This window comes from Neolamprologus brichardi, chromosome 4, assembly GCF_056152115.1.
Source record: "Neolamprologus brichardi isolate AB-2024 chromosome 4, ASM5615211v1, whole genome shotgun sequence".
NCBI lineage: Eukaryota > Metazoa > Chordata > Actinopteri > Cichliformes > Cichlidae > Neolamprologus > Neolamprologus brichardi.
Window position 1 is genome coordinate 5,284,898 of NC_142107.1, and position 144,179 is coordinate 5,429,076.

The 144,179-nt window shown below is 40.9% G+C and overlaps 2 protein-coding genes across 2 annotated transcripts; one reads left to right on the forward strand and one right to left on the reverse strand.

The window, feature by feature from the left end:
- Positions 1-10,701: 10,701 nt before the first annotated feature.
- On the reverse strand, positions 10,702-101,014 carry prkcbb (protein kinase C, beta b). Its single transcript, XM_006798042.2, has 17 exons — positions 100,532-101,014; positions 99,121-99,152; positions 70,645-70,727; positions 60,715-60,826; positions 60,236-60,364; positions 50,711-50,867; positions 50,037-50,171; positions 47,325-47,421; positions 41,068-41,211; positions 34,361-34,534; positions 32,364-32,455; positions 31,335-31,397; positions 30,251-30,389; positions 27,845-27,925; positions 27,243-27,350; positions 20,183-20,323; positions 10,702-15,451 (listed from the first exon to the last, which is right to left on the reverse strand). The coding sequence occupies exons 1-17, from the start codon at positions 100,708-100,710 to the stop codon at positions 15,275-15,277; spliced, it is 2,043 nt and encodes a 680-aa protein (XP_006798105.2). The 5' UTR covers positions 100,711-101,014; the 3' UTR covers positions 10,702-15,274.
- A 36,771-nt stretch (positions 101,015-137,785) lies between these two features.
- Positions 137,786-138,569, forward strand: socs1a (suppressor of cytokine signaling 1a). Its single transcript, XM_006798044.3, has one exon. It carries the CDS (start codon positions 137,843-137,845, stop codon positions 138,488-138,490), a length of 648 nt encoding a protein of 215 aa, XP_006798107.1. The 5' UTR covers positions 137,786-137,842; the 3' UTR covers positions 138,491-138,569.
- Positions 138,570-144,179: the final 5,610 nt, after the last annotated feature.

The window sequence follows — 144,179 nt, forward strand, 5'->3', positions numbered from 1 at the left end:
AACCTGGCTCATTTTTTATGTATAGATTTATGAAAGGCAACACCAAGCTTCACCGCTGGCAAGTATGTTCCCCAAAGAAATAGAAGTAAAGACAGAACCAGAACAGCACAAACTTTAAAATTATCTCCAGTGTGGCCATTTTCATCTTTAATCAAAAGCAAAGACACCTTAGGCTGGTTTCTATAACACAGATATACATTGTGTTTCACCTGCTCTTTATCAGCTTGTAATTTTTTCTAATTATGAGTCCTACTTACTGTCACTCCCTGGGTCGCCAGATCATTTACATAAGTGTGAAAACTTTGCATGCCTTCATCAACATGTTTCACCGTTCTTCGAAGTTATCACATACTTAAAACGCAAACTTTGATTAGCTAATTCACAAATAATATGCTATATAATAATATGGAAAATATATATTCACTGGCTATTTCATTAAATATGTTTGTTCAAGTGCTCTTTAACACATATGTAATCAAACCCGACCGCTTTGAGCTGAAAGGAGGATGACGCTACTTCAAATAGCCACTTGTTACAACCAAAGTATGCAGAACAGCATCTCTGAACACACAGCACATCCAACCTTGAAGCAGATGTGGTACAGCAGCAGAAGACCACACCCAGTGCCACTTTCATCAGCTAAGAACAGGGCATTGAGGCTATAATTGGCACAAGCTCACCAAAATTAGACAATAGAAGACTGAAAATCGTTGCAAGGTCTGATAACTCTTGATTTCTGCTGCTACATTAGGGTCAGAATTTAGTGTGAGCAACATGATAGCATGGATCCATCCTTCCAGTCAACCTGAGTATTGTTACTGACATGTCCATCCCTTTATGGCCACAGTGTACCCATCTTTTGATGGCTGCTTCCAGCTCAAGCTGGTTAACCTCAAGCTGGTTTCTCTATTTCATTTGAGTTCAGTGAACTCAAATGGCCTCTACAGTCATCAGATCTCAATCCAGTAGACTGAAATCTGATGACTCCTTTGTGATGTGGTCACTGAATGTACTTTTAAATGCATCCGGAGTTGGCAAAAAAATGACCAGAATATAGTCCGTGTTTAAGACGTAATATTAAAAAGCCATAGAGTCACAGTGGGATGAAGTGAATAGCAAAGGAGAGAAGAAAAAATAAAATCAAGCAGTTACATAAATATTCACATCACCAGGAAAGCAGCGGTAGCGGGGAAGAGCTTATAAGAGGCAATCCACAGAAATATCCACAATCATAAATATTTTGATTAAAAAGACAGCAAGCGATTTATCAAATACATCCATAAAGTCAACAGTGTGAGGATCTATCAGCACACACAGTGGTAACGTGAAAAGGAAGAGAAAAAGAGACAGGGTTAGGCGGAGAGGACTGCTGGCTTTCTAGGCTATTTAAAAATCAGTCTTCAGTTTTCAGATCCTTCTTCTGTGGAACCAGCTCCCAGTTTGGATTTGGGAGACCAACACCCTCTCTACTTTTAAGACTAGACTTAAAACGTTTCTTTTTGATAAAGCTTATAGTTAGGGCTGTATCAGGTGACCCTGAATCCTCCCTTAGGCCTAGGCTGCTGGACGCTTCCCATGAGTGTTTCTTTTGCACTCATCTGTCTTCACTCTATATGTGTTTATACAAGACTCTGCATTTAATCATTAATTATTATTAATCTCTGACTATTCTATAGCCTTTAGCCTTGTGTCCTCCCCTCCAAACCCCCCCTTCCTGAGCTTGTTCTGCCAGAGGTTACTTCCTGTTAAAAGGGAGTTTTTCTTTCCCACTGTTACCAAGTTCTTGTTCATAAGGCGGTCATCTGATTATTGTAGGGTCTGGAAAGACTGTTGTTGTGATTTGGTGAAATATAAATTGAATTGAATTAAATAAGAGTGGAACCAATATTTATAAAGGGTGAAAGTTGATACAAGATGGTGGAGGAAGAATGAAGAAGGATTACAGAGAGGGACAGGAGGGCCTTTAACACAGGGGAAACTACAAAGTGTTACATACCTTTATCTTCCAGCTTTCTCATGGCCTAAGATAAGCTCCCTCTAGCTACAGGGACATACCTGCCACAGTTGGCTGAGGTCCACCTCACGCTCCTGGCTTTTATACCCACTGGAGTGTCTCCTTCAGGAGAGGCCTGCACTCCTGGTGGGTACAAAACCCATACAGAACATGTGTGTTTTGCTCTCCAAGTAGAATATCGATGGCGAGATTAAATTTTATCTAACCCTCATTCCACACTCAATACATACTGCTGTGAGGTCAAGCACTGTTACAGTCCTAAAAAGGCGTATTCAGAGTTATAGCAAACAGCTTAAAACAATGAATTTAAAGTTTTTGCAAAGGACATCTAGAACAGTGTACCTAGAGCACTTTATGTGCACTCATGTTAATGGGAAAGCTGCTAATCTTGAATTAAATGAGGTCATATCTCTAAAACATACGAGCTAATTTCAACAAATATTTAATCTATGGTAGTACCAAAACTTTCACTGTATGTGATCATCCTGATCATATTTGATCTACAGTTACCACTTGTTTTTAAGTTTTATTATATTCACGTACAAATAAAAATGTATTTTAGTCCACTGGATAAAATGGTCCAGAGTTGAACATATCCAGCTACCTCTTTGTTATTAAACCCCTCTTCCTGCTGCAATTTACATCAGTGATCAAAGACTGGAGCAAATCACTGTGATGAAGCTAACATGATATGCTAGTTTGAGACATACATCTGCAAGAGATTTCAGTTTGCTCATGTGAAAGAGGAGTCTTTCACAGAAAGGTTAGACATGGAGTTCCACAGGGCTCTTAACTCGGCCCAATATATATTAACTTGTTAATGTATCTTTTCTATCATTGAGACTTCTCCCATATTAGTTTCTCTTCACTGGTTGCATTTAAAATCAAACGGAATTTGAAACCCACCCACCCAGCTATTTTTGCATTTATAGAAAACTAAAGTTACTACATTTAGAGTATATGTATATATATATATATATATATATATATATATATATATATATATATATATATATATATATACAGTGGGGCAAAAAAGTATTTAGTCAGCCACCGATTGTGCAAGTTCCCCCACTTAAAATGATGACAGAGGTCAGTAATTTGCACCAGAGGTACACTTCAACTGTGAGAGACAGAATGTGAAAAAAAAAATCCATGAATTCACATGGTAGGATTTGTAAAGAATTTATTCGTAAATCAGGGTGGAAAATAAGTATTTGGTCACCTCAAACAAGGAAAATCCCTGGCTCTCACAGACCTGTAACGTCTTCTGTGAGAAGCTTTTCTGTCCCCCACTCGTTACCTGTATGAATGGCACCTGTTTGACCTCATCATCTGTATAAAAGACACCTGTCCACAGCCTCAACCAGTCAGACTCCAAACTCCGCCATGGCCAAGACCAAAGAGCTTTCGAAGGACACCAGGAAAAGAATTGTAGACCTGCACCAGACTGGGAAGAGTGAATCTACAATAGGCAAGCAGCTTGGTGTGAAAAAATCAACTGTGGGAGCAATCATCAGAAAATGGAAGACATACAAGACCACTGATAATCTCCCTCGATCTGGGGCTCCACGCAAGATCTCATCCCGTGGGGTCAAAATGATCATGAGAACGGTGAGCAAAGATCCCAGAACCACACGGGGGGACCTGGTGAATGACCTGCAGAGAGCTGGGACCAAAGTAACAAAGGTCACCATCAGTAACACACTACAACGGCAGGGAATCAAATCCCGCAGTGCCAGACGTGTTCCGCTGCTGAAGCCAGTGCATGTCCAGGCCTGTCTGAAGTTTGCCAGAGAGCACATGGATGATACAGCAGAGGATTGGGAGAATGTCATGTGGTCAGATGAAACCAAAGTAGAACTTTTTGGTATAAACTCAACTCGTCGTGTTTGGAGGAAGAAGAATACTGAGTTGCATCCCAAGAACACCATACCTACTGTGAAGCATGGGGGTGGAAACATCATGCTATGGGGCTGTTTTTCTGCCAAGGGGACAGGACGACTGATCCGTGTTAAGGACAGAATGAATGGGGCCAAGTATCGTGAGATTTTGAGCCAAAATCTCCTTCCATCAGTGAGAACTTTGAAGATGAAACGAGGCTGGGTCTTCCAACATTACAATGATCCAAAACACACCGCCCGGGCAACAAAGGAGTGGCTCCGTAAGAAGCATTTGAAAGTCCTGGAGTGGCCTAGCCAGTCTCCAGACCTCAACCCCATAGAAAATCTGTGGCGGGAGTTGAAAGTCCGTGTTGCTCGGCGACAGCCCCAAAACATCACTGCTCTTGAGAAGATCTGCATGGAGGAATGGGCCAAAATACTAGCTACTGTGTGTGCAAACCTGGTAAAGACCTATAGTAAACGTTTGACCTCTGTTATTGCCAACAAAGGTTATGTTACAAAGTATTGAGTTGTATTTTTGTTATTGACCAAATACTTATTTTCCACCCTGATTTACGAATAAATTCTTTACAAATCCTACCATGTGAATTCATGGACTTTTTTTTTCACATTCTGTCTCTCACAGTTGAAGTGTACCTCTGGTGCAAATTACTGACCTCTGTCATCATTTTAAGTGGGGGAACTTGCACAATCGGTGGCTGACTAAATACTTTTTTGCCCCACTGTATATATATATATATATATATATATATATATATATCTATATATCTATCTATATATATATATATATATATAGATAGATAGATATACATATATACATATGCACACACACACACACACACACACACACACACACACACACACACACACACACACTTATTTATATATATATATATATATATATATATATATATACATACAGAGAGAGAGACAGAGAGAGAGAGAGAGAGAGAAATTCCCCACGGTCAATCCTTCAAGCTCGGGTCCTCTACCAGAGGTCTGGGAGCTTGAGGGTCCTGTGCAGTATCTTAGCTGTTCCTAGGACTGCGCTCTTCTGGACAGAGATCTCCAATGTTGTTCCTGGGACCTGCCGGAGCCACTCGCCTAGTTTGGGAATCACCGCACTGAGTGCTCCGATTACCACAGGGACCACCGTTACCTTCACCCTCCACATTTTCTTGAGCTCTTCTCTTAGCTCGGTCATTCTCCACCACCCTTGGGGGGCATCTCCCATTTTGACCCTGGGACTTCCTGGTTATACTCGGCACTGATGTTCCTGTATACTATGCCAGCCACTTGGTTATGGTGTTCCATGTATGGCTTGCCTGCTAGCATCTTACACCCTGCTGTTATGTGCTGGATTGTCTCAGGGGCATCTTTACACAGCCTGCACCTAGGGTCTTGCCTGGTGTGACAGACCCCAGCCTCAATGGATCTTGTACTCAGAGCTTGTTCCTTTGCTGCTATGATTAGTGCCTCTGCGCTGTCTTTCAGTCCAGCTTTGTCCAGCCACTGGTAGGATTTCTGGATATCAGCCACCTCCGCTATCTGCCGGTGGTACATACCGTGCAGGGGCCTGTCCTCATATATATATATGAGGACATACACACACACACACATATATATATATATATATATATACATATATTAGTATCTGCTTCCTAATATAGATTAGGAAGCAGAGACTTCTCCCATATTAGTTCCTCTTCACTGGTTGCATTTAAAATCAAATGGAATTTGAAATCCATTGTTGTTGTTGTTGTTGTTTTAAAAATCTACAACACACAGAATCATATGATCAAAACTGGGAATGGGATGCAGAGCCTTCAGCTATCAGGTAACTGTTCTTTTTGATAAAGCTTTTTATTAGGACTGGCTCAGGTGAATTTACTGGGGTAAATAGTACATAAACAATACAGCATGTTATTAACTTTGTGTATTATTTCCTCTGTAGTTTACTCTTTTCCCTCGCTGTCCTCTTATCCTTTGCCTTTCTTGCAGGCATCTCTTGTTTTAGTGATATTTGTTTCTTATGTTTGATTGCTAAACCCACCAGTTTATCATTTTTCCCTGAGTGGTCTAGGAAAATTGCCACCCTGTGTATGGGTTTGCAATGTAAGGCCCTCTGATTCAAATTCATTCTTAGATTTAGTTTACAAACACATTTAACTTTCTTTAATAAAAGGCTCCATAAGTGAGATGCTTCAACTCCTATCGTAAGTTGCTTATCTGGAGTCATGTTAATGTAGGTGGTTGACAGCACTGAGCATCCTTCAATAGAATTATGCAGACGGGAAGCACAAACACACATGAAAAGATGCATGCGTGTGTACGTTCCCAAAACCTTGAAAATGGTCCGCTGTGTGCATTCCAGCTATTTACCAAACACGAACACACACACATACACACACACAGCTGCCAGCCATGTAGGCCAGCTCATAATGTGTTCCATCTCAACACGCTTCATTTGCAGTTAATGCTGCAAGGCAGAGAGACAGAGATATGAAGAGAAAAAAAGAGAGAGAGGGAGAGAAAGAGATGCAGCAAAGGACAGAGAGGGAGATAAATATCAGTGGCTCTTGGTATAGATACATAGCTAGAAAGCTCAGAATATGCAGTGACATTAAGCAAGACACACAATTTTATTACACACGACTGTGTTCTGGTAGCATTGATTTTAATGGAGGAACATGGCTGAATCTTGAATTTTGTATTTGCCTCCTTACACCTTTCCTCCCCTTCCTCTCCTCCTCCTCTTCTCTTTTGCCCGACTCCCCTGCACCTCTCTCTCATCCCATCTCTTTTCAGTAACAAGAGGATTAGTGGGAGACGAGCCGATGTCAGCTGAGGCTGTGGGGAGAGTGGGAGGCACGGGAAAGGGGAGGTGAAGAGGAGAGGAGGGTGAATGAAAGGCGGTATCGAACGCTGACCTGTTTTGGGCTGATAAGCGCCGACTGCTTTGTGCTAAAGCCACTGGCTTTAATTTGGGGGCCGCAACATTTGGAATTAATTATCATACATACTCCAGCACTGCTGTGGCTTACTGTGTACACTGGCTATTACATCCACTCCAATACAAACTTTATACAGCTTATGTGCTGGAACTTGCTGTTACACAGGAATCTGACTTGCTTTATAAAAAACATTTGCATAAAATACAGCTGCAGTACAGCGTTAGTGTAAAGTTAACAGAAGGACATGAGGTAAAGTATATTTTCTGTTCTGGCTGTGGGCTAAGGCAACAGGAAAACACTATTCTTGACCATTAAAATGTACGTAGCCTATTATACTGCATAATCAGGGAAATGTTCTTTACACAGTATCATTTGTTTTCAATGTCAGAGCTTGAAGTTTTTCGCCTAGCTCCATATCAAAACTTGAAATTAGCGAACATGATTCTTGTCCTCCAATAAATGATTACAACACCGACGGCCACTTTATTAGGTACAGGTTGCTAGTCCTGGATTGGAGCCCTTTTTGTTTTACAGCCTTAATTCTCTGTGGCACAGATTCAACAAGGTGCTGGAAAAATTCCTCAGAGATGTTGCTCCATATTGGCACGACAGCATCACACAGTTGCTTTGAGTACAGTGAACTCATCGTCATGTTCAAGAAACCAGATTATTTGGGCTCTGTGAGCTTGGTGCATTATCCTGCTGGAAGCAGCCATCAGATGTTGGTTATAAAGGTTTGGACATGATCATCAATACTTAGATAGATTGTGGTGTTTCAATAATTTTCAGAAAATATTCCCCACATCGTTACACCAGCAGCAGCATCAGACTGAACCGTTGATACAAGGCAGGATGGATCCATGTTTTCAACCTTTTAATCCTAACATCCAAATGTTGTAGTTGAAATTGAAATTCACCACATCAGACAACATTTTTCCAATTTTCTATTGTCCAGTTTTGTTGAAACTCCACTCTCCTCAGTTAGAGGTAATGTGTGCTGAGTGATGCTCTTCTGCATACCTTGGCTGTAACAAGTGGTTATTTGAATTACTGTTGCCTTGCTATGAGCCTGCTGACATCAACAAGACATTTTCACTCAGACAACTGACGCTTCTTTGGACCATTCTCTGTAAACCATCGAGATGTTTTTGTGGGAAAATCCCAGCAGATCAGCCAGTTCTGTCCATGTCTACATACCTAAATACACTGTGTTGCTGCCTTGTGATTGGCTGTTTAAACATTTGTGTTAGCAGGTAGTTGACCAAGTGACCAAAGACCTGAAGAAGTGGTTGGTGACTATAAATTTACACTATAAAGAAAGGGCTGTAAAGATGCATGACATTTTGTAAAGTAAACCTGTGATTCAAGAATATGGATAGAAAGTGTTTAAACTTACTTTATCATGCAGCATTTTCCAATTTTAGTTTATTCAGTTTTGAGTCTAATTCTGCTGCTTGAATCAGCTCATAACACATCCAAGCAAAATTATGGTGCAACAAGTTCCTAGCAAAGGTTTGTCTTTGTGGAACTTTAACATTTGTTTTAACCATACAATTAAACTTATAATCAGTCTTTGCATATGTGTTAATTATAGTCTTTTATTTTTTTAGAGTGTTTATGTGCACTTGTCTAATGTCCTTGTTAAATTTTTTACAAGTCTTATATAAAAAAAAAAACAACGACTCACAATTAATAAAATATCTTTTGCTTTCATTCTTTAAAAAAAATAAATAAAAAAATGTTCAGTGAGTCACGGTCCTCTTATTCATCAGTCCGACACGATTCAGTGAGAGGTTACTGTTGTCCTGTATAGTAAGTTAAAAATTTGTTTTATTAGATTTATTCATGCTTATAGCTCCGCATGGTCTCTATCTTTATACCTAAAATGTATTGCACCTCATAGAGAACACGGCCTCAAAAGACCCCGTGTACGTGTAACCTGTTAATTAAGAAGCATCAGTAGTGCTGGTAGAAGAATTAGACTCGGAGAAAACGTTCTTTTGATTATTTAAGGTACACTCCAGCTTCATAAGGATCGACGCTAGAGTGGAATCACTCTTCTTATCTAACTCAGCAGGAAAACAAGTCTGAGTATTTCCATAAATGTCAAACTATTTATCATTTTGGGGGAAACAACATTACAAATGTGTTTATGTAGAGGAAACACTGATTTAAAAAAATTAACGACATTCTGTGATAAAATGTCAACAAGAGTCACAGAGCCGATGGCTGCTGCCTGAGCCAAAGTACTTTAACATCAGCGTATAAATGTGGAACTGTACGTGTGCAAAATAAATCAGGTTAACTGCTGAAGCAGTAGACGTTTATACCTGTATGTTGTAAATTGCTACATACAGACGCGACGCTGTGTTCCCGGGTAATTTGGAAGGCATTTGCCTTTTTTTGGAGACTGCTTCAAAAGTAGATGTATTACTGACAATGAAAAATACCTTTCTTTTGATACTCTCATATGTATGGGCTCAAAATGTGGTCATAAATATTTTGTACTTGTAAATCAGGATTTGTATGTGTAAAAAGAATTTGTGTGTGCGTAAAAAAGATTTGTGTGTGGACTTAGCCAAAAAAAACCCTGCAAGTTACAAGTACGAATTTTGACCCTATTTTTCTTCCTTTCATCTGATTGGTCAATGTCATGTCAATCACAAATGTAACAATCCAATCAGAGAACAGATGGGTTTGGCTGTCGGAGGGGCGCTTTTTTTTGAACTGGGTTTTGGGTTTTGAACAGGGTTTTCTTTGGCTAAGTCCACACACAAATCTTTTTTACACACACACAAATTCTTTTTACACATACAAATCCTGATTTACAAGTACAAAATATTTATGACCACATTTTGAGCCCATACATATACAGTATTTTATGCATATCTGAGGTCGGGTGAAAGCTTCATCAGGTTTGTTTAACACTAAAAAGCAGCTGTTGTTACCATGGAACACCGGTCACATGTTCCGTGCTCGATCCAGCAAAAACTAGAACTGATGTAGATGATTCATTGATGTTTCTCACAGGACATTTGTTTTCCCATCACACTCTAGCACAGGTCAGACATGGTTCACAAACTCTGCATCTAGCCGGTCTCCACACTTGTTGACACTGAAATGGACTAAGAGAAATAAACGGTGCACGATACAGTTATTAAAAGTAAATGTGCAGGAGCAGCAGCTGCTTGACTACAGTGGATTGCGAGCAGCTTTAGAGGCGGTGAGAAGCGGCTGAGTGGCTCAGCAGGGCTGTGTATATGTAGGCCGTGTTCTGCATGTTATTTCCTTGAAGTCATCAGACCTACGCTCCCCCATCAGGAAAAGGCTCTTATGATAAGTGGCAGCTATGAAATATGCACAGCCTGTCGTAGCCGCCTGCATCGCTTCGTGGAGCCTCGCTTCGCTTCCTTGTCCCCTCCCTCCATCTTATTTTCCCAGCCACTGTCCCTTATTAATGCTTTTTTCTTCTTGCCTCCCTTCATTGTTGTTCAATGCCGCCCTCTCCTTTTCATCTTATATTGTTTCTCTTTTCCAATTGCTCAGCAAAACCCCCGTCTGTCAGCCCTCATCACTCTAATCTCTCTGTCTTCTTACCTCCTTTGCTCTCTCTCACTGTCCTCCGTCCCGTCATTCTCTTTTAAAATCAAATCAGTTCGGTCTCCACGGACAGAAACAGAGCGTGCGTTTGTGTGAGAATGACACGAATAAAGAGCAAGTAAATGAGGGGCTGAAATAAAAAATATGAAAGCATGGAGCCACGGAGCCACAGACAGTTCCTGCAGCAGATTAAAACGTACACAGTGCACTTGAAAACACACTAAACATCTTGTAATGCGTCATTGAAATTCTTTATTTTGGGTATGTCGGCTTTTCTTGAAAAACAAGCAAAAAAAGAAAAAGAAAAAAAGAATGGCACATGGAAAGCATTTTTAAAGCATTTTTTCTTTCCTTTTTTCAGTATATACGTATGCTCATACATAACGTTAATAACAGTAGCTGGAATCACACAGTCTTTGAAGCACTGCTGACACAGAAAACATGGATCATCCTAATATGCTAAATATATATCATATCTAACTAATAAAAAAGGTAAAAAAAAATTGTTTTTTTCATGCACAGTCCTTTTTTGCTTCTCCTTCAGCAGGAAGGAATCATCGAAACAGACACAAATCCTGGAGCAAGACTTCTCTTCCCCTCCACATGTATAATTATATGTATATATCAGTTTTTAACAGTAATATATATGTTTCATTATATATATTTCTATATTTGCTGTTGCTGTTAGATTTCAGTGGCTGAAATAAATACTGACAATGGTGGTTCGACATAGAAAGTAGACACAAGTGACATCGAGTCATAAAACACATTTTCATTCACACTCAAGAAAAACGATAGAAAACTGTGAAATGTTCTTTAAAATCAAAAGACATCCAAACGAGACCGCTTTAATCAAAAGCCAAATTACGGTATATTATAGGCCTCTGTCTCTGCTCGCATCTGATTGGATTAGAGGGACCGTGTGTTAAAGTATTCTGCGACAAAATGATGATAATAAAAAATCTTAGCGATGTCAGTTTCCTGCTAACCCTTCCTCACCTTAGACACAATCTTTACTCTATCTGTAGGTGACAGGGCTCTTTTATTTTTACCATTTTTTTTAAAGTAATGAATTAAGAAAATGACAATCATTGAAGAAGCCCAGAGTATGTGCAACTATAGCTAAATCAGACATTACTGTGAGTATAGTTGTCACATATGATTAATTTACTGTTATCTTTTAAAGCTTCGTAGCATCACAGATAGCTGCCACTCATTCAAGTGAATTTACTGTATGATAGCATTTCTACGCAGCGCACAAACCTCTACAATCTGCTAGCATCGCTTGTTTGGACTGAAGCCGACAGGATAATTGCAATCTATCACCTAATCCCAATATAAATGATGAACCCCTAAACCTAAGCAAACATCCAGGTGTGCCAAATAATTTTCACAAAAGGGAATTATATTTGAATAGGATAATTATACTGGATCTAAACATTCCTGCAGTTGCTTTTTTTTTTAGCTATCAAATAATAAGTGGATCTGCAAGTAAATGGTACCTCCTGCACCAAGACTTTCAATATTTTGGTGGGGACATAGAGGATATATTCTACCCAATCTCAAGTAAGGTCAATTAAAAAAAAAAAGCTTGATATTTTCTCCTAAACTCATTTTAAAGAGTTACGTTTGATGGCAATAACAATAATTAACATTTAAAATATGCATTATAAAGATCACATTCAACTCTGATCAAGTGGATGCCTGAAGACCTCCAACTGCCACCAGAACAAAAACCATCAGCTGCAGATATAGAAGAAGAAAGTTACTGAACCAGAGTGTTAACGCACCAACTTTGCAGACAAACAAACCCCCCCAACGACCTCCTCCACTGTCCCTCTTAATAAGTGGCTAGAGTCAAAGAGACACAAAGCCTGAGCTGAACAGACGTACTGCTAACCTCACCGCCTCAATATGTAAATCACTAACAGGATTATTGCTCGCTAGGGAAAACAAAAAAGAAAACGCAGAGTTTTCTACTTCAGGAGGCCTACTGTAACATTACCTTCTGTCCCAGTAATTCTTATGGCAAACACAGACAGCAAATCACAGTGGGTTAAACCTCAACTCCTACTTCTAGAAAAGTAGACCAAAAACCCAGGAAAGCCTGATATATTGTTCTGATTTTCTGTTTCTCTGTACTTAAAGAAACTTTTCATAGGCTAAGTGACTTTTAAAGATGCTCAAGGACTTAAACATGCATTTTGACAGCAGAGACCTGGGCCCACTTTTGACTTTCAGACAAGAAATCCTAAACTGCAAATCAGCTGTGTGTTTGAGGTGGTGCTTTCCAAGGTCTACAGAGGTGGAATTTGGCATCACTGTTCATCCAAACTAAAGATTTTGGACTTTCTAAAGCCCTAGCCGCACAGACCTAGAGACCAACCTGTGACCCCTAGCATCAACCACTTGATGAGCGGATACCAGTGGATACCAGTAGATATTAGTGGATATGAGTGGATACTCGTCAACTGGTTGATGCTAGAGATTGATTGATGCACTGCTATGTGAACTTGATCTAAAAGAGGTATACGATGATACTGCACCAAAAACCTCCTTGGGATTGCGTTGCTCACCTTTAAAACTTTCCTTCAAACTCTCACCAACTGAAGCAGTGAAACCATGAGAAGTGCAATGCAAAACTAGAAAGGCCAAACTGTCTCCAGTTTGTGTCAAATTTACTTAAAGTTTCACTGCCAGTCAGAAAGTAGTTGGAGACTGATTGCAGAGAAGCCAGTGTCTTCTTTGCAAACTGTGGGTGACTGTGGCAATCAAGGATCAAGTTTTTGGTGTAGCACCCTCTTTGTGACCAATTTCACCTACCAACTGTTAGCAACCACTTGCCAACCAGTTCTAGTGACCAGAGGTTGCGAGAGGTTGCCAACTGGTCTCTAAAGGGTTTGGATCACTCTTGTGACTAGAAAGAGATGTACCTTTGACTGCTAGTAAAACATTTTATTCTAATTTCTTTTATTTCTTTCCTAAAATGCAAATAGATTTTTCTATTCTGACTCTAACACATTAATACTGCTCGATTTAAAGAGGGCTCCCGACATTTACCACGCTAACAAAAGTAAAAGGTTGTATGGACTCACAAAAATGCAAACACATAAGTGTGTTTGCATAGACAGTACTTATTCCCTAACACAAAACACGCTTATACCGACACACGCACACACACACACACACACACACACTGTAAACAAATGGTCAGATATTGGAATCATGCTTTTATAAAACACAAAGAAATAACTGCTAGCCTTTTTCATCGCTTAAATACTACTTAACAGACATCAGATCAGAGTACAAGAAATGGCATTATTTATCTGTCTGACTCAAACCCTCGGTAAAGACTACATTTCCCAACAGCATTTTTTATGGACAGAAATTACATACAATCTGATATTTGTGGTACAAACCTGAAAACTCGCAGTATTAATTATTAAAATAATACTCCATGAGCAAATATGCTAAAATGCAGTTGGGAGATAAGGTCCAGGGCAGCTCTTGATATAGAAACTCATGCATGCATGTCAAGCATTCCAGTTTATAGGTATAAACACACAGACACTATTATTAATATAAGCCCACTAAGAAGCACACTAAAATTATAGGCTTATCAAAATGCACTGGAAAAGCTGAGGAATGGGTAAAAGAAAAGCTAAATCACATTTCCCACCTGAATAAAAGTTAGAAAATGGAGTGCCAAAGCTATGTTACACAGGACGTCTCGCAGTTGTTTAGTTGTGAAATCCTATAGTTGGATTGTAAAAGTTTTAGTAAATGCATTTATTAAAATATAATCACCCTTTTAGTCACACCCTAACTGTGCTATATGAAATCCAATTATTTTGGTCCCTCGGTTTCGAAATCCATGATTTATGAACTTTAAAAGATCCTAATTAATTTCTAATCCTTTATCTGATTGCGCATGCTAAATTAAACCCAAACTCTTTGTTCACACAGCAAGCAACACAATTTGAAAATCACCCAAGATGCAAAAAAAGACAGATTTAGAAAGCACGTCAGATGCTTCTTGGTATGTACTGTGTCATGCACGCTATTGTTCTAAACTGGTTTAGAACGATCATCCGCAACACTTAAACCACCGACAGCAGAAATGAATAACACACCAGCAGCTTTTGACTTTGCAGCATAATGTTGCAAAACGTCTTCAGGAATGCTTTTAAAGAGCTCAAGGTCTTAACTTCCAAATTCCCCAGATCTAACTTACACAATCTGCTGCTGACATCTTGGTGCACGATATCACAGGACATCTCAGGGACTCTTGTGTGTCTGCAATGAGTCAGAGCTGTTCTGGTGATATGAGAGGGATTTAGGCAATATAAGCCAGGTGGTTTTAATGTTGCGGGTGATTGATGTATAGTAATAACCCTCTCAGTGCTAAGAAAAGGCTAACTGCATACTGTATGCTGCACTGTACTAAGTTACAGCTGTGATTTGATTGTGTTTAATCGTGACAAATTTGTATAAATGCATTTATCCAAAGCTCTCAATGAAGTCTGTAATTAAATCGTGCTACAGCACACGAAATCAAGCTTTTAAATCTCAAGAAGGGGCCAACGAATTATCCAAGCTGCAACAGTGTGAACAATGTGTGTTCTCCTCATAAAACCTTACTTTGTCTGTCAGTTTAACGACACTAGCATCAGAAATCATCAGAAATTTAAGATGGCACGTTTGCGCATGCGTGCGTGTATCTCGGTTAGGTAGGGACTGATCCTGAAGAAACAGTTGTGTATGTTTGCGTGTGTGTCCATGTGTCCATGCGTGAGCTGTAATCAAGCCTGCTCGGTGGCAGTGGTGGCAGCAGCATTTCCTGTGAACTCTGGGTTGATAAAGGAGAATCCCTGGAACTCGTCTTGGTCCAGATTCTGAATCACTTCCTCATCGGGAGGGGTCAGCACCGGCGGGTGGCGTGTGAAAAAACGGTCAAAGTTTTCGGCATCTCGTCCACACTGTTAAGGGAGGGAGGGCGGGGAGGGATGGAGTACAAGGCAGGGGGGGATTTGGGAAGGGGAAGAGTGGGAATGGATAGGAGTGGATGGATCAAAGTTGGGTGGGGGGTAGAAGGAGAGGAAAACAAAAGAAGGGGGGGATGGCAGGTTGAACCAGGGTGTGAGATGACATCACTTTGAACAAGGTTTCAAATATCAGAACAAGTGGCAGTACTTGGGGTGCGCTTGATTTAACTCTCCATTAGTCATGCATGAAATGCCATTTTTTAATTAGAAGTGAAAAAAAGAAAAGAGTAAATCACTTCTTGGAGAAGATAAATGAAGCACGCCTCAGGTATGCTTTCCCTTTTTCAAATATTTGAAGCATTTTCAACTCAAACTTCCAAACAAGGTTACTGAAGTCTCAAACAGCCTGTGGAAGTGCACTACACCGAACTGGTGACCATGCAAGCATTAATGCATGGCGTGTGGACTTTTTCCCTTTATTTGGCAAAAACAAACAAACGAACAGATTTTTCTGCTTTCTTTTAAGGACAGTGGTTGCAAAACTTGGATTTAAATGGATTTCTAAACAGCCGCACTAGAAAAGGCTTAAAGCCACAAGATAATTATTGGTGTAATTGTGGGTTAATTATATGCTGCAGCCGTGGAGACCTGCAGAGATTTGATAGACCAAATCAGATCATCAGGACTGAGAAAAAAGGCTCTGGATTTTTGCTTAGGAAATGTGCAGTTTGCCAAAATAATTTACTAACCTTCACAATATCCTACATGTGACACTTAACTGAAACCCTTGACATGTGGCTTTCATGATCCAATCTGAGTCTCGGCAACAGTGAGCACTTACAAAGACGTAACTGGTGCCAGAGTGAAATAATCTCCTTTACGTAGTGTCCAATTTACATCAGATGGAATCTGTTTTCTTGTTCTTTTTCCTTCCTCTGACCATTGGGAAGCCAAATCAAGCTTATATACCCTTGAGATGCGTTCCCATCTAAGTACATAAAACTAGTTATTAACTTGAAAACTATATTTTTCCCGGCAGTATCCCTCACAGGGACGGTGGGCTGAGCTACTTCCTGCCCCCTCCCCCATCTCCATCACTGCACTGAGCTTTAATTAACACAACAAGGATTCAGTGTCCTCTGACAACATCACCCAGAGGAAAACTACAAACTCATTAAATCTCTGCAACTCCAAAAAAACCTAATGAAATTAAGCCAAAGTGTTTATAGTTTGGGGAAATAATGTGAAATGAGAAATACGCCAGGGTCAGTAGTATTTGCAGCTAATTACTCACATTTGTTTAACCTGTTTGGGGAGGCAGATGGGAAAAATCAGTCGAGAAGGGAAATAAAATGAGTGCCACAAAGTTTAGAAGTTTATGGAAAGTCAAAGAGCCACAACCCGAGGGACACCACAGATGTAACAGGGTTCATTTTGGGTGAATTGTCCCTTTAGAAGAAAAAAAAACTGGACAAAAGTATTAGTTACTATATTATTTAGAAGTTGTAATAGTTTAAACTGTATACTACTGTGAGATTTTTGTAGTGCACTCCAGGTTTCATTTGAGACTTCCCACAGAGCATGCAAATAAATATATACGAAACAACCGTGAACATAGAGGACAAATAAAATGTGTAGATGAAAGGACAGATGGCTTGATGGATGGAGTAGTGGGAAGATGGATGGATGGATAATATCTTTGTGAGGATGATGGAGAAAAAGACAGACACTGGGTTGCTGAAAAGACAGATGAGTGGAAACACGGCACAGTGATACAGTAACTACCAAAAAATGGTAGTTGGAACATTTTTTTAGATGTCGGGTGGATGAAGGAGGCAGCCAGTCAGTCTGTCTGTTGGATGATCGGTCAGTCATTCATTAATTCAACAGCTCCTGTTTGTCAGCTAATTCATTAAAGCATCAGTAGCACATAAAGCCACAAACTGACAAAGATCAACAAAATAATAAGAAATTAACTCCTGATCAAACCAATAAGGCCTATTGGAATCAAATATCCTCCAGAAACAACAACCCACACCGAAACAGCATTAAAGAAACAAACTTACTATAAATGTTTGTAGGTCTCCTACAAATTATTTTTCCATGCTATTATTTCCTCATTAAAGCTGCTCCTTTTCACATTTTTTAAATGCAAAATAAGCATAAGAATTTTGTTTATTATTAATAAAGCAAACAATGTGTTGCATAAGGAAAATGTAAAAGATAATCATAATACTAATGATTAGTATTATGAGTTATATGGTAAATAAAACAGTACTGTACGGAAGTTTTGAGTAACCCCTCATTTCTTTACATTTAAACTCAGAGGAATTGTTTTTTCTCTCGTCTTTTTTTTAAGTGGTCTTGAGCAAGAGTTCTTTGGGTTTTCTGAAATTTTAAACCTTTTTCTTTGGCTGCTTTTTCCCTAATTTTCAGTTGAGTTTTTGTTTCTAACCATTTTCTGAGAATTTCTTTTTTTGATAGACCACTGAATACTGGCCTGTGAATCATTCAAGCATAAAAACTACTCAACTCATGAATCAGTCTTTTGTCTACTCAGACAAAGAAACAGTTTTAATTTGTATTTTAGGCACTTTGCTGTTAGTAGCCTGTTAGAAAAACACATCATTCAGCATCAATGACCAAGATAAAGCAGTTTGAAGGGCATCAAACAGTATTTTTGCATCAGCAAGGTCAATTCCAAAAAGCTATCGGTCAAAAACTTGGCATATCTGGGTGGAAATAGTCTTGGTGGAAGAGTGGGTGACAAGAAGCGATTCTTAAGGAAGGGAAACAGGGAGAAAAGGCTGTGGTATGTTAAATTATACAAGAACTGGACTGAAAGTTAGTGGCAACAGATCTAATGGAGTGATGAATCCAAATTTGAGATTTTTGGTTCAAAGAGTTAGTGTCTGCATCTGTAAAACATGGAGGAGGCTCTGGTTTGGTGCCTAATTTCAGCCAGTGATGTTGGGGATCTTGTCAAAATTGAATTATGAACATAAAAAACTACCATCTGGAAAGCGTGTGATTGGAAATGATTTCATTCTTTTGCTTAACAGTGATCCCAAAAACACTTCAAAGGCAGCCGAAGCAACCTGCAGAGCAAAATAAACAGTGGAACACTATCAGTCATGGATTGGCCTCCCCAGAGCCCAGACCTCGACATGATCGAAGCAGTGTGGGATCATCTTGGCAGAGAATAGAAGAAAAGGCAGCCAACATCCAAAGAAGAGCTTTGAATGTCCTTCAAGAAGTCTGGAGAACTATTCCTAAAGACTACTGACAAGAAAGCTGCCTAAGAGAGTTAAAACTGTTTTTGTTTATAGACTGTATTTCCATTTATGTTGCAAACTAACATATATGGGGGGTAGCTCAAGACTTTTACACAGTACTGTACAAAAGATTAAACTCTTATGAGTTAAAGATAAAATAATTCAAGTTTGAGGGAATTTGTTTTGTTTTTCTTTTTGCTGCACGTCTTCGTGGTGATAAGGCTTTTAGTGAGAAATAAAAGGAGAGCCTCCTTAAAATAACACAGAGACAAAACCCAACACAGGTTACTGAAAGAAATCTGGCAACATAGCACCATAAAAGATCAAAGAACTGCCTTCAGATGCTAAACCGAACTAAACTTTGTTGTGGCGTAAACGCAATGGTTCCAAACCTATTTATTATCGCCACTCAAAGGCAGTAAGAGAGAAAATAGCAAGTGACGGGGCAGGGGTGAGAAAGATACAAGATGTTGGAGAGACGAGATCAAACAGAACAAAGAGAGAGATGAAGAGAAAGGGAGAAAAAGTAGCGAGGAGAAGAGATCAGATAACAGACGGTGTGACTCTGCAGAAACACATCTAAGTCTTTAAAAAAAACAGATTCTAATGGAGACCTCTACCACACGAGAACATACAAATGTCCTGAATAAAGAGACACACTGCAGCATTACTGGTCCACACACACACCACAGGCTGCAGGAAAAGCTCAACTCTGAAAAACTCTTTAGCAGCACTGTGGCCTCAGGCTGCGTGGCTGGGGTTTGTGTGAGCATTAGATGACATCATTCTGACTCGGCTCATGATCAAACTTGTTTTGTCGTAATTTAAAAAAAAGAAGAAGTCTAACAACGAACAACACAAACACATTTGCTCTGTACGGACTTATTATCCCCTGGAGGTTTAGTCTAAACTCAGGCTAACCTCAGAGAAACCAAACGCTCTTTTATTTCAACGGCACCAAACTGTAGCTGCCAATTTTGTGCATGTGCATCCAAAAGTGCAGTCAATGTCCAGTATATTTTCATCTAGCCCACGTTCATCACTGAGCCTCTTTTAGTGTTTTCGCCATCAACGTCCCTGGCATTGTTATCATCACCGACGCTGCCCTCATCGCCACACATCCTTCAGCATCACTGTCAACATCATGAGCATCATTTCGAGACTTACCTGTGTGCATTGTCCCAAATTAAAGGAAAGGAAAGAGACAGAAACATCACATTGATAGTGAAAAGATGAGTAAGCCAAGAGAAAGGTAGTTGTTGAAAGAAAATAGGAAGGAAATTAGAATAAAAGAAGAGAAGAGAGAGTTTTTATTATGAGTTTAACCTCTAATGAATTAAACTCCACGTCTCTACTACTCTACTAGTATTTTGCGCACTTATTATTGTGCGACTTGTGACTTGCACATGCTTATCTGCGGTCATGTCGGGTTTGGCGGGGACGGACTTACAGCTCTTGGTTTGAAGGGTGGTTGCACCTCCTTGTTCTCCAGTTTCTCCCAGTCCATGTAGCGGAAGAAGCTGTGCTCTCTGATGTCTCTCTCCCCCTCTGGACCACAGCCCAGGCGTTTCGCTGGATGCTTTGTCATCAGCTGTGCAGACATGGAGACGAGAAACGATTACTGTGTGTCCACCTTTCTTCTTCTTCTTATTTTTTTTAAATTCTTTTAAAGTGAATGTTTATTCATCTTTCTACCTTTCTGGTAGTCTTGACACTGCAAAAAAAGCTAGTAGCCACATTAGCATCTCTGTGAGGCTGCATTTTCATGCATCTGTGCTGTGAAGTAAACCTTACATTTACAATACTAACATATTGATGTTTAGCAAATATGATGACGTTGTAAGTGCTAACTGCCACTGGATTTAAGCTATAACTGAGAAAATAAAGTCAAGGCCAAGAGACGAGTTGGTGTCTCCCTGGCAACTTTTGATAACTAATGAAAAATGTGTGGTTCCTGATTGGTTGGTTTAAGTTGCCGGCTGCAGCGTAGGTGAAATCAGTCTAAAAGAGGGTTTTTCACCAGAAACCTCCTTCCCACATAGCAAAATTGGTATGGCCCGGATCTGGCCCACACAATGTGGTTACACATGGTCCACATACTGCAAAGAATGACGGCCCTTTGGTGGCCCAGATCAAGTTTGCTAGAGGTAATCCGCACATGGGCCAGCACAAGGCCAGTTGCAGACACACCAGTGGTCTTGTGGTGGTCCAGAACAGTTTCATGTCTGGCCGGAACATAATAGTGCAAAAGTAACATGACAAAACTCTTTAGACTGATTCTTATATAGCGCTTTTCTACTCCTCACATTACTCAAAGTGCTCTACATGACATGCAACATTCACACACTACCTCTAAACTGAGTGCTTCCTAACTACATTCACACACATTTACACTCTTAACAGGCAAACTGGAGGTGCCAGGGATCGAACCACTAACCTTCCGATCGGTAGGTGACCTGCTCTACCTCCTGAGCTACAGCCACCTGGTGGTAAACATGAGTAAACCCTCACTAGGTTTTGGATAAAGTGTACACTCACAAACCTGTCAAACCTGTATTTGAAACATTGGCTACCATAGCAGTATAGTATTGCAACATGGCATCTGGGTCTTCTAACTAAAATAGGAAAATAGGAACATAAATAGTGCCATCATTGCCGGACCTGGCCCACATCTGGTTGACATACACCCTGCCATGACATAGGGTCAGTCAGAAGTGCCAGCTTGATGCCGGATCCAGGGAAGACCTGTTTTCTATGGGCCTGGGCCACATACACCAAACCACAATCGGGCCAGATATGGCATGCCATAGCATAAACATTGACATCATTGCCAGACCTGGCCCACATCTGGTTGACATACACCCTGCCATGACATAGGGTCAGTCAGAAGTGCCAACTTGATGCTGGATCCGGGGAAGACCTGTTTTCTATGAGCCTTGGCCACATAAACCAAACTACAACCGGGCCAGATGTGGCATGGCATCACATAAACAGTGCCACCTACGCCAGGCCTGGCCCATATCTGGATGACATACCACTTACCATGCCCGAAGTCAGATCTGGGCCAGACGTGTCTGCTATGTGGGTTGTGATTGCTTTGGTCCATGGCAGATCACTGATGTCAAACTACTCGGCATGTGCTAATGAAACTGCGCCTTACTGCTGCAACCACCGTGTTTTGAAAGGGTTTACTTTGTTCACGGTGTGTGTCACACTTTACACTTTTTCACTACTGCTTGGCGGGTAGCCGGTGAGTGTTTGCAGAAAAGTTACCGTCTTTCATACAAACTACTGGTGACCAAAGTAATCACAAAGATGATGACCAGTCCAGTCATGGGCCTGCTAATATGGCATCAGTGCATGTAGGAAGGATTCTGACTTAGAGGTGTTCAGTCATAACCCTGCAGCTAGGACTCCAGGCTTCAAAAACCAATTGGTGATGCTTTTTGAATTTTTATATAGGTGTTGTGGATCATTAGTCTAAACGCAATTACAATACAAGAACTCATAATGTCTGCAAAAAACTTCACTGCAATCCACTGAAGAGCTGTTGAGATATTTTAGTGTGGATCAAAATGATATAGTGATCCGACAGCTAACATTACAAGCCCTGGAGCAATGCTTCTGGTGTTGCCAAAACGTTAAACGAGCTGTTTAATCATTTCGTCTTTGCCAAAGGAAAAATGTTGTTTTAAGTGTTAACCATTTCCAAGTTACAAATGATCTGCAGAACTACAGGAAACTACACTTCAGGAAACTCATGATTTTACAACTTTTTATTTTCATGTGTACACACAGTTACATAAAGTAAGTAGGAGCCATATTACTAACCTGCAAGAGGAGTCTAAATCTGATCTGTGCTCAACAGTGTGCTGCTCCAGTGCCCCAAATTTCCCCTTAGGAATCATTAAAGTTTCATCTCATTTATTCCTGATTCCTGCCCTGGGTTTAAACCACAATTCTTCCACTTTCATCGCTGTTTATGAAAAAGCTCATTATAGTTATTAGAGTTTCTTAATTCTTAATTTTAACCATCCTTCCATTTTACTGTCATCTTGCATGCCTGTCCCTGGGGAGCAAATACAAGCCACCAAGTAACAGCCTGCAGACAAATGAATAACTGTTGTCTTTCTTTCCTCTTTTGCCACAGTAGTCATCCGCAGGCGTAATTAAAGACCGTTTATAATGTCTGTCCACACAAAACCTCTACAGTGAGTGTGTGTGTGGGTGGGGTGTGCCTCCCTCAGGAGCAGCAGTCATAACTCATTACATTACAGCTAGAATAACATTTTCCAGGGGTCAGTCAATCTTGCACTGCTTGCACATGCGCATGAATCTGCATGAAACACATTGGCAGCGCCAATGCATGGGCGCGCACACAAATCCACTTTCTCTACCACATACACACACGTCTAAAGTAACAGGCATAGCGATATATATATATACAGGTGTACTTGACCACTAATGCTGGGAGTTGTCTGATTTGTATGAAAGTGAGTTGATTCAGATGCTGTGGCCATTGGTTTAGGGTCACCGGGCACTGGAGTCTAACCCTGCTGTCATAGGCTGAATGAACAGATACAGACTGGACAGCTGGACAGTGTCAAAGACCTGAAGAATCACATTTGTCAGTTATTTGTACATCAGTGTGTTATAATCTGACTCTTGTCATGTAGCAACAGTTTTAAGGCACATTTAAAAAACACAGCTGTCCTACAGTAGATTAAAATCCCTTTAGTGACTTCATTTTAAAAGTGAAACCCCAAACTTGTCACCTATTGAACGGTAGGTACAGGCACAGCAGCTAGTTTTCTGTAAAGAAAAACTACAGTGAATATGAACAAACCCTTTTTCACTGATCAGGAGAAAGACAGAGCATCGTATTCAGTCGACCACATAGCAGCCAAACTAAAATTGGGCCACTGACTGCGGATAATAATGGCATATGTGAAAATGACAGGATTTCCCTCATCTCTATACTAATGGACAATTACCATCTGGCAAACACTAGTTTGACATGCTGTCAATGTATAATGTAATTTCCCTTGGATTTGACTAAATACCGGAAACTCTCATAGATCAACAGGAATAAAGTTATCTGCCTATACTAACCATGTACATCTGCAGTCTTCATTTTGAAGGGTATGCTTCCAGTTTTAACCCAATAAGTCACCAATATTTTAAGTTTCCACAAATATCTCGTAGTCCAGCTGGTTGCATTTGTATGTATACATTTGTATGCATCCAATTAGTAAAACGTACATAGAGCGGGCTCTATGTATCTGTGTTGGCAGGCTAACTTCTTTAATGAATACACGCAAGCCACTTTGCAACCCACCTCCACCCCAGCTCCTTTTCATGTTGTATTTGACTTGGTATCATTTCTGTTCTCACTGATGCCTCCATTTTTTCTGCATGGAGGACCTTGCTGCTCCTCTCCCTGCCTCTGGCTTTCCATGTAAGCACAGAAGGGACCCATCCCATGCAGATGGAAATCATTTACATGATTGCAATGTTGGAGATGGGCCATCTGAGACTGAGATCAACTGAAGATCCAAAGCGCTGCGATATCAATGCATCTAGGCAGGATTCTGACTTAGAGGCGTTCGGTAATAACCCTTCAGAGGGTAGCTTCACACCAAACACATACACCAACCCGCGGTTCCTCTCATACAGAGCAGGATTGCTATTGCAGCAACACATCATCAGTAGTGTCACAGTCTGGCTCGAGGGCCATGACAAACACATTATTAACTGATCGGGGTTAAAAACCATAATATTTCATGAGGTGTGTTATCAACGTGTCAGTATTTGGATAGGGGATTGAATGTTAAGGATGCATAATGTTGAATGGTGTAAAACCTAAAATAACCAGGCCAAACAAACAAATAACACAGTGCTGGATGGATGGAGAGAAGAGAGAGCTGAGAACAGCTCCAGGGAGACTGGCCAGGTGCTCCCAGGTTGCAGGTTCTTGGTGCCACCAAGGGTGACGTCACTATGAACTCTTGGCTGCCACAGGCCAGTTATCACTGTGGTAACATTTCTGACGCCTCCTACTTAAAACCCCAAAACTCAGACGGATCATGCGGCCCTGCTTTTCATTTGCCCGTCTGCTCCACGGGAAGTTTCTGTCCTCTCTGATCTCAGGACCGCTGTTTGACAGCAGCAGTCAAACTCCCCCTGCCACTGTCCCAACACTGTGTGGGTTCTCTCCAGGTACTCCTGCTTCCTCCCACAATCCAAAGACATGCAGCTAGTGGGGTTACATTAAATGGTGATTCTAAATTGCCCACAGGTGTGAATCTGAGTGTGAATGGTTGTGTCTCTTTGTGTTATGGCAGCTGGGGTAGGCTCCAGCGCCCCCCCCCCTTGCAACCCTGAATTGGATAAGTGGAAGAAAATGGATGAATGAATAAACTTCAACTTCATACTTGCGACTGTCCTCATGAGGCCCAGAGATTTCATTCACAAAGCTTCCTGTGGTTAGTGCAGAAAAGAGAACAGTGGCAGAAAACACTTTTGTGCTTTTGTGTGCACCTGCGTTCGCTTGTGTGAGGACACATCTGAGCAATTACTCTTTGCTGTAGAATCAAATGAAGTTGAACAAATCATGTACCTAACACTGCAGCGCTACAAAACACACCGGAACAGCAGCCTGTGTGAGTATGTGTGTGTGTGTGTGTTTGTGTGCGGGTCGCCCATTGCTGGCTATAAAATATGGATGCTTGATAGGGTGGAAGCAGGGGAGTGGAAATGATCACTCCCTCTCCACACATGTCCTAACCCTCTCCACCTCCCCTCACACACACCCACACACACACACAATTTTTAAGCATTCGATCTAAACACACCAGCCTATTAAAACACTGCATGCTGGCAAGAATTGAACTATTTACTTCTTGTTTGAACTCAGATTACTGAGACGCTGTGAAATCGCGCCGCGACGTCAGCAGAGTTGGACTTTTAACACCTGAAAGTGCGCTAATCATCTGATAATGGATCGGAGGCGTGCAGTGTTGCTTTTATTTGGCTGGCATGAACTTAGTTATTTTCAATTATTTGAAGCCTAAGACATTCAGCCTTCTGTTTCGAAGGCGGTGAGGCAGAGAGACCTGTATCTTTGTTCACACAAACTGAAAACAGACGAGAGTCAGGCACACTGCAATCAGTATGCTTGCTTTTAATCAGACTACTTCTCAATCTGCAGGGCAGATTGCTCATTCTTGTCAAGAAATGATCACCTTCTGTTAAAAATTATTACTTGAACTGTGGTAATTTTCCCATTACAACAACAGGTTATTTAAGGTAGCGTCCAGCATGTAGACAGAACGCATCAACGTCATAGCAAAGCACTGAAAAAAATCCACTTTATGAACAGAATAATGGAATTATCTTGTAGCATTTAAAATGAAGCCTTCATGTTGTCTTCACATACACACCGAGACTCTCTCTCTCACTCTCTCTCTCTCACACACACACACACACACACACACTGAGTTAACTCAGGCAGTCCTAGCAGGGTGCAGAGGGAGCTCTGGGGGTGGACGGAGGCGAGCTTTCATGCTCCACTGAGGATGCACTGTTGCAGCACTACAACCCGGTAATCATCACTAATACATAACACAGCCAGTGTGGGCGTTTGTAATGCAGCGAACGTACTTGTCAGTAATTTACCTATGAATGCCTTTGCCTTTAAATTTAGTAGGAGGATGTATGACTCAGGTCATGCTGGAACAAATGTGTGCGTGTGTGTCCTCATCCACGCTCGCGCTACACACTGATGTTAATGTGTAGGTGCTTTCTGTGGGTACTGCAGAACTTCAAAAGATAAAATAATATTTTATTGATATTTTTTTCTCTCTCCAGTTTTTTGGTATGTGACGAAGGGTGTGTGACACAAACCGTGTGTCCGCAAAACACAAATAATCCGAGTGCAGCAATCAGGCCTGGCCAGTCTATTCTGAAAAGGAGTTTCTACAGCCAACTGCACAGGCTTAAGCTATTAGAGCCATCTAATGTGTGTGTATGTGTGTGTGATAAAGAGATAGAGGGGATGTACAATGAAGAAAAAAAAAGGCACAACAATAGCTTGACAATGGACACTGCAGAGCGCGAGGGGAAGGATGGACGAGGACAGCGCTACGACAGAGACGGCGGGCGAGATGGAAGCGGGGAAGATAGCGAGAGGGGAACAATGTTGTTTCGCTCCAAATAAATGTTCCACCACAATGGATTTAATTATGCAGATAATTTTGATGTCTCCTTCTTTTCCTCCTTTCACCCTCCTCCATCTTCCCGCATCCTTTCCTCAAGCGGATTTAATCCCTTCCTCGTTCTCTCCTCGGCATGTTTGTGTTCAAGAGGGAAGAGTGTCAGGAGGATACGGGAAGCGAGACAGAAAGCGGGAGAGTGAGTTTGCGAGGAGGGAGCGAGGTTGAGCTTGAGAGACGGGCAAGGACTCGCGGCTTAAAGCGTGCTTTGTGCGTGTGTGTTTTTCGTACACTTACCCCTTTACAGATAGCGACAGCCTCCTTGGACATTGACTTGGGATAGGAGACGTGGTGCTCCATGATTGACTGAAATAACTCATCTTCATCCTCTCCGTCAAATGGAGGCTTGAGAGGAAAGGAGAGAAATGAGTGAGGAGAAGCAGAAGGCAGCACAGGACAAATAGAGGATACTTGAATTCATTCATTAAAAGCTGTTTTTTTTCTCACAAGAATCTAAAAGCTGCAGGCCTCTAAATGAAATATTCAGAATTTCAAAATGTCACATTTTAACAATTATTAATGCCACGAGAGAAAATCTCATTATAGCATATAATTTAATAGCTAACCTTTCATTACACAGTGTTACATTTTAAAGGCTGAGATCAGGAGTGTTTGTTTTTATTCACACTCAGCCGTGAATACAAAACGCTGCTCTGAAAGGAGCGTGAATCACACATTCATGTGGATCCAAAGATGGTGTTATATTTTTTTTTCCTTAACCAAGATTAATACATCCTTTGTGCAATTACCCACTTTCTCTCTCACACACACACAGATACACAGGAACACACACAAATACACACACACACACACACACACACACACACACACAGACCAACCTGTCCAGCCAGCATCTCGTAGAGCAAGACGCCAAAGGCCCACCAGTCCACAGATTTCCCGTAAGGCTGGTAGGCTATAATCTGAGCATAGGAGACACATTGTTCAGAAATGCTGCAGTCATCGCTTCAGTCTATGATACAAAGGTAGTCAGCATTAAAGAAAATGATCCTATCTGTTAAACAATAGCTCCAGTCAAAAAAAAAACATCCCAAAAGTCAGCTTCAGCTGGAAACTTCAAGAAACAAACTGTAGGAGCCAAATATAGTTCTTGAAGATACATCTTTATTATTATTATCAGTAGAAATAGCACCTTTACTGGTTACATTTCTACCTCATTCACATTATAACACTGGTGCTGCATTAGAGCCGGCATGGACTCAGTATCTTGCCCAAAGATACTTCAGCGTACAGGTTTGAGGTGTCAGCGGTTGAACAACCAATCTTCCAATTAGCACACAACCCCCTCGACCTCCTGAGCCACAGGAAGCCAAGTCAACAGTTATAAGTCGTTCTTTCCATCAAGCGTTATTGGAGACAACATATCACCCATACTGGCTCCCCCTACACCGGCTGCCAGTGAGTCAGGTTTAGAAATCATTTTAAGATTTTATTCTTTGTTTTGAATTCATCGCACTGGGTTGGGTTGACCTCTCTGATCTTTTGACTTTGCACACTCCCACTAGGTTACTGAGGTCTGCTGGTCAAATACTCAAAACTAAACTACAAAAACCCAGAGGAGATCAGGTTTAGCTTTTAGATGCTTTGAAATCTAGGCAGCACGGTGGCACGGTGGTTAGCACTGTTGCCGCACAGCAAGAAGGTCCTGAGTTCAATTCCAACATCAGGCCGGGGTCTTTCTGTGTGGAGTTTGCATGTTCTCCCCGTGGTTGCGTGGGTTCCCTCCGGGTACTCCGGCTTCCTCCCACTGTCCAAAGACAAGCAGCTTGTGGGGATAGGTTAATTGGATAATCAAATTGTCACTAGGTGTGAATGTGTGAATGAAAGTGAGTGTGAATGGTTGTCTGTCCCTGTGTGTTGGCCCTGCGACAGACTGGCGACCTGTCCAGGGTGTACCCTGCCTCTCGCCCTATGACAGCTGGGATAGGCTCCAGCGCCCCCCGCGACCCTAAAAAGGATAAGCGGAAGCGAATGGATGGATGGATGCTTTGAAATCTATTTTTAAGTTCTGATCTCCTTGTATTTGTGCTGCTTTATTTATTTATGCTCTCTTTTTTCATTGTTTTTATGTATTTTACTCATTTTGTACAACAGCTGCTGTATTTTTAAAAGTGCTTAAAATTAGACTTCACTTTTTCTTGTTATTTGTAATACAAGTACAGTACGCGTCCCCACAGGGCTACTGCCGATATTTAACAAGGCTTAACGAGCACTTAAGGGGCAGAGCGGCATTTTTTTTTTAAAACCAGTACAGGCATTTTGTGGACTGTAGACAACACTGCAGATACTATTTTGTGAAAGACTTTTGTGCACCACATTTATTTTGTATGAGAAAAAATCAATTAGAAAAACACCTGCTTCACGTGCAAGATGAGCTTTATGAGTTTTATGGATCAAACGTAAGACGTGTGCACCACACCTGCAACTGACTTACCAAGTTCACAGTGGTAGACTATTTACTTCATGGTCTGGTGCTTGTTTGTGCTTTTAGCCTTTAGCAGAGTGCTGTTAGAGGATTTTGAAACGATAAAATACAAAACTGAAAAATAAAAAAGCTTAATGTGCATTTTTGGTGTAAATTTACTGAAAGGCTTTTTTATTGTGTGACTCCAGGAGGTAATAATGTTCCCAAATATAATACCTACACAGTCAGTTAATTCTGAGGGACGTTTAGACTACATGGGCTGACTGACATGAGAGCAAACTGATAGTGAGGCTGAAATGCAATTAAAGTATCTTTATGTATTCCAGCTAATAGAACTACCAAACTACCACCGACACTTTAAGGGAGAGTTTATTTTCATGGAGAGATGCTCGTTGGCGTTTCTGCTGAGCGTTACATAAAAAGACGGCAAGACTTGAGGAAATCCCTGCTTCTGGCCAAGAAATAGTCTGGCACAAAAACCAGTGCAAAGCTGAAATGTGTCATTTTCAGCTTTGGGTATTTTAACAAATTAGACAAATTTAATGTAGTATTTTAGTGAGCTTTAGAGAGTGCTCCTGTTACATCTGGACAGAAACAAAGTACTATTAATAAGTAAAGCATGGCTCCAGCTACATACATGCAAACACGAGAGTATTCTCTTCTAGTTGTCTGCAAGAAAGCAAAGATTTTTCCAAAATAAAAGTTTTATTTAGTCTCTTTTGGAGCGGCGTAGCTACTGCAGGAGAACAGTGAGAGATCAATACAACCGATCCAACCACCATCACTCTCACACGCACTTTACCTCAGGAGCAATGTAATCCGGTGTGCCACAGAAGGTCTTGGTTGTGATTCCATCATTCATATTCTCTTTACACATGCCAAAGTCTGCTATTTTAATGTGGCCCTCACAGTCCAGCATTACATTGTCCAGCTTCAGGTCTCTGTGAGAGGGTGAAGCAAAGTCAAAAAGGAACAACAGACTAATCAACATAACTTGGCATCGATACTCGAAACGGCAAATCTGTATTCAAATTCAATTTAGAGGCTCAAAAGGTTTGTGAAATGTGATCCTCAGCTATTGAGACTGCATCAGTTTGACTGTACAACCCTTTCTGAGCATTACAGACGGATCTGCATTATGTACAACTTCCAGCTCATGTTAAAGTGAATGCCTGCGTTAGTCCAAATAATGTGTTAGATGTGAAGAAAGGTTAAATTTACATTGTTTCTCATTTCTTTTAGATTTGTGAAGCACCTTATAATAAAACATATATAGTACTGAATAACTCACATTCACCGTTGGCTACACCAGTAGTGATCAAACTGACATCACTCTAACAAATTAAGATTATTTTGGTCTGCCAGTCATACAAAACTTCTCTAGTAGTCCAAGAAGAACACAACAGTGCTGGAAATGAGCACAACAGGTTCATTTTAATTTTCCTAGCTGCTAATACTGTGCTGAAAGAAACTCTACTTTACTGACAAGTCACAAATTCACTCTGAAACTTCCTGATTTTATAAACTTCCATATTGTATAAGAGTATATTTGGCACATTGCAGTAATTCATTCAGTTCAATTGAGTTTTATTTATATAGCGCCAAATCACATCAGCAGCCGCCTCAAGGCGCTTTATACTGTAAGATAAAGAGCCTAGAATAATGCAAAGAAAACCCCAACAATCAAACTACCTCCTATGAGCAAGCACTTGGCGACAGTGGGAAGGAAAAACTCCCTTTTAACAGGAAGAAATTGCCGACATACGCTGGAGAGGGGCAGACAGGGGGAAACTTTCATTTGCACTATTTCAGGTACGTACTACTGTGTGAGCTCCGCTATATTTGGTTAATGTTCTGCGTTTAGTAGGTTGTGTTGTGGATGTTACCTGTAGATGATGCCCTTTTGATGTAGGAAAAACAGACCAATCGCTATCTCTGCAGCGTAGAATCTGCACACACACACACGCACACACAAAACACGAACGGCAACAACAACGGCAATTAGACAGAGGCCGAGAAAAAGGACAGCAGGAAAACAGATCATTTGTGTGCGTGTGTGCGCGTGTCAGAGTAAAGGTCACTCCTGTCTCTTCAAGGCCAACAAGCAGCTGATAAGATCAGCGGCAGAGGTCTGGACGGACTGACCGCACAGTCAGCCACGCTTGCGCGGGCGTGCATGCGCTCTCTGCGTTTAAAAAGTGCATTTTAAAGACATCAAGAGTCATTTGGTTGTGAAAACTGTGCAGAGCCCGTTTGGAGCTAATTAGATGTTCTTTCTGTGCTCAGAATGATGAGCAGCAGCATTAAAGAATAAATACAGAAGCTCTCAATATACAAAAAGACACTGCAACACTGAAGTTCAAAGCAATTTAATCATCCGTGGAGAAGGATTTCCTGTTTAATAAAAAAAAGAGAGCGAACAAGCTGATGGCCTTAGTTAAAAGAGTTCCTCGTGTACTTCGACTTACCCCCTCTGCAGTCTGAACCTTCAGCCATAGGGAAGAAACTTTAATTCTCTATGAATTACATGAAGGGCTAACTCCTCAACTCTCGCTCGACACCGACAGCCCCACTTGTCAAATGTGTCAGCCTGCTGGTTGGGCTTGACACCAGCGATCTCGCCAGCCACCGTAATTATATTCTGCAGTTCTGGAGGTACTGCGCCATGCACTGAAAACTCTCAGGAGCTGCTGGATTACTTTCATTTCTTTGAAGCTCTTCAGAGCAGCAAGCTGCATTGGGGGCAAACAACATATTTCACCTCCGGGCTCTGCTGGGATTGCTCATCCATCACCAGTCAAGCTGATGATGGCTTATTCGCCACGATTTAAACAGGTATTACTAAAGTGTGAAACACCTGCTTTCACGGGGCTCTGATTTTCTCTGTGTGTGTGTGTGTGTGTCTGTGTACTCACACAGCGTGAGGTTCTTTGAACTTGCCGACCTGCTGTATCTGATACATGAGATCTCCGCCGTTTATGTACTCCATGACAAAATACAAACGGTCCTGTGGAGGGGGCGTAGAAGGGCAAGCAGAGAAAGACGGGTCACAAAGTGCACGTTAATAAAAATGGATGAGAGGTCAAAGGAGCGTAAAATACTGTGGAGGTGGAAGGGACCGCTGTGAGTTTGATGCGCGAATTGAGAGAAGATCAGAGGAGAGATGCAGAAAATATGACAGAGGAAGTGAGGAGGACGGGGAGAAAAGTGGTGATTGGGTTGTCGGTGGATCCAATAAGTCTTCAACTGAGGGAACACAGTGACATCAATTTAGTGACCTGTAGTCCTCCATTATCTACAGAAATTGCCAATAAGTTTCAGTAAGTGAGAAAATGTGGAGGGATTTGGTGTGTGTGTGTGCGTTCTGGAGTTTATTGTGAAGTTTTTTAGTGTTAGAGTCTGTACTCCCTGATAAGTCTTATGAGCAGCTGTTTGCTCTGTGTGCGAGCCTATAGTATCTGTGTGTGCGTGAGTGTGTGTGGTTTAACTGTATTTGCGTATGCACTGCATAGGCGCAATATTACTGTATGGATGTGTGTATGCATGACTGTAATAACTGCCTGCATGCAATAACTGAATTTGATGTACAAAAGCCCTCCAGTCAGAGAATTAGTGCTGAGCAGGATTAACATGCACATGTTAAGTTTTTATAAATGTGTGTGTGTGTAGGTGTGTGTGTCAGTATCAGATCGGTTTTATTTACTTTTGTCATTCAAATTCGTTTACAACACATCACTAATCAGTGAGAATGCAGAGATGAGTGTTAATGAAGCAGGAGAGCTATATTTACTCCTCTGCTGCCTCATCATTAGGACTAATGCACATTAAAAAGTTTGTGCATTCCAGCTGTAAACTTGGGACAACAGGTAAGCAGTCACCCCAGATGTTTTTTTGTGTTTGGTAGCATGTGTAACCAGATATATTAAAAAAACCAAAAAACTCTACATTTTTCCACTGAAAGGTTAATATAATCCACATAGACTGAATAACAAAACGAATAAATAAAAAATACACAATATAAAGTTAAAGTATAAATTACATTTTGAGAAACCGGGTCTAAAATTCCTTCCAAATACACAGACCACCACTTTAGAAGCTACACCTGTTCAACTACTTGTTAATGCAAATATCCAGTTAGCCAATCACATGGCAGCAGCTCTATGCACTCAGGCATGTAGACACGGTGAAGGTGACCTGCTGAAGTCCAAGCTGAGCATCATAAAGGGGGCGAAATGGGATTTAGGTGACTTTGAATGTGGAATGTTTGTTGTTTCCTGTTAAGAACAGGAAACTGAGAATACAAATCACACAATCTTACCAAAACTGGATTAAAATATTTGAAAAGCATTGGTCTGATTAGTGTTGAAGGTCAGAATTTAGCATAAACAACATGAAACCTCAGATTCCTCCTGCCTTGTGTGGGGGTGTAATAGTATTTCTTGGCACACTGTGGGCCCCTTAGTACCAACTTAGCAGCCTTTTTGCCTACAGTGCACCATCCTCAGGATAACACACTGTGTCACAAAGCTCAAATCATGGTTTCTCGAATGCAACAGTGAGTTGTGGTGAGATGGGAGATTAACATGTGTGATGCAGCCATGTCAACATGGACCAGAATAAATAAGGAATGTTTCCATGACCCGGTTAAATCTGTGCCATGAAGAATGAAGGCAATTCTCAAGGTGAAAACAAGGTGTACCTAAAAAAGTGTTCAGCATTGGTATTAATGTCTATTACTTGTGTGAGATCTATGATGGTGAACATGACAGTATATTCTTCTTGTTGATGACTGAAAGTGCCAATTAAATTTAAGGAGTGACAAGTTAAAACAGGGCAGCTTTTTAGTTTGTATAAAATAAAATGAATATATCTCAGTGAGGTATATTCGGTGGGAACATGTCGGCCCACCCACCATAGTCTGGAAGGTAGAGTGCAGCTGCGTTAAGAATGGGGGCTTTCCAGCTAAAGCTAGCACTCTCTTCTCCACCATGGTGCACTCTACGTCATCATCTTGGATCACGACGTCCTTCTTCAGGATCTTTATAGCGTACAGGTCCTCGGTTCCTTTGCGCTCTGCCAGCATCACCTTAGAGAGAGGGCGAACAAAGAACATGTGGGAAATGCAAGAAGATGAATTCATCAATATTCAAAATCTTTAAGGCTCACAGCTGCTGTCATGGCTCTGTACCAACAAAGAAGGGAAAGAAACAGAGAGAGAAAAGGAGAAACAGGAGAAACAGGGGAGGTATTGTGAAGGACGGGGATAAAGGATCAGAGCGATGAAGGAAAGCTTCTCTGACTGTTTTGGGTTAGACAGTCAAAGTAAGAAATAAAGAGAAAAAAGACAAAAAGAAACCGATTCATCACTTTTCAAGACGCCAATGGAGGCGAAATAACCAGGGGAATAAGAAGGGAGAGAAAGAGGAAAATGGGACGGCGTGAAGCCGCTTACAGAGTCACTCAAAGCCATTTTTATACATCACATAAATTACATGGGTACAATTTGTGCGAGATAACAAAAATTAATCGTAATCGAGACATTTTTTAAAGGCCTGTTCTGTAAGCCACAAAATCTGTGTTCAATAAACACTGCTGGATGGCTAGCAAGGCTTTAACAACCATTAATTACATAATGAATTTGAAACTCGCCACTCTTACAAGTATTAAACATAATGGTGCCGTTAGAGGACGCAAAACCTAAAGGCTGCTGCAGCAATCTCCCTGCAAGGGGAGAAAGCGCTTAGCCAGTGGTTCTTCTTGTGATAACGTTAATATTAGTCAGAGTTCCTCAAAGATTTTTATACTGTTCGACTTCCTTTTGCCCTTCATGAACAGTAAGGATGAAGCGAAGGAGAAAAAAAGACAAAGAAGACAAAAATCAAAGTAAAAAGAGCTTATTTCACATTTCCTGGATCATATGGTTCACAGTGTGGGGAAACTGTAGATAAAGGAAGGTTGATAGGTGAAGAGACTGGGATTAAAAAGGAGAAAAAAAGGTTAAATGAATTATAAGAAGGGCAGGGCGTTGTGAGGGACACATGGGCAAACTCAGAAACTGCCTGGCAGCGCTCAAGTTTGACTTTTTATTGGGAATTCAGGGATGACAGCTTCTTGTAATCCACTTATGAGATGCACATAAATGAAAATAAACACACCCTGAATTGTGATTACCTTTATGTGGTTGCCAAATGTGGACCAGGTGTCATGAAAGGTTCACACAGACTTGTGACCAGAGCAAAAGTTCAATTAAATTCAACCTTCAAAGAAAGAAAGGATTTACAGGAGCCTGTTGAGGGTGTGTGTGCAGCATTCATGTTTAAGGTAATATTGAGATAGTTTGAGAAATGCAGAGAGTTGGTGTGTTTCAGCCTATCTAACCACACAGCTACAAAATTAACTGTTCCTTATATGTTGAATTTTAACCTAGAGGCATATAAATGTACTACTACATGTGACTCTGGTCGACTCAATGACTGTAAGATGCACAGGTCCTGTGGCTGCAAAACAACCCCAAATCATCACCCCTCCACCATCATGCTTGACAGCTGGTATGAGGCGTTTGCGCTCATATACTGTGTTTGTTTGTTGCCAAATGTGGTGTCAAACAGCTTCGTTCTCCTCTTTTTGAAGAATATTGTGGAAGAACTCTTGTGGTTCCTTCAGTTTTGTTTCTGTACTGTCATGAGCTTTTACATTTAACATGCTAACTGAGGTCTGTACAATCTGTCTGTAGTTTCTCTGACCCTGACCTTGAACTGAATTTGCTGGGACGTTCACTCCTGGGGAGATTGTGGCATTGTGTTAACAGACACCTGAATGCTACAGAGCAGCAAACTGCTAAAGCCTCTGCTTCTATCTTTCCACGTGCTAATAATCAGCTAATAATTTGGCTAATGTTACCCCCTCATTCCTATGGAAGCAATAAGGTTGTGCTTCATTTTTCACACTTGTCTTTTTTTTACAGAAAGTCACTGTGACTTAGTAGCAGTGGTGGTCACTTGAAAACAGTAATTCATTACTAATTACTGATTACTTTTCCAAGAAAGTAATCCCAATACTTTACTGATTACTTATTTTCCAAAAGTAATTAGTTACTTTATTACTTAGTTACTTATTACTTAACATTCAAACCTATTTTCTGCATATTCCAGCATAAAAATAGTTTTTTTGTATGTGTTTACACTCTTTCAAATAGATGCAAGTAAAACACAGCAAAAAATAAATAAAATCAAAGATTCAGCAGCACTAAATCCTGTTGCTCTTAAATCTGTTTTCACCTGTTTAGCAAGAGCGGAGCACGCAGAGGTTTGCCTGGTGCCACAGCGGTCATGTCAGTTGGGGGATCCGGGGGTCGCTCTGTGAATTTCACGTTCCCGTGGAAGCGTGCTAGGTGCTTGCTCAGATTTGAAGTTTAATTTTTCGCTGTGAAAAGAAGTTTTCTTCCCACGCAGACTGTACAACGGATGCTAATGTTTCTGTCACTTTTTAGGGACTCGAACTCAAAGCAATGTCAGTACTTCCACGCTTTAAACGCTGCATGGTCGTACTATCTCCTGCACTCCATATGATCCATTGTTGATCTGCACACGTTTGTTGCTGCCACGGGCGTCACACGCTCGTACGTCATTGTCATGAGACACTCTTGCAAACAAAATCACGATTAAGTAACACAGTAACACAGCGTGGTTGCGGGAAAGTAGGAGTAATCCAATTACTTTTTTGCAATAATTACTTTACTCATTACCTTAAGAATTAATCAGATTACGGTAATGTGTTACTTGTAATGCATTGCTGCCCATCTCTGCTTAGTAGTGAAGGTATTTCAATTATTTCTTGCTTGGAATAAGGACAAAGGCACCAACGTACATTTTAGAATGCTGTGGAAAGACTGCGGTGTTTGCCACAGTATCGCCTCTATGATGTGTAGTTCACACGAGGCTAAATGACTTTTGTAAACTCAAGAAGTTGTTTTTCATTCAGTTGTACTGAGCATTTATATCTATTATTAAACATTCAATTTTAATTTGCACAAACCACAGGGCGAACCTAGTCACCAAAATTCCACTTGACCATTCCTCTGAGGCTAACAGATACAGCCGTGAGAAAGAACACAAGCTTGATCTCTACCGGCTGTATGTCTGCAAATAGAAACATATACCACAAAGATGTAAGAAATAAACAAAATTACTTCTTCTTACTCATTATTTAGAGGCAGGAAATGAGCAGCAGCTTCGCGGTGCAAACACATTGATGTCACACTCGTTATTCTCTCTAAATTCTTTAAGAATGGAGCAATAAGAGTGACCTCCTATTCCCGCTTTTCCCCTCTGAGATGAGAAACTTAGCAACTTTGCTGTTTATGTCTTATAAATATTCAGGTATGATAATGCAGAGAGGTTACTGGGTTCGGTATTCTGTGGGGAGTGCAGCACAGATGGACAAAGAGACGCAGTTATATATGTAGACGGGTGTGTGCGTGAGCACGTATCAGGGTATTAATATGCGTTTTTGGTTATACAGCTGCCAGTTTTAAAAACTTCAGCTGGTAGTATACTTTGTTGGACACAACTGAGTGTGTGCGTGTGTGTGTGTGCATATGGTGGCAGCGTGACTTTATGTAAATACAAACTTTATAGAGTTGAAACAGAGAGGAAGGACACCATCTGGCCCAAAGTTCATTTTATACAACCACAAGGACAAGACCAGCACAGGAGAAAGACATCAAACGCACAGGTCAGACAGTAACAACATGATCTTTTTGGCATCATTACACCACCATCGATTACACATTTTAACTTCTGCATTTATTATCCTTGTTTTTTCACCTTCCCAGTTATTGTGCTTGACCACAAGGATATTTGGTGTCTGACCCACTCATAGACCGGTTGCAGCATGTGTGTCACTGTTTGCACCCTGGGAAGTTTTTCAGGGTCGTTTGCCAGAAAGCCGTCCCGAGGATATTAGCTGTCATGTGTCGTAAATGATGCCGCTGTGTTTTCTCTGCTGACCTTGCACAGTGAATTTATCCAGGCAAAATAAATGCTGCCCTGCAAGAATCTGCACTGTGCTGCATCACAGTGGGCTGTGTGTATCATTAAAAACGGTCATTTATTATATATAGTATACGCAGCTGTTGTTTCCACTGAGGCATTGAGTGTTCCAAGAAAACCTAAATGAAAACAGACTTTTAAGACTTCCTTTTGCATTTGGATCATGTCTGCAGTGGCTTTAGTTACAGTGTTTGTGTGGTGGGCTTGAAGAACATTTCTTTTTAAATACCATCAGTTTGTTCATTACTCAAATAATTATTCTTCTGTGTGCAGCAAATCTCAGGCTGCAGTGTCTTCTGGGAGGAGAAAGGGGGGAAACTGTAACAAAGAACTAATTTGTTGTGTAATAGCCCACTACCACACAGTCTTAGCTGGTCTAGAGGCTTTTCAAGCATGAGGTTTGTGGCCTATTAGAGGTTCCAAACCAGGCCCACTGGATGGCTGTGCAAAGTATGGAAAGTGCAGAGATATTTTTTTTTAATAATTCCAGATGTTGTGCTTCCAGGGATAATTCAACACTGTAGCCATTGCCACAAATCCAGGCAAGGATGTTGGCAACACAAAAATGATTTTACAGCGATTAAAAATACATGCATCTCTCAGCTGAAGTGTTATTGCTGGTATTGTGTTACTGTGTCTCACCAAAAAACCAAAGGGAACATTCATGTATCCTAACACAATTCCTCACCCGTATGCTCAAAGGCTACTGCAGGGAGCCTGTGTCAGTCCCCCCTGTGGTATCCTCACGCCTTACTGTCTATTCTACAGTGTTTTCAAAAAAAGAAGGCTACAAACTCTCAGAATATAAGTCCTTAATGTATTTTATGTTGTGGACCATTTCCAACACACTTGGATCTTGAGTGGACCGAACCAATGAAACTGTACGATAAATGTCCAAAAAAGCGTTATGCCCTCCTTCATATTTTCTGAAGCTGTGTAGTGGGCCGAATTGGAGTCCTTGCTGGGCTGATTCTGGTCCCTGGGCCTCATGTTTGACACCCTTGACCTTACAGTAATGACAATTTTTGCTTTTGGCTATTATTAAATTTGCTAAAATTCATTATTCTGCACAGCAATGCCTGTTTTTGCTGTGGCACCGTAGGAAAATGAGACTGCCGACTGCCTTTGGGAAGCAGCAGCTGTAAACTTGAAGTTATTATTGTGTGTCTGTGCAACTCCAGCTCTTATTACGCCGCGATGCATGCGTATAAAGAATGATGAGGCAGGCCAAAATGAAGCGTGCCCTCTTGACTGCACATGTGTCCTATAATCACAGAGAAGTGTTTGCAGCAGTATTGTGTTACTCCGGTTGTGTGGCAGCAGGTCCTACCAGCCTCCCACGCACACTCAGGAACCTTTAAAGTGACACACACGTCATGTGACCGACTCGTTTCACAAAATGTCCTGGTGCGTGTGTGCGTCTGCATAGCACAGACTAAAATGACTGTTGGATTTACATTTGCAGGAATGTGCTTTCCAACATGTGTGTTTGCTTGTGTGTGTGTGTGTGTACACTTTGTCTTCTGCTGAAGCTGTGTATCTCTGCATGCTTCAGCAGTCTGTGTTTGTGTGAGTTGGGTATTCCAGTAATGATCGCGCTTCAACTCAGGCTCCATTACAATGACGCATCAGTGTAGCTTTAAATGCTTGTTACCATGGAAACAGGCAGCCGACATACAAGTCTGATACTCAGACAATGGTCTCTCTCTCTCTCTTTCGTGCTCTTTATGTCACTTCGGTCTCCCTCCACCCTGCTGCTCTACCCCTCTGTCTGGCTTTCACAGCATCTTCCCATTCTTCCTGTTTCTTGCCTTGATTTTCATTCATTCACATCCCTCTAACACCCCCCGCCCCCTTTTCCTACTCTCCCGCTTTTCATTCAGTCCGACGTTTTTACCTCTCGCTCATTTTATTCACGTCAACCTTGTCGCGATGCCTCACATCTCTCGCCTCTCTTCTTCCATCGCCTACCTGTTTGTCACATCATCTTCCTCACCTCTTTCTCTTCATCCACCTCGGTCCTACTCGTGCTTCATCACCTTTGATTCCCTCTGTCTCCATCTCCTCTTTTTGGCCATGTTTTCTTTCCTTTGCTGTAAGCTCTGTTTGCAGTTATACAGCAAAGCTCTGATGCTCAAACAAACACAAACACACAGACAAACAAGAGCCTCCCAGATATATTTGCTATGGCACACAAGTTATAAAAAAACCAAGGTTTTCTGTATCCATGATAGCTGGCTCATATATCAACTTAAACTACATGTAAATTAAGAGGCCAGAGTCACAGGGAGCATAATATATAGCAAGTTGTTAAGCTATGATTTTGCTGATTTTGGGATTTTAAGGGTGAGGCCGCTGTTCTTTTTGACTGTACTTTGTATCCCATAGAAAATGTTTATTTTTTGTTTACTTTATTTAAAAAGTGAAAATATTAATTGGCAGAAGCGTATAATACAAATGTGCCAGATTTAGCCATGCAGGCTAATTTCCATCTGGCATCCCCACCAAGTCGATGGTGTTAGATATCAAAAACAGTAACACACACACACACTTAAACATCACGTCTTACCTTGCCAAAGCTGCCCTTGCCCAGCACCATGAGGAAGTTAAAGTCAGACAACTTCATGCGGTCTTGGTTGCCATTGGAGTCGAACCGGGATGCGGCGTTGGCTGACTTCCCTTCTGTGTTCTTCCCAGGACCAATTTTAGCCCTCTAGATGGGGGTGAGAGAAAATAAAGAAGAAATTAGGCAAAACAAACTTGGCACCCGACTCCAGGATTTCATTGTGAGCTAATATTTTTAAAAAATGTCAGGATGAGGATGTTGGTGTTATTGAGCCATCTGGACTTAATTAAGAAGTGCTTTTTGTAGCATTTTAATGTTAATGAATACTATTAGTAATTTTGAAAACACCTGCGTAATTGCCATAAACAGCGATCAAATCAGAGACAGATTGGTAAGCATGACTATAAGACCTAACAACTGAGAATTAAAGATCTGCTCTTAATGGTTTATATGGTTTATAACCATAATGACATAATATGGACCAGTCACAGTAGCTCTAGTTTTCTGGAAACTTCCAGGAGATGGCTGTCGTGGCTTCCTGGTGATTGCATAGAATGTTTTTTGCATTCACTTTACTGATAACAAGTTACCGGTCGCTCAGAACATGCGACACCCTCAACCCCAGGTCACCCACTGGGAGGCAACCCGTCTCCAAACAATTAGGTCCGACTCTGAAGGTGTTTTTATACCTGCAGTGTTTACTCTGTTTAAATTGATATCTGGTTTGTTTTCCCCCTTGGTGTGTTTCACTTGTGCAGGTGTGAACACGGTAATCGCACTTGGGTGTGGACCAAAACGACCACACTGAGACCTTTTAGATGGTTCCAAATGAACTTTAATGCAGTTTATCTATGGTGTGAATGTGATCTGACCTCGATCCGAACCAACTACCGGGTGTACGTTTCAAGTCTGAGCTAAAAACTTCCTGGAGCCGTGCATGCTCTGTACTCTGGGATGTAGGAGGTAGTATAGATGTCCAAACGTCTGTATGAGCTAGCAACTAGCCGTGGAATGAACATTCTCCATGTTCATGCTTGTAGTATTCCGGAACACAGAACCTTCTTCCTGTATTTACTTTTGTTGCTCCCGGTCCAGACACAGCTGGCCAATAAGCAGACTGAATATTCTCATCTAGTAAGTGGTGACGCATTTTGGTTTGAGTTCACTTGGATTTTTCTCTCTGCAAAAAGAAAACAAACCATGGGGAAACGCTACAAGTTCACAAACTCATCAACTGATTCAATCCAGAGTAAACGAACTGTAGGTGTGAAAACGCCCTGAGACTGACCATTGTGAGAGTCTGGACAGGCTGGGGATGGTTTGCCTCACATAGTTGTGTCTGATCTCCCTTATCAGGGCAGCAACGGAGCGGCAGTTCTTTGCCAGATCATTATTGCAGCCTTTGTGGTAACCTTTAGGATCTCTACTGTTTCTCCTATTCCTTTGCTTCAAGTTATAAACCTGTTTTTCCTGTTGCTACTTTAGTTTAGTCTTACTGTCTCCAGACCCATGAAACCATATTTGGAAGAACTACAAACCTTAAGCTTTCTGGAGTAACCCACCTGGCTTCCCCACTCACCTGCCTGCCTGCAATCTCGTCTCCCCATCTTGGCCTCTCTTGGTAACCCCTCTGATCCCTCTTGCACAACAGTGTGACGAGTAAGCACCATTTGCTTTTCCCTTTGTTTAATTTAGTTACAGCAGCTCCTTTATTTCTAACTCAGTTTTTTCCCCTCACTAAATCTGCACCAGTTGTGCCTCACTAACTTTAATTTGTTGATTCACTGTAAATAAAATCCCTTTCAATGTCCTCCATTTCTGTGACTCTGCTCCTTGGGGCCACCTTTTCACTCTTTCTGAAAACTATGCTTGGTGAAATTTCCTCTGAATGGAGGTAATGTGAATATATTTGAGATTTTCCCTGATTTATCACATTTAATCTCTGTATTATCATGAACAGATTGCATGTAATTGCTAAATTGACCCCATTCAATCACAACTGGTAGCAGACTGACTCTTGTTGCCAGCTTATTGTCATTTTATTGCTGTCTTGGTGCAACAAAGATTGTGAGTTCATTGCACGCACTAACTGTAATTGGGATCGTGTCACGGTTTTACGGGGCGATCGTGGCTCAAGAGTTGGCAGTTCGTCTTGTAATCGGAAGGTTGCCAGTTCGAGCCCCGGCTTGTTGTGTCCTTGGGCAAGACACTTCACCCGTTGCCTACTGGTGGTGGTCAGAGGGCCCGGTGGCGCCAGTGTCCGGAAGCCTCGCCTCTGTCAGTGCGCCCCAGCTTGCCATCACCAGTGTGTGAATGTGTGTGTGAATGACTGAATGTAGTGTAAAGTGCTTTGGGGTCCTTAGGGACTAAGTAAAGCGCTATACAAATACAAGCCATTTACAGTTTCAGTGACATGTACCACTGTTTTCCTTTGTCTGACTGCAAAATTAATTAAAAACTAGTGCACGCAATAAAACACAGTGTGGCAAAAAGACTTCTACATAGTGCTCATGTGTAAAGTATGATATTTGTTTGTGTTTGCATTTGTAACCTTTACTGGCAAGAACCAGAAAGATCTTTTTTATCTTTTTTTTTTCAGTTTATATAAAAACCACTAAGCGCACACAAATAATTACTGACTTTAAGATACTGAAGCCACAGACGTAAACATAACTCCATGCCTTTAAATTTTACTGTGAAACAATCAAAATGTGTTGAAAGACAGAAATCTTTCCCGTTGTGTTTCGTTTATCATTTATTCTGTTTCATTTTCACCTTCATCTTTATAGATTTGGCCTTTGTCTCTAACTTTCCATTTATTCGTGTGTATCAGCAGCTGTCAGTCCTCTGCTCGCTCTTCATTTCTAACCATCTCTCTGTCTCGACCTTGTCATTCCCTCTCGTCTTATCTCCCTTGTAAGAATTTTAATCGTATTCTCTACTTTGTTAAGCCGCGCTTCAGTTTTAAAATGCTCTTAGTATATTAATCTTAATTAATACATGCGTCCTCGCTCAGAAACAGAGGTACAGGCAGAGCACATCTAATCTTTTTTCCAATCTTATCTTAAACTGATGATCCACACTGACGGTCTCTGCACTTTTTGTCCTGTGCCGCTGCAGTCATTTCCTCACTGCCACTGCTCTGCGGCTCCCTGCACTGCGTGTGGTGCACGCCATACAGTTCTCAGCTCATCAATGGATAAAAGCCTCTATCTGTCTCCATCTGTTGTCACGCAAACACACACAGACACACAAACAAGCGGGAACAGTCAAGGTGTTTGCGAGCAGCGGAGCATGCTGAAGGCAAAGCCTGCAGAGTAATGCCGCTCTCGCACTAACTCTGTCTAAAGCAGGAATGTCAAACTCGTTTTATACAGCGGGCTACATACAGCCCACTTTGATCTTATGTGGGCCGAACTGGTGAAACTCCAATTTCTGTCAGTGTAAAAGGTTTAACTACGCATTCAATCAATGAGAGATCTTAATGTAAGACAAAGAAGAGCAATTGTAACATTATATCTCAGGTTTTCTACATGGTAAAGAAATGCTGCTGTAGTAAATGAAAGAAATCTGTCAGCATGACTCTTTGAGCTTAAATTGGAAGAATGTGTGTAAATCTATAACTGAATTACTTTGCTGTACTGTCAATGTCCATGAGGTTTAAAACTACAGTTAAAAGACCAAAATCTATGCCCTTTACATTTTCCAAAGCCTGCCAGCGGGCCAGATTGGGGTCTTTGTCAGGCTGATTCTGGCACGCAGGCCTTATGTTTGACGCTAAAGCCATGCAGATGATAAAAGACCACCAGACAAATGCTGAATGCAAACAGAAGGATGTCATTAAAGGTCCTCAGAACTGAAACCCCACCCCGCAAAACTCTGTGCCCTCTTAATTACAAGTAGATTTGTGTACTGGCTGAGTACAATAAGGCTGGGACAAAATACTGATGTACCAATATATTTTACTGCCTTCTCTGGTGACACAATTATCAATATAGTGGTGCCAAATTTGATCAGAACATGCGCCGAAGAGCGTTTACCAATCTCAAAAAGGCAAAGTATCGGACACGGTAAAATAAAGTGTTATTACTTCTTGATTTCCACCCCTAAAATACATTTAAAGCACTTGTTAATGATGCGGTTAGTTACAGTTACCACATGGTACCAATGTGTGTTGCAGAAACTCCTTTGAAATCAATTGATATCAGTCCGTGACACCAGGCAAACACTGCTCCCCCAAATATCAGTGGTGACGCTGAAGTCCCAGCTGTCTTCCAACAAGCTGTTCTAGATGCTTTTCCCACACATTTACAGCGAACTGTAAACCGAATGTAATCAGCATACAGGAAAATGAGAGCAAATTTATCGTAAAGGTCAAATCGCCTTCTCCTTCATATCTTATTCTGAGTTTCATCATGTGTATGAGATGGAGGCATCTGTGTCTTTCTTTCTGATTGCAACCTCTCTGAAGGCTTCACCCCAGAGGTTGAATTCAAGCTTGTGTGGACGCGCATGTTTCTGTGTGTGCGTGTGTGACATCTGCCCCCCCCGAGAATTTGTCTCAGTAAACGTCTGAGGAGCGTGACCTTGAGGAGACATGGGAAAGAAATACAGATTAAAAGAAAGAAAATCACAAGGCGGGCTGCAAAGGTGACAGCGGACAAAAAAGATAAGACAAGGAGGGAGAGGGAAACTGAATGAGGACAGGGAGGAGGAACGATGAGAGAAAGGGAGGATAGAAGGCAGGAATAGCTTCCCTATGAAGCCAACATTCAAACAATTAGCCATAAAGAATACTGCAGCGCACTTACATTAAACTTGTGAATGTTAAAATAAAGGCGCAATCAAGAAGAGTTATAGCAAAACTATCTAATGAAGGGAAAATCTCTTTTTTGTAATCGTCCCCCATGCAAGGTCTGATCCATTAACAGTTTTCTAGCTCTTGTGAACTCATCTCTCCTTGTGTGTGTCAGCCAGCTGCCCTCTAAACCCGCTCGCCTGCAATTCACCTCTCAGGTTTGCAAACCCTGCCTCTCTCCTCCCCGCCAGCTCAGCCACAGACCTCCGGGGCACGCCACTTGCCTGGAACTTTCCACTCTACACTTCCCTCCACAATCAACCTTTTAAACTCTGATTCTGTGTCCTGCATTTTTAGTTCACCGTTTCTTGGTCAAAACCTTAAAAGTTTTATCCCCCTACACTCATGTCGGCCTTCAACAGAGGAAACTGTTTTATCCCCCAGTGTCTGTGTGCAGACACGGGAGTGGTGCCAATCTTCTTATCAATTAGAAAAAAGTCCCACACACATGTCACATACAGTACTGTGTAAAAGTCTTCATTTCTTCAACTTTCTGAAGCTCTTTCAAAAATTTTTATTTTCTGTTAAGCCACTTAACTATGAGCCACGAGTCATTCAAGAATAAAAAAAGCCCCTAACTCAGGGGATGACCCAGCACCAATTGTAAATAGTGTCTTTCCTTTGTTACTAGTAGCCACAAAAATACATAATTTGCCAAACCTGCCAAAAAACATGCCAATGGTAATGCTGTTTCACAGACATAAAAAGTAATATTTTTGCACCATCAGGATTAGCTAGATTCAGAAAAATGAGTGGATCTCAGTATGGTGTGCAGCATGTCTCTAAAAAATTTAAGGAAACTGTACAAGTTGAGAACAATAGAAGCGTCAGACCTGAAAAACAATATTTAATGCATGAAAAAATTGGGGGTGGGGTTAAAGACCTTTGGGCAATACTGTATTTCAAACAAACTGTGTATTTTTCATCTTTTCTTTTTTTTAACATGCCCTGCAAGAACATTTTCCTAAACTGTGACAGAAGCAAATTTGCTACTAACATCACTATTTTAACACATTCACAAAAAGTCTTTCAGGTTTGTGGCTGAGTGTCACAAAGACAGAAGGAGGCGAGCAAAAGAGAGAGAGAGAAAAAAACAAAGTGGTTATCCTCAACGCTGCCAAATGAATGGGCCTACTGGTCAGCTGTTACTCACACACACACACACACACACACACACACACACACACACACACACGCACACACTGGGCCTGCAGTGTGCCAGACCGGATGGTGCTATAAGTGTGCCTGCCAACTGCTAACAGCTCTCCCAGAGTGGCCCTCACTCAGACACACAGATGCATAGTCCTCACACACATGCACACACACACACACGCACGCACACAGGTAACCCTTTAATCACCTGCACCTTACGTCAACTTTTATGATTTTAATGCACACACACCTCAAATTTCTGCCGTAGCTCCTCGTTGCCCTCCTCCCCCTCCGGAGGGACGGGTACATTGAAGTACTCGCCTTCTTCCTGGGAGAGCAGCTTAAACCTAAAGTGAGAGAATATTTCCAGTCAAATCAATTCCCAATTAGTTTATACAATTGGGGTGTTTAACTGCTGCCATTAACTGAAGCTGCTGACAGTTACTGCACCAATTTAAGGGCCTAAAGAATAATCAGGCCATTATTTACCAATTCATTCCCCTTCATGGTATTTTAACAAAGCCTGAGATGGGCTCAAAACACAGTGGAGACGCTTATCGTCCCACAAAATCAATACTATATAGTTTTCACATTTTTAAATAGCAAATCATTTGTGCTTGGCCTTTATAGATGCAGGGAAACAGATCCCTGCTCTTTACTTTCTTTGCTGTTAGGAAATATGCCTCCTCAGCCAGTTAGACTGTCAGATCTGAGCTGTGTTTCAAGCAGTTACGTCTCATGCCACAGTTATTTTGGTTAAAATCGTTCTTAATTTTCCTGTTTTGGCAGTGATCAACCATAAGTAGATAATATAACTGGCTTGTTCCCTGTTCTCTGAACCGCTTGTGCAAGATTTTGCATCGATGTTAAAAAATGACATGGGAAACAGATATGAAGCGACACTGTTGTTTATCAGGAGCTACCTTTCTGGTTTCTGTCAAAGGAGCTTGCAAAGAAAAGCGTCTGGACTTCTTTAAGTTGCTTGAAGACGTTTCACCTCTCATCCAAGAAGCTTCTTCAGTTCTAAGGTCAAATGGTGGAGAGTCCTGAGGTCAGATGACCTTGAGTTCCCTCCCCAGACGCCTTAACACCCACTCACATCTTGGGCCATCTGACCTCAGGAATTCGCATGATAAGGTGGGGCCAGGTTTCACAATGAACTCACCCAAAACTCTGGCTGATTGGGACCCACACCCAGTTTCACACCTTGGCTCAGGCGATTAGAGGATCATCAAGGGGTCCTTTTGTCCCTCTGTGGGGGGATACTCCCACTAGGTTTATATCTGGGACTCTCCACCATTTGACCTTAGAACTGAAGAAGCTTCTCGGATGAGAGGTGAAACGTCTTCAAGCAACTTAAAGAAGTCCAGACGCTTTTCTTTGCAAGCTCCTTTGACTACGATGACCTGGATGACTGAGAACCTTCACAGACTTTCTGGTTTCTGTACTCCACTTACTAGCAAAAATCTGCCCTTTAAGCAGCAAGGTGGAGCTGTTACTGAAATTAACACATGATAACAAGCTGGTCATGGTTGCTTATCTCATAATAAACACTTATTAATGACAGCCACTATGTTTGCATACTGATGGAGTTTGTGCTAGCTCCTTCAGACTGCCAACAATATATAAAAGGTATCACCAAAACTTTGAATCCTATAATGAACTCATACTCTTACATGTGTACATTTACAGTGCTGTGCTAAAGTCTCAGGCTGCCCCTCATTTCTTTATATTTTTTTTTTAGGAAAATGGGAAATTTATTGAAACATGTGCAATCACATGTGGAAATAGTGTGTATATAAGACAAAAACAGAGTTAGTACATTTCTGATTAGGCTGCATCTCTGTGTCAGGTCTCTGCTGGATTTTTATTCCCCATTTCTTAAGGACATAACTTTCATCTGCTGAAAGTCATATGTTGTAGATAGTTTTTAGGACTGCTACTTCTTCCTTTGTCCTCTACTTGTCCAGTTTCCTCAAATGTTTTTAGGGACATACTGCACACTGCGCTGAGTGCCAGGTTTGCAGCTAATAGCACTCTGGGAATCACCCTATTGGTGCAAAAATATTGTTTTATGTGTCAAACTTTGACATGTTTTTTAGTTTCAAGTAAAGAAATTGGAATACAATTGTCCTATGAGACAGGCTGCTAGTAACAAAGCACCTAAAGATGCTATTATATGGCTCTTTGCTAATTATGAATGCCTTTTTTATGCCTTTTTTATGCTTTAATGACTCTTAGGTCAGCATTAAGTGGTTCAATAAAGAAAAATACTGGACTGAAGGTGGGTGAAAAACCAGCCAATGTCCAATGAAAAACCTTAGAAGAGCTTCAGAAAACCAGAAGAAAGTGTGTGTCCTTGGATACATCAGGGGTGACTCAAGACTTCTGCACAGTAATGTACACACTGTACATATCTGCAAACTATTATTAGGACACAAGTATGTTTTAGCATTATTTCAAATACCACAGTCTCATACAGAGATTTAGCTTTACTCGCGCTCTGTATCTCCTCTCGCCAGCGAGTGTGAGCCTTCTGGGCTGCTCGAAGACGGAATAGAGGAAAACTTGCACAGGTTCACTCTGAACATCAGGTTTTTAATGGCATCTTTCCACCTCCACCATTCCACCTCAAAACCTGGCATCTCATTAAAAACCCTGACAGGGCAGCGTCAGCAAAAAATAAAAGAGAGGAAGATGGATATAGAGACTGGGCTACAGATAGAAAGTGCAGGAGGGAGGGAGGGTGGTGGAGATAAAGAAGCAGAGATAAAGAGATGGGGGTAGAGTTGCTCTGGCGCTGAGGATAATCAGACTAAAAAGAGGAGCTCTAACTAAAGTATTTCTCCTACAGCGCATTAATGAACAAGGTCACCTTTCCCTCCTCCTCCTCTACCACCACAGTTTCTCTGCCTCATGTCTCTCTACACCCTCTTCTATTCCTCCTTTTTTTTCATCTCACCATCCATCCACCCCTTGTTTCTGGAGCTCCGAGATGCCAAAGGACAGTGATCCCATGAAGTCATTGCGGCTGGTCAGGTCCCAGTCCCACATCTCCACTGACAGACGGCGGTCCTTATCGTATTCTTTCAGGTGGCTGCGAGAGAAGGAAGGACAAACAACAGTTGGATGATGGCTGAGAGTGATAACTGTAGATGTGGTTATTGTCAAAGGTTTGAGTTTTAAAGACACACAGGAGCAGTGTTGAATTCATCCTTTTTCATCTTCCACATTTATTCCTGGGATCATTCCTCTGATAAGGTATCAGGAAAGCTTTCCATCTTTCTTCTGTGCATACTTTTTTCTTTCTTTTAGACACATTGATAGAAATGATAGCATTTCAGAGTGAACATCTGCACTTCCACGGTAAATTCAATGTGCCTTATTAAGTAAGTCACTGGAGCCAACTGTGGCAAACGACCCCAAAAGCAAGGTTTTACAAAAATGAGGCGCCAGATGTTTTTAACCGAGCGCCAGCGGTTACACATGCTTGGAAAGACGAGCATAATGCGACGCGGTCTCAGATCATTGCACTGAGCGAGTGAGGAGAAGACAAAAAAAGAGATAAAGGGACACAGGAAAGACAGGCTGATAAATAAATAAGATAGCCTCGCACTTGGCGTGATAAAGCCTTACAATTTAAAGGTCTCGTTCCAGGTGGGGTTGAGGCAGCACTTTATGGTCTTGGTCTTCTGTTTACTCTCGCTGCGGGGATCCGGGATCAGTTTAAGCTTCACATAAGGGTCTGACAGACCGTTGGGGTCCATGGGAACCAGATTCCTGGCCTCTTTGACTGAAGGGAGAAATAAAAAGAAACAAGATGTGTGAGGGGAGAGAAGGGAGGGAAAAAAAGAGAATAACAGAATTAACACTAATTTAAAAGCAGCATTGAAAGTTTTAATTTATAAACCTTTCTTTAGGATAAGTACTCTGCACAACACTGAGACAAAACAATACACAAGCGTGTAAGAAACCACAGCTTTAATATGAAGGTGAACTATTTCTACATATAAATGTAACTAAATGTAGCTAAAAGAACTTTAATGATCACTCTCATAAAACAAGCTGAATTAGGAATGGTGGGAAAATATGAATATAAATGAATGCGGACATAATTTTAATTATTACTATTCTTAAAACTTAAAATAAAGAACAAATATGTTTATTCAAATTTCATTTTTGACTAACTTTTAAGGACACACCACCTGGTTTTAGCCAAATATTTATAATCCCATATATCTGCACTCACTTTTCTGCTGCCTCGTATGAATTTTCCTGCTTGGTGAAGCTGAAGCAAATATGCATTTGTTTTTATTTTTAAAGTGATAAATGAGCTGACATCACTTTAAATAGAATTACTGCCTGGCAGTGAATACCCATGCCAACCAATCTATTGGTTGTTTTAGTTGTATTGCATCCACGCTGGTTCATAAGAGAAACTTTATTATTCATGCTTGGTCAATAAAGCAGATTTTGACAGAACAATGGTTCAAATTTGGATGTTGCTGCAAACAAGCTACAAATTCTAAAATCTGGATGCTTTACACACGTCTTCAAGCCTGCAGCAGTAAAGCTCTACAACCATTTCAGGGTGGGTACTATATGAAATATGGTCAGAAACTTCCCTGCTGTTATGTGTTTAAACTGTGGCAGGAGTTTCCGCAAAACACTCATAATTTCAGAGCAATTTTTTGGATATAAATAGTCATCATTTCATTTAATCCCATCAGACATTTTTATAAAATTCATGTCATAATTACCAAACAGATTCAAATGGAGCAAACGAAGTCGAGGCCAAAAGCAGTAGCTTTTATTACTGACCCTGAAAATAATCAGTAACAAATGATTTTGCAAAATTTGAGGATTTTTGCTTAACACGTTCCTCACATATTGCATGCTCAAGTTGGGTTTAGCCACTTTAAAAAACTTGCAGTCACTCCTTCTTTTAGACCAAGTTAACAGTTCAACTTTAACCTTTATTTATTTCCAGACATTGTGTTTCAGAGAATGCGTACTTGTTTTAGCAGTTTTGTCCTACTCGTTACTGCAATTCAGTTAAATAAGAGCCTTAGATTGGAAACCAAAACTCTGCCCTGAAACCAACAAATTAAATTTCGGCAGGCTTAACCTAACTATACAGGAGGCCACAGCCCTGAGGTTAACCGAGTCTGTCTGTAATGACCGTGTAGACCCATGAAGGTTGCCAGTTCCAACACTAATCCTTCTTATGTGGCTGTTTGTTATTGGGCTGTAATTGTATTCCAGTGGTGTAAAATCCCCCGCGGTCAGAGTGTGGGTTAAATTGCGTGTGCGCACAGTTACAGTTCCCGGTCAAGTTGTGAGGTCACATCCAATTACCAAAAACGGGGCTGCTGTGTCTTAGGCAGCCCATTAGGAAAGCAGTTGACACACAAAAGCACACGAGACCTTTGTCACTGCACATGCAACACACACAGAAAACAAATGTGTTTGGTTAGAGCTCTGTCATTTTGGTTGTGGACCTCCTGGCAAAACATGATAAACTAAGGTGTTATGTGCAATATTTCATCTACACTGCTTTCAGGGAAAACAATCACATCCTGTTAAAATTAAATATAAAGAAAACAGATAAGCACTTTCATTCCATTCATCGATCTCACAGGACTCTATGCTTTACTAGCTGTTCCCAGTGATTGCCTTATCGTAAAGTCCTGCTGTGTCTAACCTTTGCATTAGTTACTTCCTGTTTAATTTCGGTACTCCCTTTTCTCTTGTGCTTTGTATTCACTACTACTTCCTCCCCTGTGATTGTGTCGGTTGTGTCTTGGTTGTGTGAGAGTATAAATCGTGCTGTCTTTTCCTTGCTCTTTGTCAGATCGTCTGTATGGATTTGTTTTGGACTTTTGACCTATAAAGTAGGGCTGTTCCATATAACAAAATATATCGGATAATGATATAAAAACGTCTATCGTTTCATTTTGCGCTACCGTTTGTTTCGTGGTGTCATAAAATAAACTGTTTACAGCAATATTTTTTCATTGTTTTGATGGTCACTGTAGTGACTATATTAATTTCTTAAAGTTCTCTCTTTCTCTTATATTTTATATAACCACACTATGGATGACAAGCGCCTGTTTTTACGTGTTGTCCTTAGCAACAATGACGGTAAAACCATCGCGTGGCTCCGATGTCCGCTTGTTTGTTTTCCACGTAAACCTTTCACAATAAAGCTCAAGATCCTGTTGAGACTTTTCAAAATAAACTGAATTAAGTGAAAGAGTATGCCGAGAGTTTACGGAAGAGAAGAAAAAAAAGAGCCATCAGGTGCTAAAAAATAAACCTTAGACTCAAACTTTGAAAGAAAATGGTGACCGTTACAACTTATGTCTAAAAATGTATCGTTTCATGCATCGGTTAAAACACTCGACTCCAGGTAAAGGACGCCCAGCTGGAAAAACTTCACGCAAGTCGAGTTGCCTGAGATTCACAGAATTTACAGAAAATATTACATTTTTGTGATTTATATTGTTATATCGGGATATGTGATTTTTTTTCATAGCGCACAGCCCTACTATAAAGGTGCATTTAAAGGACTACATATACATCTTATATTGCCATTTTCTGACAATGGGTAGGAGACATACTAATTTTGCCTATTTTATTCACTTACAGCACAGTTGTTGCACCAGCAGATGTAGGATGAGCCAGATGTGGCTCAAATGTCACAACACATCTCATATCTGGCCTTTTATAAGTTGGACCTCTGGCTGAGCTGAGGCAGCCAGATTCACCCTGGGCAAAGACAAATGTGGCCCATAAAAGAAGTGCATAACTTTGCCACTTTTAAGCCAAACATTTATTGCAATCTGGGTTGAGCGTGTGAATTTTAGCAGACTCAGTAGCGGCTTTGATCTCCCAGTGCAGCACAGAAGAATTTGTGCTATTTAACGAGTGGAGGGCGAGAGAAAAAGTAGCATGCACTGCGACTTATTTTAGCTAAATTTGGTGAAAGGTCTGTTTGCATACTGACAAAAAGTGTTGCACACTGTTACTCAATAATCCTTTGGGGGACGTGCAGCATAGCCAGAGGAGAAACTAGAGCAGCTTGCCAGTGAACTCACAGTGTGAGAAAAACCTCAAAGATGTCAGAGAGATGAAGTCTTCATGCTCTTTAACCATTACTCTCCACTAAACTCCAGGAGGTTAACCACAGCACACAGCCATTGGCCAGCATTAAGCCCTCAGTGAAGCAGCTCAATAAATATTAGATGATGCCCGTTAAAGTGACCATCAAATGCAGGTCGAGGAGGAGCGCTGTAAAGAGGGTAGCATGCCAAAGAGTCTCAAAGGACACTTACAGTAAAGACGTGCCGTTTTTATAGAAGTGAATGGACCTGTTTGTGTATGCACAGGTGAGAAATTCTTGCTTGCATCCAGTGTGTGCTAACTGGAAGGCACATGTACGGGTCTGTGTTTGTGTGTGAGGGGCAGGCAGAGGTGATAAGAGTGCAGTTACAGCAGAATACTACATGTGAAGTGCTGCGTGGGTGTTGGCTGTGCCCCTTTTCCCCTGTGAAGCAGCTTCATAGGATGGTAAGTAGGATTACTGGGTTATATCCACCTTCTTCTTGCTTGCAAAAGCTTTTCTGAGAATGTCATCCGGTGGATGTTGACAGTGTTCGGTCTGGGATGCCTGAACAGATGACAACAATAATAACCCAAAGTCTGAAGAGTCTAGATATTTAACATCTTATCTGAGCCTCACAAAGCAGGAAATAATGTGCTGTGGCTCTGTGGTTTTCCCAGACAGGCATTGCTACTCCCACCTGTACTTCCAAATGCCTGCAGTGTCACCTGACCCACGTTTTCTCTCTGCTCTTGATTGGCTGCTGCTTTTCAGCTAATGAATTATGCACAGTGTTGGGAAGGTTACTTTTAAAATGTATTCCATTACAGAATACAGAATACATGCCCCAAAATGTATTCTGTAACGTATTCCGTTACGTTACTCAATGAGAGTAACGTATTCTGAATACTTTGGATTACTTAATATATTATCATGCTGTTTACAACTACGTGAATGTACTATTTCTGTGATTTATTACTGTTACTGAAGGTCCGCGACTCCGAACCGTAGTAAAGGGACCTCTGGCTACGGGTTCCGTGTCGGGCTCGAAGCCGAAAACTAGCTTTACTTTGTTGTCTGGGTCAACTTTGCTAGCAAGAGACAGAGAGAGGCGTTGAAAGGCTGCTCCAACGGAACTTATTGTTTTTGGAGGAAAACACGAACACGGTGTACAGTAGAGTCTTAATAGCTTACTTACAACTGGGCTCGTCAGGCACTCTTCTTGGCTGCAGTGGTTATTATTATATTTACATGCTTCCAGCTCCCGTTTTTGCTCGATGACAGCTCTTACCTTTCCTTTTTCTCCCTCCCTCGCTCACAGACACATAACGTGTATAGCAGTCCATTCTCCCTGCAGCACAGACTACACTGCCTATGATGCTACATTCTTTAGAGCTATACCTGTAGCATTCTGCCTATTAGCTTAGCACAACAACAACAGGCGCTCTCTCACCCAGGAAACACGCAGAGAGAGAGCGTCACCCTGTAACCATGGCAACCGTAACGCTGCCGCCTGGAACAACAGAACGTAGCTCTCAAACAAAACCCAAACAGGCCTGACCCGCCACAATATGAAACAGGAAAATACCGCCGTGTAATCCATTTATTTCAAAAAGTAACTGTATTCTAAATACCACCTTTTTAAACGGTAACTGTAACGGAATACAGTTACTCATATTTTGTATTTTAAATACGTAACGGCGGTACATGTATTCCGTTACTCCCCAACACTGATTATGCAATATACCGTACATGCTTGCAGCTATCCATCTGTCCCTGGTTCAGTTTCAGAATAATGACTATTTTTAAAAACAAAAATCAAAAACATGGTCATGTTTGTGGGACAAGCCTACTTCCTTTGCGCCCCCCTCCTGCTCCTGTGATCTATTGTCTATTCATTCATCTGTTTTCTTAATTGCTTATCCAGTTCTTGGTTGTGGACAGGGTTAGGGTTAGCAAAAGGTGGGTCACATCCTATGTCAGGTCTAATGCAGAGAGACAGACAACTATTTAAGCCCACATTCACACACCTAAAGCCAGTTTAGTCTCACCAATTGACATAAAATGTCTTCGGACTGTAGGAGGAAGCTGGAATATCTGGACAGAACCCACACCTCCCCTTTTCATTCTCTGATTTAAATTAGACTTTATTAAAAGCGTCTAATGTAAATGCTGCAACATTCCTTGTTTATGTTGCATCAAGTTTTTATTCCCATTATTGCCATTTCACTAAACAACTGGCCAGCTATGCACTGATTGGAGAGGAGCTGGAAAGGGTTTGAACTTTATTGCAGTTCTCCTCAGTCTTTGTAGTTATATACCAATACATCCCACCTTTCAGAACAGCTAGAGACACACAACAGGCTGTATAAAACAGGTAAATGATCCCCTACTTCACTATTAGGCAGCTTGGGTGGAGTACCAAAGACAGAGGGCACCTTTTAGTGTCCCACTGAATTCTCCCTGCTGGAGGCTGACTCCATCTCCATCTCCATGTGCACTGTACTGCCAGTGACCTGAGCCCTAATCTGACCATGAAAGAGGCCGGAGGTGAATTAAAATTGATTATTAAAGTGTCACTTTACGCCAATGTCAATTGCTTTGATTAAATCCACAAACCAATTGCACTTCTCAGCGTAGCAGCTGTTTTCACCAGATCCCGCTACATTAAGCTGTAAAATAATTCCAAGTGGTTCTGCAATTCATTCTCAGTGGTGGCATTTTCCCCCACCTCTACCTCACTGCATAGAGGGTATATAACAATCATAGCTCCACACTGACCCCTGTGGACAAAAGTGAGCACTACTCCTCCAACTCCTCCTTTTACTATAATCTGCAAAACACAACCACAAGTTATATGCACATTAACATAAAAATCAGTGTATGTGAAAGACCGAAATATAGATGAGACTAAACTTCATGGTAAATAGCTTTAGTTAATGTACTTTCACATTTTCTACCATTTAGCTCAACTGTCATCTGCTCTGGTTTGCAGCACCAGTGAATTTTTAGCCTTTTCTGCTGTCTTAGCAGTCTGCATGTGATAAGTCTGCTCTCTTATCATTTCCCAGAGTAACCACCACTTAATGATCAGTCCACGAGCGTGGGAATCTGAAAGAGAGAACAGAGGAGGGGAATCTGCAGAGGAATTAAACCCAGCAAGAGCCAATAAAGGGAAAATATCCTACATGCAAAAATAACAGGCCTATGAATGTGCTGTTACAAGTTCTCGCTAACATTTATGGAATATTTAGTGAGGACACTGTTTGTTTTCATGGGTCCAATCAATAACTGCAGCAAAATGCCTGGATACATTTGTAGATCAGGAAGAAGTCAGCCTCCATTTATTTATGCTTTGTAAGAAGATGCACTGCCAAAAACTACTTTACAAACTCTTTGCTTTTACAGAGCTGGAGGAACAACAAAAAATAAGAGATGAAGCGACTCGACTCGGCATGGCTTAGGAAACAGCAGAAGTTTTATGGCTTAAGATTTGAGATAGGATATCTTATGAGATGCTTATTCATATGCTGAAGTTCAGATGAAAACACAAGGACAAAAAAAGGGAAGAAAAATGCACATTAATTATCACTACGTCACCTGCTGCTTGAGTATGAACTGTGACACATCTGGAGCTGGAGCAGGTTTATGCAGCCGTGTTTAGGAACTCACATCACACAGCTGGAGTACGGATCCTCAATAAAGTTATTTTTTCGTTTGAGGCAAAGCTGTGATTATCAGGGTAATGAAAAACGTTAATGTAAATCTCTGCAGCCACCTGCAGGTCATATAAGGCACTGCAGATCAATGTAACGACGTTTCTCTCCACTTTTCCATTGTTTTTCCAGTTAAATAGACAAAAACATTGTTCCAAGAATGATGTGAGCATACAGTGTAGTGAATCGTATATCTCTTTGAAACAACACTTGCTTAAATGATACAACATGAATGTCTACATATTGTACTGACATACACACTAACATTTGCCACAATAACCATTTTTATATGTGCATGAAATGAGAGCCATCAATTAATTTACAGTAAAGATTTTTGTAGTTTTTAATAACTTATATTTCACAAATAAAACATTCCTCTGAGTTGTTGAGAAAAAAACAGTTTAACCAGATTAATTTATTAATAATTAATATTTCATATTTATGAAAGCTTGGCAGATAGTGATTTCTCTGAGCAGCACCCTGCTTTTTTATTTATTCTTTGGCTGCCAGATACGACCGAGGGAAGCAGGTGAAATTTCTGACTGCCAAATACATAAACATGGTTTCACAAACATTTTTCACTACTGTGCAAATGTCAGTGGTACGCGTAACGTCTGGCAGGCAAATAAAAAAAAATCAGACAAACCGAAGAACAAATGGAGACACAGTCCACAACACACTGGAATGGACTCAACTCGCTTCCCCAGTGTATCCCATCATCGTTTCAATATATTTAACCCAGAGAGAGAGCTAGCTTTGCCTGAATGCACTGGTTAAATCACAGTGTGAACGATGGCTCAGTGCATGAAGCGACTTCATAGGGGACACGTAAATTACGTCAGCTGATGGAGGAACGCTAAACAGCCATGATATCAATGAAAAGTGAGACTATTAACGTACTGATATGCGACAAACTGCAATCTGAATCTGAAAATGTAACAAATGTAAAGTAAAAAACTGAATTAACAATTACGGTAATGAATCCGTTTTTTCCTTTATTCTAACACCAGATTGATGACTTGATGCCAAATGATCACGAGAGCAGGGAGATTGCAGTTGTTATCATCATCCCTAATATTGCATCACTCTAATAGTTTTCTAGGTTGTGGTGTGGTTAAGCACTAGAGTCCAGCATCTGATAGATTTGCCAAATGACCTTTTAAATCACTGAGAGCATCGCGTGAGTTTTGGACCTGGGGATGACACTTCACAGAAATGAGGCTGTGTTCACACTAGCTGAGTCGAGAATGATAAATGATTTCATGTTCAGTCACACCTCAGTCTGCCCAGAAATAACACCTGCAGTGGGGCTACTTGGACATAGCACCATTGCACATGTACTATAATAATGGTAATGACATGGAAATTAATAAATAACCAAACAGAACCTGTAAAGATCATCTTGGAAAAGCAAAATGTGTTCAGATCACAATTCTGAGCTGACAGGATAGGCTTTGAAAAAAAAAGTCCAACTTTAGATCCAAAATAAACATGTTTGTAGCCAGGTCCAAATAACGCTTTTGGTCTGTATATTTCAACAACTGAACTAAAGATGATTTCTTAAAATATTCAATTAGAATGGAATAGAATAGCCTTTTAGTTTCACTGCACATACAACGAAATTGTGGGTGCTCCACACCAACTGTGCGTGGAATAAAAGACGTCATCAAACATGCAGATCCATCAGTTGTGGCAACTCCTCGGCAATAAGAGAGCAAATATCATAAGTCTGTAACCCAGTTATGGTGATTGAAATTCTAGTATTTTATTAGCGTGTCACTGAGCACTAATTTACAAGAATGTGTGTCTGTGTGAGGCATTCACACAGTCCACGTCTGCAATTTGCTAACCAAGCCTGTGGGCATTAGCCGATAACTCGTCCAAATGTGGTCACGTGTGGATCCAAAAATCCAAGATGGCCGAAGTCCTAAAATTAAGGCTTCCAAAATTTTATTCCACAAACTATTTTTATACATAGTCTGATTGAAGCAAAGCTGCTTCTATTAAGTATATTGTGTTAATTTTCAAAGAAACACACTGACTGTACTCCAGGCTCATTTTCCTTTCACAGAGGAAACATCGGTGTATCTGAATAAATTATTACATTATTACAGACCAAAGTGTGTGGCACTTTCCTCCAATGAAAGTGGAAATGAATGCAGACCAAACGAGAGTGATTTCTAAGCGTGAGCTCATATTTCAGTTCTATCCTTCATCTTTGCCAACAGCAGAGGGAGACAGAAGACCGCTATTCTCAAACTTTAAAATGACAAGCGAGCCGGAGGACTGCACAGGTGTGTGTAGGCCGTAAACGTGTGCATGCTTCTGGAATATACTTACTGGTAACAGTGAGAACATTGGTCTTAACCTCGGCGGTGATCTGGATGCGACCTCTCCTCTCAGTGTGGTCTGTGCCGCACAGGCTCGGCACGTTGGCCACACATCGCTTATGGATGTTCATCATACAGTCTGAAAAATACATATTCACACAAACCCACAGATATGTTTGTAATGTTATACAAGAGTATTATTCATAGTGATATGTGTGCCGTAAAAATATTACATACTACTGCATGTCCTCCCTCACTACATCCATGAAGTTTATTTGTGGTCTTCCTCTTTTCTTCCTGCCTACATATCCAGCACCTTTTCCCAATATAGTCACCATCCCTCCCCTTTAATAACATTAAGGTATGAATAATGTTCTACTTCTGTGTGAGCATACCACCTAAATACTGTACAATCTAAATATGGATGGTACAATCGTAAGGCTGCAGTATGTGACACATGCATAAATGGGCGGCAGGTGTACTACATACGGTCACATCTCATGCCCTGGTGTATGAGGCCATAGAGTAGGGAGCCACAGTGGTCACAGAAGGTGGGGCTGGAGTAGGTGTGGATCTTAAACTTGTGCTTTGACCTCGGGTCCTGAAGAGCAAGAGAGGACAAAAACAGAGAATTAAACACTTTTTCACTACAAGTTAAACATTTCTTTAATGATTGTGTTGTTCAGCTGTTTAAGTGTGCACCGTTCAACCGCTTAAAAACAAACAAACAAAAAAAACTGAATGAATGAAGCTTTGCCTGTTCCTCTCCTCCTCCATCTGTTTGATATTCTCCTTTTATCACCAGCATTCATCTTAGTCTCTCTCTCTGACTTTCCACTTTCCACTGCTCTGAATGGTAATGGTGCATTCAGGGGAAAGTTTTGACAGGCGGGGTTTACATACGGCCACCTGCACTGTAATCTGATCAAGATACATTTCCTCTGAATTTCTTTGTAGGTATCAATTTAGAAAGCCTTCAAAGGATGCTACAATGCACATCCATGTGTGTCTGTAGGCAACAACAGTGACGCAAAAACTTTGCATGAAGTCAGCCTCCTGTGACATCTGTTAAAGTCGAATGAATAGCAGAGACAGCGTACGGCTACGGCTACGGCCTGTCTGTGCAGGTCTGCTGCGCACAGTTGTGTTGGGTTAGTGTTACTTCAAAGGACATTACACAAACACGTGTCTAAGTGTGTAAACAGATTGATGACCTAACCACACAGGTAAGTCAAGCACACAGATCTGGGTGTGGCTCCGATGATGTAAGAGCATCAATAACAGAATCAGAATAATTTATAGTCACATGGTCACAGTTGCTACAAGACCATAAGAACAGTAGCTGAATAAACTAAAATAAATGTTACAATATATTGCAAAGTTACAAAATATAACAAAATAAAATATACAGATAGCTCAACTATAAATATCCCAGATATAACACAAATGTAAATGGTTGAAATGAAAGCGCCTCTTCTCAAACTGTGATATTAAGTGTGTGCACTGAACGTTCTCCTGTGACTGGACAGCACGTCATGGAGCATTGTCCTTATCTTGGACAACATCCGCCTCTCCGTCTCCACCTTAAGAGAGTCCAGTTCCATCCCCACAACATTACTGGCCTTCCGGATCAGTTTATTGAGTTTGCTGGCATCTGCACCCAGGCTAAAAAAAGGGAAAAACTGTCACTTATCTGCAATTTGGTCATTTTGTCCTTTTGACAGTAATTATGTGCTTTGAACTGAGAAAAAAAGGATGCCATTACTTTTTATGGACGTTCAGAACTGAATCATAACTGGGGCGGAAACACAGCCTATTTCTGTCTAATGTGTGTGACACCTGCAACCACACCTGGATCTAAGCACTGTGATGGGAATGATGGCTACTGAGAGGCTGTTTATTCTTACACACACACACACACACACATTAACTCCTAGGCCACGCACATCCGATATACCGCTTGTGGAGGATCCAAATTGTGCAGCGAAGCGGGCGTACTTCAATGTGGGAGTTAAAATATTTCTGCCAAGGGGATCCATCACAGCTAGCAAACATGCAGATACAGAATTTAATATGATTTGTGAGGAATCTCCTCCAGCGCAAAGTGCTTTGATGACATCAAATAGACCAGTGCTTACTGTTAATTTTCCTTTTAAGCCAATTTAGAAAGCGACCACGAGTGCCAGTTTTCTTTCACACGTGTCTTCGTGCCTTTTAATCTCATGAGCCAGGAAAAAATTAGAATGATTGATGTCTTCCTCTCCTCCACACCTGTCCTGGAAATAACATTCAATTTAGGTGACCAGTCAATTATACCCAGTGTCCCCACAGTGTCTTCAGCAGTGTTGCTCTAAGCTTGAGTGTGTGGATGCCTGTGATTTCCGTGTACATTTCCACGCGCTACTTTGTGTATTTGTTTCAAATGCTGTTTTTCGCCTTTCTCGAGGACAATACCACCTACTGTTTCTTTTTTGTGCCGCATAAAAACAAGGGAACATTGTGCTGCTGAAGCTCCAGTGATGAGCAGCAGCAGACAGAGAGCAGTGTGAAGGCTGATTACAAAGAGTGCCAGCTTCTTTATAAATATGAATGATTAAATGCATCCGCAGCGAAAACTCAAACATCAATGAGACAGAAAAATCATTAAGAAGAACGCATGAAAGCAGCAACTAGGAGAAAAAAGACACCACTTTTATTGTCTCCCCCTTCTTTGATGAACTTTATTTTGATGTAAAATCAGTTTAAACAGATTTTTAAAAAAAATACTTTTTCTGTCATTTTTCTCACAGAAGTCAAGATATGAGCAAAAATAAGTGAAGTTCTTTAACCCTTCCATCCACCCTGACCTCCTCCCTACAGGACGTGGACATTGTGATCTATAAGGTTGCTTCGATATGACGGTGTTTTCAAGGATGATGTTAATTTCATGAGTCAAAACAAGCTGTAAAAAACACTGGTAGGTCTGCTTGATTTAATGTTTCCACTTAGTGAACAATAATCTAAAGTAAAGTAAAACAAAGAAGTTTGAATCACAGCTTAACAACAATCAGCTTAATATATCATCCTAAAATGGGAGGTTTACGTGACTGTGTTAGGATGTTCTGCCAACTTTTGTGTTTAACACTTTTAGATTTGAGTGTGAAAGGATCAGAATTGGAATATTTCAGTGTTTGGACTAATATTTATATATATATGTATATATATTTAATAGTATCCAGTCACAGCTTCACTGGCTCCAGTTTCTCAGTTTAGGTACAGAGACCAAGCAGCATGTGAGGCTTCCTCTGTCAATGACATTAGAGTTGTATATTCATGTCATAATTTCAATATAAAATAACCAATTTGATTAGTAAGCCTTAGCACAACAGTAAGGGGATTCTGTTACCTTCAAACAGAGACAGGACATTCTGTTTATACCTTCAAATAGCCAAACCTGTTTTGTTATTATATGATGGAAAATATTTTACCACATTCTTTTTGCCGTCCTTCTACCACCATTTTACTGAAATTGTAAAGGTCTTCCAAAGGTCCTCTACTTTAATAACTGATAGCTGATAAATAACTCAACCTTGGTACTGAAATTAACCCGTTCAAACAGGTCCAGTCTCTGAGAGGGCATGCTGGGAAAAAAAGTATCTACACTAAACTAAAGCTTCTCTTATTTACAAGGAGTCGCCACAGTGGACGCCTCTGCATATTTGAGTTGGCAGATCTTTACCTCAGAAGTCCTTTCTGACACAACCCCTCCCAGGGGATTTTTGCCTCCCCCCAGACTTAAAGAGGGGATCTTTTTCATGAAAATGTTTACACTGTGCTACGATGGCGTACTAAGGCCACATTAAAATATATATATTATTGTTCATTTTGAGAATAAAGTTGAAACGTGGAGATTAAAGTTCCTGAAAAACCAAAAAACTGCCACGGCTGCTATACCCTCTACAAACAACTTGATCAGGTATCTTCTTGTGGTATAGCATAAATCCTCTTTACTGCACGAGGGTGTAAACATCACTATCCTTGCAGCTGTCCACTGCCAACTTTTCCAAGTTTCTGTGTTTTTTTCCTTCTGACCAGATGCAACTTTCTACACCATCTCTTTAACGTGTTAATACTTATCACCACGATGTGTATGTGCTAAAGGAGAAATCATTTCCTTGCTACTAAAACCAATTGTCAAGCATGAGTTCACTACCTCATCTAAACAAGGCGTTTTGTAGAGGGGACAGCAGCCGTGGCAGTTGTCTGACAAGAAATGACAACTTTGATCTCCACATTTTGACATTATTCTCAAAAATGAACAATATTTTCTTTTCTTAATCTGGCCCTGATATTCCTTCATGCCATGGAGCCACTGGGGGGGGGGGGAAGTAAAGTAAAGTCTTGTGACCAGTTTTATGCTGATATATTTGTTTTTGTGTGTTACCATAGACGCTGATTTTTGGTCAGCGCCAAAAAACCCAAGGTTCTCCGAGTTGGCTATGCACGTGCCCGCATTCCTGTCATGATCAATCAACAACGTGCTGAAGAGGTGGAGAATTTCACATATCTTTGCAGCATCATTTCGAATGACGGGGTCTCTGATCGGGCTGCGACGTCTCCAACCTATTTGGAACTCGACCTCTCTGAATGTTAGGGTCAAGATCAGACTATTGAACTCTATCGTCTTCCCTACTGCACTTTACGCTAGTGAAACCTGGTGCTCAACAAGTGCAATTATTCAACACCTGAACGTGCTTCAACAACGTGGCCTACGGCGAATCCTGAGAATTTCCTACCAGGACCGAATAACAAATGAGGAGGTCCTACGAAGAGCAGGCACCCGCCCATTAGCCGATGTTGTTGCAGAAAGGTGCTTCCGCTTTGCGGGCCATATTTTACGCCTACCCCCTCATCGCCCAGCTAAGATTGCCTTGACATGGCGTCCACGCACTGGCAAGCAAAAGCAAGGCCGACCAAAGACCACATGGAGTCGAACATTCATGGACAATCTGAGAACTATCGACATTGCCTGGGACGAAGCTGAAGCAGTCGCTTGTGACCGACATCGATGGAGATCACTAGCTGCCCGATGCGCCGCCCGGCGTAGGAGGAACTAAGTGCTAAGTAAGTTACCATAGATATGCTTTGACACCTGTTATCTTGTCCACAGTGTTGCCAAATTTCACCCAAAAAGAAGTTATTCAAAGCAGATTTAACAAATTTGATTTTTTTCAGCATCTAAACTGAAAGCCTGCTCATAAAATCAGCCAGTGACTATCCATTAGTCCATGCTCAGTGCGCTGTTTTGACCACCTTCCTGTCACTGTTTTGTCTCTCACTCGCTGCTCTTCTTTTGTTTTTTAAAACTCTGCTGTCTGTTAAATTCCCTGGCATTAGCATCAGTCAGCTCACAACAATTACACACACATCTTGTCATGTTTTCATGATGCTGTGTGACAGGCAGATCTGTGCTCACAGTCACTCACTTGAAAACTTTTTATTTTTCAGCGCTGATTTTGCCTTCAGTCCACTTACTCCTCTCAAGCTAGTACTTTCTGACACATCTCCGGTGGCAAAATCGCTGCACAGACTAAACCTGTCATGAAGCCGTTGCGTGTCACGTCGACGGGCACCACGAAGGTTATTTGTGGCCTTTACTTTTCACAGAGCTCAATTAAAACCAATATAAACATGCTCGTGTTAGGCATTATTCATTCGAAATTTTTGCTACCTGCAAGTCTGAAAAACTTGAAAAACTTAATTTTCTTCCCAGAAAGAAATGCAGTTTTTGCTTTACTCATGCATTAAAACACAGAAGTGTGTCAACTTGTTTTTATCTTCATTATATCATTGTGTATAGTCAGATGGCAAAAACAGCTGTTTATAAACATCAAACACCTGAATAACAAACACATATATCTTTGTGAGCTACATATTCATGTTGTAAGAGAAAGTTATGAATTACAGGCACTGTTAGCGTCTTAGTGTTGATGAACGGTTGTTTACACATATGCACGACGTCACATTTTAGTGAAAAATACCACTGCACTAAAAATTGGTTAGCAGATTGTATTTACAAACATCAACATATGCGATGTAGACGTAATGTCACTGTTTGTTTTGGGGTCTAAATATATTATATCATTTATAAGGATCTGAGTGTTAGATCAATAATTACCAAAAGCTATATAGACATTGATAATCCTGGGACAATAGGCAGTTAATATAGTAAGTTTCATCCAGTTGAACGTATCAAGGAGGAGCAACGGGGCAAACATACATAAATATGCTACAGCAGATCTACTGTATGCTAATGAGCAAGCTGTTTTATTAACATGAAAAATGAAACACACTCTAAGCTCACATAAAAAAACACATTATTTATCCTACAATAATATCAAGATAAAGAAAAAAGTAAAACAAAATGAAAACAAAACAAACAGTAATTCAGAGTTTGGTTTGATCTGCCTTTATTTTAAGAGGCGCACTTATTTTAGCTTGCATCGTCACATATAACAAAGTAATAAATACACAGATTAACTTTTTAAATCTAGAAAAACTTAAGTTAGTATGACTCACGTTGCTGTTATTGAAAAACTATGTGTACTTCCCCAAAGGCTGTGAAAGTTAACCAGCAAACATTCTTTTGTAGCCACCCACTCCGATTCAATAAGAGGCTGTAAACTTTCCTCCGAAAAAGTAAAATGTAATATAATGCAGGCTGCAACAGCTGCTTTTGCTGCCCTGATCAATAAAAGAAACGCTGTGCCAAGTGTTTACCTGACTCAGGCTTATAATCCTTCCTCTGGGAAACATGTAAGTGAAAGCGTGTGAAATATTATTTAAAGGATTTGAGCAAAAATAGATCTCTCAAGCGAGCTTGGGAGAAGGGTCTTGAAAGAAAGACAGCGCAATAACGAGACCGGGGACGGAGTCGGCCGTGCTACGTATTTAACAACAATCTCTCCATCAACCTTTCTCTTCGCCTCTACCTCACAGCTTTGACGTCTTTTTAACAACCGGTGCAGACATACTGCTAAATATAGCATCATGTTGAAATCACATTTATATTGTTTATGTGCAGAAATGAGAATGACCATGTATAAATGCAAGCTATTGGTGCATGTGCACTTGTTGTGTCTGCAAAAAAAAAAAAAAAAAACCATCATAAAAAGGTAGAAGAGGTAATAATTTAATAATTTAACAAAGTGAGAATCTAAAGCTGCAGCAGCATGTTAGCAAAAGAAAAATAAAGACTGGAAACAAAGGAACAAGATTATTTAAAAAAGCCTTGAAGTTTAACAAAAATGCTTATTTTGTTGTTTCTAAAAATACAAACTAATAAAAACTAATAATTCACATATTCAGAGTGTATGTCAGTCCGATGAAGCTAAAGCTTTACCTCTTTGGTGTGTTTATGCTACATTCTGACTCCAGTCAAACAGCTTTTGAGGAAAAAGCAAATGAGCAAATTATGCAAAATAAACTTAATTTAACTCTGGAGAAAAAAAAGGACTTCATCTACTCATCTTCTCTGACAAAATTAGATGACTAACCTGAACTAGCTTCTATTATTTCTTTTAAAATCTGTTGATATATGATAACGCCATGCAAACAAATAGATCAAATTTACTGAGCTACTTCCACGTCCGTCTACGCTGCCTAGTTTCACATAATGTAATTGGACCTTTTTTACATTTACCTACACATAACTTCCATCGCATTTTATCATATTAGAATCTACTGTTTGGTAACAGAGGCAGTTAATATTTTTGAATGGAAAACATACATCACATCAAATAAATCACAGGAAGTACAAAACAAACAAACGCACACAGAGTTAACCGTCTACTTGTCTTGCAAATTTGTAAAGCTATTTTGAAGCGGCGCTATTCTTATGCAACCGGCTTCTCAAACACACGCGCACACACACACACAACACCTTCGTAAGGGTGCGTGCCTGAAATGTAGGTTTCATTAGAGGAGCTCATCCCTCGACCTCTCCCACGGGGAGCCCATTCTATTAACCCAGATCTATAATTGAATTTGTCTTTTAATAAACATGCGCAGCTGACAGAGAGGATGAGAGAGAGACATAGAGAGAGGCAGAAGGTAAAAAGGGAGCGATGGGCTGATCGCCGCAGAGAATAATGCAATATTTCTGATCGTACAATCTTTCTAAAAAAATCTGTGTTCAAAAGATGCACTCAGCCAGAGCACGTCTTTCATATCTGATGTATATTTATCTATATGTAATATTTAGATATACTCTATTTGCTAATATAGCGCAAAAATATTGGAACATTTCGACTGAGTGATCTGAAAATAACTGGAATAGTAAGCTCTCCTCTCCGTGTCAGCTCACAAAGGCAGTATCTGTGTGTGTGTGTACAGGTGAAGACACTGTGTCACGTCTGACATGGTTATTAAAATGTTAATTTAGGAATTTGATAATGCTAATGTAAAAAAAAATCTGGGCACTTCTGTTAGCCTCAAATAAGTATGTTACAAAAATTTCAAGAAAAACAGGTCTGTGAGTGAGTGCCGTAAGAGGCCTCATCACCCTCCTTTCTCCTAATCGTCAGGCTTCTTGCCTTCCTGTCTTCTATATTTAAATGAGCAGCTAGTTAGGAGAAGATCTACCCTGCATTCCCACTGTGCTGCAACCAAGGTCGTAAGGCCATGAACTCATTAAAGAGATGACATAGTGGGGAAGGCGAGGCCCCGTAATTAAGAGCAGTGGCCCCCTGGGTGGAGTGGCATTTATATAGAGGACAGAGTTTGGTATGGTGGAGTGGGAAACAATGGGAAACAGATAAAGACATGGGAGAGTTGCATGTGCACCAAATATAGAAATATATAGATAAGTGCCAGTAAAGCTAAGGGGACATCTAGAGAAAATAGAGAGGAGATGATAGAGATATGGAATGACATTTGAAGTTGCTAATGAAGAAAATGGCTTTTGAAAACTCAAGAGGAAAGAGAAGACCGAGAGGAGGGGAAGTAGTTTGAAAAACATGTACACAAAATCAAGTTATTATCATAAAAAGAGACATTAGTTTATCAGCAGGATAACAGTAAAATAAAAAGGCTATGATGTCCACAATGCAACAGCTGCATGAATATAAGACAAATGAAAGATTTCTAAAGAATAAAAAGTTCAGTCGTCTGCCTAAACTGGCAGTTTACAGGAAATCTGAATGGATTTTTAAGGTCAAAAGAAAGAATTGTATCAGTGTCGGTCGACACAAAACATGGGCAAAGTTTTACAAATTTTCGCGTCCAGCTTGGCATTTAAGGTGCAGCCTGTTAAGGAAGCTATAAAAACATCAACTATTTGTGGCACTGCGGTGAGAAGGAGAGGCAGGATGGGTAAATGATAAAAAGACGAACCTCTTATTCATTGCGGAGAATTATCAGTTATACAGAACACGCAACAGGAAGCCAAACAGCGTTTCCTCTGAAAGGCACGCTAAGTGCGCTCGTCAGGCTGAAAGGGCACTCCAGAGGCAGGTAAAGACGTGGCTGAGGAACGTAGGGAGGGGCTTCGGTGAGGATATAAACGGCACCCTAAGAGCGCTCTTATGAGAGACAGAGAAAAAAAAAGGCAAACGTCTTGTTCCTTCGGGAGGATCGGTTAGAGACTAGATTTGCATTTTAAGAATATGAATCAGAGAAAAGACAACTCGTCAGCTCCTTGACAGAGCAGCATACCACTTAACGGCACTTCATGTTGTTAGAGCGGATAAGAAGGTGAAGAGAACGTTTAAAGAGAATTAATAATAATACGAGAGCGGCACAGCTTTTAACCTCCGACAATACTCTTTGAATTCATGTCAAAGAATGCGAACTGCAACCTGTGGCTCGTACAGATAACGCCACAGAAACACTCAACCAGCAAGGAGGGGTGTTTTCAAACTTCAAAGATGCTAAAAAGAGATGAAGGGAACCTCTGAGCTTCAGTTTTTTATAATATAAAACCTCTAGGAGGAAGAAAAGAAGCATAGGCGAACATAGGCAGCAGTTAGAGAACAATAGGAGCTACTTTGGGTCCATGTGGTTAAATATAAGGCCGTCATTTTCTTCGTGTAGCGTGATGAAGAGCAATTACTGTAATACAGCGGTTATATTTGGCAGCTCCAGGTGTTACATGTCTTTTCTGGCTTTTACGGTATCACTTCTTCTGTACTTACTTAAATGTAATTACTAGAGAAACTCCTGGAGGTTACGGTTGAACTGTCAAGACAGGAAAAGAAGAGTGAGAAGCGAGAAAAAGATGGAGGCTGCTCAAGCGTAACACCGGCACCGACAGGTGACGGGGGCTCGTGAATGGAAATGTCGACGTGCTCTCTGCGCCTCTCGCTTTCCACGTGTCTTTCACTTACTTGTGCATGCTCTTGCTCTCACACAGTTTAAAATGATTCGTTTATTTGTACTCACGTCTGACGCGGGCCCTTTATCAGCACCTGGGCAGGAGAAAGTGACGAACTCATGGCAACGTTTGTGAACCACGAAACAACACACTGTGAAGAGAGAAAAAGAGGAAGAGAAAGCATCAGTATTCTGTACACAGCAAAGAGATCCTGCGATCTAAAAATGTCTAAAAATCTGACATTTTTTTCTTTAGCTTTGACCAGTAAACACATCCTGACTTTTATTTGCTGTTTTTAAAATACGCAGTCTGATGTCAACATTAGTTTCAAGCTAACTTGAAGGCTGTTCAGCCAAAATCTTAGTCTGGCACCTGTGAACGGGCTTAAATCAGCTCACATTTGGAAAAACCTCTAACATTTAAAGCTCTTCTTAAAAGGTCTCTGCCTTGAGGCGACTTTTGTTGTGATTTGGCGCTATATAAATAAAATTGAATTGAATTGAATTGCCTTTTGTTCTGTTCTCTATTAAGATGAACCCACACTGCTTCAATAATGTTGAGGTCCGCGGTCAGGGGAGGCCAATTCACGACTGATCTAGGTTTGCTTTTACTGCATTAAAAGTGTGTTTGGGATCATTGTCATGCTGAAAAATGAAGCAATCCGATGTTTTACAGATGTTACTGCATGGTGGGTTAAATTCTGAAGCAGAAATGCAGCCACAATCCATCACAGAGCCTCCACTGTGTTTTACACAGGCCTGCACACACTGACTGTTAGGGCTGGGCTATATCGTACCGTTCACGGCAATACCGGCGTAATTTTGGGCAACAATAGGAAAATGAAATATTGCAATAGAATATGGGTAAAACGCGCATGTGCAGTGCCTATGTTTACATACGCACATGAGAAGAGCGAAAGCGGATCGTTGAATGAAACGGATGAACCAGAACTGGTTTGTAAAAATGCTGCAACTTCAGTGATGTGGAACTGGTTTAGCTTTCGTCCGTCAGATACACAACAAAGCACTATTTTTGGTAGAGCATGCTAGCGGGCTGTCGTTATTACCGTGTTGTTTGGAAAATACGGCACACTTAAAATCAATCCTTTGATTTTTCTGAAAATCGACAGTGCCCCTTATAATCCCGTGTGCCTTATGTATGAATTCTGGTTGTGTTTACTGACCTCGAAATGATTTTATGTGGTACACGGCGCTCGAAAATCTGTCAAATGTTTTAGTACGACTTTGCTAAGCTACAAACCTGCACTGCTTGATGGATTGTCGGAGCATTACGGCTATATTAGGCAGGAGCCTCGCGGAGTAATACGTACTGTGCTTCAACATAATATTACCACATTGTGTGTGTATAACCTCTTTTTAAGTTTTGTGGATATTATACATGGTTATAATGAGGATATGTCGGCCAATTTCCACTGGAAATGCCTTTTGGTTAAACTGTCAGCAAGGGATTTGCACTGTTACATTTTTATATAACTTTAATGCACATAAAAAACAGCTGCTCGTTTAATTTGAAAATACATTGATGTTTTTTTTTGCACTAATAAAGTTGTGGAGTTGTAAAGCATTTTGTCTAGTGTCAATTATATCGTCGGTTATATCTTATCGCAAATTTTCAAATGTATATCGTGATAAATATTATTGCCCTGCTCTACTCTCCATAAGACCTGTTACCACTGAATTTCAGTCCATACTTGTGTCATTTGTCGTACACCTTTCCCCCTGTTTCCCTTTCTTCAGAATTAGGCTTCGCTGAACAACTGATAGGTCAGATTCATCTTTCAGGTCTTGTGTCCAGTTTTTACTGGATTGTTTCCTATTTGTTAAGCACATGACTTTCAGATTCTTTTCATCTGCTGAGAGCTTTTTTAGCCCTACCACCTCTAACCCTAACACTCATAAATTTGAGTAAGGAAATGGGAACAATTTATGTGTTTTTGCAACAGACTGCTAACACCAAAGTACCAGGGACACAATTTAAAATTGTTTCTTTGCTAAGTTGTCTGTTATGTGTAGACTGACGACCCTGGTTAGGTGACATTTGAATGATTCACATCTAAGCATTAAGTGGCTTAACACAAAAACATTCCTCTGGGAATAACCTGTACAAGGACTGGACTGAAAATGAGTGAAAAAGCAGCCAATGACCAAAGAAAAACCTTTAAAGGATCTTCAGAAAGCCTGGAGAACTTTTGCTCAAGACCACTTTTTAAAGAAATGATAAGAAAATCTGGTTCCTTGGAGGCGAAATTTAAAGAAATGACAGGTGGCTCGAGACTTTTGCACGGCACTGTAGGATTCACATAATAAATATACTCATAGCTGACGATGGCTAACACAGATTATATAACTGCACTGGGTGAACAAGTACACTAACCATCTTTATCAAGATCAAAACATGATCCCAGGCACAGCAGTATTATCTGCATTTACTGACTCACTGACTTAATTTTTATTCAACCAAAAGCACCGATATTTTTAGCAGTAGGTTTGATAGAAGCTGAGCTGTTTTGCTGTCCCTGGGCTGTTAGAAGCAGCACTTATTTAACATAAGAAAAGCTTTAGCAGTGATAAACGTACAGTGGGATTGACACCCACACTCTCTTTATTGTCACTCCAGCACCGTTGAATCACTGTCAGCCACTCTGGATAAGAGCACCTTCTAAATGTCTTGGATGTACTGTTAAATGTAACCTCTGCTTTATGGTACAGTATGTACAAAAACGACTTTGTATCAACATAATTTGCTATGTTTCTAAAGTCTACTGTGTCAACAAATTAAAATATCTAAAATCTAAATGTGCCATTTTACAGGGTTGAAGAGTTGCTGTTTTTTTTGTTTTTTAAATAACAGGCATACACATCAACACACATTTAAAAAGACCAAAGGAAAGCCTATACAATAAGAATCCAAATGTGATGAAAAGCGTAACACTTTCTGTGTTGGTAACAATCAGTGGTGCAGAAACATGTGAAAGCTTTGACGCACAGTGAGTCTGTCATTTCCCCCCTGATCAATGTCAGCTCCACTGACAGGCAAGACTAACAGAGGAAGCTAAATATATCTCACATACACAGTCCTTATGACTGTGCCCCAGAGTATATTTACATAGCGTGTATGTCAGATGGAAGATCCGGAGGCGCCCAAATACACATTATGATAAAACAACTACTGAAACTCTATTACAGCACACTAAAATAACATATTGATTAATGAGTTAGTTTGCAGTGTTTTGTGAAACGAAGCTGTTTTCAAACCAAAATTACTACTTAAAAACAAACAACAGCCACCACTCTACTGAAGGTTTGCTTTGCTAGAGTGATTTAAAAAAATCATGCTCATCAAATTTAAAAAAAAAAAGAGAAAATTATGTATTTCATATCCATAGTTTGTGGGGGTTTTGTTTGCCTCATTTAGCATGCATAATATGACTATGCAAATCTGCCCTTGTGCCTCCCGCTCAGCCACTTGCACGCAGGCTCCATTCTTCCTGTTCTTCCTAAGTTATCTTGCAAAATAGAAAACGATCTGTGCTAAATTTTTAACTCAGGAGGACCTGGAACACAAATCTAGTGCTGTGCTGTTTTGGTTAAAGGAAAGAAGAAAAAAATCCCAGAACACATGAACAAACACTTGCCGTGAGCACACTGGAAAACAGCTAGTTGATAGCTGTGTAAACTAAAACTGTCATCAGAAGCGAAGCATTTAAACGAACACTTGCAGGGACACGCGGCACACTTGCAATAACATACGTTGCTGTCAGATTGTGTAACATCATCTTTATTTTAATTGTCTCCTCCACTGTGCAGCGTTTGTCTGGTTTACAGTGACACACACACTCGCAGACACACATCTTGAAACAGAGATAAGAGGACATTTTCCTGCTGAGCTGATATGAAAAGAGTCCACGTCGACAACTTTGACTTGATAGCTTAATAACGTGTTGCTGGTGTTTGATCAATGTTAGCCCCATTCCCTGGCTGATGGGGTCAAGCCCTCAGGTTTGTAACGTATGTTAAGCAAGACGGAAATGCTCAGCTGCGGTGCTTATTTACTGTCCTACATATTTACTGGAACATGAAAAATACCATATTAGTGAAAGATTTTTAAACCGTTGACTGATTAGTTGGTTTTTAAATTCGTCTGTAATACTTTTGAGAACACTTTCAAATCATTAAAGACACAATGACTGCTTCCTGTTTAGAAACAGAACTAAATTATGCTTATCACTTCATGTTATTTAAGCAAAGTCACACAAGCATGAAAAAGCATGGCTTTGAACACAAGCGCACAGTTTCCCCTGCACTCTTGTGTAATGCACAGTCTGAGTGATTGATAGATCGCAACGTTTAACAAAATGATCTTTCACTGTTTCCAAAAATGTTTCTGATATTTTCAGTGTGCGTTTATCACCATGATCTCACTTACATATTTGGGGATCAGTTATCTTTGTGTCATATTCTATTTAATCCGTACCTACTGGCAAACCGGTGGTGATCAGAGGGGTTATAATTAACACAAAGGAACTTTCTCCAACACACACATAAATCATGCCCACCTCAATGGTACTTCACTCCCACGCAACATCCTCTCTTTGGTTACACCACCTACTCACTGCAATGATACCGTACCACACACACTCACACACAAAGACCACCCACTCATTCCAGTGATATCGCAGATTGAATACGCAGGGTGTGAGGGTGGAGGGATGGGAGTACAGAGAGAAATGGTGTGAGCTGTGCGCACATATTGCTTCAAGGCAACTGCTCTTTTCGAGTATTGCTACTGCCAAATCCCTAATGAAAACACACTAATGCATGCACACGCACATACACACATACACGCAGATCTGCCAATAAAATAGTGCTGTATGCCATTCAAGCATATGACCTTTGGGCCAAAACCAAACACCAAAAAATAGTGTCAGAGCTAAAATGTGCCCCTCCTTTTCTCAATAAATCTGTTAATTAGTCATTAGTTGCTCAATTATTTACACATCCACTTAGCTGACCCGAAACACTGACAGCCAACACATGCAAGACAAAGGGCATCACCTAATCTCACAAACCCAGATCCCATTTGCTGGATTAAGAGAAGGAGGCCATCTTGAAAGGAGTCCTCCAATCAGCCAACTGTGGGTTACCCAGCTGCTGTACCACAATGCATAGGTCAAGTGCTAATTGGTTGAAAAGCTGACTTAAAAAGAAAAGGGAACCATAGACATTAACAAAGATGGATTTAGCTTGAACTCATTAAATATTTTCCCGATGAGTATATGGATTCAGTTACTTATTTCAGGTCACACTAAATGAAACGTTATAATTTTATATATTTTGGCTTTTAAATCATCCGTGCATTTTTGCCTGCTTTTCTAGGGCTGGGTTGCGGGGACAGCAGCTAAGCAGAAAAACCTAGCCCTCCCTCTCCCCAGCTACCTCCTCCAGTGTAACTCGGGGAACACCGAGGCATTCCCAGCCAGCTGAGAGATGTAATCTCGCCAGAGTGTCCTGGGTCAGCACCGGTGTCTCCTTCCAGTGGGACATACCCAGAATATCTGACTCTGTAAGCGCCCAGAGGAAACCTGTCAGGTGCCTGAACCACTTCAGCTGGCTTCTTTTGATGTGGAGGAGCCACATTGAGTCCCTTCGACATGACTGAACTCCTCACCTTGTCTCTAAGGGACAGTGAGAGGCCAGCCACCCTTTAGTGAAAGCTACAAGCCATTTGGTCCCTGTAAAACCACTGTAGGAGCTTGAACCACACTGCAAGCACTAATTAATTTCCAGTGGGTGTTGGACTCCGCCAGAGTCGCCCTTTGTCACCAGTTCTGCTCAGAATTTTCATGGACAGAATTTCTAGGTGTACCCAGGTGGCGGCAAGCTTTCACTTTAGGTGCCTCAGTATTTTATCTCTGCTTTTTGCAGATGATGTTAGCTTCATCAGGGGGGGTGGCCTCCAGCTCCTCACGATCAGCACACCCAGATCTAAGCCCATGATCCTTAGCCTGAAAAGGGTACACTTGCTACCCCAAGTGGAGCAATTTAGGTATCTCGGGATCTTGTTCACAAGTGAGGGGAGAGGAGAACAAGAGATTGACAGACGGATTGGGGCAGTGGCTGCAGTGAGGAGGCTGTATCAGTCCATTGCAGTAAAGAGAGAGCTAAGCAAAGCAAAGTTTTCAATTTACTAGTCGATCTATATCCCAATCCTCACCTGTAATCATGAGCTGTGGGTAATAACTGAAAGAATGAAATCACAGATACAACCAGCTGAAAAATTTGGCATTTTAGTTACTGCGACGGCCAGTCGGTAACAAACCAAATCCAGCCAACTTGTGGGCTGGGGCCAACTTTTTGGAAATTGACAGCTGGAACCGCGGTTCAGCTGCTCATATAAAAGTATTCCTGCCCTGTTGACCTGTTTGTTCCTATTTCCCCTCCCCCCACCATCCCCACCTTTTCTCTCTTTCCCTCATTTCTCAGGGGATGCCAAGCCCAGAAGTCATGGTACATATTTCCGGAGGTTTTCCAACCAGCAGAACCACCATCCTGCTCCTTTCCTCCATTTTGCAAGTCCCTAACACACTAAATATTTCATAAACAATCTCAGTAGATGTTGTGGTTTTTGCTAATGAAACCAAAATAAAAGATTTATTATTTTCTCAGCATTCAACAGCTGCCACTACTGTGTAATCCTGCGTGGATTAAACTGTCCCTGTCTACCTCCCTCACACACCGGGCTTTTATCTGTCCTCCTGCTCCGCACATCTCTGCCCCCTCGGTGCCCTCTGTGCACCCACACGTGTGTAGTTGGCACCGTGCCGTGCCTTCATTATTTATCATGCACATTAAATATTCATGATATTCATCAAGAACACAGAAACACATACTACAAACAGGCACAGTTACAGGTTTCTCCCATCTAGCTCTCTCTTTTTTTCTCCATCTCAGTAACTCTGATTAATTTGTTACACTTCAGTTTATATTAAAGCAATGAAAAGCACCTGCAGAGCTTGGCAGGGCATTAAGTTGCTGGTTGCAGTTAGCACCTCTTTTTTTCTTGTTATGAGTGAGAAACTGGTGGATAAAATCAGCTAAAATGGTAAATGATTTAAAGCATCCACTGCTATGCAAGTGCAAACATGTTGTCCAAAATGCAAAGGTTTTCATGGGCCTTTTTCCCCAGGAGAGGGCAGGTCATTACATGCACAGTCAGCTGTCCACAGCATGCGTTCCTTTTCCCCATCAGTAATTACTTTAACAAAAGCTTCTCACTTCACAACAGAAATACATTTATAATAGCATAAGTTTGTAGGACATAAATGTTTCACTTAGAGCAAAAAGCACAAAGTAAGATTTTGAGCTCTGGGTCATTTTTAATGCTGCTTGCAAACAACTGGTTAATCTAAGAAATAATAACCACCAGATGAATCTATGATGAATTCAGTCATTAGCGTTGATTCGATTCCCTAATTGCTTTTAATGGATGTTCCGTTCTTTATATAACCACAGGAAGTAAAATGCTAAAACTTTCATGAATCGCAAAGGAAATGAAAGCGTTCATCCTAGCAACCGCTGGGTTAGGCCGCTCACACGCAGACACAGAAACATACAAAACACACCTCTTGAAATATGTTTGTGTAACTACAGCTCTTTGACGTGTGCCACGCTGCCCTAATCCCTCCCCAACAGTCACATGACATGATTATATAAAAGCTTATTGTCAGTCAATATCATCTTCCCATCGGGCTCTCTGTGCATCAATACGGTGCAAAAGAGGACTCAAACAGAGAGACACTGCATTACAGTAAGACTGAATCATCTTACATGAAGAACATTTTGTGAAAGATTACTCAGAAATCTAAAAACTTTCTGAGCGCAGATAATAAATCATTTGCTCTCATACTGATGCGAAACAAGTCGCAATTAATGCTTTCATTAGGAACACTTATTACAGACAGCATTTACTGAGCTCTAATGCAGTGAAGCACTTTGCTGTTTTTTTTTCAATTTTCCCATTTATACCTCTTTTTTTTTCCCACTTTGATTTTTTCTTCCCCTCTCCTCTCTTCATCTCTCCAACTTGCTCCGGTATATTCTGTTTATGAAATGTTGGCAGAACACCGATGTCGTACACAGCCTTTCCCTCTAATGAGCTGCCAACGTGCGTGCGCCTGTGCGTTTGTTTTGGTGTGCATGCGAGACGCAGTGACATGCAGCGATGTCCCAGATTTAGATGCTTTCAGATTCAGTATCCAGGTTCAATGCTACACCACACAGAAATCTGTAGCTACTTCTGTTTATTAATCTATAGCCATAGTAGGCTGTCACCTACAGCGTTTCCTGCATTGCAGACACTTACTATAAGTAATACTACCTTTATCGCTGAATTAACATGCTGAATATAAGAGATCAAGATTAACTTACTCTTTTCTGAGAATGAAGGTCTTGAATCTTGAATAATTATTTCTATATATTCGTCTGGTTTGACAATGAGCATGTTTATCTTAGTTTTCTGTGATGTAGTGAGCAGCCATAATTGCTCCCATTGATGATGGATCTTACAGCTTTTTTGTAATTTCTAAAATAATTATAGCAAATGATACAAGCTTTGGATATAAAACTGTCCTTTCAGCATACACATGTTATGCAAAAGTGACATAACGAGCCTATAATGACAGTACATGGTCTTCTGCTGCAACAGAGATGCTCTTCTGCACACCTTAGTTGTAATGAGTGTTTATACAAGCTCAAAGCATTCTGGCCATTCTCTTCTGACCTCTGTCATCAATGAGGCGTTCTCACCCGCAGGACTGCCGCTCACTGGATATTTTCTCTTTTTCAGACTAATCTCTGTAAGATGGCTGAACTGGAAAATCCCAGTAGATTGACAGTTCATGAAATACTCAGAAAAGCTGATCTGGCACCAACTGCCATGCCAGCCACTAAAAATCGCTGTTCTTCTGCTTGCCTAAATGTACTGAGTTGCTGCAACGTGACTGCCTAATTAGATAGTTGAGTAAAGGAGCAGTTGATCAGGTGTACCAGTGAATGTATACTGACTGACTTGGCTCACTCATTTGGCTACAAAACACCTGCATCACACCTTCTCCCTGACTGCAGCCTAGCAGACCTGGCACAGTGTTTAAACAGCGTAGGGAAAGGTCTAGGCGAGCACTACTGTTGCCGTTTCTGTTTCTTGCTCTTCCTACTGTCTCAGTGAAGAGGAAACTTCCTCATGAGTGGGGGTGAAAGACTCAAAGAGGAGGCTGGTGCAACAGGAGGAAGGCAAGAAGAAGAAGAAGAGCGAGGTGATAAAGAATCGAAAGCAAGAAGAAGAAAGTCAATGATGTGAACAAAACGGAGCACCATTCACCTTGGGCACCTCCCCTCATGTCTGTGCGTGTTTGTGTGTGTAACTTCTTATATAAGGGGGAGGTGAACAGCCTACGCCAATGTATAAATACCCACGATGCCGCTGGTGGAGCAGGGAGAAGGGTCAGAGTGAGTCAGCACACCCATATCACTCCTCCTCTTTCTCTCTCTCCCTTCCGTCAATCCATCCGCTCTTCTTCTCCTCTATACTCCTCCTCCTCCATCTCTCCAGCGATCATTTTTCATCTTGTTACACAAAAACAGAGGATTTCACTTGGCAAGCGAAAATGTGACCTTGGGTTGGTCATGCTCATAAAGACAAGTAGGGGTGTAAACAAAGTAAAACAATCAATTAGACTTTCACAACAGGACCCTTTCACTAGTGCTTTTACGCAACGCTTCCCAGGAAATCTGTCAAATCCTAAAAGATCATCAAAAGGTTATATTTGTTAGATTTCAGCCGGATTTAACATCTATTCTTTTTATTTTTGCAACTTCAACAGAGTCCATCTGCTCAAGTGGTCCTTGAACACTTGCTCCTTTCATTTCACTCCTCTTAGGATGCTCCATATGTGTTTGTGGCATGTGGCTGTTTGCTGTGACTATGGCTGCATTTAGAGAGATTCTTCTCCAGCAGGAAAAATCAGCTATAAAAACAAGTCACGTGTTAACTATAAATGATTTGACATCTTACTATAGGGGGAGTCCACTGCAAGGCAATCACTATCAGTCCTAAAGCCACAAACGGGCCACAGCTTTTGAAAAAGGGGAAGAAAGAAGCAGCGTTAACACTGTGTGACTTCAGTAGATAAGCAGGAACATGCAGCTGTCTTACGTTTCATTTACTACTCCATGAATAGCAGATAATAAATTATGCAAAATATCAGCAGAACTATAATAGGAAAACGCTTTTTAAAAAATAATGTATTGTTTCTCGTTCAATAGCTATTCTAATATTAAATAGGAAGATACCAGAGTGACAAAACAATAAAACTGCCTTTTCAGGAGACACTACAGTCTGTCTGGCTTCTTGCGCCGCTCGATTTCAGTTTCAGCTCTGTGCCAGCGCTGTAAAAGTTTTGGCACAGAGTGATTTCACGTGGTCCAGCTAACACCTCCACCCTTATCCTCTCTCTCTCTGTGTCTCTCATCTGCTCCGTCTCTAGCTCATTCACTGCATCCCTTTCTTTCATTCACTCCATCTCCTCCTCTTGATTTCTGGCCTTTCACTCTCCTTCTTTTCCCCCTTTTATCCCAGGCTCTGCTTCATTCATCCTTCTCTTTATCCTGTCACCCAATTCCATCCCCTACTCGCTCGATCACATTTTCCAGCAAGTTGGCTCGCCTCCACCTCGCGGTTAATATATTTGCTCTTTAATCATAAACATGCAACTGCAAACTTTCAGATCTGGGAGCTTCCTACTGTTTGTGCAGTCTGCAGCTGAGCCGCTGCTGTGTGGGCGTTACGTAGGTGTCTTGCTTTTTGTGCACCTTGATAGAGCTTGTTAAGATGGGGGAAGCATACGTTTCCATGTGTATCAGTTTCTTCTAATGGGTGTAACACTGATGGTGTAAGTAGGCCTGCGTGCAATGCATATATTAGTACCAATAACCTAAAAGAAATCGAGTATGTGAAAACAATCTACTTAAACGACGAAACATAAGTTTGGATTAAAAATATATTGTCAAGAAGAGATGCTGAATAGCTGCATGGCACAGTAAAAAACACTGACATTTGCACTGTTAATCTCTGCACCAACACTTGTTGTCTCTTCTCGCTCCCTGTTTGTGTGCACATGGAGGGCTCTTCGTGTCCTCTCACTGCAGAAGTACATCTACCTCCGCATCTGCTGAGCATGTCCAGTCGACACACACACACACACACACACACACAGACACACACCGGTAACCCTGTAATCTCCTGTACTGTACATCAACTTTTCTTCACTATGCTTCACTCTCCTGCCCTCATCTTTCACTCACTCCACCCTTCACTGCCACTCTCTCTCTTAACTCCCCCGCAAACAGTACCTGCTGTTTTCGGCCAGACAGCAAGAAAATAACTGCGGGTAGGAAAGAAAAAGCAGAGAAACTGAACGCTCGAGTGTATACAGTGTGGGTTCTTTACATTAGACATCCCTGTATTTAGAGCAGGCATGCAGTTTTACCTGATCTGAGGTTACTCATTAACAGAGAGAGAGATAATATGAAGAGGATGAGGGAGAAAGAAAGAGTGGGTGAGAGAGGACATCGAGGTGAGAGTGGAGAGCCGATGAACAGCTTTGAATACCAAATAATGCATGAAATACAAGTACATGTGCCAGCACTGATTACAGAATGAAACACAAAATTCAGACCGATACAGACAGCAATTTGATTTGTTAATGTGACTTCAACAAATGAGCTGATGATAGCCAATCATGTTGTTGATATACGGCTGTGCTACGGCGTGAGACTAAAGTCCTAGAGTTTTCTGTGTCCTGGCTAAATCACCGTGGTAACTTCATGGGAACATATTTACTATAGGTTTGTATTTTCTAAGAAGTTTGTGTTTTTATTCCATTTTGACTTTTTGTTTTTAATTCAGCTTAGTTTTTCTTTAGTTTGTTTATTTTAATTATTAACATATGGAGGGGCAGGATTAAGGAAAATTAGAAGTTTGTTATCCTCGATGGTTTTCTGCTGCTTAGTCTATTTTACACTGCAAAACTAGAACACAAAAAAACTCTCTAAGAAACCTGATCAATCAGTCAAATTCATTTCACTTTCACCTGTCGACAATCTAAAGCGCTCTCCACATCCCCTTCGTCAGGCTGTGGGACAGTAAGCTTTTATTTTTACAGTAAATGCATCCAGTTTTAAGTTTCAGAGCTCCAAAGTGCACGATAAAAATAAACAGCAGCACAGAGAGAGCACTCAGCAATAAAATAATTAACTTGAAATAAAATGTTTATTTTACCGCTCTGTGTGCTGATCTCATCCTATTTGCAATACTGTTACATTTTATTGTTAAGTGTTTTTATCTTCTTTATAGATTTTTATCATCATCATCTGTTGACGGTACCATCATCTGATGACATCTCTGTTTGGAGTCGGCTGCACTCACAGGGATCATTTTGTGTGGGAGAAGAGTCACTTGACCTGTAAAAAGCCTGCCTTATCAGAGAAAGTTGCTAAACATGATTGTAATATCTGTCATCTCCAACTGAGGCTTTAGCTTTTGCCAACCCAGCTAATGCAAAGAAACCCTGGCTGTGCCAAACTCCCTTCGTAGTATACAAGTGGAGGAAATATGGCAGAAATATTGTGGACCTGTTGTGAACTCTACCACTACATCTCCAGCTTAGAGCTACAATATGATTGATCTGACTGACATTATAATGCTACAGTGCTACAAAGCTATAATTCACTCAGTAAAAGCTTTTTGCTGTATATTTATGGTACGCTGTACGTGATCACGTGATCACACACAGTGTCAGTTTAAACTCAGAGTGGATTGCATCCACTAGTAATTTGCAACAAAACTCTCCTTAACTTATTAATACACACAACCTGATAGATAAGGGCTTAAAGAACTACATATAACCCCTGACACAACCACTGATGTTTGGTATTTTCAATGAAAAAGGCAAGCTCTCCAATTAAAACCATATAGGTGTAAAGTACCGATCGTCATGGTTATAATAATAAATATATGTATATATCTATATATATATATATATATCTATATATATAGATATATAGATATACACACTTGTCACATGACCATGAAACTGTTGTCATTTTGGAGAATTTGTTGAAATAACTGATGCTGTCTTACATAATTGAGTCCACAAAATATATCTAATGCTTCCTCAAACAACCTCCGGGGTTATTATTTATTGGAGGATGTTCTGGCGATGCTCAGCACTACCTAAGAACGAGTAGCTGCTTGCTCAGTTTTTTCACATACTCTCTGCCAAAAAGAGAGACGAGATAAGAGAGTTAGCAATCAGGAAATTTTCTTAATTTTGAGAACCTGGATCTTCACGACATAAATCATAGTTGCTGATACAGGCAGATAATGTCATGTCCACCTGCTTATTTACACAGCATTATGCAGCAATCTGTACAGCAGAGTAGCAGCGCAACACTAGCAGGCTGAGGGGGATAAAACTGAGTGCAGTAAAGAAAGGCTCAGCTTTTGGCCAGATTTACTGAAGCCAAAACTTTGCTGTTAAGAAAAAAACCTCCTCGCACATCTCTAATGGGAGATACCAATCAAGCTAGATTTTAGCTTCAAAGATCAGGCGGGCAATCACTGAAAAATAAGGACCAAATTAAGACCAGCCACATATGTCCGCGTGGTGTGAAAGCAACTTAAGATATTAAGGAAAATGTTATGTTATACCTATGTTTTATCATCCAAAAAAGGTCACCTTTTCCAAAGAAGTGAAAATGTGAAAGAAAGATACATGGCTGGCATCCAGATAAAATGTCATCCTATTCCTCTTCACCTCAAGCCTCACCTCCTGAACTGAAGTTTGGGTTCTAACACAAAAAAACATGCATATTTAGTCCCAGCTAGAGAAATAGCAACAGCTGGTTATAGGCTAATTTAAGGCTATGTAACATTAGGCTTAAATGCCCTAACAATACCACTTTCCCACTAGTAAACTGTTTGGTTACATTCTCATATCATACGAGAGTTTATTCACTAAGTGTCAGAGTCCAACAGCGTTATTCACTTCAAAGCTGGTTTCACTAACAGCAGCTAACAGAGGCTAACAGCAGCTAACAGAGGCTAACAGCAGCTGCTGTTACAGCCAGAGAAAATAGACGTGGACACCAGCTGAGCAAAGTTTTCTGGTTCTGTTTTGTTATCAGCTGAAGTTAACAGCGGACAGACAGCCTCTAACTCTGGATTATTAAATTGGGAAGGCTACGAAAACAAAATTAAGTTGACTGCAGTCGGTGGTGGTAATAGTGAGATTTTACACACTATACTTTTAAGGTAGGTTAGAGAGCAACAGTACGATGTTGTTTTGATGTAGTTGTCAGTGCTAATATTCAGAAAGCCCAAAAACAACAGCTAGAAAAGTAGGATTCAGCAAAAGTAGAATTTGTGCTATGTGAGCGTTTAGCTAACAGGTAGAATACGTAGCACAAAGAAAACAAGCACTTGTGTGTGTGTGTATGTATGCTTGCTTGTGTAACTGCACAATTTGGAGGGCAACAGAGCAGGAGCTACACAAAACATACACATATTTTGACAACAAAGAAATTTAGCAATAATTATAGCCAAGGCCGCAAACAAAAAACTCAATGACACATACTTGAATATCACTTGTTTTGTCTTTCTTTCTCTTTCTCCCGCTCACTGTCAAACTCAAATTTGAATGTCCCTTGATGGCGTGACAAGAAAATTGCCATTATGGTTATACAGAGGTTGTTTACATTCATCTGCAAAGAGTACATGAAATAAAACTATAATGCCAAATTGACACTAGCGTAGGTGGACGATATTTAAAAGAAAGAGGCTCTGTCATTAAGTGACAGCCCATAAAGTCACAAACTTAGGTGGTTGGTGAACAATGAGGAAGCTAATAGGGAGAGAGTGAAAGAAGAAGACTGCTGAAGTTAAATCAGAGAGAGGGGAAGAGGAGAAAGGGAGACATGTCAGATGAGGGAGACAAAGTGACAGATGTGAGGGGAGAGTGGCACAAAAGGACAAAGTTAAATAAGGAAACAGAAAAAAAGATGGAGGAAGAGGCATAAAAAGAGGTCTGGGATAACTGCTCTCCTGTCGGCTTGTGCCCCTGTTGCTAGGTTACCATCCGTAGATGAATGGGTTAAAGCATCTCAGGAGCGACAGTGACATAGTTTAGCTGATCTCCATCAGCACATACACACACAAAAAATGGAGCAACTGTGTGTAACCCTAGATTTAGATTTAGATTTTGCCACTGAAGATCTGCATGCAAACAAACTCACATCAAGAAGATAAACACACCACAGACAGAAAATCCAAACTTGGACTGAGCGAAACCTGTGCCAAGTCTGGGAACGCATGTGTTCAGATTTTTTCACTGCCAGAGATGCTTATAGGATAAACACACGATGGAGTCACTAAAACCCATAACGTACCACAATCTTAACAACGTTCCCATGAAACAAACCTTCCAGTAACATCGTGAAACTTAACCTCTTAAGCCCCAACGCCCCCTGATACGGGGGCAAAAAGCAGGAGATCAGGTAGGCTTGGGGCTTAAGAGGTTAAACTATCTGAATATTTTCACGAGGTTTTTCCAGCGAAACGGTCTCCGCACATGCACTTTGTGGTAAAAAAAAAGCCACGACTAAAAGCTGATCCACTACAAAAGCCCATGCAAACAGAAGGAGAGCCACATTTGCACAAATGTTTAAGCAGACCTCGATATACAATATTAAACTGTAACATTTCCATTAGGGAAAACAGATATGTGTAAAGACAATAAACAGAAACAGAAAAAATACATCAAGAAAATAAGTGTAGTTTTAATAATAAGAAGAAGAATACAAATGCTAATGAAACAGTGCAAAGAATAAATATAGTTCCTAGCATTTGCCTTTTAGGTTTATCTTTTCTACTTTAGTTATATGTGATATAGTGTGGATGATTGTCCTATTTTTCCCATACTGCATGCAGTATTGCGACATACTATGAGAACACTGCCATTCCCACTCCTAATTATATCACAAATAACAAGAAGCACTCAGAGAGCACAAACTCCACCGAGGCAGCTCACTCTCTCTCAGTATTTACTTTAACGGGAATAGGATTATATTTTGGATATTTAATTTGTTTTCTTTGTTCTTTTTAAATGTACTTTAAGTAGTGCAGTACAAATTACATAAGCAAGACAGATGTTTACTTTGATTGCATAAACACTATGTAGGAGCAGGTAATGGATATTCTGTACTGATTTATAAATAACAAGACATGAATAACTTCAGCTTATTACCAAATATTATACTACAGTATATTTCTAACTAGCTAGGCAGCTCATTCTTTTCCCCTGACACTTTCTTGAAAAAATGTACTTTGTGGTGAACTTGAAAAAATGTCACTGTGGGATTAGAGGTCAAATGTGACATGATCTTTTATCAAAGTTTGACCCTATTTGACCTTGAAGAGGAGCGCAGAGGTCCCGGGTAAGATCATATTAAGAATTGCCACAAATCTTTCCCTATAAGCCTATATGTTGTCAGTATAGGATTATTATCACCTTGACCTTCAGATCAGTCTGTTCACCTTGAAAGGAGGGGTCAGAGGTCAAATATACAATACGCACCAAACTTGTAAGAATCACAGTTTCTAAATTTTGAAGCTTTTGTCAACTTTTGACCAATAAATCATGAACTTGACCTTGAAGACCTTTGTGGATGTGAGCCACCTACACCGCTGGTCGAGTTAATAAGAAGAAGAATACACAATTCCTACTATTTGCCTTTTTAGGAACATCTCTTCTTGTGTTCTACATGATATGTTGGATGATTTTCTTGTCTTTCAAGTACTGCATCATCCTACAGCTGTATCGAGACACCACGGTATCATGTGTCACATACTGCGATTGCACTGTATCCTAAAACTGCCCTTCCTTCCCTTCATTCATTCATATCCTAATGATATAAATAATTAATGTGATTGCTCCTTTTTCTCTTTCTGCAGTTGTTTTCACACTCGCCAATCTTTAAACTGATATTTTGAGTGCAAATAATTGGCTGAAAAAGATACAAAACACAGTAAACAAGCTTAAATATTCATATGTCCTAATATTATCCTTCTATAGCTTTTGCAGTAATACTCTTAATATTATGAAGTGTAACTGACAAACAGCATGGACTCTGAACATCACTCATCCCTTATTTTTTGTTTTAATTTTCTAATTCCAGTTCGTCTCGCACCCCTGTCAGTTTCACTTCCTCATTTTGTTTGTTTTCCTGACAGTTTTTTGTGACACCTGCTTTCAATTAGCCTGCCAGTCTCTCCTCTACCTGATGTGTAGCTCTTCCTGTTTGCCACACTGTCTTGGTCCTTCCCAGTCAAGCGCTCCATTTTGTTTATCTTTCTTCTTTTCCCCCATTTGACCATTGCCTACTATTTTTTTTTTACTCTGTCCTTTGCATGCTCTTTTGCTTTGCTTGTCCAGGATTTTGGACCTCATTCTCTATTTTCCCCGAGTCTTTTTTCCTATCCTGAGTCAAAAAACAAAAACAAAGACCAAATTATATCATACTTTCCTCAGTTTTGCAACAAAACCATCATGCAGTTGCATCCCTTTTCAAAGAAAGTCTTTCAAACCCACAATAGAAGCACAGCAGCTTCTCTTCCCCAGCAGTTAGTAATCCAGGTGGGCTATCACACCTACACACCATGACTCATGTTTTAGACATTTAGCTCATCTCATCATCATCACCAATTTGCCCTGAATGCAATAGATCGAGTTCAATTCGTAGATCACCTACACTCCAGTCAGGCAACAATGAGCGATGCAAAGGTGCCGTGACAGTGATCATGTAGGAGACAAGTGTTGGGAGAGTCAGTCGTTCAAAAGGACGAGCCAAGGACTTTGAGTTTTGTGGTGGCAGTAAATTGGGTGGAAAGACTTAGCAAACACATTTGTGTTACAGCAATAAGAGCATGCTTAACTTTTATTTGATCAGTCGCCTGTAAAATCATGTTCAGGTAGCACGCATGACAGAAGGATTCACTCCAAGGTGATGCTGAAGCATAACTCCAATACAACCATTCAACCTTATGTATTTTTGTAAATCTCCACACAGGAAGAAGCTGACCCGACTGAGCATGTTTAGAAAGTCCACAATTTACATTAATAAAGGTTTAATAAAGGATTAATAAAGGTTCCCCTTTTCAATGTGCCAGTCACCACAGGACAACCTAAAGAGAGCCAATGTCCCAGTGGGTCAGAACTACTCTGATGGCACAAGAAACCTCTATCCATTTTTAGGCATATGGTTATAATGTTCTATGCATGCTAACATTGTGCTAGCACACATTTCAGATGAGGCTGATGAGCTCATTCGATTTTTGTCTGACATTTACTTATAAACCGACAACAAAAGGAAAACTGCACCAGGTGACACTAAAGGAAGAACTATGGTGCCAAAGGTCAAAGGTCACGTAGGAGGCAGGGACACCAAATTTCAGTACTTTATTAAATAAATTAAATACTGTGGAAATACTACAAATAACAGAGCTCATGTCATACACAGCCATTCTGAGATGACGTCGGATTAGCAAAAGGTTTAACTGAAAAACCATCTAACACACTAATGTTCACAAAGCTACCTCCTAATTCAAAGCAAGCTAGAAAAAACCTGATATCTACCTGGTGATTGAGTTGAATTTTTTCACATTCGGCAACCAGTTGCACCTTGTGTTGACTACATGGTTGGCCCGAGCCTGAATGTATTGCTCACTCACAACCATTTTTGATTGCAATGTGATTGCAACCTTTCTGCAGTCACTCTCAGAGAGCTTGTTAGAGGTTTGCGAATAATTATTGTCTAATTTCTAAATGCACATCAGTCTGAATAAGTCTTTGTCAATGAGCACAACTCCAGGAGGCTTGACTCAACAGGCCGCCAACTGGTTGTACTGGTTATATTCTTACAGAGCAGAAAAGTTGTTCAGCATATCGCAAAAACTGCAGTTAAAAATGAACAGTAATATTGTATTGTGAGTGATGTTTTATGATAACATCACATCGTGGAGTGTTCGGTGATTCCCACCTCTAGTAACCACCACAAAAGTGCTGCAATGTCTCCGTGAAGCTGCTTCGTTTATTTTGCAAATCTAAAGAGGAAGGATCTAAATCTGGGTACTGTGTGCACACTGTCCAGTCTCTTTTTTTGTTTAAGATGTCAAACAAGACTGACCCACATGGACTGTCTGGTTTGCCCTGATATGGCTCCAAGGTGTCACCGTGGCAACGGGTGTAGAATTGCCGCAAATGTCAGCAGCAAGGACAACCAAGCCCTGAAGGAGATCGTCTGTCAATGTGTAACTGAAAGTGAGTACGAGCACACACAGACACACACACTAATACAAACAAACACACTCTCAGTGATCAGAGACTTGATGTGTGAAAGTGGATCAGAGCAAAAGGAGCTAGTCCTCAGTGGCAAGTAAAATTAGACTTTGTTTCACACACGCACACACACAGACACGCACACCTGTGGAATAACGTGTGCACTCACAGAGATACAGCACATAGCCACCTCTGACGGGCTGATGAAAAACCGCAATTTTAAGCTCAGCTTCTTGACTTTCTCTCTTATTCTGTACATAAAACTGAACATGCAGTGGTACACACACACATGCTGACACGAAACACACTCTCAGATATGTTCACACATTGGTAGATGCGCGCGTGCACACACACGCACATGTCGGTTCTTTAATGTGCTCAACTTTAAAACTGAGAAGAGGAAGTCATGGGAGGAAACATACTGGGTGTTACAGTGAAATGACTACGTGAGAACACTTACTACACTCTTAGGGTGCAAGTTACCAAACTGCAAGTGAAAAACTGAAACTAAAAATTTCAAACAGCAACTTAAAAAGACTTTAGCCTCTGTTCAAATGTAAACATCTGAGCAGCACTACTCCTCTTAAAGTCAATAAATGTTGATATGATCATGACAACATGCGTATAACCACTCGGTGAATTCACTTTTTAACATGTTTTCTGTTCCTGTATTTACATTTACACCTATGTTGCACACAAACGCTTTATTCTCGGGAGTCAAAATAAATGCAGTAGTAGAACAAAATTCGATAAAATAAAATAAAAATAAAAAACAGCAGCATCTTCTCCACTAGTAATAAGCCGAGTGAGACTTCCCACCTAAAACATATGATTCATACTATGTTGCAGTGTGCCATGGGCTTAAGCTGTTTAGGAAGCAAACTTGTTGTGTCTGAATAACACAGGGGAATGATGGAGAAATCAATGCACTATAATGCTGCAATATTTTTGGCCCTATCAATAAGTCGACTGTGGCTCGCTTTCAGAGCTATACCCACTACAGAGGCATGGCACAAGAGCCCGCACAATAGTGTTACATAACAGGAAACTCTTGAAAATGGTACGCGTCTTTTACGCTCGATCACTTCATTCCGCTATCTCGACAAAAACACCTCGGCCTCTGTCGCTTTTTAAACCTTACCTTTATTCTGCTGATTTCCACCGTTCTCCCTTCACACTCCCACGCGTTCAGCCCTCCCTCCTCTTCCAACCCCTTTTCAACACTTCCCCCATCCATCCATCCACCTATCCATCCATCCATCCACCTATCCATCCATTCATCCATCCTATTTGTTGGTACTCTCAGTGGAACACTTTTGCTATTTATAAAAGCATCAAAGCCCACAGCTTCCAGCACACAGCCACTTGAGAGAAGAAGGGGAGATAGAGAAAGAGGTGGGGGGTAGAGAGGGAGGACTAGTAGACACAAGGAGCAACACGGGCAAAGAAGGACCACAGAAAGGTAGAGATATGTGTAAGTAGGGGAGGAATAAAAATTAATGCACAGGATGTGAGTTAGAGAGGAAAGACCTGTAGGTGAAAAGAAAATGTTGGCGTCTACAGGGCTTAAAGGAGGAAAAAACAGCACACTGGATTACAGATGTTCTTAACCACTTTTGTTCATCCAGGATCTCAGTGATCTCACCGTCAACGCGACGCGTGCTCATCCGTGTCCGTGCATGAAAACCCAGTGTTTTTATATGTGCGCGTGTGTGCATATGTGTGTGTGTCTGTGTGTAGGAGGCAGGTTGCAGATCCCGAGACCTCCCACCCACACAGGTTGGAGTTGCAGAAGCACCTGAGCTGCATTCGCCATAGCCGACAGACACTGGTGTTTGCAAATATTCACTAACTCATTTGAACCTGAACAGACTCATGAAAAGCCAGAAGACGTATTATGTGATTCCAGAAGAACTGCGGGCACCGTGCCCAACAACAGCTTTATGGTAGATGGTGAAAGCCAGAGACCACTCGGTTAAACTCGCGCACAAAAGACAGCATGAGTCAAAGGCAAGCTTGAATAGAGCCCTTGAATGGTGCTTTTTATATACATTTTTTTCCCCGTTTGAAGAGCGCTAATAGCTGCAGCAAACAACACCTTTATGGGCTTGTTTTAAGTGCAATCTACACTCTGTGCCTACACCATTTCATCTTCCCTCTCTCTCTCTCTCACCTCTTTTCTACCTCTTCTTCCCTGTCCATTATCTTCTCCGCCTGGCAAAAAATATCTCCCACCTATCTGCTGGAGTGTCATTCCAGCATACCTTTTTCTCTCATTTTCAACCATTTGCGCTGGTTTAATTTATTCCACTTTTTTTAGAGTAGATTAGTGCAGAACCAGACCATTTTCCTTCTGTGCAGTTCTCTTTATTCAGAGCAGATTCTTTCAAATCAAACGCACACAAAAAACCTCAGTTTTGACTTAATGATATCATCGGCAACACCAATAGCACAGCAGTGTGCTTATCCAGGCGTCACACTGCAAAATGATTACATACGGGATGCTAAATATAAACATTAAATAAATTATGCAGAACTTGGCGTGAGTCTCCTCTATATCTGTGCTAATTTATCCTTCCTCTATCTTTAGAAATTCCTCTTTCTTTTGGCCTTAGCTTCATGTCTTCAAGTGAGTACGGTATATTCTTGATAGGTTTCATTATTACAAAAACTGAAGGATAACTAAATATTTCCTACTTCCCCCCCAACCCCTGCACTTGATATGAGCCACTCAGAAGAAAACACACAGTCCTCCTCTCCTTCCTACGCCCTTCCCACTCGCTGTCTCCCCCTTTCCTGACTCCTTCTCTTCCCTCTATGAATTCCACCCCCACTTCTTCATTATGCCTTTCTTTGCTTCTGCCTCCACCCTTCTCATCTCATCATGCTTCTCTTCCATCCTTTCAGCCGTTTCCTCAGTTCTCCATCTAATTCTCTGTCTTTCCCTCCTTATTCCCCTAGTTGCAATGTTTACCACACTTCCTGCCACTCACTGTCCCTTCCACCCCTCTCGAGCTCTCTATAGGGATAATTTGTCCATTAAGTCTGTAAGGAAACAGTGGAGGATACTCAACAGCCTGTTACAAACTGAAACCCTACTCATTATTAACATGCTCATTTAGGAACACGTGTAGACACACACACACACACACACAAGCAGAAACCAATCACGTGGAAGCATTAGCACAGGCACAGTTTCGCACAAGCAGCCATTAAGGAAATAAGTGCTCACCAGCTTATTAAATGGAACACGAGGCACGTGCATGCACACTCACTCCCGACTCAAAGAAGTAGGGAATACGCTCAAAAATCGCACAAATGTGGAAGCGCGCTTCTTAGAAATACCACATTGCATAACACAAGCTGCTGCTGCCCTTTGAATCCCACAGTCTCTCTAGTGTATGGACAACAAAACGGCAGAATCCCACTGAGGCATTACAGTTTATTGTTTACAGCAGCAACACTACCGAGGCAGTCAGCTGCTCCAACCCGCAACACTTGATACTGAGATGCACAAAATGCAAAACAGAACCAGCCTCTTTATTGATGTGTGCAGTAATATTAGCTGCAATTCCAACAGATGGGTGTGCCTTGGTGTTTAATTCTTTATTAATAGTCATAGGAAAAAAGCAAAAAACAAACAAACAAGAATTTAAACAAATACTGTACGCTCTATTGGTCTCATCAGCCTGTGTCTGTTACTACAAGTCTGTTTATAATCGATTCACCCTGACTCTGCCCTCATGAAGACAAACTCAAAATCTCTGGGGCTTGGACTGCTGTTGGACAAAACGTGGAATTGGGCTTAATTGGATTGAACTAATTTAGGCTTTGGGAAATTTGGATATTCGTCTACATTTGCCGAGAGCTGGTAGACAACAATGAGGGGCCAGGGCACAGTCACCAGCTTGATCTGACTGAGTATAACCACAGTAATGTGGTTTGTGAACTTCCACCATGAACCCTCCGCTCTGGCAATTTGGCTATTGCCGTTTTGTTTTTTGTTTTGTTGCCCTGACAAGCAAGAGGTTGATGTCACTGAGAAACTGAGGGTAACAAGCCAGCGGCTTGTCAATCACAAGGTAATCCTGCCCTAAAGCAAAGCCTGCTGTATTGAGCTCTTTGATTTACAAGATGAACACTATGCTGTGTTAAATAAGATTTAAAACAGGCAATTTATATCATAAGCACATAAGGAAAGTGTGTACAAAGGCAATAAATTAGGTGAGAATTTAAGGTTATTTTCCTATAATCGTACATAACGTGCATCTTTTTGCAGCTATGGCAGTCGCCCTCTGCTGACCATTAAGTCATATAAATGAGTTTTATTTAATTTATTAATAGAAATTAATTAATAAGGACACAGATTTAAGGCATGTTTGCATTGGATTCACTTGTCAGACAAGAGTCCTGGACTATGACGCAGGATGTCGGCTAAATGAGGTACCTGGACGTCCCAACAGACACTAACGATCACCATCTGATGATGAAATTTAAATCACTCAGACCTGAGCGAACTTTAGCAGACAGGTTTAGGTGAAAGTAGGGGTTACTGTAGCTCAGGAGGTAGAGCAGGTCATCTGCTAAACGCAAGGTTGGTGGTTCGATCCCTGCGAGCCAAATATCCTTGGGCAAGATACTAATGCATCCGATGCCTCCATAGGAAAGCACTTAGAAGCTTAAACAAGAAGAAAGCACTTGTGTGAATAGGTGAATGTGGCATGTTGTATAAAGCTTCGGTAGAGGTATCAGTCCTGTCTTCCAGGTAAGAGATCAGCATACACAAAACTACCACCTACTGACTAATCTGCTCTATGGAAAATAACTCCAGCATTCCCAGAAGAGGACAGTAGCTTACAGAGAGTATTTGAACTCTTTTGGGTTTTCCTGATAAGCCATTACCATAACTGAGAGATTAAATAACTTCCAAACCATTTCATGCTTATATAGTTATAAAGTGACATAAAAAAGAGAAAAGCAAACCCTTCCACTTGCTGACCTTATATAAAATATGCAACTCATTTTGTCTACTTCTCATTTTAATTTTTTAAATATGTTCTTTACTTCCCCTTAGGCTGCCTGCACAGTTCTTTTTCGGTTCTTTGTCTGCAGCTGCATTTAGAGCAGGGGTGTCAAACTGGACGGCTTTCAAAAATGAGAAGGAGGGGCAACAACTTTAACTGTATATTTACAAACTTTACAATTTTTTCCTGCTGATAAAGACTTCACCCAGTGTCATTCATACTATAATAAAGTAATTAAGTAATAGTTAAACAATTAAATGACAGAAAAGTTCCTTTTTTTCCAATATTTACTATACAAATGTCTTTTGTTTATTTCACAAAGGATATGCTGTTTCGTAGTACAGGCCCCTGGAGGGTGTGAATATCTTATATGCAGTCTATGGTTTCAGAGCCTCCCAGTGGTATTTAACTATGTTCAGTGCATTTACTCAGTGTTACTGGGGAGTCATCTGTGGTAAATCCACACCGTAGGTAGGTTATAACCTGCAAGCCCTCTGAAATCCTACCTGGGGATTCATGCTTCAGCGGGAAAGCTACATTGTAACCTCAAACCCTTCTGTAACCTACGATGTAACCTGACATACTCCTGTGCATTTCTGGCTACTTTTACACCACAGTTTTTGAATTTATGAGTTATAATAATCATAGGATTAATATAAGGGCTCACAAATATCAAGAAATTCCTGGAAGGAGATTGCTAAAACTATCAGAATGGATGTGAGGTACGAGGACAAAAAGTCCCAGCATTTTATTTGTTTGTATCATAGCTGGACACAACCACACGGTTGGTAACACATAATGCACCAGCGCAAGCACAAGTAGGTCATGCTGTAGGCCCAAGAAAATTCACAGCAGAAGTCTAAATCAGCCGTCACACTCACCATCAACAAACATGTCACAACTATCATCATAACAAAGGACAGCTGAGACTGGCACTGCACTCACAACCAGTACTACCAGTCTAGTAAATACGTGGTGCTGTATTACGATGCTGACTGAGATTAAATATAAACATTATTTGGGAAATAATGCAAATCTTATTGAATTGTCATTCAAATGCAGTTCTCAAAAAGAGAGTCGAGAATTTTTTTAGGGAGCTTTGTGCTAACACTGGTGGTAGTTTCAGTTCCAATTGATGTTGTTAACGATAGCTTTCCCTAACCCGTCGCTTCTGATAATGTGTTAACAACAAACAACAGCTAAATGCCGAAAAGCACTTAAAGTTATCGTTGCTAATGGGGGGAGAGAAATGATAGTGATGCATATCATTTCTCTCCCCCCAACTAACATCCAAACATCTGATCATTTGTGACGCAGACTCTACACCACATCCTTCGTTATCATAAATACCACCGCAAGCTGCTGCCGCTGAATCAGCTTTGCTGTTCTTTAAAACCAGCTACACTCTCTATTCTCATTCTTTGACTGTCATCTGACCATCTGCTTTGCAGCAATAAACAGGCATATATAATATCTGCAAACCCTCCATATCATATGGAGATAAATGTTCAAAGGTCAGACAGTCTGTGAGACGAGAATCACGAGGTGAGGAACAAGTGAACAAAGGAGTCGAGAGGACAAAAAGAAAATCACAGCGATCAATCACGAAAATGGAGGCAAGATATGTTTGAGGCTTTCATGAAGGAGATCGATTCATACACACCATGTAGACCGGGAATGTCAAACTCCTTTTATAAAGCCCGCTTTGTTCTTATGTGGGCCGCACCGGTGAAACTCCAGTGTGAGATGTTTAACTACGCCTTTAATCAGTGAGATATTTAATATAAGACAAAGAATTTCAACAGGTAAAGTAAAGAAATTCTGGTGTTGCAAATGAAATAAATGTGTCAGCATGACTCTTTGAGCTTAATTTGTAAGAAGTAATGTGTAAAATCACAGAAATCTATAATTTAATTACTTTTCATGGGTCTGTGTAGGTTCTCAGTCATCCAGGTCATAATAATTTGAGGATTCCTTTCTTTCCAAGCTCCTTAGAATATTTTCATGGGCAGGAAAAGCTGTAAAACTTACAGCCAAAATTCCAAAATTGATGCCCTCTTTCACATTTTCCAAACCCATCCTGTGGGCTTTATTGGGGTCTTTGCTAGGACAGTTCTGGGTCCTTATAACTAACTTGTCCACTCTGGTCTTACAAGCTATAGTGATTTATCTTTGAGAGCCATAAACACCATTTCTCTACACAGTAGTCACTGTGACTGGTATACTTGTCTTCATTCACATGAGCTCTCTCCTTCTGAATCTTCTAAAACTGCATGTTTTTGCGCATCTGTCAAAGAAACACGACTACGCAAGGCCAAGAGGCAACCTAAACACTGATCCCTTACCTCACTGCCAGTGAGTGGATGTGTTTGCATGCGTGTATGAGTGCGTGTGACCTTGCGGAGGAATTCCCTTTCTCCCCGAGCTCTAAGGAAGTGATACCCTGTTCCAGACGGACAAAAGGGTCAGAGAGCAACTCAGGACACACAAAAACACCCACACACTTTTCCAAGGAGGAAAGTGCAAACTAACGATGAGTACTCACTCACAACAACACGCATCCATGATATTTTCCATTAGATAAATCTTTTCCTTTTATAATCATCCATTTAGCCACTAATCTCCTTCCAGCTCTGGTATCAGGACACACAGGTGCTTGCAGCACACACACTCCTTCCTCTCCAGAGGCGTTTAGGGGCTCCTGCAGTGCAACATTTCTTCCAACAAGCAGCACGGAGGATATTGACCCGTTACATACACACATGGGACAATTACCAGATAACCTGCTGCTATGCTAAAGCACACCTCTTCCATCCCACAGCATATAGAGGGCTGCGTCTGAATGTTTCACTGTTGCTAGGAGACGTGAAAATCCTTGAGCATCCAGTTGGCAGTTAATACAGTGGAAAAAAAAAACCACAGACTTCAAACAAATTGAAAAATATAAATGCAAAAAAAGCACCTCCACATTTTTGCCACGTTCTTGTGGTAGTTTATATCATTTCCCGTGGCAAAGGCTGCAAACTCGGACACAGAGTCTGTCCACAGTACACTAGGAGACGACGGACAAAGTGAGGATGAGGGACAAAACTGGCAGGGAGGGATGAGAGAGGGAAGAAAAGTGCCTTTTTTTGCATATAATTCAAATGTCAACCTCAACATAGAAGGTCGTAAATAAGGCCAATTTATTGCGCTCTTGTTTTGAGGAGGGTTTTTTTCCAGTGTGACAAGTCAAATGGCACAAAATTACATACTTTTTCTGATGCAGACATACAACAAAACGTGACAAAAGGTTGTTTTTTTCTGGTGAGAGTCTGCAGGGACATATTTTATGAGTCTAGATCACCTTCCTGCTGTCTACATATCTTTTCCCCACTGAAATGAAGAAGCAGAAACACAGTTCTAGGTTATTCTATTTAAAAGAGAAGCCAAGACTACAGCTTTGCTTACACAGAAAATTGGACATTTTCAACAAAGATGACATACTTTAAAATGTCAAATTTATCTTTGCCCGCTTATTCTGTTCATCAGATTTTATTTTTACTCACAGAGGGTCGAGGTCTTATTCTTTGCTCTCATGAAATCCCAACATACTAGGACTTTAGACTGCTGTGCCTTTGATTAACTGCACACCAGGGAGGCTGGCCGGCCTGTTGAGCTAGTTTTTACCTGACAAATGAGCTTTGGAAATGGTGCAAAAAATATAATGCACTGTACCACTTATAGCTTTACCAAATCCACAATCCAAGTTCCTATTTTCTTTTGGGGTTTTTTTTGTTCTTGTTGTTGTTTCAATGAAAAACTGCTGTTACTTTCTTCAGTGGACGTTTCCTTCACAAACAAGAGCTTGGGATTTTCTCTTACTCTAGAAAGGAAAAATGAAAACCCAGGAGAAAAGGGTAGATGGAAAAAAGGGAGCTTGTAAGATGAGACAGGCAGAAATAAGAAAAAGGTAAAGTTGAACAGAAGAGAGGAAGGGGTGACAAAGTTTTCAATTCAGATTCAGTAGATCGGTGACAAATAATGTGTGTGTGTGTATTTAATTGTCCTACCTTGACACTGAAATCCCTGCTTCCCAAAACCCCTGTGAAGAGAACAAGCACACAGAAGAAGTTAAAATGTGCAATCACACACACACAGACAGAAAATGAAAAAAACTGAACAGAAACTGAAACCTAATCGCTTAACCTTAAGATATCTCCATGGAGGCAAACGTTTAAAATGATGTTTCTGCCCAAAATAGCACACACACACCCACACACACAACCACACACATGCACACACACACACACACACACAGCAGTGAGGTTTGCAAGCACAGAGGTCGTTTAATTATCATGTAAACAGTTTGCTGGGCAGGTACTGAGGTTACATGCTGACACTGACAAACACACACACACACACACTGCTCTGCTGGGAGGGACTGCCCCAACCACACCTAGTCAGTGGTATGTGAAACGCTGAGATTCCCACAGGTGGACACACACATGCATAAACACACAAACACACACCCAGGCCAGCTGATTTTCATACAGTGACTAGAAATAGATAATCTCTCAGGGCCTGAAATCACTTGGTGCTCCCATTGTTCTTTTATCATTGTGCTTATTGACCTAGATAGATAGATAGATAGATAGATAGATAGATAGATAGATAGATAGATAGATAGATAGATAGATAGATAGATAGATCATCATCTGGCCATTGACAAATTTAAAACGCTTTAGGGAACAGATAATAAACGGGATAAATAGGGCCAAGCTAAAATTCCTTTTAATAGCCCTGGAGTATGGGGCTCACGGTCTAGTAAACCCCGGGGGGCTGCAGGGTGACTTGTCTGCACAGGTGACTGACAGAAGAAACTGCAGGCGGAAGAGAAGGAGTGGGAGGAGGCGGAAGGCTGGACTTGTGTCAGGGCAACACTTTCTTGTTACCACTCAGGTTATCCGTGCTGGCAGCGCTTCATTCCTTCCTCTATTTTCTTTTCCTGCTTTATTTTCTCTCAGTTCCTCTGCCTACTTAATAGCATCAAACAGTGGTCTGCCGCTATTCTTTTTATAAAAAAAACTTTAGAGCTACCCACATATATTTCTCTAGCTTCCTTTTTGCCCTACCTAACGCATATAGTATCTACAAGTACAAAAATAAGACGGAAATCGGTCTTTATTTTTGCGAAAACTAAATCAAGTCCACCTCCCTCTTCTTCTTCCTTTAAAAAGACAGCATACATCATGATACCAATTCTTCTGCCCCTACTTTATTTATCCCTACCTTTTATTCCTTCTTTTGCACCACTCACTTAGCCTTTATAAATAAAAAAGTGCCTTATCTTTAAACAGTAAACGGATTTACTGTCTTCTTTAACAGCACCAACTCAAGCAGTGACTTAAGTTAAATACTTTTTCTTTAAAAAAAATAAAAATAAATATGAGCTCTAGGTCCATCCCTGTTCCAGCTCCTCACCAGATGAAGTCGGTGCAGTGGCTGCAGAAGGTGGGCTGCTTGAAGAAGCGCGCGATGAATTTGTGGTCCTTCACCTCGTGCACGTTCTTCTGCCGGAGAGCTCCCTGGCGCGCGAAGCCCCGCATAGGCTCGCGGGGTCCGTCCTCCCCATCACTGTTGGCCGCCGCCGAGTCTGCCATTCTCCCGGTGTTTTCAAGCAGCTGCCTTAATGGTTGTTGGAAATGAACTACCTCAAGTTGCAGGTGCCAGAAACAGACGCTCTCTGGAGAGGCGGAAAGTCTTTCTTTCGTGGGTTGTTCCGAGAGGAGGTGTTGTCGGCGGTGCTGGGACCAGCTAATGGATAGTTTTCGGTAGTTTGGGGTTTTTTTTTCCTTCTCTGATTAAGTTGTCTTGTCCTCCGGTTGAGCAGACGGCTGCCGCTACACTGCCTCCCCTCTGCTTCCTCCTTTTTTCTTCAAAGCGCTCTGACAGCAGAGAGAGCGAGCGAGCGAGAGAGGGAGAGGGACGTCAACTATTAACATTATCTCATTTGCTGTGGCACCTCCTATAGAAGCAACGCGCTTTAACTAATCTGAAATAGAAATGGTGTTCAATTTAGTTCAGTTCACCTCTGTTTATATAGCGCATTTATATCGGCACTTATACTGTAAGATAAAGAACCGACAATAATGCAAAGAAAACACGTTTGGCGACAGTGGGAAGGAAAAACTCCCTTTTGAAGGGAAGACGATTCTGTTATAAGGGCGGGCAGTCATGTGCAAAAGACCAAAGACAGGCTGTGGATAATAATAACAAGATTTTAATTGCAGATAGTGAGGAAGTGAAGAAGAAACACTAAGAGTGTTTTCACGCCTGCAGTGTTCAGTTTGTTTAAATAAAACTCTGGTTAGTACAGGCGTGAACACAGTAATTGGCGTGGACCAAAACAACCCCAGGCTAGCAACTAGCCATGAAATGAATGAAAATTATCTGTGGCCTCTTATAGTCCTGAACATAGTACCTTCTTCCTCTACATTTGCTTTTCCCGCCCCAGACACATCTGTCCTGTGAGTGGATTTTGGTTTACTTGGATCTTACTTGGATTCCTCTGTGTGAAAAAAACAAACAAACAAACACAGGGAATAGGTACAAGTTTATAAACCCATCAACTGATTTGGATCAGAGTGAATGAACTATAGGTGTAAAAATTCACTTAGTGCATCATGAGACTCCCACACCAACCCAAGCCTATTGCAGCATAGCATTGAAATAAAGTTTACTTACATGTATATAGCACTTTTCTAGACCAGAAGCTGTCACAAAGTGCTTTACAAAGGTATTAAAAACCTAGTGAAATAAACACATCTATATCAAAACAACACAAAACCCTGAAACATTACACAAATGCCTGTCTGAACAGATGTGTTTGCAGGTGTTTTTTAAAAGGAGAGAGAGAGGTAAGCTGTTCCAAACAAAGTAAGAATCAAGGTTTTAAATTGATATCTAAATCTTTAACAATGGGGTCATGTGAGAGCATTTATGAGTGTGAGTTAGAAGCCTTGCAGCAGCATTCTGGACTGACTGGAGGCGATTCATAGACGCTTTACAGACAAGAAAATAGAGCATGACAATAATCTAAAGGGATCAAGATTTTTGAGACAACAGTCCTGATTTTAGCAGTATAACTATGGGAGCATTCAGAGTCAGCTAATCCAACCACCACTACAAACCTCATTAAAAAGTAAAGTTTTAAGTCTAATCTTAAAAGTAGAGACTGTCTGTCTCCAAATTCCAAACTGGAAATTGAACCACAGAAGAGGGGCCTGAAAGCTGGAGGCTCTGCCCCCCCAAAAGAAAATTATAGCCCTTCCTCACTGGTACCTACTCGGCTCGGTTTGACCAGTTTCAAAAATGGCAGTTTGGCTTTCGTGAAGGAGCCGCTCTCATGACTCATCGGGTGATGCCACTGACTATCCAATTGGTGGCATGCAGTCTGTTGATGTCACAGTTTCAGATTGACTCAGAGTAGGTACTAAAAAAATACCTGGTACCAGGGACTACCACCTAATGGAAAACCCTAAAAACACAACATCGAGTCAAGCCGACGAAGTAGGTACTAGTGGAAAAGGGCTATTAGTGAGTGAGGGATATGGATATGGATTAGTCCTCTGACCTAGCTGTAATGTCATACTGTGATTCAATTCAATTCAATTCAATTCAATTTTATTTATATAGCGCCAAATCACAACAAATGTCGCCTCAAGGCGCTCCATAGATACAGAGAAAAGCCCAACAATCATATGACCCCCTATGAGCAAGCACTTTGGCGACAGTGGGAAGGAAAAACTCCCTTTTAACAGGAAGAAACCTCCGGCAGAACCAGGCTCAGGGAGGGGCGGCCATCTGCTGCGACCGGTTGGGGTGAGAGAAGGAAGACAGGATAAAAGACATGCTGTGGAAGAGAGACAGAGATTAATAACAGATATGATTCAATACAGAGAGGTCTATTAACACATAGTGAGTGAGAAAGGTGACTGGAAAGGAAAAACTCAATGCATCATGGGAATCCCCCGGCAGCCTACATCTATTGCAGCATAACTAAGGGAGGATTCAGGGTCACCTGGTCCAGCCCTAACTATATGCTTTAGCAAAAAGGAAAGTTTTAAGCCTAATCTTAAAAGTAGAGATAGTGTCTGTCTCCCGAATCCAAACTGGAAGCTGGTTCCACAGAAGAGGGGCCTGAAAACTGAAGGCTCTCCCTCCCATTCTACTTTTAAATACTCTAGGAACAACAAGTAGGCCTGCAGAGCGGGAGCGAAGTGCTCTAATAGGGTAATATGGTACTACAAGGTCATTAAGATAAGATGGGGCCTGATTATTTAAGACCTTGTATGTGAGGAGCAGGATTTTGAATTCAATTCTGGATTTAACAGGAAGCCAATGAAGGGAAGCCAAAACAGGAGAAATATGCTCTCTCTTTCTAGTCCCTGTCAGTACTCTTGCTGCAGCATTTTGGATTAACTAAAGGCTTTTCAGTGAGTTTTTTGGACATCCTGATAATAATGAATTGCAGTAGTCCAGCCTGGAAGTAATAAATGCATGAACTAGTTTTTCAGCGTCACTCTGAGACAGGATATTTCTAATTTTAGAGATGTTGCGCAAATGGAAGAACGCAGTCTTACATATTTGTTTAATATGTGCGTTGAAGGACATATCCTGGTCAAAAATGACTCCAAGGTTCCTCACAGTGTTACTGGAGGCCAAGGTAATGCCATCCAGAGTAAGAATCTGGTTAGATACCATATTTCTAAGCTTTTCAGCGCCGAGTACAATGACCTCAGTTTTATCTGAGTTAAGAAGCAGAAAGTTAGTGGCCATCCAAGTCTTTATGTCTTTAAGACATTCCTGCAGTTTAACTAATTGGTGTGTGTTATCTGGCTTTATGGACAGATAGAGCTGGGTGTCATCTGCATAGCAGTGAAAATGTATGCTATGTCTTCTAATGATGCTGCCTAGGGGAAGCATGTATAATGTAAACAGAATTGGTCCTAGCACTGAACCCTGTGGAACTCCATAATTAACCTCAGTGTGTGAAGAGGACTCTCCATTTACATGCACAAATTGGAGTCTATTAGATAGATATGATACAAACCACTGCAGTGCAATATCTGTAATACCTACAGCATGTTCTAATCGTTCTAATTAAACAGGATATTATGGTCAACAGTATCGAATGCTGCACTAAGGTCAAGAAGGACAAGCACAGAGATGAGTCCACTGTCAGAGGCCATAAGAAGATCATTTGTAACCTTCACTAAAGCTGTTTCTGTGCTGTGATGAACTCTGAAACCTGACTGAAACTCTTCAAATAAACCATTCCTCTGCAGATGATCTGTTAGCTGTTTGACAACTACTCTTTCAAGGATTTTTGATATGAAAGGAAGGTTGGAGATTGGCCTATAATTAGCTAAGACTGCTGGGTCTAGAGATGGCTTTTTGAGTAAAGGTTTAACTGCAGCCACCTTGAAGGCCTGTGGTACATAGCCGATTATTAGAGATAGGTTGATCATATATAAGATCGAAGAATTAATCAATGGCAGGACTTCTTTGAGCAGTTTTGTAGGAATGGGGTCTAAAAGACACGTTGATGGTTTGGAGGAAGTAATTATTGAAGTTAACTCAGAAAGATCGATTGGAGAAAAAGAGTCTAACTTAACATCAATGGAACTAAGAGTAGCTGTAGATAATATTACATCTGTGGGATGATTATTAGTAATTTTTTCTCTAATGATAAAAATTTTATTTGTGAAGAAGTTCATGAAGTCATCACTAGTTAACGTTAAAGGGATGGTTGGCTCAAAAGAGCTCTGACTTTTTGTCAGCCTGGCTCCAGTGCTGAAGAGAAACCTGGGGTTGTTCTTATTTTCTTCAATCAGTGATGAGTAGTAAGCTGTTCTGGCTTTGCGGAGGGCTTTCTTATAAAGCAACAAACTATTTCTCCAGGCTAAATGATGATCCTCTAAATTTGTGACACGCCATTTCCTCTCCAGATTACGAGTCATCTGCTTTAGGGTACGTGTTTGAGAATTATACCACGGGGTCAGGTACTTCTGATTAGAGACCTTAGTTTTCACTGGAGCTACAGTATCCAGAGTCGTACGTAGTGAGGAGGTGAAATTATTAACAAGATAATCGACCTCTGTTGGGGTAGCGTTCAGATAGCTGCTCTGCTCTGTGTTGGTACAGGGCATTGACGATGATAACAGTGGCTGGATTATATTCTTAAACTTAGTTACAGCGCTTTCAGAAAGACATCTACTTTGATAAAGTCCACTCTCCACTGCTGCGTAATCAATTATTGTAAATGTAAATGTTATCAAGAAATGATCAGACAGGAGAGGGTTTTCAGGAAACACTGTTAAATGTTCAGTTTCTATGCCATATGTTAAAACAAGATCTAGAGTGTGATTAAAGTGGTGGGTGGGTTCTTTTACATTTTGAGAGAAACCAATTGAGTCTAACAACAGATTAAATGCCATGTTGAGGCTGTCATTTTTAGCATCAACATGGATGTCAAAATCACCCACAATAATTATTTTATCTGAGCTCAGAACTAAATCAGATATAAAGTCTGAGAAATCAGACAGAAACTCTGTGTAAGGCCCAGGTGGACGATAGATGATAACAAGTAAGACTGGTTTCTGAGTTTCACAGCTGGGGTGGACAATGTTAAGCATCAGGCTTTCAAATGAATTAAAAGTCTGTCTTGGTCTTTCATTAATTAATAGACTGGTGTGAAAAATTGCTGCCAAACCGCCCCCTCGACCTGTGCTTCGAGATAACTGACAGTTATTTGCTGGAAAAAAAACCCCAACTAAAAACACTGTTAATAGTTTAGCGTCAATAACTACAGAAACAAAAGGAGAAAACGGCTGACTTGTTAATTAGCCTGACTTCACTGTGTCATCAGAAATAAGACTTTTCAAAATGTATCCACCCATGAACACATGAAGTCTGTTTGTTATAGTGTACAGTATGTGGGTTTCTCTGAAAATGCCAGATAATGTCACCAAAACAGGATAGACAAATTAAGTGGTCACCTTAAATTTAAAGTGTGCAGTGGGAAAGTCTCTCATTTTTTTCCCCCAAAGTATAGAGATAATAGGCTAGTAAATGATTAATCTGAGAACCTATTTAAGCACAAAGTCACAAAATAAGCCTTGTGGGTTTTGTCCTCCCATCACTTCAGAGCAGCTGGCACAGACAGCAGCCAGTAGTCAGCAACCCTCCTAATGTTCCTACATGTCAACAAGTTTTAAAATGCTTAAAATATTGTTAAGAGTAATTTATAGGAAACTGCTTACAATCTTACATCCAGTAAATGAAGCAGTCCTGATAATTGTGATGTTTTACAAAGGCTTAAACAATGTGATGAATGATGTATTTACACTAACCATATCATTAGTTACACTTTTCCACTGGTTGGAAGTGCCTTTGCCTTCAATTCTTAGTGGCACAGATTAAACAAGGTGCTGAAACACTCCTCAGAGATTTTGGTTCATATTGACGTGATAGCATCGCACAGTTGCTGCAGTTTTGTCAACTGCACATTCCATGATATGAATCTTCTTTTCCACCGCATCCCAGGAATGTTCTACTGGAATTCCGGTGACCATGGAGGCCGTTTGACTACAGTGAACTCATTGTCATGTTTAAGAAATCAGTTTCAGATGCCCGGAGCTTTGTGACATATCCTGCTGGAAGAAGGTCATAAAGAGATGGATATGATCAGCAACAATGCTTAATGTTGCTGTCACATGAATAACTGGTTAGATATTTGCATTAAAACAGCTGAACCGATGAACCCTAGTAAAGGGGAATGTGAGTGCATATATCTTATGGCATACATACAAAAAACACCCCCAAAATTTAAGTAAAAACAAGTTTATTCAAGCGGTGGACAATGGAAAAGAAAGATTTTAACAGCTTGAACATTCCCTTGTCAAGAGTCATCAAACAAACAACATAGTCAAGGACGTAAAGTTTGAAAAACACAATTTCAAATCTGCAGTGGCCTATTGATTGTACACATGCAGAAATGACACCTTTCCCTTATCTCAGTTCCATTTTAACCTTGAGTTATATTTGGTTCAGGTTATGTAAGGCTAGCATGTGATAAAACTGGGAAAAATGTCATCTCCATCACCAATATCACACACAGCCATCTGTAAACACAAGAAACGATACTCAATATTTGAAGCTGAAGTGTTCATTTCCAAAAGGAGATCTCAACATTTGGGGATGAAAAAACACACACAGATTCTCTCCTCTTGGAGTTTGAGTTCTGGCAGTGAAACCAAGCACAGTTGTTGAGTAGTTACTCATCTTAAGACTTTTGCTTTCAAAGGGATTTTGAAGGATCATCATCTGCGACTGTTGGCTGAATTTCATGCTAAAAAGTTTTCCAAGATACAGTCAAGGTATTTTTGGAATGAAAACCCATCAATTACATGACTTTCTGAGTCATTTCACCAGCCAATGTGATGCTTCACAGAAAGAGGCAAGAAACTACAAACCATCTGCATCGCTCAACTATCGAAGGATGAATTTACAAATTTATATTTACAAAAAGCAAGCACGTTAAACTTTCTACATATTCTGCATTTACACACAGCCAAGAAACTGAAGAATTCATAAAGAACTGTTATAGTAATAATAATGGATTGGTGGATTTATATAGCGCTTTTCAAGGCACCCAAAGCGCTTTACAATGCCACTATTCATTCACTCTCACATTCACAGACTGGTGGAGGCAGACTGACAGAAGCGAGGCTGCCCTATTGCGCCATCAGCCCCTCTGGCCAACACCAGTAGGCGGTAGGGTAAAGTGTCTTGCCCAAGGACACAACGACCAGGCCAGAGAGCCCGGGGATTGAACCGGTTGCCGATGCACTTCCCAGCCCCCAGCGCCATGGTCGCCCAGTAGTAGCATTAAGGGCATGGATCTCATTCCAGGACATGGTCCATGCTGTCCACATGCATGCTGCACTCACCTCTTATTCTAACAAGCACACCTAAGTGCCTCATCCCAGCCCATATTTTCCAAAACATCTTTGCTCCAATGGTCTAAAACTCAAATGAGTTCTCCCACACACACATGCACACACATGCAGTCAGCTGGCTAAAATGACCTAGATGTGATTGATTTAGCTGCAGGACAGATAACAGTGTGTGCAATCCATTCAGGTCTCATCATTTGGAAGATTGCTGTAGATTTAGCTGGCAGCTGAAATGAAGCTTTTCTTTTTTTTTAACCTTTTTGCCCCCCGCCACCAGACTTTCTTAGTCATACACCTTCTGACATTAGAAGCACACCTACCTGCATTTTTGCATAATTGTTCTCCTCAGCAGCTGGCAGACTGTAAAAAATAATGACAGCTTAATTTGCTATGATGCCAGGCATCAAGTGACATGAGCATAACCTGTGAGTAGGTCTAACTGAATTGGTCTATTGTGTCGCATGTGTACACTGGAAGTGATTCACTTTACATGAAAGCCACTGGCCTCTTTCACTTTTATCAATGCAGGATCTTTAATGGGGGCTAGAGAGAGCGAACAGGCAAGCCTGAAATCAGCTGCATTTTTGTCTTTCAAGGCAACCAGTTGGCAAAAATCTCCTTGTGATTAAAAGTTGTGACTCGAAACCACACCCAACACTGCCCAACTTTTACGCTAAAGCTGAACAATTTTCCATATTTGGTTCACATCACACTTTTGCAGGTTTTACTTTTGCTCGTCTACCAGTCAGCAAGTGTTTGCAGACAAGTTGCCGTCTCCCATGCAAACTTTGGTGGCAATCTGCTGGTGAATAAAGCAAACATAAAGAGGTTTTTGGTCCATTTCCTGAATGATTAGTTGCTGCACATCCAGTATGGCAGACAACTCTTGAGAAATGTCCGCACAAGGCCCCCCTGAGAAATCTCTACAGCCTGTGTGATAGCATGCAGTTCTCCCACTGAAAACGCTACGGCCCGATCAACAGAATCAACTGGATTTTGTTACCTGGATGATTGAGAATGCATCAAGATGCTAACACGTATTTTAATAACCAGTAAGAGCAAAATACAACCGAGGCTCATGGGAACTAATGGAGCCCCTAAAGGCCTGAGAATTTATTTTAGTTGTCAGAACAACTTTATATATTTAGGCCATGCTGCTTGTAGTCCTCCATGCAGTCTTTCAGGGCATCAGAGGTTTGAAGCTAAAATAATTTGTTACACAACGGCCATCCTCTGATCACAGCTGGGGCATTTTTTCAACCCCACCGACATACATCTCATTCCAACACATGAAACAGACTGAACATGTTTTTTTTTATTACTATTGTAATTAATAGTACACTGAAAACAACAACAACAACAACAACATAGCATCAGAAAGAGAACATCAGCCTTACCTCAATATAAGGATAGATTGTGCAAGAGGTAGCGCACATGACACCCACTCTCTAGTGGTGAGTACACAGGGATATTAGCTGGTCTCCTCTCACATCAGACCAATCTGAAATCACACAGACTTTGTCCTAAGGAGAAGGCAGGTAAAAGCTAACATTTGAGCTAGCATCTATGTTTGCAAATGCACCTCTGTTAGGTTAAGTCCAAGAGAACTCCAGGTTTGCAGTGCCTTTGTGAAAATGGTTATGCAACGATGGCCAACCTGCTGATAGTGACTCCACTGGACTCACATGGTGACTGTGTGCACCCAAAATTGTTGTTGTGGCTTATAATTTTATAGCAAATCATTTTTTGCACACATAAAAAAATAACTTGTCCATACAACATAATTATCTTGTGTGCACATGATAATTATGTTGCTTGCACAAGATAGCAACCACCTGTCAGCCCACCTGCACCTCATCATCCAGTCGAGCCACAGCTATATATCTCTTTGGTGTTCTGTGGTAGCAGATGCTTTTCAGCCACTTGGCTCTGGTTTATTGCTGTTTATTTTTGGTGTATATACCGGCTGCTAACTATATATTTCTCTGTGCCTAATGGCTACCCTGCTTGCCTGCCTGGTGGCCTGATCTCCACTGTTTCTCAGTTTTCTTTCTGTGTTCCCTGCTTCTGTAGTTATAAAAACCCTAACAGTGTACACAAGATAAACAGTTTGTTCAAAGAGGATTAATAAGATAAGCAAATAAACATGTGTGACTACAGTACTTCCTCAGGAACATTGGTTTTTACAGGTATTTGGTAATAAATTAAGCGGTGTGCCTCCTAACCACAGGCTGATATTGCTGTCCACAACATCAATTCTGCAAACACATCCTGGAAGATTTTCTTTCTTTCTTTTTGCTTCTTAATATTTTTAGACAATTTTATTCAACTAACACAGAATTGTTTTTACAGTATGTCTAAACTGTTAAATCTCAGCACTCACGACTTTTACAGTGTCCTCCAGGAATATTATGATTAGACTGCATAAGGTAAAGGTGTTAATAATTACACTATATTGCCAAATATATCTGCTCGTCTGCCATCACATGCATAATACTTTGAGTGACATCTCATTCTTAACTAAATAGGATTTAATATGATATCAGCCCACCCTTTGCAGCTATAAGAGCTTCAACTTTTCTGGAGAGGCTTTCCACAAGTTTAGGAATGTTTATGGGAATTTTGACTATTCTTCCAGATATGCATTTGTAAAACAAGAAGCCCTGGCCCGCAGTCTCCAATCTAATTCATCCCAAAGTTGTTCTGTCAAATTGTTCCACATCAAACTCGCTCATTCATGTCTTTATGGACCTTGATTTGTGCACCGGTTACAGTCATGTTAGAACAGGAAGGGGCCAACCCCAAACTGTTCCCACAAAGTTGGGACCATGAAATTGTCCAAAATGTCTTGGTATGCTGAAGCATTAAGAGTTCCTTTCACTGGAACTAAGGAGCTGAGCTGAAGTCATTTTGTTTTAATACCACTAACTTTGGAATATTGGAATATTTAGTAGCAAGGAAATTCCACGACTGTACTTGTTGCACAGGTGGAATCCTATCATGGTACCATGTTGGAATGTGTGTAGAAGCAGTCTGCATGCCTAGGTGCATGATTGTATACACCTGTGGTCATGGACGTGATTGGAACACCTGAATTAAATGATCTGAATGTGGGAGTTGATACTTTTTGGTGTACCTAATATAGTCTACCTTAGTCATTTTTTTCTTTCTTTTCAAGCTTTTTTTTTTACTTTATTAAGAAGCATTTTGAAAAAATTGGCAACAGCTGATTGGAATCCAAGTAGATTTTTGTTGAAGGAACAAAGATGTCGATCAGAAGTAAATTTACACTGAGATTTCTGTTTCTTTCACCCTTTTTTTTAATTCCTTTGTCCTTCCTTGATATCAATATTCAATATTCCAAACCATATCTCCCATCTTTTACTTCTCTGCTGATTTCCATCTCTATATTCAACATACTACTTTTCTGTCTCAGCTCTCCGTCTTCGGCCCTTTGTCTCCGAGCAGCTCTCCACTCCAATTCCATGGCCCGTTTTTTTTCCATCTTTTTCCTCCACAAAGGGAGGGAGTTGTTATATAAACCTGTTGTTTTTCCTCATCATCTCTTGACAACAGTGCAGAACGCTCTCTGATGCAGTTCCCACAAATGCAGAAGCTCACGCATTAACTATGCTGCTGCAGACGCACTGCTTCACTGAGTTTTGATCACTTGTATCCAGTCGGTTCTTTTTTGATTTCCCCTCGCACCTTCATGTATTGCAAACAACCTTATACTTTCATCTCTGCATTATCTGCTCTGGTTGTCATTATCACATACGCACACGCTTACGCAAATGGTCAGCCATTAGCACAAGTACAACACTTTGAAGCTATAACCCTTACACGCATATAAACACATTTTGTCTATCTACTCCCACACACTCTTTGTGGCCTATACCAGCCGGTCTGCGGAGCGAATAAGTCCTGCTGTATTAGGCATCCCACACACACACACACACACACACACACACACACACACACACACACACACACACACACACACACACACACATACATAAACGCAGGTATGTTTAGATTAAGGTAAGTATATGGTGAACCCACTCTTACAGGCACAATTACCTCCCTTATGCAACTTGGTTGTCTCTGATGACTTACCAAGTTCTTCTTTTCCTTCATGTCTCACTCTCATCTCCACCTCTAATCTAGTCTCTGTCACACTCTCTTTTTCTGTACCCCTCAACCTCCCCCTCTCGTTTTAAGGGTGGTTAATACAGCTCAAACATCATTGATCCGAAACCACAGCGAGCACATTCTTCTGCTTTCACACCAGATTTGCATATCTGCACTTCTCTCTCTCTCTCTCTTTCTCTGTCTCTCCTTGGCTGTGTGCACGCCTGTGTGTCTGCTTGTGGTTAAATGAATGTGTCTATTGCGTACAACCGTACTCTGCTTAAAACCCTTTGTTGAATCTGCATGGGTGTACAGCTGCTGTGTTCCCGTTTGACACCTCCAGCAGTACTGGCAGCTTCGGGGCGATCTATGTAAATGACGTCTGCAGTGTTATTGACTTTTTACTGCATGTGTGTGTATTTACTGTAAGATAATAGTTATATAAGAAACAAGCTTTTTGTTTTGGGTCGCTAAAACAGTCGTATTTATGCAAATGTACATTTTTAGGAACAGTTACTGAACTTGAGGTCAATCACATGTCATATTCTGAATATTTTCTCTCTGATGATTTTATTTATTTATTTTTAATACTGGCTTTCATTGTGGTCAGGAAACAGCAAGGCCCGAATTCAAATCACTCAACTGGGCTCTTCAGCTTTGATGCAAAATTGATCTCATTAATGGTTTTAGATTCAGTGTAATGATTTGATAAATTATGCTTCGCAGTAAGCTGTGCTTCTTTACAAACATACCAGTTCTGATTGATTGGCGTGGGTGATGGCCACATTACTAATGGGGCCAAGGAAACTGCCAGAAATCTTGTTTACTCCCTCTGAGCAGCGCAAACAGGTCAGCTCAGGATCTGTGCACAAGACTAAAATCTCTCTGTTTCAAGCCTTACAAAATAGAACCCACATGCAGCTCTCCCTTTTTCTGTGGTTCAGGAGATAGAGTGGGTTGCCCACCAATCAGAGGGTCAGTGATTTGATCTCCTCCAATCCGCATGTTGGAGTGCCGTTGGGCAAGATACTGAAGCCCAAATCACCCTGATGTATTCACCAGAGGGTGAGAGGGTTGGTGTTAATTAGAAAGTGCTTAGAAAGGCATAAAATAAAGTCCTGTACAAATCTACTCAAACTCATTTAAAGTAGAAATCCTTGTATAAGTACCAGTATAGTTATCATTTTTGTACAATAACATGCCTCCATGAAAAGCCACCATATATTGGTTGAGGAATTTTTGTGGCCTAGTGATCCTAGGTGTAATTTGCCCCAGGTAAGGTCTCCCAAAGCAAACCAGTCCTAGATTAAGGGCAGACTAAGTGTGAATCAAGTAATGGCTCATGATACCTGATCTGAATTGGGGTTACTCGGGCCATTCCTTGGAGCCAGGCCAGGTGGAAGGGCTTGTATGTATGTTTGAAGGTGGAGTTCTTGGCAGTCCGATGCCCTGTTGCTGAAACTGGGTTTAGATACATGGAATATCACCTCTCTGGTGGGAAAGGAGCTTGAGCTAGCACTCAAAGCTGGCAGATACCAGCTAGACATAGACAAGCTGGACTCTAGAGCTGCCTTTAATGAAAGGTGGCGAACAGCAGTGGGTATGCTTGTATCCCCTTGTATTTCAGCACCTGTGTGTTGGGGTTTTCCCCAGTGGATAAGAGCATTGTTTCCGTCTTAGAACAAGTCCTGGCTTGTTATTAGACTTCTATGCCCGAAGACTGATGATGAGTTCTGTAAGTTCTGGACATTTGGGTGAAGAGGGGAGCAGAGCTGTCAACTGTTCACCACCTTCTGTTGAGTTGGAAAAGGCGGTGTGGGAGAATGCTGGACAGGGTTAGTACAACCCAATGGATAGTGAGGGAAATGTCACTGATTCTTCTTGATTCATAATTCATAGTACTAGTAATAGTTGATAATTTTATGTGGAGAATTTCTAGGTGCAGCCGTGTTCATTCTGTAGTCGCAGGATCTTGTCACTATTTTTTGCATATGTGGTTTTATTGGCTTCATTTAACAAACTCACTGTGACAGTTGTATGTACGTATGGATATATGGACAAATCCAAACATGCAGAGGAATGAACCCATATGACTTTAAGAGGTAAAACATCAGTTTTGTTTGGATTTTGAAAATGTCATCATCTCTGCATTCAGAAATTATTTTCATGTAGCATGTAAAACCTAATGTAAGCTGATTTGAAGGAAACTTTCCAAGATTTTTCTGGAGTTTGTCACGAAGGACAGCTGGAAATCAGAATTGAGCACATTTGTTTAAGCCATTAGTCATCACAGTGTAAAAGGAACTGTACTGGCTGTCCTTTGAAAAAATAATATTGAAATGAAGAGTTTAAGAGACCTGTTTATTGTGAGGGTAAGTAAAGGATAAGTCACATGAACATTAAAGGCTGCTGAAATAGGTCAGCTCGATGTATTTCTTAGTAAAATGCACTGATTATATCTTACTTTAGATGACTGAAAAATAAACTCGGAAAATGTGAATTCAAAAAACAACACCACACATCCAAAACAGTCAAAGCCTTAACATGAAATAAGATTAAAAAAAAAACAATCACTGCCCTTGTTCAGAGAAGGCAATGGCGCTTAAGAAAGAAAACACGCATGCAGCTAGGAAGAAGAGATTAGTCAGTGTAAGCAAATAAACTTAAAGGGCTAGTACAATTGAATGCACTGCTTATTTGCATTCACAGTACACTGAGGCCTTTGATTAAACATATACGTACGCGTAGATGAGACAGATACACATGTGGGCATTGAAATCATATCATTTCTGTAAAGGAAAAGACCAGTATGTGCTCAGGCACTAGATGCAAAATAACAATGATTTTTCATGTGTGTGTGCACCTTATTGTTCTAGCGCACCTGTGTTGGCAAGCCAGCCAAAGCTAGAAGCGCAGAAAGCAGTGTTTTGCTGGAGAACATTTCATATTTATTGTTGTATTTTTCTGCACATTTTCCCTTTTTCTCCCACACTGGATCAGCCAATTCCCCTCTCACTGCGTGCTTCTTCTCGCTGCTGCTTACTCCCACCACTGGCCTGGGGAGGATGTAAACAACATTTCTCTTCTCGTGCACATGCTTCCATGTGCTTAGCTTCACGTTTTGGAGAGAAGCTTCACCAATAACATGCATGGAGGGGTCATTATCCAGGCGCACTCCACACAAGGCGCTCAACCAACCCCATCGGAGGCATCAGACACTTTTCATGGGATGCAAGCTCACCTTTTTTCCACAGCTGTTCAAATCCTTACACACATTTGATTCGTTTCAGATCCTTCACATGATCTAATTTGAAGGCAGATATTATACAGAGATAGTAACACACTGGCGTTTTCTTTAGTTAGAAAGCACACTCTGTGATATGTTCTCTGCCCACTCAAGAATATAGTTGTACATACGGTAATCTAATGCTAATTGCTCCTCTGAAGAAATCCCTGATCCCTGAACATCAAATGTGTGATGTGGAACGAGGAAAAAAAAGGCTGATTATACTGCGTACAGTACTGCTATTTATATAGAAAGACTGCATCTCATGGGAAAGACAGATGAGAGAGCTGGAGCAGGAGGAAAATTGAGAGAAAGAGGGAGAAAATAGTGAGAGACTTTCTACCTCCAGCCTAGTGGTGATCTCCAGCTTTCACCTCGCAAACACACCCACACAGCACCTTATTATGACCTGTCTCTCTCGTTCTGTCTTTGGCTGTCTCTCATCCACAGTAGCTCTTTCAGCTTTCCCTTTCATCTCTCTGAACCTCAAGAGTTTGATCCAAAATGACAAAACAGCGCACTCTAGTGGCTTTGAGCTGTAATTTGAGCTCGCCCAATAGACCAAGGGATGTCAAATTCCTATTACGCTGTGGGCGACATGCAGCCATCTTTGATCTTGAGTGTATCAGTGTGAAGATGTTTAACTGCACACCTAATCTAATAGATACACTACCAGTCAAAAGTTTGGACACACCTTTTTCCTTTATTTTTACTACTTTCTACATCATAGACACAAACTGAAGACATCAAATATATGAAGCAAGATATATGGAATTATATAGCAAAGAAAAAAATGATAAATGACTCTAAATATGTTTTATATTTTAGATTCCTTTGCTTTGTTGAGAGTGCTGCAAACCTTTGGCCTTCTCTCAATGAACTTCATGATGATTTTCACTTCACAGGTGGGCCTTGTCATGGTTCATTTGTGGAATTTCTCACCTTCTTAATGGGTTGGGACCATCAGTTATGTTGTGCAGAAGTCAGGTTGGTACACAGCTGGCAGCCCTGTTTGACAACTGTTAGCTGATTGGTTCTTGCCATAATAGGAATTCTAAGAGAAACAGCAGTACATCATTACTTTAGGAATTGAAGGTTAGTCTGTCCATAAATTTGCTAAATCTTCGAAATCACAAGTTATCAGCACCTCAGATTAGAGCCCAGATAAATGCCACACAAGAAACACAAGGAGTGGACATTAGTGGAAATCTGTGCTTTGGTCAGATGAGTCCAAATTTGAGATCTTTGGTCCCGCCTGCCGTGTGTTTGTGCAACGCAGAAAAGGTTTGGAAAGGAAGCATGGAGAAAGAGGTGTGATGGTGTGGGGAGGCTTGCTGGTGACACTGTTGGGGATTTACTCAGAATTGAAGGCTCACTGAACCAGCATGGCTACCACAGCATCATACAGCAACATGCCATCCCATCTGGTTTGCGTTTAGTTGGACCATCATTTATATTTCAACAGGACTATGACCCCAAACACACCTCCAGGCTGTGTTAGGGCTATTTGACCAAGAAGGAGAGTGATGAAGTGCTGCACCAGGCCTGACGTCCACCTTCACATGAACTAAACCCAATGGAGATGGTTTGGGATGAGATGGACCGCAGAGTGACGGCGAAAGAGCTAACAAGTGCTCGGCATCTCTGGAACTCCTTCAAGCCTTCTCCCTGTGCGCCAACTGCTGCACCTCCAACCACCAGGTTGTCAAGCTAATTAAGTTTGCACATGACACCACCATTATCGGACTCATCTCGGACGGGGATGAGTCTGCCTACAGGATGGAGGTTGAACGTCTGGTGTGCTGGTGCAGCCGCAACAACCTGGAGCTGAATGCCCAGAAGACAGTGAAGATTATTGTGGACTTCAGGAAGCAAACATCCCCACTCCCCCCATCATCTTCATCACCACTGTGGACTCATTCCACTTCCTGGGTACCACCATCACCCAGGAACTCAAGTGGGAGCCCACCATCACCTCCCGTCATAAAAAAGGTGCAGCAGAGGACGTACTTCCTGAGGCAGCTGAAGAAATGTAACCTGCCAACAGGGACGATGATGCAATTCTACACTGCAGTTATCGAGTCCATCCTCACCTCCTTCATCACTGTGTGGTATACTGGAGCCACCATCAGGGACAAACAGAGACTGCAGCGTGTTGTGCGCTCTGCGGAGAAGGTGATTGGCTGCAGGACTATGACCCCAAACACACGTCCAGGACACTGGGGCGTGCAGCTCGGATCTCAGCTGACCCTTCTCACCCTGGACACAGTCTGTTTGACCTGCTCCCCTCCCTTATTCTTATTTTTATTTAAGTGTTTGTCTTATAGTATGTTTCGCACAAAGTACTGCAGCAATTTCCTAATGTTGTAAATCTGCTCAACATTTGGCAGTAAAACCCTTTCTGACTGTTGGAAACCCATTTCAGGTGAAAACCTCATGAGGCTCATCGAGAGAATGCCAAGAGTGTGGAAAGCAGTAATCAAAGCAAAGCGCGGCTATTTTGAATCTAAAATATAAAACATGCTTTGAGTTGTTTAACACTTTTTTGTTACATAATTCCTTGAGTTCATTCATAGTTTTAATGCCTTCAGTGAGAATCCACAATGTAAATAGTTATGAAATTGAAGAAACACCATTAAATGAGAAAGTTTGTCCAACCTTTTGACTGCTAGTGTATGTTAGTATTACAAAAGAAAGTTCAATTTCAAAGGCACATGTTAGTTTTTCCTGCTTAACAAAGAGACTCTGCTCTAGTAAATGTAAGAAATCTGTTTCAGCAACTTTTGTGCCATAAATCATTAAAAAGGTCAAAGGTCTGATATCTCATTGCTCAGACTGTCCTACAATTAAAAAAGATAAAGCTTATTAATCACTGTAAAAGCAGAAAATTCTATAGTCCCCCCAAAAAACCAGGAAGGTTTAATTGTTTAATTGTTTATTTATTACTTTGGTGTGATGTAAAGAGGTGTGAGGAAGATCTTTATCAGCAGGAAAAATGTAAAACTTATAAAAACACAGTTAAATGTCCAAAATTACGTCCTCCCTCACGTTCTAAAGCGGTCCAATGGGACTCCAAATTGCAGCCCTTGCTTGGCCCACAGGCCTTATGCTTGACACCCTCTGCCATAGACTATTTGATTTTCATACTTTCCAGCCTTTTGCCACGAGCTGGCTTCCCTTTTTCAACCGTTTCTTGCTGTTTGCCAATCCACTGATCTTATTTCAGCCAAAGCTTTGCTGTGTTTTTACGCTGCTTTTCACCATTTCTTTCATAATAAAAACTTAAACGGTGAAGCTGCAAAGTGATTCCATGAAGACCTGGAATAAAAAACAAAATAGGTTATGGTGCATCCTATTTTATGACATTTGTTTCCTGCCACTAGAGGGAGACAACGCTTTGTATTTGTAAGCTTTCTTGATCGCTGTATCGAGTTTTGTTAGTCCGCCACAATATTCCAACATCACAAGAATATGATGAGGTGACAAGCTCTGGAAAAAGACATCTTGTAAACGAATACATTTTACAAATAATACACAGTAAATAAAATTGTGTCTATTTTGTAAATTTGCTGAAGAATAAATAACGTGGAAATACTTGTGTGTCATAAATGGCTGATTAAAATGCAGTTACTGCAATAAGAAATTTCAAGAGGATTATAATTGACTAGGGTGTGATTTCAGTCTTTAAAAAGGACCTTTTGTCTGACTTCACAATATCTCCACCCAACCAACGAGATTTGGCCACACACTAAAAGCAGACATCTACAGTAAACACTGCAGATATACATTATACTGATTTATGAATCACCAAGGCTCCACTGTGATTGATTGGGAGAAGGCACCACTCCTACTGGGCACATGCACCCGTGAAGTAACGCCCGGCTCCTTTCCTGAGGCCTGTCTGAGTTTAGGATTCGTCATGAGCTCTTGTTGTCTTTTGTGACAGCTGCATATACATCACGTGTAGGCCTGGGTGAATTGCAAACATTTGTAAAGTGATTCATATGGGTGGGACTTCTTTTGAGTTTTTCAACAGTAAACAGCTTTTGTACACTGAAACTGAACACGGACATGGGACCGCACACGGATCACAGGTGATTGATATGAGACTAAAAAGCCTTTGTGCTGTGAAGGTGCAAAGTCAACTGGCCAGGGACTGCCAACAATGCTAAAAACCAACATGACACTCATTATATCAAGAAAAGAGTGGCAGTTGATTCAAAAAAGGACGAGGTGAGTTCTTGATTAAAAAGCGTAACAATGAAGAAGGTGAAGATAGATGAGTTTTGCTTTATTAATTAATTATGGCATTGTCGATTTGCTTTGGTTAATGAAGCACAAACTTTGACTTTTAGATTGTTTTATTATTTAGTCAAATCCACCAAGGGGCTTATATTTTGGTAGTGTTTGCATTCGTGTCATTCTGTCTGTAAACATAATAGCTATTAAAGTTTTGAATGAATTCTGATAAACCTTTGTTGGGGTGTAGAATAGGTTCATCTCGACAATCTATTAAAATCTGGTTTACATCCACCAAGGCCTTCAAGGTCAACTTCACGATCTAGTTTGTGATCTTAAAACTATGAGTCCTACAAGTGTGGTGTGTAACATATAGAAAAATAAAGCTTTAAAACATCACATTACATGTGACCTCTGACCTCTCCTTTAAGGTCAATAGACTGATCTGAAGGTCTAAATGATACTAATACCATATTGAGGTACTTAAAACTGTTTACAGGGAATTATATATGGAGATTCTAAATATCTCATTACAGTCTGGATCCAAATATTAGGTCTCATTTGACTTCTGACCTCACTTTTACATTTCTTTCAAGTTGATTCCAAAATGCAGTATATCTTTTATTCTTCACCCCTTGACAGTCTACTAGGAATAACCCTTAAAGCTCTTTTCTAGACAGAGCAGTTTCTGTCACATGTCAGGCCGGCTTATAGAATAAATACCTGGATATGTGTCAGATATTAGTGAGTGTGGTCTCTGCCTATGGAGCCATTATCGGAAAAACTGTTCTAATAGTCGTCAAACCACGTCTTTATCGATATGTCAAACCTCATCAGTTAGGGTACAGGGAGGTCGTGGAGCTTATCTTTTAGTCTGTGCCTCTTTTTGTCATGCTACCAATTGTGCGAGGAAGACCACTTCATTCCTATTGGTCAGTGTTACAAAACATGTCATCAAAAGAGGAGATAGCACAGACTGTATATAAAAGATGGATGCAGCAACCGTGAGGTCAGATTGCGAATCCTTGAGCTCTGAGTTTTCGGGATCGCCATTTTAGCTTTTTAAGACTAGCCTTGGTTTGCATGGTGTAGATTTCACAGTGAAACCAAGGGACTCTGGAAGCTCATTGGCAAACCACTTGTGAATCACAAGTGGTTTAGCTTTACGTCTTTCACTGTCACACCTGGTTTGTGCTCACAGTCCTGGCAAACGTCAAAACTGACATCACAACAGCTGGCACGCACCGCCCTTTTTACGTCATTTTGGGTATATTTTTGTAGCCTGGGGCTGAGCCAAAGACAGCTGAGGATGATCGCGATCATTGGTTTGTCTTAACCGTGATTTCGATGATATAGAAGTGCAGGAGCTCAGGGATTCCCAGATAATAGAAAGTGAGATGCAGCAGCTGCCTGAAACAAATGATACCGTCTGGAGAAGCCTTCGTGTATTTCTATACCAGCTTTGGTGTGAAGTGGGGGGTTTTTTCTGAGTGGAGACACCTGTTGCTCTAGAGAAGACTGCTGTGAGCCCACCGCCACTATAAACAAGGACGAGGCAGCGGTGATGTCACAGCTGGCGCACGGCACGACCACTGCTGCTGCTGTGCCCAAAATGATCTCCCATATTTATCCTAAAAATGATTGTGGGACTTTAAAACTATTATAAATGACTTGTTGGCCTCTAATCTGTAAAAAATAGGTCAAACATATCTCTGCTGAGTGATATCAAGATATCAGACAGTTCCAGCGTAGCTGCTTTCATCTGTTTCCATTATTTATGCAAAGCTAAACGAATAAATCTCATGCAACTTTCGGCAGGGGTGCAAGTATGCACTCTGCAAATATCTCTCCTCAATGTTGCATTAACTTTGTGTCTCCTTTATTGATGAATGGCTACATGTCTACAGTGCAAAGCCTCTCTCAACATGCATTCTGACACGTAACACAGGCGTTACTAATCTTCGGTTTTAATAAGCTTGGTACCACCTGTTACTGTTAGGTGTCAAAGTGGCTTTTGTGAAAAAAGCCCACTGAGACTGTAACACCAACCCAACATACAGCCACTAATCACCTATCACCTGCTTTTCACTATTTACACCTGAGTTGTTATTTTTTTTTACTGTGACTTATGCCCACTTAAAATTTTTCATCCCCATCATGCTCACAGCTCGTGACATGACGATGCCCAGCCATTTTCCAATCAGATTTTTATTGCTGTTGTGGCATCGTCATATGTTTGCACTGAGAATTATAGCAGCATTAGCGAATCACAACTCAGTCTTGCGCAAATACATCATTAGTACTTAATGGGCCGTGACTTTTCTGGCATCACAAGTGCTGAAAACACAAGTGAAACAGCAACAAATCATAACAAATCCAAAGTTTGTGTGTGTTTTTGTGTGAATACGTGTATTTACTGTAAACGGCTCACTAACATCCTCTTCTCCTGAAATACCAGATTATTATAGAGAAGTGACGCTTCCCTGTTTTTTCTTACGGTTTTGGATACCAGAATGAGACACATACTGAGACTACAGTATGGAGAAACATGGGCAGTGCATTTGACCATAATAACCGAACGTTAACATTCCCTCTCGACAGGTGTCACTTTCATTTCATCGTTACATTTTGCTGAAAGCGAAAGGTGTAATTCCAGGAGCAAGCTGTTTTTAACACATGAGATCATGGAGGCCACATCAGGGCTAAATGTCAAATAGGTGTAAACGTCTGGCCGCTTTATTAAAATAGATCTGTCCTATAGTTAGCCACGACGCTTGAAATCATCAGTGGAAATAGAGGGAAGTGGAATTTAAAAAAAGAAAAAAAAATCTCCCTTGATTCATGGTGCAGAGAGAGATGCTATCACTCTTATATTATGTCATAGGCTTATGGGCTTCTGCGTTATTAGATGATTAATATCAGGTAAGAATTATTACCAAGCTAACAGTTGGGGGTAGGGGGTGGGGGGTTACACAGCTATAACTGAGTCAGCGTGGAAGGGAGGGTGACCACAGATCTCTGCCAGACTAGGTGCATTTATCAAAGGTTAACTTATGACTGTGAAGCGGAAAGATTAAAGTTTGCGATTAGGGCTGTGTTAAGCATGTTTGTTCATCTGTGTAGGTGTGTGTGTGTCGGGGGGGGGGGGGGGGGGGGGGGGGCATTTATGGCCATATAGTTATTCTTGTAAGTATTTTGTGTTCACAGTAATATATCCAGGAAAGGTCAAGACATTAAACCATGAGGTAGAGTATTCATGACATAGCAGTTTCCAGGAAATATGCACTCAGCTTTTGACTCTGTCGCTGGTTTTGTTCGTATCAGACAACTACATAGAAATGTGGCTGTTCGTATTCCTGTTCACTCCATCAATGTCTAAAATTTCATATTAGACAAAGATAACCAGACTAAAATGCAAAATGCAGTTTGTAAATGATGATTTCATTCATTAAGTAAGAAGAACCTACCCAGTCTGTTCATGTGCTCTGTTTATTTCATGTTTCCTGTTTTATTGTGTTAGTCATCTGTTTCTGTGTAATATGTTTAATTCACTGTTGCCTCACAGCAGAAAGGTCCTGAGTTCAATTCCACCATCGGCCCGAGGTCTTTCTGTGTTGAGTTAGCATGTTCTCCCCGTGTTTGCGTGGGTTCTCTCCAGGTACTGTGGCTTCCTCCTACAGTCCAAAGACATGCAGTTTGAAATTCTAAATTGCCCATAGAGTCGTCTGTGTATATGTGATAGCCCTGCGACAGACTGGCGACCTGTCCGGGGTGTACCATTTTTCTCGCCCTAAGTTAGCTGGCTCCTTTCTTCTGAAAAGAATAAGCGGAAGTGAATGGATGGATGTTTAATTCTTCTTCCTGTGTGCAGCTGTGTACTCATCTGTCTCTTGTCATTATCAGTAGCCTGTGTATTTCAGTCCTTCGTTTCCTCTCATTCATTGTCATTGTCCGGCGTGGGTGTTTTCAGTTCAGTTCAGCCAGCCAGTCGGTCATCTCATATTCTGTTCATCCTGCCATCACAATAAACACCGTCCACATCCTCTGCCAGCCTGCGAGTCCTGCATTTGGCTCCACTCTTCTCCACATCCACACAGCTACCTTGACACTCTCGAAGCAGCAAAGCAGTGCTACCGCCATTTTTGACTGTTGCCATGATGTTCTTTTCACAAATTGCTGATGTAACAAAGTCCAACTTTTGTCTCATGAGTCCACAGAGTATTTTCCCAAAACTCACGGGGATCATCAAGATGTTTTTGGGGGGAAACATGAGATGACGCTTTGTGTTCTTTTTGATCAGGAGTGGTTTTCTCCTTGGAGCTCTAGTTTCCATTTACTCGGGTTATCCATTTCCTTTATTTGATGATCTGAAACAGTCAAGTCCAAAAAAAACCAAACGAACAAAAGATAAGAAAGCACCGATGGAGACAGTACTTTTGAGCGCGACTGTAGCTGCTTCATTTTTCCATTTCTACAGTCCAGACAGGTCTTGGTTTTTCCAAACCAGGATTGTGGCTTATCAACTTTTACACAATAGCTCGGTAATTTGATCCTGACGTGCCACAGTTTTTGCAGTTGTGACTAGTTTTAACTAGCTTTCACTTGTTTTATCAAGATGCACCCTTACCTTCACAATGAATGACTTTTGTAACACCCATATTTTTTTTAGCAAGGAGCAATCAGGCTTTAAAATTTTTGATCTCGAGCTGAACAGACTGTCATTGTTTCAGAGATTGTATACTTAACAACTTCGCCCAGGAGTTGGCAGATATATTCTTTCATTTTCATTTTGTCACACTGACTCTACGTGCTTATTAGTTTATATACGCTTTCTGTAATCACACATGCCCTGAAAATAAGACTCCAAAGTCGCCTAATCATTGCACGAGCTTGAGTCGTTAGATGATTGATTTTATCATAGCCAAAAAAATGTGAGTAATTTTCTAGTTCAAGAAGTTTAAGTTGTCTGTCGGCCAATAAAGATACATTCTGAAAATATGCAGCAAAAAGTACCTTATTTTTCTTAAAATCAATCTAACATTTTTTTAATATTTTGTTCTTTGTGGCCTTAATAAGACAGGACTTCCTATGAACTCTGTACTTGCGATAAAAAAGGTCATATATCAGAAAAAGCCTCTTCGCAGTAAGTAGGGTTAGCTATTGTTAAATTTATGAAGTCACAAGGCCAACCTGAACATGCTGCCCTGTCATCAACTTTCTGTACAACTGTAAGTTAGTAGCTGGTGGCAACAGTGATGTGTGCAGAAATGCAAGCATCAATAGCATGTCTGCAACTGAATCGGTTGATATTTACAGCTGCACAGTTGTGAGATAAAACTGTTATCTCTGTATGTGTACACACACACTCTGTGAATTAAGTCGTAGGCGCAACGCAATCACCAATAAAACCATAAAATGTGTAGTGACAACACAGCAGCTCTGAATAAAAACCGAGAAGTAGCGCCGTCAGGGCAGTCACCACAGAGTTCTTACAGTAACAGACGGATGAGTGTCAGTGAAATGATACTGAAATGTGAAAAATATAAAAAAAAGTTGTTCTGTGATGATGTTCTAATTGGTGTGAATAAAACAAACATAACCCAAAAGTTTAAGTTAGTGTTTGATCAGTGTACGCATCACGCACACAAACATGATGAATCATATGTTTTACAATGCAGCACACTTCAAAGAAAGCACTACAGGCAAAGGTTTAGAAGCATTACGGTAAAACCAATATAAATATGATGACTCTTTTTCTTTTAAACTAGGAAACAGTTGAAGATAAATTAGACAAAGAATGACGGTACAGGAAGTGCTGCTCTGTTGACCCCCGAATGGCCAAACAGTGATAAGTTTCCTTTACCAGAAGGCAGATCTAATGATAAATACGGAAAGTGAATCATTTATTGCATAATAAAGCTTCGAGCAGGACTTATAAGGGCTGATAATGAGGCCATGACACCCCCACCCCCCAAAAAACTCCCAGAAGAACAGGAATTAGTTCATATCAGTTCCATTTAATTTCATTTAGTTCATGTTTAAAGCACCAAGTCAACACAAAAGCTGCCCCAATATGCTTTGTGCTAAAAGGTAAAACACCAAATATTTAGGAGAAAACCTTAAAAGTCAAAAGCCCTGCTACGAGTTAATACCTTCAATAGTGGGAAGAAAAAACTCTCTTTTGACGGGAAGAAAGTTGGGAGAGAGAGGAACGAGAAGAGAAGGACAAGAGGATACAGTACAAACCACAAACAATGGGAGACAGAAGACAAAACTATGAAATGATGAGCCACCAAACTGCGTTTGACTTGTTAATCAGATAGACAAACTTTCCCGGTATAAAGAATTTTTGAGATGTCATTCTTAAAACTGAAAGCTTATCTTATCCTCTGCTTTGTTTAGTCACTTTGTATTAACACAATAAATGCCTCTCATTGTCAACTGCCATTGCAAAAATACTGACAGCCTATTTCTATTCAAACCTGCTCAACTGCATTACTTTTCAATGTCTATTCTTATCTTTTCACGTGAGAATCAACAGCTGCTAGAAGAGGACACTGAGGAAATCAAGAAGAATCGACAAAGCTTCAGTCAAATGAGTCCCATCATTTAAATGTACTTTAACTATTTTAACTATGTTATTAGATGGTAGGCCTGTGCCCTTGGTTTTTGCATTCCAAACAACTGCTCAATTACAGCCCCCGTAACTAACTAACTAACTAACTAACTAACTAACTAACTAACTAACAAACAAACAAACAAACAAACAAACAAACAAACAAACAAACAAACAAACAAACAAACATGGGTTAGTTTTCCACTTTTCCAGCGCTGCCTAAAGCCAGAGTGGACAGAAGAGCCAATCATAAATCTCAAATGGTATCTAAATCATCTGTTACTATGTGGAGTGGGCAGATCTGAGTGCTTACTTTCGCTTTCGTGTTCCTTGAAAAAGGCCATTTCTGCTGAGGGAAACCGCAATCTGACCACACACGCAAACTGTTAGGCAAATAGTCCGTAATTGTTTCTGCGCGCACGCAAGCCGTGCACAGACAAGAGGCACGTGCAGTGGAATTCAAAAACCCAAACAAACGAACGTATGCCCGTGCTTGCAAACGTAAACAACGGTGAGTTCGCTGTTAGCAGTGATATTTATCCTATGCGTGCCTATGTGCCTGTGCTCGCAGCTAGGTGTGCCTCTGTCTAGCGTCTGAGTATATGCTCGCATGTTTGCACTGATTACAAATCTGTATGTGCAAAGATGCAAAAATCCATCCTCTTCCCCTAAACCCTGCACTTTTTGCAGCTTTGTGTCTTAAACCGCCTTGCCATTTCCCAGAACTTGGAGGTGAAACAGCAAAGTACAAATGAACAGGACTCCCTACCTCAACATAAAGAACAGGTTCATGAATTGGTAAAGTGCTTCGATTTGACTCTCATTTTGAAACCTTACAGCTCTTTTTACACCCTCGCCATACATCAACTTCATTCAAATGCTCTTATTTTTCTTTTACTCTAAAAACGCTTTAATTCTCTAGTGACTATGCATTTATAGTTTGAGATTTCAATGGCTTTTGTTAACAAAGAGGGTTTGTGAAAAGGTCTCGGGCTGTAACCTCAGCTCTAACCTTGAACCTGTGTATCGCAATATGCGATTTTTGGCTGCTGTCCTTCAGTGTCTTGGCAATAACTTTAATATTTATTGATTATTTCCTGAAAAAAACTCCCCTTAAAAAAAAAAAATCCAAAACAGAGGGTTAAAGGTTGGTTTCATTATTATTCTCAGCAACGAACAGGGTCATCTCAGCCATTCTGTGTTAGAAAAAACAAACATAAGAGTGCATAAACATTACAACCCACAAGCAATCATTTTACAACCAAACATTTATTTTTGCAATGAACATTTTGGACTTCCATTACACATGTGCCAGGATTGTCCTTGCTCTGCCATTTGTATCCACTTTATGCAGGCAGGGCAGAAGGCCAAAGTTTAAACACGGTTCCCAGCATGTCGAGCCTGCAGGAACTGATAGCGAGTTGAAATCCCTGTTCACCAAATTTCCAGCGTGTTTTAAAAATTGTAGTGGGATGAGAAGTATGCAACGTGTCCATGAAGTTACAGATTAATTAATTAGATTAGATGACTCACAAATGCACTGAAAGCCAACAACTGAGAGCAGACTGACTTGGTGACAGTAAACTGAGGTAAAATGTTTGCTTATCACACACGCCAATGTAAAATAAGCAAATGCATATGCATCATTCACAGCAGTATAGCCAGAATGGTGTGGTGTTTTTGGTGCAGATATTCATAATGTTGCAGTAGCAGTATGTCACTTCAGCATCTGGCCATCACTGCTAGCTAAAGTTACAGCTGATTCACTGGATTCCACCTTTTTACTGTAGCTGCGTGCTGGGTTTTAAATTCTTCTTCATGTTCTTTTTTTAGAAACAGGTGGGTGGCTGAATGAGACCTTGGCACACAGGGTTTCCATGGTAGGCACACCTGAGGACTGTTTGGCTCAATTAAGCTGGTGTATTTAAGGAGTGGCGTGGCAGTTATTCTTCGCCTTATCGTTGTATCTCCTTGAGTGGTAACCAAATGGCAAACTTACAGCAGCATAAAACTAAAGCAACTTGCCAGACAGATGAAAGAACACAGAACACGAGAGAGATTACAAGAAGAAACTGAAGCCAACTGAGGGCTTAAATACCCACATGAGGTAATTCGGGAGATAGAACACACCAGGAAACACAGGTGAACTAAATCTGACTGACAAGACAAAGTGCACAAGACAGGGGACTGACAAAATAAGACAGGAAGTAAACACACATTGAAACTCAGGCTGTATCCCAATTCAGGGTCTGCAGCCTCAAAGTGCGCAGCCTCAACGATCCTCAAGGGCCGCGTACTTAAAGACCGCTAAGGTCGGAAGTGCGAGGCTTGTGAAATGGGACGGTCTAGCCTCCGTTGCGCTGCCCAGGTTGCCTAGCAACCATGATACTAACAGCTGGAAACGTTTCATACAGCTTTGTTTGACAGAAATGAAGGAGAAAATCTTTTGTTCATTTGTTTGTTTGTTTTTTACATGAACTGCGTATATTTTAAAGTAAAGGCTTTAAAACCGAGTTAGTACAAACGTCACTAATGTCACATAACTTTGCCGACATGTGGCCAACAGTAATGTTTTAATGTTCTTCGTTATTAAACATTTGCACATAAATAAGTGACATAATATTCAGTACTTAGTTTACTATGTTACTCTTCGGGCGCCCCTCATCCGCCGTTTTTTTTCAGCAAAATTATCCACACCCACCGCCGCGCTATGCATTCTGGGATATGTTGGGCCACGAAGTCTACACCGCCACGTCCTTAAAATTCAGGGAAATGAAGGATGCATTTGAGGGCCGCATTTTGAGCAGCCTTCGAATTGGGACAGCCTTCGTCGCGTCGCTGTGACGTAATCGGCCTTAAAATGCGGCCTTTAAGGCTGCAGACCCTGAATTGGGATACAGCCTCAGACTAAGATGCACAAACTTGTCAGTGGGACTGGGAAAAACCAAACACGGAGACACGACAGACTGGGGAGTGCAGGAAGAACATGGGAACAGGAAAGATAAAAAAACACACAGACCAGGACGATGGACATATTAACTACACAAGATAGGGAGCAGGGAAGCCACAGAGACATGACTGAGGAGACGGGGATCAGTTTTTTGTTAAAAAGTTCATCAGACACCAGGAAGAGTAGCTGCTGCTAATGCATGAGCTAATTCATTCCTCACTTTTAATCTAGTCATGCTTCTAGAATTCCCATAGCTACAGTTTCACTTTTATTTCTTCTTAAGTGTTTTATTTGTGCCTCATAAAGTGTTGCAACGCTTATAATTGAGTAGCTATATAACGCATTCATCTGGACTGCGCTGTTTGTAAAAAAAAATAAATGAAGGACGAATATAAAATAAAAAAATAAATAAAAAAGGACGAACGCTTGGGGAGGAAGCGTTCGTCCTTTTTTACAGAGCCTGTCAGCCGGGGTCAGTGTAGATATTTTATCTCTGACATGATCACAAACAGCACAAACTCTCTTCATAAACAGATGCTTGCATGAAAACATGCAGAGTCATTGCACCCCTGAACCTTGTTAGGTGATGGGCTCGCCCTTGCAGACAGAAGCACTTCAGGTAAACATAAACACACAAGGTTTATGAGAATAAATCACGTGCTAATCATGTGCACGCGCACACACTCATACCCACGTGGCGTATTCATCAAAACATGTTGCTGGACAGGGTCATCATTATATATAGAGTATCACTTCATGTTTCCCTGATGTTTCAGCATAGTTTAGGAAGTGGCAGAAAGTACATTCACAGAGGTTTTGGATTATATGTGGTGCATTTTTGTTGCATTCATTTCTCCTATACAGTGGGCACATATTACAGTATTTGCTTTAGCTATCCGACTGCTAAATTTTAAACTAAATAAACAAAGCAGGGGGAAATATAGCATCAGTAAATATTTGTAAGCAGTTCCACCACATTCCTACCCTCATAGTCATTTTGCAACTAATGCGTAGAATAATATTGCCATAAAACAAAACAAATATCTGCTGAGGATCATTATTTTATTTTTCTTGTCCTTTCTTCCATAAATCATCTCACAGCCTTCCAAAATGCAACCCGTTTCACAGGGCCTACCCCTGCAACTAGAAAACATTGTCTGTATATAGTGTGTTTGTCCGGATACCGGTTCTTTCCATTTAGTAAACAGAAATGGTCCATTCAAGAACTCTGGGTGAATTTCAAGACATTGTAGCTCACGTGATTAACGTATACCAACTATCAATCAGTTCAGTTTGGAATCTCCCCAAAAGGCCCACCAAAAGAAATCAAAATTTTCCACTGCATGATGTCTTTTGTAGTCCCGATGCCAGTGATACATCAGCAAACAAAGACAGTCACAGACTAGACACACAATGTCCACTTCAGCCCCTTTGTCAAGCACATGACCGAGAGCCGACCCGTCGCTTTGTTTGACTCTCCACGTGTTAAAAAAACTGTTTCATGCATGTCTGATTAAAAACACCCCAATAAAAACACGGCTCAGATAATAGATCAGAAGTTAAAGTTGTCAGCAGACCAAAGCGGATTTCTGAGACAGTTTGTGTGCCGCGTTAATAGGAAATGAAGATCTTCCTAGTAGGCTGTGCATTTCTCCGGAAAACATTTAATGTTAATATCACAATGGGGAAGCTCCTTTCATGTTTAGTCAGCCAGCTGTCTGACCGGTTCGTCGGAGTGTCCCTTCTTACGAACCTGCTGTTCTACTGGCTGTAGCTGTTTTACAGTAAACCTTTGCATCTTATAAGAGAGGATCCAAAGAGTAGGTTTAAGAGGAATTTCTGTACAGGGCCATTCTGCTGATGGCTCTTTGGAAACAACAGTTTAAAAGCACATGGTTAAAAGCACAGAGAGCCTTAGTAGCAGGAAACAACAAGCAATTAGCAGGACTAATAAGTGAATCAAAGTCCACACTCTTGTCATGGAACAGGAGAAATATTTCCTTTAAAAAGTGTCTGTTTGTGCAAGACCAAACCCTAGGAAGCCAAGAATAAGTCTGTGGAGCAGGAAAAAACACGTTAAGGCTCAGGAACGGATCTCAGAACAAGCAGATTGAAAATATATCTTAAAGGAAAAATAACAATCGAATCTTTTTGTTTTTTTGTAACCTGATAGAACAAAAATGTTTAACATCAGGCAGGAAAGGAGATGACTGAAGGATGAGGGATTTTTATACGGCTTCCAGTAACGTTCAAAATTCTGTAATTGCTTCCAAATGTTGCAGGAATTCGTGGAAAACGGCTTTACTGTGATCTCATGCACAGTTGCTTTTTTTTCGTGTGTCTTGTGTTTTCTGTCCCGGTGCCTCCTCAGAACCTCCTTCCTATAACTGCCGAAGATTAGCCGAAATGCAGCTTCTCATTTCACTCTAACTCCACTTCCACTTTCATTCCAGCTCAGTCATGTTTTAACAGAATACAGGAAGGACTGGATCAAATTTACCCTGTTGGAACTTCAAACAGGCGTGACCGAGGCCTGCCCATTCTTGTCCTGCCTGTATCCAACCCTTGCACACAATAACATTCAGAAAGATAAAAAAAAAACCAAAACTAAAAAAGTAGACAACAACTACAAAAACAGTCGTGGGTGCTGCTTTCCTGAGAAGCTTTTTGCTCTGCTTCTTAAGAAAACAACAACCCAACAACACCCAAATGATTAATTATTAACTCATCTTTGTTGGTTGCCAGAAAAAGTGGATAACACTTCTGACTAACCAGAAAACCTGCATCCACACAATTCCTTGCAAGAGCATCAAAACACAACTCTTTCCCTGAATTTTAGAAAACTGCCCCGCTGACTACCCAAACTCCTACGGTCTTCAAAATCTTTAAAAGTATCCGTCAGTGGATTTCGCTCTCCTTTTTATTGTCTTGATTATTACTATTTAATCTTTCAACTCTTCAGTTATGATCTTATGATTGGGATTTTACATCTTAAATGAAAATGAAAATGATGAACATAAAGTAAAAGGCTATAATAAAGTTTATACACCACTAAAAGTGATTCGCTTACTGATTTACCGCACCACTGCGCACTGGCAATTACAGATGTAGCATAGCAGCTTTACAGCATCCAATGGAAGCGTTGCCTAAAAGATAACCGTGGTAGCTATTCATGTGTTATCACAGTCAAAATGCAAATAACATCATCCAGGGCAAGTGAAAGTAGAACGAACAGTGTTTTCCAGAAGATTATGAATTATTGTAAATGATTTCAGGTCCACTTTTGAATCTCCTTTAAAATGAAAGTACAGACACAAAAGGACATGAGTTGACACACAGGCTGTTTTGTGATAGGAAAACCGATTAAAACACTGCTTGATCATTTGTTTCAGGACTACAGGACAAGTTGAAACATTGTAAATTACTGTTGCCAACATCTCTGCAGACCCAAAAAGAAAAAGTAAAGGTGATAAAGGACATTACAACAACAGCTTGCTGCTGCAGAAATTTGTGCGGTGCTTGAACATGTTCATGCTGTTTTTCATCTGCTGATTTTTGGCAACTAATGCTTGTTATTGTGCAGGACATGCCGTACTGTGCAAAAGTCTTTTGATAACCTTAATTTCTCTTTATTTTACTGAGGATATTGGGGAATAGGTGGTGTGATTATTTGAGATATGCACAAGCATGAATAAACAATAAAGAAGGCAAAAACAGAGTTTATACAATTCTAAAAAGCTTGAAATTCAATATTTGGTTTCATCACCTTATTCTTTAACAGTCTGAACTTACTTAAAAAGCTTAGCAGTCTTCAGGAATAGTTCTCCAGGCTTCTTGAAGAACATTCAAAGTTCTTCTTTGGATGTTGGCTCCCTTTTGTTTTGTTCTTTGTCCCATACTGCTTCAGTAATATTGATCTACAGGTATTGGGGAGGCCAATCCATGGCCTGGCTGTGTGTTTTGGGAATCACTGCATGCTGAAAAAGTGTTAAGTGGCTTAACAAAATAAAGAAAGGGAAAAAAAAAAATCCCTCTGGAAATGGTTCCAAAAAAAGCTAACTATTATTGGCACAACAACAGGCAGGGCTTACAATATGGGCATGGCTGCAATGAATCTATAAACTTTGTATCTTCATACACCAATTCAATATCTGACCACAGGTGAAACATGATGAAACCGTGTGTTTCTGTCCCTGAGCTAAGGCCAGAAATAGTCTTTTGCACAAACGTCATAATGTCACAATAATTCACCTCATTGTGTCCTGCCGTGCAGCGGCATGAAAACAACAAAACAAGCTGTGGTTACTAAATGTACATGCAAAAAACAAAACAAAAAAATCTCTGAGGAAACGAGGAACTCACATTATTTTTTCATAAAACTGTGAATGGTATTGAATTGCATGCAGGCTGTTTCAGTAGCTGTAATTTGTATTTTTCTGAGTCATACTGCAGTAATACAAGCAAAATGTTACTTGTCGATGTCTTTCCTGAAATGAAAAAGGCCTTGAGTAAGATGTCATCTGCATTTTGCTCTAAAACCAATATATCACCGCCAGGATTTTGAGAACCCTCACTGTTGTGCACGCCACTCATGCTATGTAGGCCGTAACACCACTGATGGCTTTTAGATGATTAAAGGCGCTTGAAAAAATGCAGCTGTTATTGAATTTAATGGGTGCCCTGGTGATATCTTGTATGTATTCACTCCTTCACGGACGTTTTGTGCAGCATGCAGCGTGAAGGTGTGCATCTGTCTCTTGATTCTCTCCCTGTTTCACAGAAATGAAACTCATGGAGCATGTGCAAACATTGAAGTAAACACCAAGCGCATTATCATGTAAATGCAAGACACGTGTGCATACACTGTTACAAAACTGCATTGCTCAATGTATCATGATACAAATTTAGAGTACATCTGCAATGCATGCAAGGAAATCCAATACTGACATGCAGCACAAGCAGAAGGAGCTTTGGCATGCATTCCAGTGTAATAAAATGAATGTGTTTCTCCTCAGGGCTAGAGCCTTCAACTGGCCTATCAACACAGAGCAGAGACAAGTAGACCCAGAAGCATTACAACATGCAGATAAGTGTACGAAAAGTTTGATTAAGCTTGTGAGGTATTTTCTGAGCGCAACCAAGAAATGCACAATTTGCGAGCCAAGCAGTTATTTATCAAATGCAGCAGTCGAACAAAGACTCAGTAGCCTGTTTGAAGGTCAGCTGTGCTGCTGCCTCAGAAGACAAAAACCCTGATAGAAGACCGTGAAGTTTCACAATGAGCCGTGAGATCAGTTCTTAAAAATGTAAAGTGATGATTGGCCGTTCTCAAACATCCTCTTCAGTTCTGTGAATTGTTTAAATTTGTATGTGTTACTACAGCAACTTGCACATGGACACTAAAGTTTTCCACGGTAATGCTGTGTGAGGGGGTGTGCGCCAAATCCCAACAACAACGGCTTAAAGCCGCTCTTTAATGTAACATAAATATCCTACAATAACACAGAGAAAATTCCAGCAATCAAACAACCAACGCCCCGTGAGCAAGAAATTGGCCACAGTGGAAAGGAAAAACTCCCCTTTAACTTGAAGAAACCCCCGGCACAAAGAGGTTGGAGTTGAGGGGACAGAGACGAGACAAAAGATGCAAAGCTTATCATGGATGTGAAGCTCAAGAGCTCACAGAGTTAGAGACGTATTTAGAACTATTACTTCTGCTCGTGCAAGCACCAGCCTGATCTGACTTGTCCTGTTATAAAAAGAAACACGCTCACACTCCTCACACAGTCTGCCTCTGCTATCATATGCCTAACCGTGTGCATGTTCCTGCCCCTTTAAGTAATTCACATCAGCTGATCTCCAGCCTTTTCCTTAACTTTCAGTTTACTCGTTTTCAGCCTGACAAAAATGACCAGCTGAGGACCGGTTCCTCTCTCTGTAATGTGATACTGAGGATCAACAGCTGCCACCAGTAGTTTCATTTCTCTATGTCTGGCAAAACTGTACTGAGAGACTTGAATGCTTGCAGCTGTAGTTAAGTTAATTTGCCCTCTTTGTTGTTCTTCACGCTGCAACGACACTTCTTTAGAAACTAAGCAGAAGTGACCTCACTGACCACTTTGTCATTTGTGATACAAGCCAAGCCGAGAAGCCCTCATTCCAGATAAAGCATCGATGAAGTACTTTATCCGCGGTAACAAGAAATCTGGGAATTCTTGAGTTCAATCGGGCATCGAATGAAATTCAAATTTATTGCCAGATTTCTCTGAAAACATGCTTCACGTTACAGGAAACACAGGAAGAAATGCACCTCGAGAAAAACACTAAAACAAGGTTTCCTTTAGGACTCAAACACGAATGAAGCGCCACAGCTGGCTGCTGCTGCCTCCACGCCATGTTACACTTGAAGACTCACACACAGACACGGGCACACACTCGATTGCTGTTTCACACACTTATTGTGAAACAAATGGCAGGCATAGTACCCTTTTCTGAGAAGTACTACACCTCACATAATCTCATTGGGCAATCAGATTTGAATATTCAAGATGACATAAAAAAATAAAGCCACCATGAGACTCCAGTTAAAGATAATTATTAACTTTAATACAGACACTAGCTATCTGAAAATCTGATGACTACATATACTCACCTTAGCTGCAAGGAAGTGAAGTTCCGCAAGCAAAACAGTGAAATTACTGTAAGGATGTCATGCTGTGCACATTTCTGCAATGAATTACCCCCAAATGTAAAGGCCCTGCAGAAAAGAGCCAAATACAAACAACAGAGAGTTGCATCTGCAGCACAAGCATTACTAATTCACAAGCCCAGACCTGTTTTGCTATATGTGCATGTATGTTTTCTTTTTAACATTATTTCTGCAAAAAGATGTGCATATTTGCACTTCTTCGACATGTTAGGACACAGGAATGCTACATGTCATCTTTCGCCATTAGTATTTGATGGAAAGGGAGATGATTATCAACCTGCAGGGGCAAAGTTACAAAGAAAAACAAACAAAAGGACTGAGCCTGATTTTTGATGCCATCTCTGAACATGAACCGGCATGCATGTTTAGGAAAACAAATCTGAATTTACATCATTTGAATCGATTTTTTTTTTCAAAAAAATATATAATTAAGAAAAACTACAAAAACTACAACCCCTAATGACGAAGTCAATATAAACACCAACAAAAACTGCTCCCATTACTCGAATATACCACCTCTTTCTGTAAACGTCCTGCTGTCATGTGGCTTTGCGGTTTTTTGTTGTTTTTTTTTTTTTTTTAATTCTTGAAATTTCAGTTCAAAGAAGTGAAAGAGTAAGCTAGCGATCGCCTTGTCTTAGTTTCACTTTCGTTTCTAGGAAAGGAGGAGGAGGAGGCGGAGCAAAGCCTGTTAAAAAGCCTGTGAACTGTTTACCAGGCTTCACACACACAATCTAACGGCTGGAGCACAAAGCCCAGAAGGTGTAAAGGTTTACCCCAAATGCAACTGTGCACCCTGCATCCTGACACCCGGGGGATTATTTGCAAGGAATTCTGCTCTTTGCTATCACAGCTTTCGCACTTTGGGATTACAGACCATACGGATCCTTAAACCGCTACATCAGTCAGAACAAAACGGTGAGCCTTTATTTCTCTCCATATATATATATATTAAGAGAAGAGAAAAAAAAATTATATATTTCGTTGGGTTGCTTTTGGGGGGTGGAAAATGGCGATGGAGAATCGTAGCTGCTTTTGTTTTATGGGAAAACAGCGTTCAGAAAAATGTTAAACCATGGATCAGGCTCAGGTTTCTCTGAACGCAGTCTGGCTGAAGTGAACGGTAATCATAAGAAACTTTACAAGTCAGAAGTATTCGTCTGAACGGCTTCAACATGTGATCGTCTCGGATTTAAGAGTAAACGGCCGGATATCAGCACAGGTCGTCACCAGTGTTAATCATTACTCTTTCCTTGAATTTAGCTCAACTTCCATCCACTGGTGGCGCAAGTTGTCTTTTTTTTTCCTTTTAGATCATTCGCGTTAAAGAAGGAAGGAAAATACCATTAATCCATTAATCACACACAGGATACTGTTGATTTTTTATTTATAGCTTATAAGAACAGGATGCTTTAAAGAAATCAAGTCAATGCATTTTAGTGTAAATGTTTTATCTGAATTCTTAGTTAAATGATGCTTAAGTTATTACAGAGGAAGCAGTAAAATACTTGTGTGTGTGTGTGAGTGTGGAGGGGGGGATACAGATTGTACAGTAGTCTGGCTGTGGCAACCATCACTGTCAATTTTATGCCGGCTTAACCGCAGATCCAAGTCATAACAAAGCTGAACTGCTCAGTGGAAACTACAAGGCGTTTCTCGTCTATCTTTGCACACCAGCGCTCTTTGTGCTTTGAGAAGTCTGGGTTTTTTTCAAAGCTGCTGTGAAAGTGATGCCTCAGTTATGAGTGAAAAAGTCAATGACCTTTCTGTCTGTTTGTCTCTCAGGATGTCAGTGTGGTGGTTAGAGATGGGAGAGGGTCTGGGGCCTCTCTCCCCTGTAGGATGGTAGCCGACGGCACGGTCGAAGGCCATGACAAGACCCGCTTGTCAAGCTTGTCATCATCATCATCCTCATCCTTGTCTTCCTCCTCCTCCTCAACGCTTCGCACCGAAGTGGAGCAGCTTCAGCGTCAAGCCAATCAACACCGGAGAACGCCCTCCGTCTATCTGACTCACTTTCCGACGTTCACCTGCAAGGAGGACTGCAGAATCATCACAGAAACAGCGTCCAAGCTCGAGCGCTGCGGCTTCTACTGGGGTCCCCTGGGAGTGGAGGACGCTCACCGCATGCTTCGGGACGCCCCGTTGGGCAGCTTCCTTATCCGCGATAGCCGTCAGAAAGACGTCTTCTTCACGCTGTCCTACCACGCCAAGACGGGACCGGTCAGCGTGCGCATCGACTACAAGCGCCAGAAGTTCTCACTAGCGGGCAACGAGCGGTCTTTCCAAACACTCTTTGCCCTCTTGGAGCATTACATCAATTCTCCTAAGAAGAGCTTGAGCGTCCCTTACAGGAAATGGGAACCGTCGCTGCAGGAGCTGTGCAGGAAGCGCATCTTGGAGCTGTGTGGAGGGGCAAGCCAGGTTCGAGAGCTGCCGCTCACACATGTCGCCCAAGACTTTCTGTTGGAATTCCCTTACAAACTGTAACCAGCTTACCATACAAACTGTTGACAGTATTATTTATAATTTCAAGAAGGTCGCCCTTACCAAGTAACAGCAAGGGATTGGTAAAGCCTGTCTGCGACTCAATGGAGATTGAGACTGCTGTGATATGGTTACAGGGAAAACCCTTTGAGCTGAAAAGCTCCCAAATGCTCGAAAAGGGAGAACACGTTAGCAGTCGAGTGCAGACAGCCTCCAGCTGGAGCGGGTTTGTGGCTGACATTTCAACATATATTACCTCTAGAGACTCAACTCCCAGTTTCACATGGACAGAGCACCTGTTGCTCTTGAGGAAGTATGAAACGTTGGGATGTGCTGCATTAAAAGAAAACTACAGACACAACAGAGCTATTATAGAGATGAAAGAACCGGTGGGCTCGCCTGTGAATGCCGCCGTTCCACTGGAAACTGTAGTCCAACATAAATATTATCCAAGGACGTTAAGAGAGCGGACATTTAGACGCATGGAGGGATGGCGGAGGGTACTGTTGCCATGCCACAAGGGAGATATATTTTTGTAGCAGGTTTAAATACTCTAATAATGTGGAATGTTTACATCACACATGAATGTCAATCAGCACTGACTCTCGAACTGTGATCTGTCTCATTCTTGAAAACCCAACGGAGGATGTCAGATTGTGTCGAAGACAGGCCTCCAACACATGTACTGTAACTCTTAGCTCTCCTGTCTCCCTCACAAAGCTCACATGTGAGAGTTTCGTGACTGAATTGAACATATTTTTTTTAACATGTCTTATTATTCTATTTTAAATAAAGTATTTAAACTCACTGCGATAGTTATGTTTTACTTTTTAACTTTTCCTGTCATTCCGCACTGACTTGTGGGAGTTTTGTGGGAGTTAAGTGAGAGAAGGAGGGACAAACACACACACACACACACACACACACACACACACACACACACACACACACACACACACACACACACACACACACACACACACATTAGACAGACAGACAGACAGACACGAGGAAATGGGGAAGGTTATTGTACAGTATACCGTCACTTGGTGATTCATCTCGGTAGGGCAAAGTGACAGGTGGGTGGGGTTACTTTTGTAGTAAATGGACTGTTACGCTTAGATACAGACACACTTACCAGAATCAGGGGGAGAGGTGACACGTAATGAATTGTGTGTGTGTGTGTGTGTGTGTTGCTTTTTCAGTCTAATTTGGACCCAGTACAGATTAAAATGCTCTCAAGAGGAAGTGGGAAATTTTTGGGGTTAGTGGTTAGACAGATACATGATAGATCAAGGTCAGGCTTCGAGTTATGAGAAATAAACTTTAGTAGGGTAGGAAATGCATTAATCGTATGTTAATGAACAGAGTGAGTTGAAGTAATAAAAGAAATCAGGTGATAACATTGAAGACAAACTAAACAACAGAAGCACAAACTTAGAGACTTGCTTTTCACAAAGCAAAGTGAACAAAGCTGGGTTCGTCTTTTCTTTTGATATAATCAGTGTGGCAACAGCAGGTGGGCACACCTGGCTGAGTGCGACTCACATGACTGGAATGTGTGCGTATTTTTTTAAATGAAGTTAGCATTCACACTTCATTGTTACTACCACGCTGCCCTAAAATGAACTAAGTGGTATGACTAATACCTGATGATAGTGATGCAACTGTGATTTTAGACATACTTAAATAAAGCTGTAGAAGTAGCAGTAGTAGCAGCTCTAACTGAGCGGCCTCAGCCAATAGTTAAGGGACTTCCGTCCAAACCCACAACCAGACTTTTTAGACTTCAGTATGAATGGATTTAAAAGTCCTTGTTTGCCTGTTTACGTGTTGAGTATCCGGCTTGTGAAGACATTCACAGACTGCCAAACACCAATGAATCTTTACAAGTGTGAGTGTACGCAGTGTGAACAGTTCACAGCTACCTGGCAATGGACTAAATTATTGGGCCATGCCACTTGATCTTTGGAGTCACATGTTTTCTGTCCCTTTGCTACAAGTGAATAAAGTCAGTCACCTAGAAATGTGGTTTGCCTTTACAAAGAATGAATGCCCCAAAGCTCACTAAAATAGAGTGTGGTGTTGTAATAGGATGCCATTGTTGCGACAACCTTTGTGGCATGGATTCCTATGGCTCAGCAGCTCCCGTGGACACAATGGCTCAGTACTTTTGGCCTACTTTCCAGCCTTCCAAGGCTTCTTCCTGTTGGCATGTGTACTGCTTAAAGGAAATCTGATGTAGTAGTAGAGAATTCTATGATGGTATCCGCTGGTTTACACTTTGGTTTTTACAGAAATCAAAGTGAGGTGGAAGTAGAGCAGGTGATCCACTAACTGGAAGGTTGGTGGTTTGGCCTGGTTGGCTACTGGCGGCTCCAGTCTGCACGCCAAAGTATCGTTGGGGAAGAAACTGAAGCCCAGGTTGGTCTCTGATGTGTTCATCGAAGTGTGAATGTGTGTGACTCTCAGATAGAAAGCACTTAGGTGTGGAAAAAGTGCGTGTATTAATGGGTGAATGAGGTATGTTGTATAAAGTGCTTTGACTACTGAAGCAGAGTAGAAAAGCAGTATATAAGAATCAGTCCATTTCCATTTACAGATATAAAATATAGGATGTTCACAAGTGACCGTATTAGTTGGTGTCAGTTGTATATTGTCATATTGCTAATTACTGAAAGAACCAGGCTAGGTGTTAGCCCCCCAGGTGCCAGTTTCCCAGTTGATTAAGCCTTTCCTTTTCCTTCCTAAAGTCTGATTTCATGTAAACTGATGTTGTTTTTGTACATGTAAAACTGCAAATGCAGAATGTGTGGGAACTGTGATCTACATGTGACTCCAGAAAAGGTTTATCGCCTAAGAGCATCACAATTTGGCTGAATTTAGCAGTTTCGTGACATTTGTGAGAGCAGTGTGTCACCGTTTCACACTGTGTAGAGTACATTTCATTTCTGCGCTGACGTTGTCAGCTTACCTAAACTCCTATCCTTTCCTCACAGCTAACCAAAACTCCAACGCTGAAAACCAAACCTTACCAATAAAGCTCTGTGTTCTTTAGGGGAATTTTTTTTGAGTCTAGACAATTGAAGCCACACACACACACACACAAACAAACATAAAACAATGAGTCATACTGAATATAATACTCACAGTTGATTCAAGTAAACTTGACTAGTTTGAGGATATAATTACCTCAGCTTGAGGAAGAGGAACACACACCAAGTCATAGAGTGGATTATGAGTAACGATAATGATTGTAATGCCCTTGCTTATATAGGCGCTATCAGTCATCCATTCTTATAAAGGCTTATCTTAAAATTACATTTGATATTGACATTTGAGCGCAAGCTGTATCTCGTGGAGTGGGGAGGGAGGGAGTTGAAGGCTGGTGACGAGTGAGTCACACAGTAGCGCAGTTTCACTCTGAAGCGTCTTGGTTTTAAGGACATTCCTGACTATTTTGAGAAGTGAAAGGTGAAGTGAGGTGTTCTGCAACTATGTGCTTATCAGCTGATTTCTGTGGAATCCTCCGCGTGGAGTTTTCTGTCCTTTACTTGCACGCGCTTCTACAGAAATCAATTGACAATCAATGCCCAAGGGGAGAGAGAGAGAGAAAGGGACGCTCAGAACGAGGCTGGCGGAGAAGCGTAAAAAGAGGAGGTGTTGCATGACGTTCAGTATGAATGCGATGCTCCATTTTCAGAACTGTGATTCTGCTGTACTTTTATTCGGAGGGTTCTGATGAAAGAGATCCTCCCATCATCGCAGCACACGACTGCTTCTGTGGTGGAGGCTATTAGCCCCCTTTTAGCTTCCAGGCAGGTTGCTGGAGAGCCTCGCCTCTTGCTTGAGTTTTCTTGGACGAGTCTTTCCTGTTACTTCTTGTTGAGAAGTGATGAAAAAACAGATTTCCCTGAAAAATCATTAGTCATCCATTTCCTGTTTTCCATTTCCTTCTTCCAGTTCTTGTTAGTGGGGATATTTCACAATGAACGATGTGGTGATGGCAGATCTGTGGAACTGCTGGTCATCAGATAACCACAGCAAGCTTCAGAACTGACTTTGCCAAAAGTGAAGAGGCTCTTCACTTCATCTTCTTATCATTTCACAGATGACCACGTTGTACAAACAGCTTTCTGGTCATTTTTTCAAAGAAGTAACTAAGGAGCAGAAGAGGAAGGGTCTCACACTGAATTGACGACACCAATCCTGACACTAGCTATAGCTACGCTCCACTGCTCTATGAATCATGTGAGTCTGGTGAAAGCTGCAATCAGTCTGGTTGGAGGAGGTAGAAGCGGTTTTTCTAGTTTTTGCTTCATACGATAGTGTGGGGAAAATATGTTCAATGCTAATGTCTAAATAGTTCCCAGCTAAAGCATTTCCAGACTTATCTCGTAAAAGACTTCCCTCATAACAAGAGGAACGCACACACAAAAGATTACATTTTTTCTCAAACGTCTAGACAATCACATTTGATCTGATTCCGTTGTTGGATTCAAGACATATGACTTTCATGAGAATAGCAGGTACAGTAGTAGCAGTAGCAGTTGTAGGAGTAGTAGGATAAATTTATATTATATATCCATATCATATCACTGTAAACCAACACAGTGACCTAAACAACCTACTAACCAAAGCTAACCAAATAAAGCAATCAAGATGTGATTGCAGTGCAGACTTTTAGCTTTAATGGGGTTTAACAAAGGTGCTAAGATCATTTTAAATCCTCCCTTGATGTCATATAGCTGAATCTGAGTACACCTCAGAATTCATCAGCACTCACATCTTCAATTAGTTGTTTCTCTCTTACTCTAGACTTTCCCCACAAATGAATCTCGGTTTCATGTGTCAAGAACTAAGCAGGCAAGTCTAGTCTGGCCATCATGTTCTTGAGTGTACTGATATTCAAAGTATCTTCTCTCACAATATCTTCACAATCTAATGTAAAGATACCAAATGCAAGTTCAGAACTTGAAATCAACCTCAGGTCTTTTACCCACTTAATATGTCATTGAACAACGAGGAAACAGGTCTCACCTGTAACTGCGATTCAGGCTATCGATCAATAAAATTCAATTAAATTCAATTTGTAAATGAGTTCTGTGTAGGAGTTAATTGCTGTAACTCCTAAGCAGTTCATACAAAATGAAAACAAAGACCCTTGAAGTAAAGCTGAACATCTGAGACAAAATCTCAATAAAGTGTCCAAACGTGTATGGATCCAACTGCATATGTATTGAACAAACAGACAGTTTTATGCTTAATTATCCTTCAGTAAGCCTATTTTACTAAATACTTAACCTATGACCTACATTGTGGGTGGTTGCAAGTATTAACTCATGATAGTAAGGATACCCCATAGAGCCTCGTAACTAGTAGTAGGATTATGCAGTATAACACAGAGGGACATAAGAATGTGCCAGCAAAAGATAGAAAACCATTGACCCCTTCACTTTGTGACCAATTCAGTAAAAAGGACTAGATATTACAGTCCCTGCATTACTTTAAATGGAGAAAATCTTGAGGGATGGCTGTTATGAGGAAAGGCAGCCCAAACACTTTACCAGTTTGGGACACATCGTCAGTAGTGGACCTTGGATTCATCGGGTGTTTCGGCCATTATCACTAGACACCCTCATCCAAGGAGGCCTGACATTATCTGAATTTCTGATTCATCTATTCATGCCTG

Coding starts and splice junctions, on each gene's coding strand:
- prkcbb (XM_006798042.2), bottom strand. CDS start 100,710: ATGGCAGACTCGGCGGCGGCCAACAGTGATGGGGAGGACGGACCCCGC. Junction 70,728..99,120: donor GCAGGGATTTCAGTGTCAAG/GTAGGACAATTA, acceptor CTCTCTTCACAG/TGTGTTGTTTCGTGGTTCAC. Junction 27,926..30,250: donor CGGATTACATTGCTCCTGAG/GTAAAGTGCGTG, acceptor TCCTATGCTCAG/ATTATAGCCTACCAGCCTTA.
- socs1a (XM_006798044.3), top strand. CDS start 137,843: ATGGTAGCCGACGGCACGGTCGAAGGCCATGACAAGACCCGCTTGTCA.